This window comes from Lynx rufus, unplaced genomic scaffold (genome assembly GCF_022079265.1).
Source record: "Lynx rufus isolate CCGP_SWC_20201006 ecotype Redwood Valley unplaced genomic scaffold, mLynRuf1.p SCAF_7, whole genome shotgun sequence".
NCBI lineage: Eukaryota > Metazoa > Chordata > Mammalia > Carnivora > Felidae > Lynx > Lynx rufus.
The window spans coordinates 773,267-915,925 of record NW_025814889.1 but is presented as its reverse complement, the minus strand read 5'-3'; the positions used below and the strand labels follow the sequence as shown (position 1 = coordinate 915,925).

General features: G+C 47.0%; 1 protein-coding gene and 1 pseudogene across 3 annotated transcripts; one reads left to right on the top strand and one right to left on the bottom strand.

The window, feature by feature from the left end:
• The first annotated feature begins 34,169 nt into the window (after positions 1–34,169).
• Positions 34,170–127,618, top strand: LARP4B (La ribonucleoprotein 4B). Of its 3 annotated transcripts, none has more exons than XM_047064918.1 (18): positions 34,170–34,211; positions 59,271–59,405; positions 60,051–60,110; positions 76,555–76,705; positions 76,967–77,107; positions 89,883–89,961; positions 91,555–91,691; positions 97,441–97,544; positions 101,571–101,681; positions 103,139–103,192; positions 103,277–103,486; positions 106,016–106,122; positions 106,646–106,897; positions 111,002–111,047; positions 118,629–118,793; positions 120,925–121,049; positions 121,141–121,249; positions 123,950–127,618. In XM_047064918.1, the coding sequence occupies exons 2-18, from the start codon at positions 59,325–59,327 to the stop codon at positions 124,220–124,222; spliced, it is 2,205 nt and encodes a 734-aa protein (XP_046920874.1). In that variant the 5' UTR covers positions 34,170–34,211; positions 59,271–59,324; the 3' UTR covers positions 124,223–127,618. The 3 variants fall into 3 exon arrangements, with proteins under 3 accessions (XP_046920874.1, XP_046920875.1, XP_046920872.1); XM_047064919.1 differs by lacking the exon at positions 34,170–34,211 and adding an exon at positions 34,613–35,075; XM_047064916.1 differs by lacking the exons at positions 34,170–34,211; positions 59,271–59,405 and adding an exon at positions 71,065–72,736 and having other exon boundaries at positions 60,085–60,110.
• LOC124501019 (deoxyuridine 5'-triphosphate nucleotidohydrolase, mitochondrial-like) lies at positions 122,604–123,370 on the bottom strand (annotated as a pseudogene).
• Positions 127,619–142,659: the final 15,041 nt, after the last annotated feature.

The following is a 142,659-nucleotide window of genomic DNA, read 5'->3' as shown; positions in this document are numbered from 1 at the left end:
GGAAAGAGAGAAAAGGAAAAAGAAAGAAAAGAAGAGAAAACCAAGTGACAGAAATTGCCTGTGAGAGTGATGAGACCAGGTGCTAACCAAATCTCAAAGTGGCCATTATAAATGTGTTCACAGAGCTAAAGGAAACTATAATTTACAAAGTAAAGGTAGGTATGATGACAATGCCATGAAAGAGAAAATACCAATAAAGAGCTAGAAATAATTTAAAAAATGGAAATTTTGAGGGGTTCCTGGGTGGCTCAGTCAGTTAAGTGTCCGACTTCGGTTCAGGTCATGATCTCACAATTCGTGAGTTCGAGCCCCGTGTTGGGCTCTGTGCTGACAGCTCAGAGCCTGGAGTCTGCTTCAGCTCCTGTGTCTCCCTCTCTCTCCCCCTCCCCTGCTCACTCTGTCTCTCCAGAATGAATAAATGCTAAAAAAATTAAAAATTATTTTCAATAAATAAATAAATAATAGGAATTCTGAAGTTGATAACTGCAACAACTAAAATGAAACATTCACTAGAAGGTAAATTAGAACCGGCAGAAAAAGCACACTTCAAGGCAGACCAATACCGATTATGCAATCTAAAGAACAGGGAAATAATTATTAAAAAATACGAATACAGCCTTGGAAAATGGGTAGGACAATATTCAGGGCACCAGCATACATGTAATGGAAATAGAAGGGCAAAAGAGAAAGAAGCAGAAAGAATATCCAAAGAAGTAACGGCTGAAACCTCCCAAACGGAATTCAATAAACTCTAAGTGGGATAAATACAGAGTCCCACAATAGACACATCATACTAAAAGTGCTGAAAGCTAAGGACAAGGAGGAAATCTTGAAAGCACAAAAAAACCTCGTCACTTACAAGCGAACCCCGGTAAGATTGACAGCTGACATCTTCCAGAAGTAGAAGCAGTGGAAGTCAGAAGGAGTATACTTCGCAAGTGGCTCAAGGAGAAAAATGCTAACAGGATTCCTCTCTCTTTAGGTGAAGGTGAAAGAGAGACTTTCCCAAATGAACAAAAGCTGAGAGAATGTGTTGCCAGTGTATGGCCTTATAAGAGACACTAAAGGAAGTCTTGAAAGCAAGTAATGATAATTCAAATCTGCATACACACCAGAACAAAAAGCATAGTAAAGACAATCACATAATTATGATCATATGAATGCATATTTACTTTCTTTTCTTAACTAATTTAAAAAGCGAGTATATAAACATAGGTGTATGATGTATCGTTAGCACGACAACATATAGAAATGTAATATAAATTTGCAACAACAGCACAAAAGGGAAGAGTCACAGCAAAGCCGTGTTGCGGTCAGGACACGTTTCCATAGAATAGAACATGTTTCCTTCAGAATAGAATGAAGATAATCAGAGATGAAATAAAAAGCCTAATATAACAAAACGTATGATCACTCTTTCTCTCTTTTTTTAGGGAGAAAGAGTGAGCAGAGGAGAGGACAGAGGGACAGAGAGAATCTTAAGCAGACTCCATGCTCAACGTGAAGCCCGAGGCCGGGCTCATTCCCCAACCGTGAGATCATGACCTGAGCCAAAATTGAGTCAGATGCTCAACTGACTGAGCCACCCAGGCACGCTGATCACTCTCTCTTCTTACTTAGGCCTTAATGTACACAACATTTTATAAGGCAATAATAACAACAAAATGTTGTTGGCTCTGTGAGGTTTACAGAAATAACACGTATTTAACTTATACCACAGGAAGGTGGGATAGGGAATAGAGCTATACAGGAGGAACATTTCTTTATCTCACTGGAATTATTATAAATCTGAAGTTGGGGGCGCCTGCGTGGCTCAGTTGGGTGAGCGTCCGACTTCAGCTCGGGTCATGATCTCGCGGTCTGTGAGTTCAGGCTCCACGTCGGGCTCTGTGCTGACAGCTCAGAGCCCGGAGCCTGCTTTGGATTCTGTGTCTCCCTCTCTTTCTGCCCCTCCCCTGCTCATGCTCTGTCTCTCTCTGTCTCAAAAATAAAATAAAAACAATAAATCTGAAGTCGATTCTGACTAGATGCATATGGTAAGCCCCAGAGCAACCATTAAGGAAATAACTCAAAACTGTACAATGAAAATCAGTAAAGAAATTAACTGTTACATTAGAAACATTTACTCAACGCAAAAGAAAACATTGAAGGAGTAATAGTGGAACAAAGAAGACGTGAGACACATACGAAGCAAAAAGTAAGATGGTAGACGTAAATCCAACCATGCCAATAACATTAAATGCGAATGGGTTAAACAATCCAGTAAATAAAGGCAATAAAGATCTTGTCAAGTTAGATGTTAAAAAGCAAGGTCCAATATTATGCTGTCACAAGAGACTCCCTTTAGATTCAAAGATAGACATAGATTGAAAGTAAAATAATGGAAAAAGATGTATCATGCATATAGTAACCACAGAAAGCTGGAGTGGCTATTGTGACATTAGACAAAATGGGCTTCATTTTTTTAAAGTTCTTATTTTAATTCTAGTTAGTTAACGTACAATGTTATCTTAGTTTCAGGTGTACAATGTAGTGATTCAACACTTCCCTACGTCACCCGGTGCATCATAACGACAGGGGCATCCTGAGTCCCCATCACCTAGTTCACCCATCCCCCACCCGCCTCCCCTCTGGTGACCAGCAGTTTGTTCTCTATAGTTAACTCTGTTTCTTGGTTTGCCTCTCTCTCTTTCCTTTTTTTTCCTCTTTGCTCATTTGTTTCTTAAATTCCACATATGAGTAAGATCCTATGGTATCTGTCTTTCTCTGGCTGACTTATTTCACTTAGCATAATACTCTCTAGCTCCATTCATGTCATTGCAAATGGCAAGATTTCATTCATTTTTATGCCTGAGTAATATTCCATCATATATATATATATATATATATATATATATATATATACCACATTTTGTTTACCCATTCATCAATCAATGGACACTTGGGCTGTTTCCATAATTTGGCTATTGTATATAATGTTGCTGAAACATTGGGGTGCTAGGCCACGATACTTCTAGGGTTAAAAAAACACATTGGGGTGTATGTACCCCTTGAATTAGTAGTTTTATATTCTTCGAGTAAATTCCTGGTAGTGCAATTGCTGGATCAAAAAGTAGTTCTATTTTTTTTAATGTTTATTTTTGAGAGAGAGAAAGTGGGGTGGGGGCAGAGACAGAGTGGGACAGAGGATCTGAAGCAGGCTCTGTGCTGACGGCAGTGAACCATGAGATCATGACCTGAGCTGAAGTTGGACGCTTAGCCAACGGAGCCACTCAGGCACCCAGGATAGTTCTATTTTTTTTTAAGTTTATTAACTTATTTTGAGAGAGAGAGAAAGAGAGAACATGTGGGAGGAGCAGAGAGAGAGAGGGAGAGAGAGAGAATCCCAAGCAGGCTCCATACTGTCAGCATGGACCCTGATGCGAGGCACGAATTCACAAACCCGATCATGGCCTGAGCCAAACCACCCAGATGTCCCCCAGGTAGTTCTATTTTTAACTTTTTGAGGAACCTCCACACTGTTCTCCAGAGCAGCTGCACCAGTTTGCATTCCCACCAACAGAGCACAAGTGTTCCCCTTTCTCCACATCCTCACCAGCACCTGTTGTTTCTACATTGTTGATGTTAGCCATTCTCACTGATGTGAGGTGGAATCTCACTGTGGTTTGGATTTGCATTTTCCTGATGATGAATGATGTTGAGCATCTTTTCATGTGTCTGTTGGCCACCTGGATGGCTTCTTTGGAGAAGTGTCTATTCGTGTCTCCTGCCCATTTTTAAATGACATTATTCATTTTTGGGGTGTTGAGTTTTAGAAATTATTATTTTTTTAGAAGTGATGATTTCTTTTTTTTATGGATAGACTTCAGGTTTTTTTAAGTTTATTTTTTCATTTTGAGAGAGGAGAGAGAGCAGAGGAAGGGCAGAATGACAGGGAGAGAAAGAATCTCAAGCAGGGTTCACACCATCAGCGCAGAGCCCAACGCATGCCTCAAACCCACGAACCGTGAGATCATGACCTGAGCTGAAATCAAGAGTTTGAGACATAACTGACTGAGCCACCCAGGTGCCCCTATAAATTCTTCGTATATTTTGGATACTAACCCTTCATCAGATATGTCATTTGCAAATATCTTCCCCCACTCTGTAGGTTGTCTTTTAGTTTTGTTCATTGTCTCCTTCACTGTGCAGAAGGGTTTTGTTTTGTTTTATTTTGTTTGATGTAGTTGCAATAGTTTCTTTTTCTTTTGTTTCTCTTGCCCCAGGAGACATATCTGGAAAGAAGTTGCTATGACCAAAGTCAAAGAAGTTACTGCCTGTTTTCTCTCCTAGCATTTTTATGGTTTCAGGTCTAACCTTTAGGTATTTCATCCATTTTGGATTTATTTATTTTTTTAATGTTTATTCATTTTTTTTTTTTTAAATTTTTTTTTCAACGTTTATTTATTTCTGGGACAGAGAGAGACAGAGCACGAATGGGGGAGGGGCAGAGAGAGAGGGAGACACAGAACCGGAAACAGGCTCCAGGCTCTGAGCCATCAGCCCAGAGCCTGACGCGGGGCTCGAACTCACGGAGCGCGAGATCGTGACCTGGCTGAAGTCGGACGCTTAACCGACTGCGCCACCCAGGCGCCCCAATGTTTATTCATTTTTGACAGAGAGAGAGAGAGAGAGAGAGCATGAGACAGAGCATGATGCTCAACCAACTGAGCCACCCAGGAGCCCCCATTTTGGATTTATTTTTGTGTATGATGTAAGAAAGTGGCCCAGTTTCCTTCTTTCACATGTTGCTGTCCAGTTCTCCCAACACTATTGTTGAGAAGACTGTCTGTTTCCCATCGGATTGTCTCTCCTGTGTAGTCGAAGATTAATTGACCATATAGTCGTGGGTTCATTTCTGGGTTTCCTATTCTGTCCTATTGATCTATTTGTCTATTGTTGTGCCAGTATCATACTGTTTTGATCACAACAGCTTTGTAATATAACTGAAGTCCAGAATTATGATGCCTTCAGCTTTGCTTTTCTTTTTCAAGGTTGCTTTGGCTATTCAAGGTCTTCTGTGGTGTCACACACATTTTAGGATTGTTTGTTCTAGCTCTGTGAAAAATACTCTTGGTATTTCCATAGGGATTGAATTAAATGGGTAGGCCACTTTGGGTAGTATAGATATTTTAACAATTTGTTCTTCCAATCCATGAACATGGAATGTCTGACAAAATAGACTCCAAAACAAAAATGTTACTAGAGACAGAGACACTTAAAATGACAAAAGAGCCAATCCATTAGGAAGAAACAATTATAAACATATATACATCTGATGACAGAACACCAAAATGTATGAAGGAAAAATTAACAGAAATGGAGAAATACACAATTTGACAGTACGTGGAGAATTCAATACCCATTTCCAACTATGAATAGAAAAACTAGGCAAAGAATAACAAGGAAATAGAAGACTTGAACAATAGGATATACCAGGGAGACCTAACAGACATCTTATAAAACACCTGACCCCATACTAGTAGACTATACATTCTTCTCAAGTGCACAGAAAACATTCTCCAGGATAGACCATAGGTTAAACCATAAAACAAACATCAATATATTTTAAAGATAAAAACAATACAAAGTATGTTCTCCTGCCACAATGGGATGAAATTATAAACCAATAACAGAAAGAAACTTATAAAGTCATAAGTATGTGAAAATTAAACAACAGACTCCTAAATAACCAATGAGCCAAAGAAGAAATTCAGAGGGAAATCTGAAAATACTTTGAGATAAATGAAAATGAAGATGAGACACACCAAAACTTGAAGGATGCAACTAAATCAATATTTGGAGGGAAATTTATAGCTGTAAATGTTTGTATTAAAAAAAGAAGAAATATCTCAAATATGTAAACTACCTCTCACCTTACACACCAGAAAAAGAGGAGCAAACTGAATCTAAAGGAGAAAGAAAGAAATGAAGATTAGAGTGAAAATGAATGAAATAGAAAAATAGAAAAAAATCAAGAAAATCAATGGAAACAAAAGCTGTTTCTTTAAGAACATTTATAAACTTGACAAGTCTTTGTCTAGATTTACCAAGAAAACAAGAACTAGTCCTATTACTACATCCATATGTGAAAGATGGAAATATTATGACTGACTTTACAGAAATAAAAAGGTTGTAAAGGAATACTATGAACGATTTTATGCCAGTAAATTAGATAATTCAATTGAAATGGGAAAATTCCTGAAAGATACACACTACCAAAACAGACTCAAGAGGAAATAGACGATGTGACTATATCTGTAACAAGTAAGGAGGCTGAATCAGTATTCACAAACTATGCACAAAGCAAAGCCCAGGTCCAAATAGCGTTGCTGGTGAATTTTACTCAATATTTAAGGAAGAATCAATACCAGTTCTTCAAAAATTCTTCCAAAAGTAGAAGATGAAGGAATACTTCTCAAGTCAATCTGTGAAGGCAATATTACTCTGATACCAAAACCAAAGACATCACCAGAAAACTATAGCTCAATATCTCTTATGAGTATAAAAATTCTCAACAAGGGAGTACTTTTTAGTAAGTGGAACACAAAACACATAAAAAGAATTCTACACTATGATCAAGTGGGATTTATTACAAAAACATAAGGCTGGTTTAACATTGGAATATCAATTAATGTAATAAACCATATCAATAGAATAAAAAAAAACCCTCAAACCACAGAATCATCTCAAAAGATACAGAAAAATCATTTGAGAAAATTCAACAACTTTTCTTAATAAAAACAGTGAACAAACCATAAATAGAAAAGAAATTCTTCAACCCAGTAAAGAATACTAAAAATAAACAAAACCCACCATCAACATCATACTTACTGGTGAAAGACTAGATGTTTTCATGCCAAAATCAGACACAAAACAAGGATGTCACTGTCACCTATGTATTCAACATTGCACCCGAGGTCCTAGACAGGGCAATTGGGAAAGAAAAAGAAATAAGAGGAAGAAGTAAAACTATTCAGAGATGACATGATATCGTATAAAGAAAGTCGTAAAGTATCCACTAAAAAACTACTAGAACTGATAAATGTATTCAGCAAGGCTGCAGAATATAAGGTCAAATACACAAAACTCAATTTTATTTCTATTCACTTGCATGAAACAGCAAAAACGTGAAGTTAAAATTCCATTCACAATAGCATCAAAAATACTTAGGAATAATATGAAGTTTAAAACTTTATACTCTGAGAATTGTAAAATGTTATTGACAGAAATTAAATAGATCTAAGTGGAAATACATCCCATGTTCATGAATTGGAAAACTTACTATTGTTAAAGTGGCAATACTCTCCAAATGGATTTATAGACTCACGCAATCCTTATCAGAATCTCAGCTGGCTTCTTTGTAGAAATTGTGAAATTCATATGGAATTTCAAAGGACTCAGAATGACCAAAACAATCCTCACAAAGAACAAAGTAAGAGAATGCACATTTCCCAATTTTAAAACTTACTAAAGCAACGGTAATCAAGACAGTGTGGTACTGGCAGGAGGGTGGACACATAGGTCAATGGAATAAAAATGAGAGTCCAGAAATAAACCCACACAACTATGGTCAACTGATTTTACGCTAGAGTGCCAGGATATCTGATGGGGAAAGGATGGTCTCTGTAACAAATGTGCTTGAACACCTGGGCAGCCATATGCAAGAAAGTACAATCGCACCCTTCTCTGCCACCTCATACAAAAGTTAACTCAAAATGGACCCAAGATATAAATATAAGAGCTAAACCTACAAAACTCTTAGAAGAAAACAGAGGACTAAGTCTTCGTGGCCTTGAATAAAAAAGACAGAGGAGGACAAGTGCTGGCAAGGATGTAGAGGAATCGAAACCCTCATGCACTGCTGATGAGAATGGAAAATGGTGCATTTGCTCTGGAAGACAGTCTGCAGCTCCTCAAATGATCAGGCATAGAGTCACCCTATGACCCAGCAATTCATTCGTGGTACACAGCCAGGAGAAGTGAAAATATACATCCACATAAAATCTTCCACATGAAAAGTTCACGGAAGCAGTGTTTGTAGCAGCAAGAAAGTCAAGGCAACTTAAATGTTCATCAACTAACAAATGGGTAGACAGAATGTGGCATATTCATACAATGAGATTTTATTTCACCATAAAAAGGAATGAGGTACTGACACGTCTCAAAATGGATGAACTTGAAAAACATGCTCAGGGGCGCCTGGGTGGCGCAGTCGGTTAAGCGTCCGACTTCAGCCAGGTCACGATCTCGCGGTCCGCGAGTTCGAGCCCCGCCTCGGGCTCTGGGCTGATGGCTCAGAGCCTGGAGCCTGTTTCCGATTCTGTGTCTCCCTCTCTCTCTGCCCCTCCCCCGTTCATGCTCTGTCTCTCTCTGTCCCAAAAATAAATAAACGTTGAAAAAAAAAAACAAAAAAAAAGAAAAACATGCTCAGTGAAAGAAGCCAGTTACAACAGACCTGATATTGTATGATTCCATTCATGTGGAATGTCCACAAATCTAGATGGAAAGTAGATTCGTGGTTGCTTGGGGCTGGGGGAGGAGTTCAGGGTGATGGCTAAATGGTGAGGGTTTTCTTCTGGAGGTGGCGAAAACGTCCAGCTCACTGTGCAGACGCTTGAGCGCATCTGTGAATATGCTCAAAACCACTGAATTTTACATTTTAAATGGGTGAATTGTATTGATATATGAATTATATCTCGATAAAGCTATTGTTTTATTTTTAAAATTTTTTTTCAATGTTTATTTATTTATTTATTTTTTGGGACAGAGAGAGACAGAGCATGAACGGGGGAGGGGCAGAGAGAGAGGGAGACACAGAATCGGAAACAGGCTCCAGGCTCTGAGCCATCAGCCCAGAGCCTGATGCGGGGCTTGAACTCATGGACTGCGAGATCGTGACCTGGCTGAAGTCGGACGCCTAACCGACTGCGCCACCCAGGCGCCCCAAAGCTATTGTTTTAAACAGTGTAAACATGTGACACGATTCTGTTTAAAATCATAACTATGTGTAACTAGAAGTCTGGAAGGACGTATGACAAAATGTCTACAGGCCTCTTGTTCCTCTCTTGGCAGTGCAATTATAGATTACTTTCACTGATTACTTCTACAAGCGTTTTGTTTTTCAAATTTTATCGTTTTGCAATAAGAACAAAAATACTTTGAACATAAGAGCAAATAAACAGGGGCACCTGGGTGGCTCAGTAGGTGAAGCGTCCAACTTCGGCTCAGGTCATGATCTCACGGTTCGTGAGTTCGAGCCCCACGTCGGGCTCTGTGCTGACAGCTCGGAGCCTGGAGCCTGGTTTGGATTCTGTGTCTCCCTCTCTCTCTGCCCCTCCCCCACTTGTGTGCATGTTCTCTTTCTGTCTCTCAAAAATAAATTTAGAAATTTTTTTACAAAGCAAATATATATATATATATATATATATATATATATCATAGAACAGCTTCTAAATCAGTTTTCTCCTATCAGACTAAATAACCCCAAATTCTTCAACACATCACAAAAAGAATTTTCCCATCGTGAACTTTTTCTCCTCACTTATTTTATCTGCCATCAGGCCACAAGTCAATCAGCAGGCACATCGAGCACTTCCTGGTTGCCAAACGCAGAGGCCATTTTCAGCCCCATCTTCCGTGTTGTCACACTGACCACAGCTGACCGTTCCCTCCCCACGAGCCTCACCAGGCGGTGTTGGAAGCCTTGCGCATGCCCCAAAAGTATTTGTTGAATAACTGAAGTTTGAGCACCTCCTGGTTTGGGGATTTCAAACGAAGGCATAAAAAATAGATAAATAAGTAAATAAACAAACAAACAAAGAAAACGAAGGCATAAGGAAGAATCAGAGAACAAAGTACGTAATTTGGTGCCGTGTTTCCTGGTTTGGAGCACAAGTGCTCTTTCATACGTGAGAAAGATGAATGTGGAGAAAAGCCATCAGTATCATTTATGCCAAATGCCCTTCATAGATAAGAGATGCCGTGGAAGCAGGTTCAAGAGGAAGGAGGACTTTCTTGCCAGACACCTTTCAGTACTTCCTGGAAAGAGTCTGTGTCTAGCCCGAGTGGTCCAGCAGGATCCCCGGTGTGGTTTCTGCTTCCCGTCACTCATGCCAACCCCTCCTCTTTAAGCCGCCGCTGATGAATGAAATGCCTTTCTTTCTACATCCACCAGTCAAGACCCAATTCTTAGCCTTGGCGGCCTTGTCTGACCTGTCCCATGACATTGTTCTTGCTCTTCTCTGAGCAGGTGTCTTCCTTCCCTGAGGACCTTGGCTCTGACCCTGCCTCTGCCTTTCCTCTCCACCCTGCCCACTGATTGGCCCTTGTTGGCTCCGCTCTGCACCCCAGGTAGAGAAAGCACTGTTGGTGAAGGAACAGCATTTGTGTAAGTCTGAAGTTGAGCTATGGCGTGACCGCGAGAGAAGTGGGAAGGGTCCGCTGAGAGCAGAGCAGGAAGTGGGAAGAGGTGTGAAGAGGGAAGCGGAGCCGGGTGAGGGAGGGCTCTGGGTGCCCTGGGAAGGAGCTTGGAAGCGAGGGTGGGGCCCACTCCGACAGCACAGGTGTCCTTACAGGAAGGGGAGGAGATGCCGGAGAGCTCTCCCTTCGCGCACACGCAGGAAGCGCCGTGTGAGGACACAGAGAGAAGGTGCCTCTCCAGAAACCAACCCCGGGACCTCATCACGGACTTCCACCTTCCAGAACCGTGAGAAAACAAATTCCCATTGTTCAAGCTGTCCGTCCAAGGCATGCTGTTAAGGCAGCCCAGCAGACTTGCACAAATGCCAAGCTCGTGAACCTCACCACCTCCCCGGGACCCTGCCAGATACCTCACACCTGACCCCAACCTCACACCTGACCCTAGATACTTCACACCTGACCCAAACAGTGCGCACTCTTGACTCCCACTTGAAGTCCATTTTCCACCCACTTCTCTGCCTTTCAATAAGCGCTGTGACCAGCCAATCAGTTCTTCCGGCCCAAATTCCAAGATTCACCCTCAGTTCTTCTCTTTCCTCACTAGCTGTGGCCAGCTTATCAGCAAGTTCAGTGGCCTCTCTCTTCAGGACACATCCTGAACCTTCTCATTGCCCCAGATCTCACGGCACCACCCTAATCAATTTTCTTTAACCCATTACTGCAACCCCCTCCTAATGGTTCGCTCTTATTTTTTTAAATTTTTTTTTAATGTTTATGTTTTTGACAGATCAGAGAGAGAGAAATGGAGCATGAGTGGGGGAGGGGCACAGAGCAAGGGAGACAGAATCCGAAGAAGGCTCCAGGCCCTGAGTTGTCAGCACAGAGCCCGGCGTGAGGCTTGAACCCATGAAGCATGAGATCAGGAGCTGAGCCAAAGTCAGATGCTCAACTGGCTGAGCCACCCAGACGCCCTGGTTTTTATCTTTAACACGCAGCAGTCTACCATGGTTTGCGACGTGAGAGAAGGAAAATTTATGAAGCAAGCTGAACGGTCCAAGTAAGAGCTTTTTTTTTTTTTTTTTTTTTTTTTTTTGAGAGAGAGAGAGCACAAGCAGGGGAGGGGCAGAGAGAGAGGGAGACAGAATCCAAAGCGGGCTCCAGGCTCTGAGCTGTCAGCACAGAGCCCCACGCGGGGCTCGAACTCACCGACTGCAAGATTATGACCTGAGCCGAAGTCAGACGCTCAATAGCCCGAGCCCCCGAGGCGCTCCTGGTTCGGTCTTCTTATTTACCCTGTAGCCCTCTACAAGCCTCGTCTACACAGCGACAAAGTGATCTTTACAGTGCACGGTAAGTGACCTCACCTTGCTGTTCAAAACCTCTGATTGGTTCCATTCTCCATCCAAGCCCCCCAGGGCTCCTGTGCCCCTACCACCTCACGTTGGATGCTTCTTCCCTGCCCCCCAGGTTCCATCCTGTCCCTCCAGGCAGCAGGGTCTCGCTGCAGCCTCAGAGCATCTGTCATTTCTGTTCCCTATACCTAGCAGAACTCTGGAAGGGCCTGCTCTTGTCAATGTGTGTGGCTCCTGGCGGGGGCCTCCGGTCACCACACTGCCTGACGGACACGTGCGTGCCCAGGTCCCTTCAGCGCACACCCCACAGCAGGCAGCATAATGCCCACAAAGGTATCTTCCGCCGGATTCCTGGAACCCTAGGTATGTCACTGTGGGCGGCAAGGCTTGATTTCAGCAGCAGGTGGATTAAGGCTGCTAATCAGCTGACCTTAAAATGGGGAGGCTCTTCAGGATTACCTGGGTGGGGCCCACGCAGCCTCAGGCTCCTTGACGGTGGATGGCAGAGGCGGGATCGTCAGGGTCGGAGGATGGGACGTCAGAAAGACTGCATCCACCGCTCTTGGCCGTGAAGGAGGAGGAAGGGGCCACAAGCCAACCCACTCGTGTGGGCGGCCTACCTCACATGGGAGAGACAAGGACACGCCCTCCCTTAGGGCCTCCTAATGAACCCTCCTGATTTTAGCCCAGGGAGATCCATCATAGACTTCGGGCCTTCAGAACTGTAAGGTGATAAATTTGTATTGTGGTAATTTGTTACAGCAGAAAAGGAAAATAACTCGCACCCCAGTTTGGTTACGTCACAGACTTACCACCACCCAGAATGATCTCAAAGACTCACTTTTGCAGCGTCCCCTGCTCAGCAGTGTAACTCCACACAGACCAGGACCTCGACTGCCTTGCTCACGACAGTTGCCCTGGGCCCTGGCCAGCAGCGAACAGAAGTGCGTGCGAATGAGGATGTGTGCACAAGTAAAAGAAGAGGCTAACGGCAACTTGAGGGGCCAAGGCAGGTATTTCCGTGTGTTCGGCAGGCAAGTATAGCAGAGTAACAGTTAGGATCAGGTTGGAAGTGAGTGAGAAACGCAGAACGAGAGCGGTCTGAACCACGTAGGGCATTTCCTCTCCTGGAGAAGCAGGGGTGTGGGGAGTCCAGGCCTGATGGTGCCACCGCTCCAGGAAATCCTCAGGAGCCCAGGTACCCGGACGTCCCTCCATCCTTAAGGGGTGGCATCATCGTCCTGGTCCCAAGTGGACTTCTGAGGAAAGCTTCCAGAAACTACCACACATCCAGTCCCACTTATAAAGCAGTGGGTATGGGCTCCTGTGTGGCTCAGTCGGTTGAGCATCTGACTTCAGCTCAGGTCATGATCTCGCAGTTTGTGGGCTCGAGCCCCGCATCGGGCTCTGTGCTGACAGCTCGGAGCCTGGAGCCTGCTTCGGATTCTGTGTCTCTCTCCCTCTCTGCCCCTCCCCCACTCACACTCTGTCTCAAAAACAAACATTAAAAAATTATAAAAAAAAAATAAATAGAGCAGTAGGTATCACAGACCGTGGAAAGGCCACTTTGCAAGCCTTAAACGCCCAGGACAACAAACACGCCTGCCATTATATCAACAACTAAAGAATGTTTATTCCTTAGCGGTAGATATAGGAAGTTTTTATTTTCTGCTTTGGGCTTTTCTGTGTTTTCCACATGAATGGCAGTGAGGATGTGCTGCTTTGTAATCAGGAAAATCCATTAAAAAGCATTTCAGGGTAAGGAAGGAAGTGTCACAGTGACGGGTCTGCTGTGCTGATTCACACAGGAGATCAGGTGCGCTGATTTGCGGTGGAGGAGGGGAGAGACAGAGAGAGAGACAGAGAGAGAGAGAGAGAGGAACGGTAGGTAACGGTTGGGAGGAGGGCGATTTCCAGACTCACCAGGAAGACCAGCTTTCACTCTCCCGTTGTCAGGAATGTTTACAAACTGTCTGGAGGCTTGGGGGTTTAGGCTTGCTTGTGTTTTGACTTGCAGTTTATTCTCTTCACAAAATGACGGAGTCTAAAGGACAATGTGTGCATACAGCTCGGGGTACAGATGAGGCCAGAGATGTAAACTCTGGGATCCTGAAGACACCTGAGGCCCGCAGCCCGGCATCAACAGGGAAGCAGGTCCAGTTGGAACCTGCTTAGATCTTGTCATTTCAGGCTGAATGAAATTATAACTTAGAGATTCTTTTGCATCAGACCATGCCGCCTAGCGCCTCGGGCAGGCAGACGGGAGCTCTGTAAGCACTCTGGTAACACAAGTACAGACTTTGTATTTTGTGGTGCGAACCAGGCTCCAAGCTGCCATTACACGGAGCAGCCGGGGTTGCTGTGTGTATAATTTGATTCAGTCCATCAGGGTTCATGGGGTCAGCAGTTTGGAAGCAGAACTGTGGTCTGAGTCAGCTCCCAGGGCAGTTGCACAAAGGAGGGCCTGGCGTGGCGGGCAGGCCAGAAACCTGGCTCGGAGCCTCCTCCCCTGCAGAGCCATGTGTGAGCCCCTCCCTGCAGGGCTGCCGGGTAGGCATGGCGAGGATGTGAAGTGGGAGAGGCACGCTGTGGGGCCTGAGTCGAGGGGTGGGGGGAGGTTTCTTGGCCAGCCAGGAACACTCTGCGCCAGGCAGGATTAAGAGAGAGAAATTAAGATCTGAGGTTGCAAACACCCTCACACATTTTTCCTTCTTGCCAGGATTTCAAAGGATTATATTTTTAAAAAATCATTAACAGTGCAGTTTCAAGTTATTTGAGTTGTTCCATAGTGTTTACTTTGCTTATTTCCTGCTCTGGCTTCAGGCAGGAGGATTAAGCTCCTCAGATTTTACAGCAAGTTGGGCAGGTTAGCAAAGCTCTTTTAAACCGAAGGAGTAAGAAACACATCCTGGGCAACAGGTAAAGAAACATGTTGCCTAGGCGGTGAAATATGCTACTAAGAAAGCCATGACCTGGGTCAAAGCTCTCATTTAATCACAAAGAGTGACAACAGCATCAGATGAGGAAAGCTTGAGAGGTTTATGAAGCGCCAGGCGGCTCAGCATTTAAGCGTCTGACTTCGGCTCAGGTCGTGATGTCAGGGTTTGCTGAATTTGAGCCCCGCATCGGGCTCTGCACCGACAGCTCACAGCCTGCTTCAGATCCTCTGTCCCCCGCTTTCTCTCCCCCTCCCCTGCTTGCGCTCTCTCTCTCTGTCTCTCAAAAATAAATACGTAAACATTAAAAAAACTTTTAGAGGCTTATCAATTACTGGTATTGTTCAATCAGCATCAACACCAAAGAAAAGGAAGTAATTTCAGGAAAGACACAAGTGATAGAAAAACGTTTCTCATTTCATGAGGTCCTAGGGCCGGGGAGAAAGACTCTGGCAGTGCATTTAGGTGCCTAGCCGGTGCCTGTGGTGTGGGGCTCCCCCAAGGGCTACAGTCCCTGCTGGTTATGTGAGAGGGGTGCAGGTGATGACAGCAAGATGGCAGAATAGGAGGTCACAGCCCTCGTCCCCCACCCCAGAACAACGTAACAACTATCCTTGGATGATAGCACCTCTGTGGGAGCTCTGGAGCACAGCTCCCTCTCTCTCTCTGACCCTCCTCCACTCTCTCTCTCTCTCTCTCTCTCTCTCAAAAATAAATAAACATTAAAAATATTTTTTTAAAAAAAGAAGCTCAGTGAGCTCTAAGAGAACACAGACAACTCAAAAAAAATTAGGGCAACAAGACACGAACAAAATGAGAAGTTCAGCACACAAAGAGAAAAATTATTTAAAAACAAACTGTGGAGCTGCAGAATACAACGGCAGAACTGAAGAATTCAACAGAGAGCTTCAACAGTTGACTTGAGCAAGCTAGAGAAAGAACCAGTGAACTCGAAGACAAGCCACTTGAAATTATCTGCTCGGAGTTGCAAAGACAAAATAGAATGAAGAAGAGTGAAGAAAGCTCAGGGGATTTATGGAACACTGTCAAAGTCACTAGTCCAGTAGCACCCCCCTTATCCAGCTTCCATTTCCTGTGGTCAACTGCAGCCTGGAAGCAGATGATTCTTCTTCTGAAGTATCGCCAGGAGGGCAGTAGCAGCCTCATGCTATGTCAGAGCGCTGACAGCATTCACCTCCCTTCATCTCATTGCGTAAGCATCTTATCATCTCATGTCATCACGAGGAGAGGGGTGGGTACGGTACGATAAAATTTGGAGAGAGTACCTTCACACGACATTTTTATAGCATATTGTTATAATTGTTCTATTTAATTATTAGTTATTGTCATTAATCTTTTACTGTCCCTAATCTATAAATCGAACTTTATCATAGGTATGTATGTATAGGAAAAAACATAGCATTCATAGGATTTGGTACTATCTGTGATTTCTGGAATCCACTGAGAGTCTTGGAATGTGTCCCTTGTGGATAAGGGGAGACTACTGTATACACATTTTGAGAGTCTCATAAGGAGGAGAGAGAGAGAAAGGAGTAGAAAGTTTACTTAAAGAAATAATGCCCCATGTTCCCAAATCTGGGGAAGAAAATGGACAAATAGACACCCAGATTCACGAAGCCCAAAGGATCCCAAATAGATTGAAGACAAAGAGGTCTACACCAAGACACGTTATTATTAAACTGTCAAAAGTTGAAGACAAAGGATTTTGGAATCAGCAAGAAAAAAATGACATGTTGCACTTAAAGAACGCCCCAGGAGACTACAGGCAAATTTCTCAGCAGAAACCTCCCAGGCCAGGAAAGAGTAGGATGATAGACATTAAAGTGTGGAAAGGAAAGCTTAGCAATGAAGGACGATGAAGGACGTTGATGAAGGACAGATCAATGAAGGACAGATAAAGTCTCTGCTAGAGAAGCAGAAAACTGAGGGATTTCATTACCATGAGATCTGCTTTACAGAAAACGCTCAAAGGAGTTACTCAAATTGAAATGGAAACACTCTAAACAGCGTAACACGAAAGCACAGCAGAGCAAAACTCCCACCGGTAGAGGTAAATATACGGACAGAACAATGGAACACCGCATCGTCATGTCTAAGTTATTTTCAACCCTAATATAAAAGTTAAAAGACAACATATTAAGAGTAACTGTAGCCACAGAAGTCTGATTTGCTCCTGGCTTACCGTGACGGCAGGCCTGGACCCCTCGCTCCGGGTCAAAGCCAGCCCCTTCTTCTCGGCCACCTCTTCCACATTGGCAAGTTCATGCAGAGCTGGGGCAAATTCCCATCCTTCCCTACATCTTGTTTAGTCTCCAGATGTTTTCCAGAAGATTTTAATTTGCTGCCTTTTCAGGTGTCTGGGGGAGGATCGATCAGAATCAGCCAGCCCAGCATCACCGGCAGCAGAAAACTTGTCTCGTCTCTCTGTGTGTGTGTGTGTGTGTGTGTGTGTGTGTGTTTTTAATGTTTATTATTTGAGAGAGAGACAGAGACAGAGACAGAGAGCAAGCAAGGGAGGGGCAGAGAGAGAGGGAGACACAGAATCGGAAGCAGGCTCCAGGCGCTGAGCCGTCAGCCCAGAGCCCGACGCGGGGTTCGAACTCACGGACCGCGAGATCGTGACCTGGCTGAAGTCGGACGCTTAACCGACTGCGCCACCCAGGCGCCCCTCGTTTCGTTTTTAAATTTTTTTTTCAACGTTTATTTATTTTTTGGGGGACAGAGAGAGACAGAGCATGAACGGGAGAGGGGCAGAGAGAGAGGGAGACACAGAATCGGAAGCAGGCTCCAGGCGCTGAGCCATCAGCACAGAGCCCGATGCGGGGCTCGAACTCACGAACTGCGAGATCGTGACCTGAGCCGAAGTCGCACACTCAGCCGACTGAGCCACCCAGACGCCCCTGTCTCTGTGTTTTTAGTGTATGTTTTCTTGCTGGAGATTTACACAAACGCATCCTGGAGGTTTTACATTTGAGTCCATCCTGTTACTCAGTTGTTTCTTGGATGTTATCATTTACGTTTCAAAAATTGTTTAAGTTCCTTGTAACTCTCGCTTGTACTGGCGTTCCCACTGGCAGTCTGTTTTTGCTTTATGGGTGCAATATTGTCCTGAGTGTTTCTGAAGGATCTGTTAGGTTAACATTCTTTCAAGCTTTTGCCTAGTTCTGAATTAGCGCCGTTCCACCCGCGGCTGACGATCTAGTCCTGGGGTCGGTGCTTGTGTGCACCTGAGATGCCTCGGAGGCAGCCGGAGGTCCATCAGGTGTGTAGACAGACAGTGAGGTCTCTCTCTCTCTGGCTGACACGGGTTTCCGTGCAGCTGAGTGGTCTGCCGACTCTGCTGTCTTCTTTCGTCCTCCCTGCAGTCTACAGGGCAGTCTGAGCTTCGGTTCTGAGGATCACTCTCTATTGGTCCTGCGTATCAACTATGGGCAAAGATGAAACTCTGAACAGAAGAAAAAAGCCCAACGACAAAATGAGAGTTCAGTGTATTAATGGGCAAAGTGGTTCAGGGGTGCCTGGGGGGCTCAGTCGGTCAAGCGGTTGATGCTTGATTTCGGCTTAGGTCATGATCTCACGGTTCGTGAGACTGAGCCCCGAGTCAGGCTCTCTGCGCTGACATTGTGGGGCCTGCTTGGGATTCCCTTTTTCTGTCTCTCTCTGCCCCCCTCGCACTTGTGCTCGCTTGCTCTCTCTCTCTCTCTCTCTTAAATAACTAATAGATAAACTTAAAAAAAAAAAAACCACATCAAGAGATGCCTGGGTGGCTCAGTTGGTTAAGTATCCAACTTCAGCTCAGGTCGGGATCTCATAGTTCGTGAGTTCAAGCCCCACGTCAGCAGAGACCCTGTGTCAGCGGAGACCCCACTTCAGATCCTCTGTCCGCCCCCCCGCCCCACCCGTCCTCCACTTGCGTGGATATAAACTTTAAAATAAATATATAGGATATATATATATGTTTATTATATATAATATATAAATTAATAAAGATATAAACTTAAAGAAAAGCACACCAAATATCTAACAAATGGTAACGATGGATTTTGACTGCTGATACAACAGTGGCTTGTTTGGGTGCCTGGGCGGCTGGCTGAGGCAGATGTTAGGATCCCCATTTTGCAGATGAGCAAAGTCAGGTGCAGAGAGGGTGAGCGACTTGGTCGAGCTCACTGTCATGGCAGGCAGCTGGGGCAGGGCGGTGTGTCCCCCACTGGGCCCGTCACGCCTGGCCGCCAGGCTGCATGAGGTGGCCTGCAGCCGTTCTCGGCCGGCAGCTGGGTCCTCTCAGAGGAGGGGCCGTGGGAGAGAGGGTCCTTCGCGTCCCTCACACAGGGCGGGCTGTGGGACAGTGTTCTGACCCGACCCCTCCTGTGGCACATCACAGCCACGCTGCCACGCTTGTCCCCGCCTCCAAGTGCTCTGTTTCCCTGTCCTTCCCCAACACCTGCTGTCTCGACAGGGCTGGACTGAGCCGTCTTAGAAGTGTGGCCGCATGCGACCCGGGCATCCGTGAAGCCTTGCGGCCACTGGCGGTCCACCCAGCTGAGCTGCACAGGTGCCTGTGGTGGGGGACGTGTGGGACAGAGAGCTCTCCAGAGGTGTTCTGTGCGGGCTTTCATCTGGGCCTACAGATGTCCCACACCTGCCCGCCACCGCGGCCTGGCCTGAGGCACCAGGGTCGGCCCAAAGCCAGGCGCTGCCTGTCAATCATCGGGACAGAAACTGGCCCCTGCCTGGTCCCTGAGCCTGGCCTGACAGGCCACCTCAGAAGAGACACAGGCTCCTTTCAAAGTCCAGTGAGGTGTTTTGCGCTCGAGACCCTGGTCCGCAGATCAGGTTGTATCACATTGTTCTGGAGGCTTCTAACCGCAGCAAATGTCCCCACGTCCTACCGATCCGGCCTCGGGCCTTCTCTGGCGTGGCCAGGCACTGGCTCCGTTGGCAGCCCGAGTTCTTCACGGTGTCTGTGCGCGTTTCTTTGGACGCTGCCTACCTTTCCGTAGGTAAGCCTTGCTTGCTTTGTGGCTGGGAGACCCGGAACTTCTTAGTCAAAAGTAAATCCACGTCACAAACCCTTCAGTCGTTCTAAGATCATGCGACCACAGCTACTCCTTCTGTACTCATGCCGGCGAACCCTGTCCACCAATTCAGGAAACCCACGAACACCTCTCATGAGTGGGATGCTATGGGTGATTTAAAACACATAAGACACACTCTATGCCACCTGAAGGCTCGAGTCTGGCAAGGGAAATAAGATATTTTGGGGTAACCGCCACGGAGGAGACAGAGAGACGGCTGCGTTCGTGACGTTTACGGCCGCTGGGAGGAATTCCTGTCCTGTCCAAACCCCTGCCGGTTCAGTTCAAAGCACATGGGGCCACAGCCACGGGCCCTGCATAGCTGAGGACCAGGGGAAACCAGGGTCTGGGAGGAGGGTGCGACCCAGCGTCCAGTGAGCAGTGCTCAGATCTGACCTAGGCGGACACCTCCCGGGGAAAGGGCCACAAGAATATGGGTCAGGGCAGCAAAAACAGACAGCATGTGGTCCTTGAAACTGCAGGGAGGCGCTGTCACAAGTTCCCGGAAAGGAGGGGAGGAAAGGAGGGCGGGGGAGGGGAGGAAGACTGGCAGAGGGTGTCGTGGCGGGAGCCAAATAGGCCAGGTTTCTGGGCAAGACTGACTTCAGCAGGAAGTGGAGAGAGAGGCTGGGCCGAGGCCACGGCCACACGGGGCTCAGATGAGCACGGGTCCCCGCACTCCACCCGCCTTGGCGCCAGGCCTGGGCCCGGCCCCAGAATTTCTCACACACGGACTTCCATTTGAGCTGCTTTAGTGGAAAAGGAATCACGCACATGAGGGGAAGTGAGTAGAAACCACTGAGAACGGTATAGAATAAACACAGTTGAACATGGGTGGTGGCACACGTGGCCGTGTACTTGAAGACGTTCATACAAAGTGGTGGGAGGGAATCCGTCCAGCAGCCCCCAGACCCCAGCTCACTTTGCACCCTCCATCCTGCCAGGGCCAGTCATTGCTCAAACACAACGGATCCTCTCTCCCTGACATCACTTTGCGCTGGTTAGGAATCAGTTCTAAATATGAAGGGGTCCAGCTCAGGCTGCTGAGAGGGGCTGCGGAGGGGTGGCTGGGCGTGACCAGGGCCTGGCGAGTAGGCCACCTGGCCTGACCCTGGCCTGTGAAACTTCTGCGTTCAACACACGGCGCTGCGCAGTGAATGAACTCGTGAAGGATCAGATCCCCAAAGCCCAGGCCCAGAGCTAACCGTCAAAGCAGCACGTGCAACACGTTAACGATGGCGGTCAGAGGCAGGTAAGGTGTGAGCGCCACTTTGAAGGATGGGTGAGATTTGGGAAATCTGAAGAGGTAAAGTAGGGCTGAGTGTCCGCGTGCGGTGGGGCCAAGGTGGGGTAATGCAGTACTTCCGGCGGGTGTGGGGTGGGGCGACGGGCGGGGGGGGGGTTAAGGTAGTACTTCCGGGCGGGTTTGGTGGGGGGGCAAGGTGGTGTAAGGTGGTACTTCCGGGAGTGTGGTGGCGGGAGAGGTGGGGTAAGGTAGTACTTCCGGGTTTCTCGCGTTTCGCTGAGCGTAGTTGGAACTGCGGACGTCCTGCTCATCTTCCTAACCCTGACCCTGACCCTGACCCTGACCCTGACCCTAACCCTAACCCCAACCCTCATCTCAGGTCCCCGTCAAGGGCGGCAGACGTGGGGCGAGGGCGGGCTGTGTGTGGACAGAGTGAGTGCTCGCCTCCTGCCCGCCTCCAGCGACTCTCTCTGCTTATCAGACGAGGTGAGATGCCGCCTTGTTTACAGGGGGAGTTAACCTAAGGGGAAACGTCTTGGGGAGTAGATGAGGCCAGACCTTTTGTCTCATACAAGTGAGATGTGAACAAAATTTTAACGACCACGGAGCAAACCAGGGTCTCTAGGAGAGCTTCTGCTACTGGGCTTAAACATCCGGCAGAATGCCCCTGTGTTATCGCTAAGAGCCTTGAGAAGTTGCTTCTTCCAGTGGCAGCTCAGGGAGGTCACCCACCATGAAACAAAATGCCCTTCCTCCTTCCTGCCTTATTAAGTGAGCACGGATGAGTCATTCAACCTTTGAGCCCGTTTCTTGAACTGAAATACAGTTAACGGGTGAGGATAATCCCGCCCTGTTGATTTCACAACATTGATATGATGGGCAAAGGAAATATGTGTGCACGAACACTACCTACCTCACTGCGGGAACTTCAAAGAATAGTCAAAGCTTCAGCAAGTTAGTCCGTGCCAATTTCAAGTGATGCGGTCCTGGAGTGTCCCTCACTGCCACGCCATCAAGCCTCATGGGGAAAGCAAGCACTTTGCAGCAAATAGTAGCGCCTCCAGCCCGGACATTTCCACTGCCACACCCTACCAGACATTTCAAGTTAACTCCAATTCTACATAATCTCTTCCAGGAGACAGAAAAGGAGGGGACCTCTCTCAATTCATTTCGTGAAACAAGTATTTCACGGGCTAGTATCCTCCCGATATCAAAATCAGACGAAGACGGTACAAACAAAACAAAACACAACAAAACCCCCAAAGCCCTCTAGACCTCGTAAATATAAATGCCAAACTTCGTAACAAAATGCCATATAGAATTCAGCATTTGTAAAAAGAATTCTATACCGGGACCAGGTTTATTTCTAACCCTCCGTCTACCCCTATTATTGATGGCACTTATTTTTGGCACATTTTGTCTTCTGATTAGTTACCATTTTGTTACACGTTGTCTGGTTCATAAATGTCTCCTCTTCCCCCAAACACTGCAATATCTTTGAGAACATAGCCTGTATCATATGTAGTATTTCTTTTGTTTACCTACAAAAATAGAAGCGTTTTGTTGTGCACCCTTTAACAAATAACATCATACTCAAGATCAAAATAGGGACTTTACAGGTGTTCATCGAATGGTCCCGATTTTTGGGGGAGGAAGGGGGAGCATATCAAGAAAAGCCACATCCACCTGCATTTAAGCAAATATACTAGGATATGGTGATCTCGAGACAAAGAATTCTAATTTTTTTTAATTAAAAAAACTTTAAGTTTATGTATTTAATTTGAAAGAGACAGAGACAGTGCAAGTGGTGCACTCTCTCATAGGGAGAGAGAATCACAAGCACAGAGCAAGCCTGACTCGGGACTCAAACTCACAAACCATGAGATCATGACCTGAGCTGAAATCAAGACTCGGATGCTTACCTGACTGAGCCACCCAGGTGCTCAACAGAATTCTAATTTCAAGCAGATCTAAAATAACCTGTACCTGGGAAGCCTGGGTGGCCCAGCAGGTTGAGCGTCTCTCTCTCTCAAAATAAGTAAATAAACTTAAAATAAAATAACCTGTATCTTCATCAGTAAAGGTTATATAACCAGAGTTGTACTGACAGAACACGTTAATGTCTTTGGGGAGAAGTGAAGCTATTGTTCTCTGAGTAAAGGTATTACAACTAACTGAATTTTATCAGAGAGCAATATATTAAGCCTGGTTCATTTTTTTAAATGTTTATTTATTTATTTTGAGAGAGAGAGAGAGAGAGAAAGGAACATGTGTGCATAAGCAGGGGAGGGGCAGAGAGAGGCAGAGAGAGGGAGAGAGAGAATTCCAAGCAGGTGCTGAGCTGTCAGTGCAAAGCCCAACACAGGGCTCGAACCCAGGAACCATGAGATCATGACCTGAGCCGAAGTCAAGAGTCAGACACTTAACCTACTGAGCCCCGCAGGTGCCTACATCTGGTTGATTCTTTATGTAGAAAACTACTTGTCTTCCACTTTGTTATGCTAAGGAAGGTACAGCAAATAAGTTTCCACGGAGTGAAATACGAAATTTCCACGATGGGATTTGCACACCCTGGGGCTGTGGAAAATGCGCAGACGCTGGAATTCTAGTCTGCAGGCCACTCACTGGCATGGGAATGTTGGGCATATGATTTTGCATCTCTGGGGTTCACCTTTTTTTTATTTATTTATTTAAAAAAATTTTTTTTTTCAACGTTTATTTATTTTTGGGACAGAGAGAGACAGAGCATGAACGGGGGAGGGGCAGAGAGAGAGGGAGACACAGAATCGGAAACAGGCTCCGGGCTCTGAGCCATCAGCCCAGAGCCCGACGCGGGGCTCGAACTCACGGACCGCGAGATTGTGACCCGGCTGAAGTCGGACGCTTAACCCACTGCGCCACCCAGGCACCCCACTGGGGTTCACCTTTAATAGATGTGGTAACTTACACTCCAGTGTCATTGTGGGGATAGGAGATCCTGCGTGTGAGAAACACCTGACACATTCAAAGTGGCAAAGAAATGCTATTTATAATTATTAATATGATTGCATAAAAGCACTTTGGATGGCTGGACAGAAGTCTGTCATGTGGACAGAAATGACAGAGGACAGCCGTAGAGCAGGCTCGCCCAACTTGCACAGGGCTCCCCACTCTCTCATGGTGCTCGCTCTGTCCTCCCCATTGAGGAAACCTCTCTTTCTCCCTGCCCTCACTCCCTCATACTGCCATTTCTTTTCCCTTCGTGATGTCACAGCCAAACGTCTTGAAACAATGGTGTGTGGCAGAGACCTCCAGCTCAGGCCGTGGACACAGCAGTTGAGTGTTTGTCTCTACAGAGTAAATCCACCCGGTTCACACACTTACGGTAACTGTCTGCGCTACAGATGAAACCAGTAACCGACAGAATCATATACTTATAAATTTCAAATCGAGGAAGGAAAGATTTGCAAATTAAGATAAAATTTACAGCTATGCAATTAAGTCATATTTTTCCAAATATGGTTCCAAACTCAGCCTTTACACATAGTGAATTATACATGCGTGTATGGGGAGTTATTAGTTTGTGTTATTCACTTTTTTAAATTATGCTGTTTCAGACGCTTTGGAAAAGCAAAGAGCCCCAGGAGCAGTGTGAAAGCCAAGGAGCAAGCTTCCGTTCCCTCACCCTCACTCAGTTCACCTGTGCACCAGTCAATGGCAGTTGTGACCACGGTGAGTCATAAATTGATTTCAATATTGCAACTAGAATGAACAAAAGTAAAGCATGATAGAGGACATCAGAGAACACTGCACAAAGTAGGATAAATAGTACTTCGTGAAACTTTAAAAAATTGTGGCAAGATATATATAAAATGTGCCATCTTAACCATTTTGAAGTGACGTTAACCACATTGATAGTGTTGTGCTACCATCACCAATATTTCATGAGACTTGCTGCATGTGTGTGTGTGTGTGTGTGTGTGTGTGTGTGTGTAGTGGGCTGTGATATAAAATGTATTTCTTTTTTTTTTAGAGGCCTGTGCTTGGGTGGCTCAGTCGTTTAAGTGTCTGACTTCGACTCAGGTCATGATATCACAGCTCATGAGTTTGAGTCCCACATCAGGCTCTGTGCTGACAGCTCGGGGCCTGGAGCCTGCTTCAGAGTCTGTGTCTCCCTCTCTCTCTGCCCCTCCCCCGCTCTTGCTCTGTTTCTCTTTCTAAAATAAATAAATATTAAAAAATAAAATGTATTTCTTTTTTTTAAATAGACTTTATTTTTTTAAGTGTATTTATTCATTTTTAAGGAGGGAGAGGCAGAGAGAGAGGATCCCAAGCTGGCTCTGTGCTGTCAGTGTAGAGCCTGACTCGGGGCTCAGTCCCGCCAACCGAGACTGTGACCTGAGCTGAAATCAAGAATTGGATGATCAACCGACTGAGCCACCCAGGCGCCTCTAAAATGTATTTCTTACTGTGCGTCGTGGTGTTTGTAAAAAGCATGAAAACTCTGCATTAGCTCACTTTTCATGTATGCAAAATAATGGGAAGGGCATTAACTATGAGACTTCAGTGGAACCCGAGTGGTAGAGAAACCCTCTACACCTAAAGATGAGAAGATTCTAAACAAAAGTGTAAATTCAGATATTTGACCTAATGAAAGATTTGAAATGCGTATTTGTGTCTGTGTGTGTGTGTCCCACATTTGTTCACCCGATGGGTACGTAGGGTGTTGTGCTCTGAGAGTAACACCCCCAGAGTTGGGCGGGGGGAAGGTCACAAAGTGTCATCCTTTGAAACCGAGGGTGAAAACGATGGACAGAAAGTGCCTGCTAGGTGGCAGCTCCAACTGCAGTGACTGTCCCTGTCACCAAGGAGACCCAAGTGTTTCACTGAGTGGATTAAGGAAACAGTGTTTCCTACATCTAATCAGAGTGACTAAAATATATCCAGAGGAAAACACCATTGTGATAATGCCAATGTATGGAAAAGTATAATTCACCCAACTCTGGCATGTGGTATCTAAGGTTATAAAGTTGTCAAAACAAACAGACAAAGAAACAAAAATAGCTGTCACCATGGAATCCAGAAAAAAAAAAAAAGGTACAAGTGATAAGAATTCCATGTCTGCTGCATTTGCTGTATGTAGTGAATGGTGTTAGAAATAAAGGCAGCTCTAGGGCGCCTGGGGGGCTCAGTCCGTTAAGTGCCCAACTTCAGCTCAGGTCACGATCTCACGGTTCGTGGGTTCGATCCCCCTATCGGGCTCTGTGCTGGCAGTGCAGAGACTGCCTGGGATTCTCTCTCTCTCTCCCTCTCTCTCTCTGCCCCTCCCCCCTTCTGTCTCTCTCTCTCAAAATAAATAAATGAACTTAAAAAATAAATAAAGGTAGCTCACTAAGAATTGACAGAAGCTTACAGGAGGCTGGTGAGTGAGTTAGCAAAGTTGGGATGATCTCTGTTCAGCAAGCATTCACTAATTAATACCAGTCACTGTGACAAATGGTGAAGATGCAAATTCTAAGATCAAGCTCCTGCCTTTGCAAAGTTTATAATAAGCCAAAGATAAAGTGCACCCATAAGTGGGGTTTCTGTGCCTCACAGTGAGAGCTGTGTTACAGGTTCACCCCGCGTGGGGCGGGAGCATGAATGATGACCTGATCAGCTGGCAGTGGGTTGGAGGCGGGTATTCCGGGAAGTCTTCCTGGAGGAGGTCAAAGCGTCCGAGTTACGTCTTGGAAAGAATGGATGAGTACTGGCCAGAGGAAGAAGGGAGAGACAGAAGGGGAAACACACAGAGGTGCGGGTGGCTTAGTGTGCTCAGGGAAACTCTGGCTGGTTCCACGACCGGGGAGGGGAAATTTCAAGCCCCATCAGGTGGTTGTGGTTAATGTTTAAAAATGGAGCCTGTTGTTACCTGGGGGCTCCCCTCTTCACAACAGGGGGGGCATCTTTGAGGACTGGGTGGGGGGTCTATTTCACAAAACAACGAGGCAGAGAGTCCCCATTAGAGAAATTTGCGAGGGGAGACGCCCACTTGTCTGCAGACTTGTGTGCGCAACCCCGGGCACCTGGCGCCACCTGTGCTCAGCCTTCGTGGAGGGGCGGGGCCCCCAGCTCCAGGAGGGATGAGGCTCACCGAGGCAGGGGAATGACTGCCTGGAACACAGGCAGCACTGTCTAGACAGTGGCTCTCTCTCCCCTTGGAGGGATGCCTCTCATTTCTTCCGAAGTTGAGTGTTCAGGAATATCGGGTTAAAAAGAACATCTACTTTGCCAGGTCTGCGAGATTAAAATATTCCCAAGTTAATAATAAAAAACAAATGCTTATTAAGTCTAGTTCTCTGCCTGAAACATCCAAGCTGGGAAGTGTCTTCAGAATGTCTGTGTCTCGTCAAGTCCTTCCTTGTATGAAGCCACAGGCAGACAGTCATGGCGAAGTGCAGTCTTTTCCCGGGCCTGGACTGATAATACTTGGGCCTTTTGGCACTGGGTGGGGCCGCTGTCCCAGAAGGGAATAGCGTGAGTTTAGGCTGTGGGTCCAGGCGGCACCCTCCGCCACCTGGGCTGACTTCCAAGGGAGACCTAAATCCAACCGCAGAGGCCTTGAAGGGCCAGCCTAGGTCATCATTGCGTGTCTTCACGCAGGAGCCAGCCTGAGGATGTCACAGAGCACGCTGCCTAACCTTCTCGAGAGAGAGTCCCTCTTTCCAGAATTCTGTACTCAGGTAACCTGCACCTCCCTTGCGGCCCCTCAGGGGTATGACTCTCCCTGCCCCTCACTCCTTGCCCTGAGGCCTCCCCCCCCCCCTAGGCTGGCACCTGCTGGCATGCCCACCCACTCTCCCAGCCTTCCCAGCTTGGAGACCCAGGGGTCTCGCCCAGGACCCTCTTCTCTAGCCAGAAGGCTGTGGCATGCCCCGGGAGGCAGTCCTTGGCTTTCACTGCATTTGACCAGTACCTGTTCATGGAATATGCAAGATCTCTTCACCATGTTTTTATTATCATGGGGAATTTAAAACACATACAGAAGATGGGGGGAGTTTCAAGAACCCTCATCGTTGGAGCACCTGGGTGGCTCAGTCAGTTAAGCGGCCGACTTCGGCTCAGATCATGATCTTGTGGTCTGTGGGTTCAAGCTCCACGTCAGGCTCTTTGCTAGCAGCTCAGAGCCTGGAGCCTGCTTCGGATTCTGCGTCTCCCTCTCTCTCTGCCCCTCCCCTGCTTGCTCTCTGTCCCTCTCTCTCTCTCTCTCTCTCTCTCAAATAATAAACATTAAAAAAATTTTTTTTTTTTTAAAAAGAGCCCCAATCGTGAGACGTCCATTACGGAGCTTCAACAATTTTCAACTCACCAGCCTGTCCCATTATTTCTTATATACTCCTACTGACCACTTTAGATGGTTTTGAAGCAAATCCTGGACATAATATCATATCATTCACCAATGCATCTGTATCTCTAAAGGAAAAATCTCCATTTGAAGAGTTTCAAACTTACAGACAAGTTGTGACCGCTTACATATTCTACACCTAGATTTACCAGGTGTATTTCTGTGTATGTGTGTGTGTGCATCTCACTAAAGCATCTGAGAGAAACTTGCAGAGACCTTCACCTGTCACCCCTAAATACTTCAGTTTATATCTCCTATGACCAAACAGATTCTCTTACACAGCCGTGAAACAAGTTAATAAATCATTCCAATTCAGGACACGTAACCTTGCTGATAAGACTGGGATAGAGGCCATACTGGAGTCCTGTGTCCATCCTAGCAAATGTCACTGTGATCGAGCACCTGGCCTAGAGTTACACACTGCATTCACTTGCATATCTCCTCTGTTGCCTTTAGTTTGGAAAATCCCTCAACCTCTCGCTGTCATTCCTGACCTTGATATTTTTGAAGATAATGGACATCTTAACTTTTGAGTTTGTAGGCCACCATTACTGGGAAAGCCAACTTTCAACTTGAGTCAGATGGGGTCCGCCATGTGTATCCAGTATAAGAACATCCTTTCCCCCTTTGAAATTACTTGAGTGTAAGCAATTCATAAGCTGTGAAATGGCAACATAACCTGTTCCTCAACAACCTCCCCCAATGATTTCAGCCTTTACCGATGATTCCTGCCAGAATATACCCCATGACCCTCCAACATGGTCATGTTTCACTTTATTAGTCAGAATTCTACCAGAAAGGAAAGCTTTCCCTTTTCCCTCCTCATTGCTGGTATATTTTTTACTTACCCATTATTTGGTATTTCTTAGTACAAACTCATGCATTCTTTATTTCCCCCAATGTATTCTAATGTATTACCGGTATTTTTCATTGTGATAGTTCCGCCTAATTTGACTAAGCTAGTTCCTTACTGTATTTTTATTTTGGTGCCTTTTGGGGGTCAGAGAGCCACCAAAGCTTAAAACCTTTTTTGAATCCCCTCTTACCTCAGAATAAAATCTCCACTCACTGTGAAATCCTAAGTGAACCACGAAGACCCCTGAGGTTCTTCCCCGTTTGCCCCTCCAGGCTCTTGTGCCTTCCACCCACCTTAGCAACTAGGCTTTTTGCTTTGTCAGGTCAAATACTTGTGTTCTGATCTGGACTGGCCTTCCGCTCCCTGCTGGGATGCTTATCAGCAGCTTCTCTACTCTGGTCTCTTTGGCCTTGGCTTACTTACCACTTTCTCGGATTCCTCCTCCAAGCTGTCTCTGGCCCCTTCTGTGCTTGCTCTCTGGGTACATAGTAACCTTCTCCCTCTTTATCCTTTCATGTCTGTTCACCCGCTTCCTGTGCTGTGCTGCTCTGTGCTGTCTCCCCAGCACTTAGCACAGCCCCTGATGGGGAGCAGGTACCTGGTGAGCTCTTGTTTACTTAAGAATAAGTGAATAGTTCTAAATTATTTGGAATAAAGTTTGAGCAATGTGCTTAAGCCACAAATGAGCTTGCTAACATATACGTAATTTTCAATGATGATATACACAATGAAGAAAAAGTGTTTATTTTTTCACAGGAAATGTTGGGAGAATAAAAGAAAACAATGTTCTCAGATACTCACTGAAATTCAGGCCTTTAATAAGAGAAAAGTATCTTGTTTTTTTCTGTTGGTTAATTCAACAGACATTTATTAAGGAGGTACAATGCCACGCCACACACATGGGGCTAGGTATCACACATGGTTTCTGCCCTTGTGCAACTGACCACTGTTGGGGTTGGCTGGCGTGTACATGGCAAGTTCTAGCAGCTTTGATAGAGCTATGAGTAAGAGTGCTATGAGGACCCAGAAAGGAAGCCAACTGTCTCAGAGGAAAAGATTTAAATGGTTGACATTTGAGCTGTACCTTGAAAATGAAGCTAGATTTTACCAGAAGTGGAAGAGACAAGGGACACTCCAGGCAGAGGAAAATGCATACAGATGGAGGGCACGGAAGAAGCCATGTGCCCAGAAGTGAAATGAGGCTCCAGGCTCAGCTCTGCAGGCAGCAGACGCCTGGGAGCCAGGCTCCTCCTCCTCCATTGTTTAACAGGATTGTCAGTAAAGTGTGTCCTACAGTGTAAAGCCTGTGCTGCATTCATGGCTACAGCCGGTGACATCCCGGTGTCTTAAGAAATGCTTGTCATGTGGATGTGATGAAGGTCAGGTATCTAACTCTGGGGCAGGAAGAGATGTATGGGGACCAATTTGTGAAGGCTAGTCCATAGAACACAACTTGGACTTCCCCTCAAGGGCCGACAATCAGGGGAGGAGGTTGAGGAGGCTCTTTAAGGAGATGTGTGTTGGCACGATGGGTGGTAGGGTGAGTATATAGGAAAAAGATTGGCCACTGTGCTATTGAAACAAGTCAGGAGAGAGGGAATAGCAAGCAAAACCTTCCTAAGGGGGAGGAATTATTTCTTAGGTAGGATAGGTAGAACTTGTGATGGTGTGACATGGGAAGTGAGAGGGTACATGGGCTGAGATATTTATGCTAACATGTTTTTTAAAAGTGATTTTTTTCTAAGCAGAAATGCCATAAAAATGTGTTTTAGGTTATAACCTCACATTCCAGGGTGAAAATGGATGTTTCTTTTGAAACACAGGCCAAAAAAATCATAGGGGAACAAAAAAACAGTTTTTCTTTTATTTTGTAAATTTCATTTTATTTGTTTTTAATTCCAACACAGTTCACACAGTGTTATATCAGTTTCAGGTGTACAACATAATAATTCAACAGTTCTTCTTGATAAGCGTACTCTGAATCGTCATCACTTATTTCCCCCATCCCCCACCCACTCTCCTCTGGTGACCATCAGTGTGTCCTCCACAGTTAAGCGTCTGTTCCTTGGTTTGTCTGTGCCTCTTTTTTTCCTTTGCTTATTTGGTTTCTTAAATTCCACATGTGAGTGAAATCCTGTGGTATCTTTCTCTTATTTCACTTACCATTATGCTGTCTAGCTCCATCCACGTTGTTGCAAATGGCAAGATTTCATTCATTTTTATGTCTGAGTAATATTCCGTTGTGTATATACACCGCATCTTCTTTATCCATTCATCAGTTGATGGACCCTTGGGTTCTCTCCATAGTTTGGCTATTGTTGATAACACCGCTACAAACATCAGGGTGCACATCTCCCTTTGAATTAGTGTTCTCATATTCTTTGGGTAAATACCTAGGAGTGCGATTGCTGGATTGTAGGGTAAATTCTATTTTTAACTTTTGGAGGCAACTCCATACTGTTTTTCACAGCGGCCGCACGAGTTTGCATTCCCACCAACAACAGTGCACGAGGGTTCCCTTTTCTGCGTCCTCACCAGCACCTGTTGTTTCTTGTGTTGTTGATTTTAATCCTTCTTTTTTTCGAGTTTATTTATTTATTTTGAGAGAGAGAGAGCGGGGGAGGGGCAGAGAGAGGGAGAGAGAGAATCCCAAGCAGGCTCCATGCTGTCGGGAACCATGAAATGATGGCCTGAGCTGAGATCAAGAGTCCCGTGCTGAACCAGCAGAGCCACACAGGCACCCCGATTTTAGCCATTCTGACAGGGGTGAGGTGATATCTACAAAAAGCATTTCGATCGAGGAAGGATCACACAATGTGAGTACGAAATAAGAGATGTCATTTCAACATAAAGTATTCCCATATCACTTAGGTTACTGGTTTTTTCTGTAATTTAGGAGCTTATCTGTGTACCATAATGTTGCCTGAATGTAGACATAAGCAAGATGGTGAAAGCTTAATTTACCATCTTTAGGGAATTCCTGATTGGTCCAAGGAGGTCCACGTCACTGGGCCTAGGGGTGAGTTCAGCAGCAGAGAGGAGGGGCCTGAGTCCAGAACATTACAGGAGCAGTTATGCACATAGAGCCCACCTGAGAAAGGCTCCCCGCCTGCCCCACCGGTGCTCTTGGGAAGTGTGTTTTGTTTTTGTTTTTTGTTTTTTAAGTTTATTCTGAGAGGGAGAGAGTGTGAGTGAGCAGGGCAGGGGCAGAGGGACAGAGAAAATCCCAAGCTGGTTGTCACACCCCACACAGAGCTCAAACCCTGGACCTGAGCTGAAATCCAGAGTTGGGTGCTCGAGACTGAGCCCCCGGGCTTTAAACGCTACACTTAGTGCTTTGAGTGTTGGAGGGAATTTCAGTCCTCGGAGGTTTTTATTTTTAAAGTCTTGCTGTGAAGGGGCATCTGGGTGGCTCAGTCGGTTAAGCGTCGGACTTCGGCTCAGGTCATGATCTCACAGCTTGTAAGTTCGAGCCCCGCATGGGCCTCTGTGCTGACAGCTCCGAGCCTGGAGCCTGCCTCGGATTCTGTGTCTCCCTCGCTCTGCCCTTCCTTTGCTACTTCTCTCTCTCTCTCTCTCTCTCTCAAAAATAAACATTAAAAAAAAAAAAAGTCTTGCCGTGAATATCACTATGTAGTGTGCAAGCTCCTTAGAGCCGGGAGGTGACATGGTCACACAGCAAAGTGCACCCAACACCGGGGCCTGAGGACGCGCCGGGCCCTGAGGACGCGGAAGTCCAAGCGCACACCTGCATGCACACGTCCCTCCGCAGCACGAATGGGAAGCACAGGTGCAGGGACAGGCTGGGCAGTGACCAGAAAACACCTTCAGTACGTGTGAACTCCTGCAATGGGACTAATTCAAATGTCCACGTCCATACGTCCATACGATCAGTGCTCAGTAGGGAGCCGGCTTCAAGGAGGTGAACACACTTGTCTTCCGTCCCCGCACCACGGGTGTGGGTGGGTGACACAATGTGACTCGAGACCCGGGAGAGCCTGCAGCACGGAGCTGACGCCTGGCGCCCCGGGGCTCTCCGGGGCCCAACCTGCGCCTGGGCGGACCGGGCGGGAGCGGGGGGGAGAAGTGGTGTGTGGGTGTGTCTGTTCAGGCACTGAGGGGTAGGGGTCTGCGGGCGGGGTCGCCATCCCAGGGTGAGAGGGAGACCGGGTCGCGGTCCTAGGGTGAAGGGGGGACGGGGTCGCGGTCCCGGGGTGAGAGGGGGACGGGGTCGCGGTCTCGGGTGAGGGGGTCGGGGGTCGGGGGTCGTGGTCTTGGGAGGCGGGGACCGGGGTGCCGGGAGACGGCCATCTGCTAGCAAGGCGGAGGTCGCAGGACTACGCTACGGCGCCGCCTCCTCAAGTCGCAGCGGGGGCGGCGGGGACCGAGGGGACGGCGGGGCGGGGCGGGGTTGCGTGCGCGCCCGCGCCAATCACAAGCGCAGCCGGGAGGGGCGCGCGCACGGAAAGGCCGGGAAGCAGAGGGGAGGGCCGGGCGCCGCACGCAGCCAATCGGGACGCCGCGCTGCCATGACGAGAGGCTCTCCCGGGCGTAGAGCGCCAGTCGGCGGGCCCGGCCGCTGAGTCCGAGGGCGCGCGGGTGCGCGGGCGCGCGAGGCGGGACTTCCGCCGAGCCCCGGAAGTGGGAGCTGTGTGTTCTCATGCGAACGGGAAGGAGCGTTGGGGCGCCGGAGTCGCGAGGTTGAGACATTTTCGGGCCCGAAACGGGAAGGAGCCGCCGCTGCCCGCCGCCAGCCCGCGCCGCGCCGCCCCCGCCGCTCGTCCGGGCCGGCCGCGCCCTCCCCGCCCCTCCCTCTCGGCCCCGTCCGCGTGTGGCGCGGTCGCCGGGCACCGGGGCTGCGGCGGTCGGCGGCCGGGCGGCGGCGGCGCTGCTGACAGGTGAGCGCGGCAGGCGGCGAGCGGGCCGCTCCGTCCTCTCCGCTTCCCGCTTGGAGCCGGGCCGCCGCCTCGGACCCGCGCCGCACCCGCCTGTCACGGGCCGCCATCTTCCCGGAGGACGCGGCGGCGGGCGGCGGGCGGGCCGGACGGGGCCGGGCGGCGGGCAGGGCCGCGGTGGCGGGGCCGCGCCGGGCTGCGGGGCCCGGGTGCAAGGCCGGGGGTCGGGGCCGGGGCGCGGGGGTCGGGGGTGGGAGTCGGGGGCGTGGGGGTCGGGGCCGGGAGTCGGGGCCGGGGGCGTGGGGGTCGGGGCCGGGCCAGCGCCGCCGTCCGGCCCGCACTGCAGAGGCCTCGCCCTGCCCTCCTCCCCGGGCCCAGGCCCCGGCGGCCGGCCGAACGGGGAGGGGACGGGGTCATTCGGACCAGGAAGTGGGGATCCTGTTGCTCCGGGTGTGTCTGGGGAGCTCCCGTTCTCCTCTCGATGGGCTTGAGTAGAGGCGGGTTCTGAAGGAATTAGAAATCAAATCTAAGGATGCCCTGCGTTCGAACTAGGACCACGGTACACTGTGGTGAAAAGGACAGGTCAGCAGTCTCTTACCACCTGCGTCTCAGTCGTGTCCAATCCGAACGTAAACTTAAGATTTCGGCGCAGTTTTGTGTTGCATGTTCGTTTCTTATTTTTATGTAAAACGGCCTTTAATTTTGGATGAGATGCAACTAGAAAATTATCCGTAGGGTAACTCTTAAGCGTTCGACACCGTCTTCCTGGCTGCACTGTAATTTGTCCTAATCTTAAACGGAAGTTTGAAGTTTTGGATAACTGAGGAAACCGAACGATTTCGCTGCACTGTGCAGGGAAATTACTTGGTAAGTGTGAGGGTTTTAAAAAAGGATAATGGCAACTCGAAGACGAATGTTGTAAGTATACAAATTACTTTCCCTTTCGAAAGTTTTTTTTTTCTTAATGCTATTTAGTTGGTCTCTTAAGTTGTGTTAAGAATTTAAAATGCACTTGAAATAAGTGCTAAGTTGTCCTTTGCAAAAGGGGGGGGAGGGGAAGAGATGTTCCCTGGTGCACTGTGTGAGCAATGTGCAATTTCCATACTTCCCCACCTGCCCGGCTCCCTCTAATTTACAGTCAGGGTAATTTACAGAAGTTGAAATGGTTGTGGCTTTTTCGCTTTCCTCTGTATTTAGTATAGGGACAGGCAGTTTGATGAAACAAGCTATAAGAGAGATCTCTTGACTGGAGTTTGCTTGGGTTGCTAAAGTGAAGCATCAGATTAGCAAATTTATTATTCAACCATAAAGTTGATTTGTGTATTTCCCTTTGAAGCTTGCCTGTGGTTGGAGATAAATTTCATCCTGTATTTTGAAACATTAATGTGACTTGACTTACTTACATGGAAGAATGGCATGGTGTCTTACTGGTTGGAAATGACTTACCCTCTTGGTGCTTCACTGGCCATCTCTAGAAGGGGTAATAATGTCAGCCTCTTAGGGTTGTTGTGACAAGTTGGGTGTTTTACTATTCATTAACCTATTAATAGAAATTAATAATAAGTTCTTATTAAAACTTGAAAATGTTTACCTTATTACTATTTTCAATATTCAGTGATTGTCAATTTTAATAAAAAATTAAAAAATGCTTTGGAGAGTTTTTGTTTTGGTGTGTTTTGGTTGTTTGTTTTTGCTTGATCACATGTATCTGGGCAGAGAAAGCAGATTCTGAGGATAAAATGTGTATTTTGAGAAAGCAGTTACACTATGTTTGAGTAGAAGCCAGAGAGAAAATAGATGATAATGCAAGTGCTAGCATTCATTTTAACGTGTTTTCGTGGAAGAGTGGATGAAATTAAATGGCAGCATATTCAGGGAGATAGTGATTTTATTTAGGGTTCCCAGGGATTGTGCTTTAAAGGAAGTTGAGAGTTGGAGAATTTATTGAACTTAATATGATTTCCACAAATAAGCATAAGTTTTGACAAATACATACTTAACCTCTGTGGACACATTTTAGCGACTTGTTTGTATGAAGCAGTCTTCATATATAAAACGTAAGTCTAAAATATGAAAAGTGCAAGTTGGGAGCACCAGGTTGTTAACAGTAATACAATAAACAGTACCTTCAGGTAGTTTAACTCCTGTTAAGTAGATTTGCAGCAGTATTTACAAGTTTTTGTAGTGCTAGACCTGTGGTCCCATTTACCAAGTGCGAAGTGCCTGACAGACTCCTTCCACTCTTATTTCAAAGTGTAGTGCTGGATTCATACTTTCCATAGTGATAAGTGGGATCATAATTTTGGTCTTCTAATTTTAGTAACATGTGGTCTCTTTATGATGGTCCCTGGAGATTGTTAAAAGCAGTATGGATCTATGTTACTTTAAGTTGTGTTTGTTATTGCCCTCCCCTTAAAGGCACAAGTTTTAAATATGCTTGCATAACCTCATGGTTGTGCTCTTAGAATTCTCTGGTACTGGGGCCCCTGGGTGGCTCAGTCAGTTAATGGCCGACTTCAGCTCAGGTCATGATCTCGCGGTCCGTGAGTTCAAGCCCTGCGTCGGGCTCTGTGCTGACAGCTCAGAGCCTGGAGCCTGTTTCAGATTCTGTATCTCCCTCTTTCTGACCCTCCCCCGTTCATGCTTTGTCTCTCTCTGTCTCAAAAATAAGTAAACATTAAAAAAAAAAATTAAAAAAAAAAGAATTCTCTCGTACTTAAGTATTTTTTTCAGTTTGGTAAATGCCAGAAAATCTCCGTGTGTTCTTGTAATTCTTCCTAAAAGGCCATTGACTGAACCTTTTTCTTATGGACAGAAGAAAACAAACACTGAAGTAATTTTTATGGAAAATACATAGTTAAAAACTTGCTGGGCTTTGTTGCTTTTGCTCTTTTGTAAAACTTTATTCCTTTAAAGAGTTCTCTTTTTTTGTCAGAGCTAATTTTAGAGTACACAGTAAATGAGGCACTGCCTTCTGAGAGAGAGAAAACTCACCAGATCTGATTGTAGTTTAGTTCAGCTCAGACTGTTTGCTAATTGTTGTACTTGCTAATACCTTTGGAGCTACTCTACTTCTCCTGGAGTTACCTTGACTAGAAAATGAATTCCTGTATTAGAATATGGAATTGTAAAGTGAAAAACCATTAGGTTCTCTTATTAGAAGGAAGATAATTCCAATGTGGAAATGTTTTTTTGTTTTTTTGTTTTTTGCTAACGATCTAACACTTTGTTTTTCCTGTATGTAAATAAATGTCTTTATTTTAGGACAGGTAAGGAAAGTATTCACTCCGCTCATGTCTCCTTCCCTTCTTACCTTCCTCCACCCCCAAAGGCCCTCTTGTCCCTTTAATGCTTTCATAAACTGACTTTTCACCATTTTCCTAGTAAGCTGCCTTCACTTAGTTAATAAGGGCTGCAGGTGAGTGATGCCACCACTTTTGCATCTCCTGTCGCAGTTTGATTTTGTCTTTAGTGTCCGTCCTACTTCCCTGGTAGTGAGACCTGGGTCACAGAGTGAATTGTATAACGTGAAGGACGTTTCATAATTTGACTCAAATTTAAAAGCATGCTACTTGATTTTTAGGGAGACTTTGATAATCCTTAAGATGAGACTTAGTCTTCACTGAAAATGTTCTTTATGAAGTCTAATATGCAAATTTTTTGGCTTAAAAACTTATAAATTAGGATAGTATTTGTGTGACAGAAATAACATGTCTCTTTTTTACAGCACACCGTTTTAGTCACACTATGGCTAGAGGCTGCTTTAAAAGCATATCCTGTTTGTTGGGCCCTTTTTAAAAACTCCTCTGTGACTGTCCCCTGCCTAAATAAGAAACGCCCAGGGGCCTGACTCCAGGGGCCTTGGCATTTCTGCATCCTCCTTGCCGGCCAGGCCACCTTTGCTTGGCCTGAACTGACCACTGCCTCTACCTCAGGACCGTGATGTTGGAGATGGTGCTGCCTCTGCTCCCCATAGTTTCTTTGCTTGAAATTGAATGTCTTTTTTTAAATTTATTTTTTCTTAACTTTGCTCTTTAATCCATCCTTATAAGGGTATTTCAGGAGTCCTTCAAGAATCTTTGCCTTAATTTCTAAAGTCGTGCTTAGTGCCTCTCTGTTTCTGTATCACCTTAGGCACAGCCCCTAATTAAGTAAAGCTCCTTGTGGGTGAGATGCTTTTTTTCTAACCTCTTTGCCAAGCTCAGGTCCAGGCCCCCCATACAGATCTTTCTCAACTTAGGATGGGCTTATGTCCTGGTAGACCTCTTGTAAGTTGAAAATGTTGTTAAATAAAAAATGTATTTAATACACCTAACCTTGAACCTCACAGCTTAGCCTTATTTACTGTAAACATGTTCAGAACACTTACATTAGCCCGCGGTTGGGCAAAATGCTCTAACACAAAGCCTGTTTGATTATGAAGTGGTGACTGTCTCTTGTGTCATTCATCGAATACTGAAAGTGACGAACAGGATGGCAGTGTGGGTACAGTTGTTACTCTTACGATCATGGGGCTGTCTGGGAGCCTGCTGGCCGGGAACAAGGTGGAAATTCAGAATTTGAGGTACAGCTTCTACTGAATGTGTATCACTTCTGCACCATTGTGAAGTTGAAAACTTGTATGTTGAAACATAAATTGGGGGCCCTCTGTAGATGTTTAGTAAACTTTAACTGGATGGAAAAAGGCGTGTCTGAAGACACTCTCACTTGGTTGTAGGGAAATGACTTGCGGATAGTAGTTGCATGCCTGTATAACAGACACGAGAATCTTCACTTGAAACGAATGCAGTGGAAAGCGCATGGTTATATTTACAAAATGTTAGTGGTTTGATAGCTCTATCTAGTGCTTGCCGTGTTTTAGATGGACTCATTTAATTACGTGACCTAGATTTTACTCTTTCTCAGTCTTTAGAAATGTGCCCCCTTTTTAATAACAAATGTTTCTTCTTTATTTGGCTTTAAAATGAAAACAAATTATATTAGCCCAAACAAAGCAATTTACAATAGTGAAAATGTATTTTTAAACTTAAGTGGATTTTTCCATTTTTCATTCCCTGTGGAGAGTCATTGCTGCAGGGTCGGGTAGGGATGTAAGACAAGAGCTCATGCCTTCTTTGAGGAGGTGTTTTGATCGGTGGGACGTGCGCGGTACAAAGACAAATGATACCAGAGCTTTAGAGCTCTTCTCTAGGGCTTGTGGTCTAGAAGGATCTAGAAGGGAAAGTGTGTTGTTTTATTTAGAGGAAAGCAGGCAGGCATTTGGGTTCTTGAAACTTCCATCCACAAAACTTGTTGATGGCTCTCAGCACACACTCCCTCGAGTAGTCTAGCTGTTACTGTTATATTATATTACTACAGCAGGTCCTATGGCCGGCCCCCTGATCTCCGTTCCTTATTTCTCTTTGTAGCTCTTATTATACTGTAATGTTCCAAGTAATTTCTATGTATTTTTTTTTTATGTTTGTTTATTTTTGAGAGAGAGAAGAGGGCGAGCAGGGGAAAGGCAGAGAGAGACAGACACAGGGAGAGACAGGATCCTGAGCAGGCTCCACGCTGTCAGCACAGAGCCAGATGCAGGGCTCAAACTCATGAACCGTGAGATCATGATGTGAGCTGAAACCAGGAGTCGGTCTGAGCCGACATTAACCGACTGAGCCACCTAGGCACCCCTGTAACTTCCATATTTTATGTATGGTGCTTGAAAGTTAACTCTTGAGGTTGAGGGTTTCTGTTTTCTTCAGTGACATGCACCTAGACCTTTGAACAGTACAGAGTATTCACTGAATAATTTATGAATAAATCTTAGGGTTATAATGGTGAGCAGAAGGGATGGATTGCTCTCCTTTCTGGAGCTTACTGTCCACTGAGGGACATAGATAACCAATGAGCACGTATGAGAGCCATACATTGTGTTGGCCTTGTAGGCCTTGAGGGGCCAGGAGGCTCCCTTAGGAAGAGTGCAGTAGGGCCGGGGGGGGGGGGTAGCTGGCCATGGAAACAAGATGGGTGCACAGCAATACTGAGCACAGCGTTTGGAGGAATAATTTGAATGAGGCTGAGTAAAGAAGGGGTCAGACGAGGTAGCAGCTGGATCACATGGGATCTGAGAGATCTCCGCATAGGTGAGAATTTTGCTCTGTGTCCTAAGAACAATAGAAAGCAGTTGGAGGGTTTTCAGCAGGAGAATTCCATGACTATTGCCTTTTTAAGCAATCTTATTCCGATTTACGGAGAGTGGCATGGGGAGAAAGGAAAGGGCACACACAGATGGGTATTACTTGGCCCTGAGGTGGAGGGCCCTCGTGTTTATGTTGTGTTTATCACAGTGCAAAGGTCAAGCCCTGGCCTAAATGAAGAATAGCTTGTTTAGGAACTTTTTCATTTATATTAAACATAATGTTTAAAACAATATTTTAAAAATTTGCCTTAAGTTTGCTTGTGTTTATCAGTTGTAAAGTATATTTGTTATTTCAGCTTTTATTAAGACAGAATAATTAAGAGATTCCTTTTTTAGAAACTTCTGAAGAATGAGAACATTCTGTTTTCAGATTTCGAAAAGTTTTGTTTTATTGTCAAAGTTCAAAATACAAGGATAAAAACATAGTGACTGGTTTGATACAGATTTACAAGTTGAGTTTACAAGTTGATTATATCTCTCTGAACATGTTAAAAAACCCCTTTTCAAATATTTTATTCTGAAAATATCGTGTCCTTTAAAACCAGTTCTTTAAAGATTACTTTCTGAACATTTTTTTTTGTTAATTATGTTATTTCTCTGTATTTCATTGTTAAATTTTACCATCTGTGTAATTTCTGCCTTACCATATATAACGTATGTATCCTCAGAGAGCTTGTAGTACTGTATAGCTGCCAGGCTGTTTCCAACTCTGCAGAGTCACAGAATCACAGAATAGCAGGAACATTTATTTATTTATTTATTTATTTATTTATTTATTTATTTATTATTTTGAAAGAGAGACCGCACAAGTGGGGGAGGGGAGAGAGAGGAGCAGAGAGAGAATGAGTGAGAGAGGGAGGGAGAATCCTAACAGGCTCTGCGCTGTCAGCACAGAGCCTGACGCAGGGCTCGAGCCCACGAATCCTGACCTGAGCTTACACTGAGAGTCAGATGCTTAACTGACTAAGCCACCCAGGCGCCCCAGCAGGAATTTTTAAAAGTAGACTTGAGGGACTTTGGACTTCCGCTCCAGTCGCGATCGGTTCATGAGTTCAAGCCCCACATTGGACTCCCTGCTGTTGTTAGCACGTAATCCCGTCTTGGATCCTCTGTCCCCCTACCTCTCTCTGCCCCTACCCTGAGCACGCCCTCCATCCCCCCCCCCACACAAATAAATAAACATTAAAAAAAAAAAAGTAGACTCAAAATGCCTGTGGAAAGTTACCTTTTAAAAATCTAGACATGTAGAACGTAAACCATTTTCTCTTGTGTTTTTAGGAGGTAAAAACATTCAAATGATAGTATGCTAGTTGTCTTTTGGTGCAGAAGTTTATTGTAATAACTTTTTTGGATGAAACTTTCCCTGGGATTGGAAGTTTTCATGTTCCTTTTTGATTAATATCTGAATCTTCAGTGATTCTTGTTTTCAGAATATAAAGCTGTTTCCGGTGTCTCTTCAGCAGGTCACTTGAGTACAGACCATCGTACAAAATGAGTAACTGATGAGTCAGCGGTATTTTCTTCTTCACACATTACACAGTAGGGGCGGGGGGCAGTCCGTGAGGACCAAAGGTCGAAATGAGTACAGTAGTTCACAGCAGTCTGTTTGTGCTTGCAGCTCTTCACACTTTTTTGTATATGTTGATGTGTTTTCATTTCTTTTGCTGAAATGATTACCTTTCAGGCCACCTCTGTGGGAGAGTTAACCCTAATGGTGAATGGACCAGGAGGAGAAAATAGAATCGCCACAAAAAACTGCAGATTTTAAGTCTTTTGTGACCCTGTGAACTTCCACTTACGAGTGAAGTGTGTCCCTGCACACAGTGCCTTGAGGTCATAAATGACCGTAAGTTTTAGTAGTTTCAGTCAAGACCAGGGACATTCTTGGCACTTTTCCTTTGAAGTTCAGGATATTGAGAGCGTGCTTGTCACTGTGGTTTTTGATCTGTCAGCTCACTAAGTTTTGGGAAAATGCAAGATGACAGTTCAAGAGAAAAAGCTGCAGGTCAGGTATTGTCCCAGGATCATTAACGGCCCCTAATTGTATTCCTAGGTGATTTTGTGAGCAGGGCTGGATCACTAACTTCCAGTTTACAATTTGGTGTGTCGGTGCATTTAGGGAAGTGTATTGAAAATTTGTAAACCATATATTTACCAAGTGTTTAATAATATAGTACATCTGATCAGCCTAAATTCCGTTGCATGGAGAATTTTGTTTTCAGCACCGTTGTTCACTGTGGAGGTGGATGATGGGGAGGGAAGCCTCTGACAGTGTTCGCATGGTGTCTGCGTGTGAGCGGTGTAACACTTGGAAATAGGACGTTCCCCGAGACTCTTCTGTTATTAACTGAGATTTGATAAGTAGTTTCTGATAAGCAGGTATAGTCCTCGGGTTTTGGAGCTCCAAAGACTCAGCCTGAAGCCCACGGGAGTGCAAAGTGAGTGGGAGTGCAAAGTGAGCGGGAGTGCAAAGTGAGTGTGCAGGGCAGCCGGTCAGCAGGTGGCAGAGGGTGTGGTGCCTTTGCTGTCCTCCCTGAGCTCAGTCCTGCCTTGTGCTCCAGTTGCAGAACTCCCGGAAGGTGGTCTCGAGGTACTCCCTTGATGGGGGGGTTTCACAAAAGAACTAAAGTTGGTGGGAGTGTTCGTTAACCTTTCGAATGCTACAGAACTTTAAGTTGGCGTTTTACGGGGTTTTTTTCTAAAGCAGAATCTTACAGCAGCTATTAAACTCTATTTCTTGAAACAAAAAAAAAGCATTCATTTCAAGAAAATTAAGGGTATTGTTCATCATTTTAGGTAATTTAAACAACTTAGGAAGGCACTGACAGATCTTCCAATTTCTATCATATATTCAGACTGCAGTTAACATGTTGTCTTTGAGAAATTCATATAAATTCAGTGGTTTCCTTCCTGAACTGGCAGACAGTTGTAAACCTTGCTATCCAGGCTGCTGGTGCCGGGCTCCATATTCAGGCTTTGAAATTGTCACCACCTCTGTTCATACTCATCACCTTTTTGTAGAGAGGGCTCAGACTTGAGAGGGGGTGACTTAGGTGAGCACTGCCACCTCTCTTGGCCTTTAGTTTACCATGCTCAACAACTGTTATTGCTTGCTTCCTGCTGTGTGCATAATGACTTCAGATTGGAACCGCCTGCAGCGTTCCTACAGGATGTGAGAAATGAATGCACACTGCCACAGTTCCTCACCCTCAGCAACACGCATTTGGCTTGGGACTCGGAGTATCTAAAATCCTTGTTTTGTTTTTTTTTTTTAATTTGTTTTTCAGAACACCTGTTTCACTGTTTGGAAAACTGAGGCCTGGAGACTGTTTTATTTATTTTATTTTATTTTTTCAACGTTTATTTTTTTTGGGACAGAGAGAGACAGAGCATGAACGGGGGAGGGGCAGAGAGAGAGGGAGACACAGAATCGGAAACAGGCTCCAGGCTCTGAGCCATCAGCCCAGAGCCCGACGCGGGGCTCGAACTCACGGACCGCGAGATCGTGACCTGGCTGAAGTCGGACGCTTAACCGACTGCGCCACCCAGGCGCCCCGGGAGACAGTTTGTTTTATATCACACGATGAAGAGCAGAAAATGGGGCCAATCTAGTTTCTTGCTTCCAAGTCCATTGCAAACAGGACCCAACTCTTGGAAATGTTAGGTGTCCTATGTATGCGTTAGGTCCAAGTAACCTGATACATTTGCAGCCTATGCCACACAGCATAGTTAAGCTTCAGAAGTGCGGGTTTGAAACAGAAAGTTTTAATAGTGCTCTGTACAGTGAGTATTACTAGGGTGAGGGGTACCTCAAACCCCACGAATGAGAGAAGTTCATTTATTTCACTGGACAGTAATTCAGAATTACTGGAGCTGATGCTGACTGATAGTTCGCTGGGAACTTTTACGGTGTTACGGTTACGGTGTTCATGTGTTGAATTATAATCCTAACTGGCCTTGGAGTCGTGATCCAGTTATTTATAAAATGGAGATCGTATTGTGCTAGGATACATATCCTTTGGAATATCAAACTGAAAGGTTATCTAGAGTAGTAGATATTTTTGAAATCACAACTGTAGAACTTAAATTCTCTTTAGGTGTGGTATCCCTTTTGCAGGGAACACTGCGTGTTAGGTGTTATTCACTGTATTTTAATATCATCTGATTAGCATTGTCACGTTGGGAAACGTGAAAGCGTGTTCAGTTGCCATACCTGGCATTTGAGCCCTGCTCTTAGACTCTGGCTGCTCCTTTGTGAGTCAGCGTGGCGCCCCTGGCTCCCCGGGTCCGGCCTCTGGCTCCCTCGTGATTAGTAATGACTGCGTTGGTTTAATCACACGCTGTGATGCGCCTGCCCTAAACATGCTCACAGTAGGTAAGATGGGAGTGTCCAGCGTCACTACCTGGTCAGTGGGGACTTGGGGCGCTGGGCGGGCCTCGAGCCTCTGCTCTTGACTCCTCCTCAGATGCCCAACCTGTTGTTCATCGGTGGACTGGAGGTGGGGGGGGGGGGTTCCTTAAACTTCTGTGTCCGTTTAACATTTCTGGTATGTGTCTGTTTTTGCAGTGAAAGGACTCGGCTTACAGATTTTCAAAAAGATCTTTGACCTCCACATTCAATACAAAAAAATTTTAGCATATGTTTGCCACTTAGGAACTTCTTCCTAAGAATAAAATAACTTGTTACTTTAATAATTAAATGTAATTTTTTATTATCAGCATCACTTTGTATTTGGCTCTTCTGGACGTTTAGATTCCACGTGTACACATATGCACACATACATCCAGAATCTGGAGAGCATCTGAGATGAAATGAAACTGAACCCACGAGAATTTTGCCCCGACCTAAAAATACTACCATTTCCCACATTAACATTAATCATTTGTAGTCTGCAGCAACAGAGGCTTTTACTTGGAATCATCGTTTTAAAGACCAAAAATTTCTTCCTGCGTGTTTATTGCATGAAAGACACAGTGTGATTAAAACACATATTTCCTGAGGTTTTACTCTGATAGGTACTGTGTCAGGAATATAGTGGCCGAGAAGATAGACACGTTCCTGCCCTCCCAGCACGGGAGAGACAGCGTGCTCTTGACACGCTGCGCCGCTGGGCATAATGGGTTTGCAACCCAGGCAGTGGGAAGACGGAGAATGCCAAGCGCAGGCCTTCGGGGTGTGAACTGCAGGGTAGTAGATAGTTTCCTGTTTCAGGAAGGTCATTCTGTGAGGAATTGGTGGGGTTGGAGATGCGTAAGAAGTCAGGTAGTGATTTGGTTCCAAGATGGTGGTTATCGGTAATAGAGATGGGAAGATACAGGCTAATTTGAGAAGAAGAGGTTGAAAATGCATTGGTAGGTTTCTGGTTTGGGCAGCCGGGTAGATGATATGCTGTGTTTCGTTGAGATGGAGGGGTTGTCAGATTTGCTTTATTTGTCTTCGGGAGAAGCGTGGTGGGAATGGATTTTTGTAGACGATGGATTTTGGGGAGCCCATCACTCACACTGACCTTCAGCCTGCAGTACTCACAGAGGCGGAAGAACACCCCCGGGCGTGGGGTGCGGGAGGAGCCCCTGGAGTCATTTGTGGGCCTTGCGGGGCTGGCGTGGGCTGCCCACTTCCTCTCCCCACCGGCTGGGTGGTGTGCTTTCAGGAGCCAGCTCGGGGTGTTCCCACGCAGGCTCAGGGCACTCCGCTCCTTCCTGCAGTTGTAGGACGTAACCAGTATGGGCTGGTACAGTAGTGTGGAAACACAGGCGCACGACTTTGAAAACTTTGGAGTGTGTCAATAAAAACAAATCACAAGGAAAACTGTTAGGTACATGGGTAAGACACTATAAAAATTGGAGAATATTCTAGAAGGACTGTGCTTTTCACACTTTGTAACTAAGTTGTACTTTAAAGAAACAAAGGGAAAGTGTTGGTGATGCGTTATGGATGTGGTTTAGGTGAGAGAGAAAGAAAAGAGGGTCTGGTGGACTGAATCAGTCTAAGGAGAAAGCCCAAGCCACGGAGCATACACGAGTTAAAGTGGTGAAGGGTTCACGTGTTGGTGTGTAGAATCGCCTGCTTGAATTCACGGCTACTTCCGGTCACACAGGGCCAGAGCTTGTGTTGCGCTTAGTGCAGAGGAAGAGCGTCCGTGGGGTGAGAAGGGAGGGGGAAAAAGGCTGAGAGTGGCAAGTATGATCCAGCTGCCTGGAGGCTGAGGAGGGAGAGTGCCCAGCACAGGCGGACCTCAGCAGCAAGCAGGTGATGGGCCATCTTCGCAGAGCTTGGAGAGCTTAGAGAGCTTCGCAAAGCTTGGACAGGCCCCCGGCCCCCTGTCTTTATCCTTCCCTGTCCCTGCTTCTCTGACCTTTCGGCTCTTCCTCCCTTGCGCGCGCTCTGTCTTTGGAGACCACCTAGGCCAGGCGTGTTTGAACAGTGCTGGAGGAAGAAGGGAGGATGCAGGAAGAGAGGAGGATGTAGGGTCCCGAGCACAGATAAAGGACCAGCGCTCCCTTAGTTAGTATGTTTCTTCTCCAGATCTTCTTTGGGTGGAAACTGCTGACAAAAAGTCAGTTGTTTTCGTGAAGATTTTTTAAGTTGTGTTATGTTCCAGGCTGTATATGGGGTCCTTTGCTTTGACTTGTGAGGTCCGAGTTCCTTTTTAAGTTTTTTTTTTTCAGTTTATTGATTGATTGATTGATTGATTGATTGATTTAGCATATGCAAACAGAGGTGGGTCAGAGAGAGAGGGAGATCCTGAATCCCAGGCAGGCTCCGTGATGTCATCGCAGAGCCTGATGCAGGGCCGGATCCTGCTAACTGTGAGATCATGACCTGAGCTGGAATCAAGAGATGACCCTTAACCGACTGAGCCACTGAGGCACCCCTGATTTTCAAGAGCTTGTGTAGGATTATAATTATAATTGTTGCAGGATATTTCACTCTCTGTCACCAAAGTGCTAAGAAATCTAGATCTGTTAGGAATACTAAATTCGAGAAAGGAGGGATGCACATTAATATAGGTCTTGAAATAAGGTGTATTTTATCACCACTTATAAAGCTGTTAAATGGCTTTTAATTTTTAAGGAAGCTGGCTTGCCTATTCACATAACAAGATTTTAGAGAATGTCTATAGGGCTGTAGTGAGGACTTGGGGAAGGTAAGTTGCCATCTTTATCACTACCATCTGTTGGATCAAACAGCTCTTTACTGATTTCGAGTCCTACAGACCCTTTGGAATGTTTTCATGATGTGCTGAATTTCATTCTTCGTTTGTAGAAACACTACACATTCAGGATGTTCTTGCTTTGTTTTGATTTATTGGTTAGCTGATTGACACAGATCAGAAGTACCTTTTCCCAAGACAAAGCTTTTCTTTGAATTTAATGCCCTTGAAAGCTACGTGTCTGTTACAGAATGAAGATATTCTGTCCGTGTCGGGTGTACAGGTTTTTGTTGTGTTGGTTGTTTTGTTTTTAATGTTTATTTTTTTAACGTTTATTTATTTATTTTGAGATAGCACGCGCGCACAAGTGAGCAGAGGACAAATAGGGAGAGAGAGAATCCCAAGCAGGCTCTGTGCTAACATCCGGGATCTATCTCACAAACTGTGAAATCATGACGTGAGCTGAAATCAAGAGTCCAAAGCTTAACCAGCTGAGCCACCCAGGTGCCTCAGTTGTTTTTTTTTTTTTTAAACTAATTAAATTTATTTATTTATTACTTAATCACTTTATATATATAAATAGTTCTGGACTTTGGACAATTTTATCACCTCTAGTTCTGATTCTTTGGCGCCCTCCTAGGAATAATAAGCATACTGCAGTCTGAGCAGCACAGGATTAAGTCAGCTCTGAGCCGCTTTCCAGCTCTGAATTCTGTTATTTGCTGAAATGCTGAGTTCTAAGGTTGCTCACCAACCCCCCCCCCATCTCACTTAACTAGCATCTGCTGTCGGTTGAAAAGCTGTAGTTATGGGACTATAAATTGGAAAGTAATAAAATGTGATCAGCAGTCTTTAAAGAAATGAAAGATTGATAAGGTTGAGGTGAAATAGAGACTTTTTCCTTTGAAAAGATTTGAAGCAATGTACTATCCAGAGTTCGTTTATGAAGAGGACTTCTGGGTCTCTTGAAAGACTTTTTTATGATACTGAGTCTGACTTTTCTTTGGTGCAGGTATACGCTGGTACTGCATTTGATCGTCGGCGCTTTTTATGTTCAGCTGTAAATGAGAGACAGTGAAGATTTTTATGGAGAGTGTGGGTAATCCCAAGAAAAGGATCCTATGTTCAAAATGAAGTTAACGAAACTGTGTCCTAAAGAAAGGGAGAACCACATAGATGCCGTTTCCTAGGGTAAAAATGAATTCTGAAAGATATTGAATGAAGCAGTTCTGCTGTTTGTCCATAAGGTGATCATAGAATGAACTGCCAGCAGTAAGCTGTTTTTTCCTCCTCTGGACTCCAGATACGTTTTACTTGCTACCAGGAGGTTCATGTGTGGCTAAGAAAAGAGATGGCCTTCGGAGAGGTGCACCCCACCCAGCAGGTGGGCATACCGATCCAAGGAGTGAGGGGCCCGAACGAGTCAGGAAGAGGGTGGGCTGGCCACCTGGCCAGCTACTGCGGCAGCCCTGGCTGGCCGAGGCTTGTGGTTTGCAATGTGGGAAACAGCTCCTACCTGAGAAAATGTTGATAACAGACAAGCGGAGGTCAGAATACATTCTAAACAGGCTGCACTCAGAACAACTTGCTTTTCAACTCTGGAATGGAGTATCTTTGTGAAAAATATTTCTTATATTTCGCTCCTTCCATTTTAGGTTACATGAAATATGTTGCATCCTGTCTTGTGGAGGCAGCAGCTTTGGTGTGGAGGTTTCTGGTAGCGTTTAGGCAGGTGTGTGGATTAGTTGAGCTTGCGCCCTGGGAGGATATGCCCCATGTGGTGGGCACCCTTCCCATCTCATCTCAGATGGGGGGGGGGGGGGCCGAGTTTCAGATGGGGGCGGGGCATGTAACTGCCTGAGGAGATGTTCCTCCACCGGAAGAGGAGTGACTCCTGGTCAGAGGAAGAGGTCACACTTTGAGGGCAGCCGGGCCCTGCCTCTAAGGGTATGACTGCCTGCCTGGGCTTTGCACCCTCCTTTGTAAAATGACCGTTCCAGTCATGAGCAGAGTGAGAAGATGCGATCTTTAAATCTTCATATTGTTTCACTTGTTTCAAATAGTATTTAGGCTTCCTTATCACCATGTGTTGGACTGCTTGGAGTTTGCAGAGATTTAATGTTTTAACCAGAGGGTTAATGAGATGACCTAAACTCTCTCTTTGTTTTGTATTGTATTTTAATGAAAATTTTAGCTAAAACGATCTTTTCAAATAATTGCCCTCTCCAGGGCAAGATAACATTCCATGAACCAATTTTAAGTCTTAAAGCTGGAAGGGACCTTTTTCATTGTGTGTGTGGAATTACTAAATAAGTTCTAAGTTAAAAGCAGTTAGTGGGAAAAAATTTAAATGTAACTTTTGGGGTATACTTCTTATGTAGATGCTTTTCTGATCCTGTCTGGGTAAGAAATAAGTGTGCCTTGTGTCTGATTTTCTGCCCTTTGAGCAGAATCAGATGGAAGTGTAAAAAAAAATGAGTCACCTTCCCCATTGCTGTCTCTCTCAGTAGAAGCGCAGGTGTGCACGTGCAAAAGGAAATTTAAAAAATTGATCTTGAAGCTTACTGGCAGCATCTGTTTAACTCTGTTTCCCTACTGGGTGCCAGTTTAAATGTGTAATTAAGCAACTACTCTACTAAAGCTAGATTCCTTTCTTTCATTTGTCCGTGTCTTTGAGTGCCACAGTTACTGTGGGAAAACTATCTTGTAGATACTGAATCTGGAAAAAACAAAGAGTAACTGCTCTCCTGGAAGCAGGGTTCTGCTGCTCTATAAATGTCCCCACCTTCAAGCCTAAGGTTCAGTCGAGTACATGATCTCTGGAGATCTGTGCTGTGGTAGGTACATAGACTAATGTGCTCTGAGCTGCTCACAAATTATTCTTCCCTGAGACAGGAACATATAGTTTAAATATTACGTACAGAGCGATGCTGACAGCTGTAAGATAAACACAGTAATGCAGCCTGCAGCGCAAGCCGAGTGAATGAGGAAGTGTAATTCCTATCATGGTATTTCATTTTCTTACACCTCTATTTAGAGGTGTGCATACTGAGTCCCTAAAAGAAAGTTACTATTATTAACAAATGTCCTTCCAAATCCCAAAACACTGTGATGGTGCTTTAATGATTTGATTTAGCTTCTTTGACCATTTCTGTTTTTTCCACTGAGTTTATTTCGTTTCAGAGGTCTGATAGGTAAACTGTCTTTCAACATAGTATGTCTAGACATTGAAAGTAACAAATTCTGGCTCTTCTAATTGATTCTCAAAGGGATCATATAGTACTTAATTAGGGCAGTCTCTAAGGTTCTCAACAGCCCATTTTCCATATTTGGATAAAACTGTGTTTACTTATCCAGTTGAATATTCAGTCACTGTTTTTTGAAAAATAATCCAAACAGTTATGCGGGAGTTCTCAGAACACATGTCTGTGTCGTAGCATCTTGTACTGTCCCTGGACTGCTTGCTCTCAGCCACAGACCAGAGGAGTTAGAAGAAAACTTAGCAAACTTGACTCCTCTCTCATTTTGTGGATGCAAATATAGAAATAGAGTGTTGACACAACACTGCAGCCAAACCATCTGTACTTGAGTGTTACAATAGGAAGCTCTTGGAGGTAAATTGTAAGCCCTTGGGGGTAAAATTGTAACGTATCACCGGTGGGATATATATGAAAAATGTGGATTCCTAAAAGAGACTCAGGATGGTAGGAGAGAACCACAGGTGTGGTGAATGCTGTAAAGAACATAAGGCTGTGGGTACATGAAGAAGGAATGAGAGAGGAAAGAGAAGGAGGCCTTCAATGAGGGAGGAGGATCCCAGGCGAGGAGAAGAGAAATGGTGCAAAGAAAGACAGGGAAGTATTGAATGGCTGGGTGAATATGGAGAATGGAGAGTGGTTTGTAGAACTGGAGACTTCCTTATTTCAGAACAATGTTTTTAGATTGAAAAAAGCTGTCTCCTCTGTGGCCCCCATATAGGAGAATCTCCTCTCCTATGAAATGTGTACATTTCAAGGCCAGCTCATAAAGCAAAAAAAAAAAAAAAAAAAAAAACACACAATAAACTATATGCTTGAAAATTCCCCAGTAAGATGCAACATATCATCTCTCAACACGGCCAGTTTTGTTTTGTTTTTTTTTTCTTGGCGTTGAATCAGATCACTGGTTTTATTGTATAAAAAGATGAAGTTAGGGGCGCCTGGGTGGCGCAGTCGGTTAAGCGTCCGACTTCAGCCAGGTCACGATCTCGCGGTCCGTGAGTTCGAGCCCCGCGTCGGGCTCTGTGCTGACTGCTCAGAGCCTGGAGCCTGTTTCTGATTCTGCGTCTCCCTCTCTCTCTGTCCCTCCCCCGTTCATGCTCTGTCTCTCTCTGTCCCAAAAATAAATAAAAAAAAAAAAATAAAAAAAAAATAAAAAGATGAAGTTAAATTTGGCTTATATTTGGGCACCATGTTGGTTTCTTAAAAAGTGCTTATTTTAAATATTAAAACCATTATGTGTGCACTGGGCAATATGAAGGTCACCATAGAAGGGGGGGAGAAGGAATGAAGACCAATGAAGGAAGCTGCAGGTACTTTGAGGTCCTGTCACAGTGGGGGCGCCCATTGGCATGGATTGACAGGGCGAGCTGTCTGCACCGCGGAATTTCCGTACGGGCATGTAGATTTGAATAGCAGAAATTATGTGTGTGTGTGTATGGACTAGCTCACTGGACTCAACTAGCTTGGTGACCTTGACTGAGTCATGTCTGAGCGCATTTTCCCAGGCTGTTAAATGGGCATGAGAGCTAAGAAAATTGAGGTTGATTGAGTGACTTTGTGAAGCATTTAGACTAACCGTTGCATGACACAGATCCAAATACTAATTCATTCCCTTTTTGGATTTCTGATCCACAGACAAATCATCTGTGTTTACACACTACCCTTTTGTAACCAAGAAAAAAAATGTTCATGTTGTTCTGGAGTCAGGAAGTCTCCAGGTCTCTATCTTTATTTTGATTGTTGTAGAAATTATCAAATTCTCAAACTATGATTGTGTCATTGTTATTTGCAAATCCACTGAGGTATGCCAAGCACATGTATGAAAATAAAGTTCTTAACCTCTTCCAGTTTATTCCTTGGGTTATTTCCACTTTTTGGCTATTCCGCTATTTGAATATTCACGTACAAGTTTTGGGGGTGATAAATGCTTTCAGTTCTCTTGGGGATATACCTAGGTGTGGGAATGCTGGCTTATGTGATGTCCTTGTGTTCAGCATCCAAATGTCTGCCAAAGTGGCTGTGCCATTTTACATTCCCGCCAGCATTGTATTAAGATTCCAGTTCTCCACATCCTTGCCAACACTTGTTACTTGTCTTTTTGATTATAGCCATTCCAATGAGTTTGAAGTGGTATTTTGTATTTTGATTTGCATTTCCTAATGACTAATGATGTCGAGCATCTTTTCATGTACTTATCGGCCATTTGTATGTCTTTGGGAAAATGTCAATTCATACTCTGCCCATTTTTTTACTTATTTGTCTCTTATAATTGAGTTTTAGGAACACATTCTTCTCTTTCTTTTTCTGTGTATATACACATATCCCTTATGAGATATAATTTGCAAATATTTTCAACTATTCTGTGGGCTGTCTTTTCAATTTGGTAGTGGTGTGCTTTGAAGCACAAAAGTTTTTAATTTTGATGAAGACCAATTTATTTTTACTTCTTTTGCTTGTGCTTTGGTGTCCTATGTAAGCAGGCATTGCCTGATCCAGGCTTAAGATGATTTACTCCTGTGGTTTCTTCTGAGTTTTATAATTCTAGCTCTTACATTTAGTTTAGTTGAGTGTAGTTTTGTTTTTTATTTTAGAGAGTACGTGAGCAGGGAAGGGGCAAAGAGAGAGAGAGACTCTTTTTTTTTTTCTTTTTTTAAGTTTATTTTTTGAGACAAAAAAAAGGGCAGAGGAGGGGCAGAGACAGTAGGGAGGACAGAGGATCCAAAGCAGGCTCTGTGCTGAAAGCAGAAAGCCCAGTGTGGGTCTCAAACTCATGAACCACGAGATCATGACCTGAGCCGAAGTTGGACACTTAACTGATTGAGCCACCTGGGCACCCCATAGAGCGAGAGTGCGGCTCTGAAGCAGGCTCCATATTCAGCACGGGGCCCGACAGAGGACTCGATCCCATGACTCTGCGATCATGACCTCAGCCAAAATCAAGGGTGAGACACTCATCCAACTAAGCCCCCCGGGTGCCCCTAGGTTTTGTTTTTGTTTTAATTTATTTTTAAGGAATATCTATGCGTAATGTGGGGCTCAAGCTCATAACCCTGAGATCAACAGTCGCATGCTCCTCCAACTGAGCCAGCCAGGTGCCCCATATTTAGGTGTTTGATTCGTTTGGAATTAGTTTTTTTTTTTTTTTTTTTAATTTTTTTTTTTTCAACGTTTATTTATTTTTGGGACAGAGAGAGACAGAGCATGAACGGGGGAGGGGCAGAGAGAGAGGGAGACACAGAATCGGAAACAGGCTCCAGGCTCCGAGCCATCAGCCCAGAGCCTGACGCGGGGCTCGAACTCACGGACCGCGAGATCGTGACCTGGCTGAAGTCGGACGCTTAACCGACTGCGCCACCCAGGCGCCCCTGGAATTAGTTTTTATAGAGAGAGTGAGATAAGGGCCCCACTCCATTCTTTTGCGTGTGAATATCCAGTTGTCCCAGCACCACGTGTTGAAAAGGATTTTCTTTCCCCCATTGAATGGTCTTGGCACCCTTGTGAAAATTCACTGGCCATAAATGTGAGAGTTTATTTCTGGACTCTTTAAGTTCTGTTGTTCTGTATGTCTCTCCTTATGTCAATACCACACTGTCTTAACTGCTGTAGTTTTGTGGTAAGTTTTGAAATCAGGAAGTGTGAGTCTTCCAGCTTGTTCTTTTCAAGATGATTTGGCTACTCTGGGTCCCTTGTATTTCCATAGGAATTTTAGGATCATCTCATCAATTTTTGCAAAAAAAGGCAGGTGGGATTTTGATAGGGATTGCATGGATTCTGTAGATGTGCAGTGTTGCCATCCTAGGAATACCATGGCTTCCGGTCCGTGAACACAGGCTGTCTCCTGTCCATGGAAGCCAGGCATCTGTACATAGCGCTCCTTTTGCCTTATATCAGTGGTTCTCAAACATTTTGGTCTTGGGACCTTTTTACACTTCTAAATATTATTGAAGATCCTGAAGAACTTTTGTTTATGGGGCTTATCTGTATATTTGCATTAAAAATTACGACTCAGATTTAAAAAGTTTTTCTTTAACAATAATAGCAAAGCCATTACATGTAAAATAAATATCATTGCTTATGAAAAGGTAGCAATCTTTTCCAAAACAAAAAGATAATTTAATGAGGAGAATGGCATTGTTTTGTATTTTTATAAATCTCTTCAGTGTCTAATTTAATAGAATCTCAGGTTGCTTCTTCTGTGTTTCTGCATTTGATCTGTTAGTGATCTGTTATTTTGGTTGAAGGATGAGAAGGAAATCTGACCTCACACGGATGAATAGCTGGAACAGTGAGGAGTGTGTTAACAGTCCCTTCACATAACCTTGACTCTTCTCCTTTGTAACCACACCAGAACTCCATGGCATTTTGCGAGCAGACAAAGGCAAACAGCATCTTGGAGTTGTTGTGACAATTGGTATGATCTGAGGGCCCCTGGGAAGGTCTCTGGGACCCCTGACAGGCACAGGCCACCCTCTGAGACCCCCTGTCTTAGAGAACAAGACTGAGTTGTGAATTTTCACAAAAAAATGGTGTGACAGCTGATTGGCATTTTTCTTAATCTGTATTGACAACCCACTGGGAAGGGTCCTGGTTGCTTTTCCTGCCGATCAGTACTTCTGTTGTTGGAAAGGTACCGCACGGGGGGCTCTGAACTGTTCGATGCTTGCTTGGTAAACACAGCACCAGCAAGCTGGATGAGTTTCATTAAGCATGTGTGATTATAAAACAATAAGGTATTTGGAAAATTGAGACTACAGAAATGAAACAACGTAAGACACTATCCTGGTGTTTTAACTCTTGGTCATACATTGTTAGTCATCTAGTGTATTACTTTTAAATATTCACAAAGTCAGCTGTGTGAATTTTTAAAATATACTTGTAATTATACTGTCCACAGTCTCATATCCTGCTTATTTAACCTAAGGTAATCTCTGAATCTTTTAAATAGTTGAAATATATTGTGTTAGTTTCTGCTTTTCTGTATTTTTCTTTGTTTTTTTATTTTTATTTTTTTTGCTAAAGCTAAACATTGTTCATGAGATAGTTTACATATTTTTGTATTAGTGCAGATTTTAAACAACAGTAAGTGTGTGAAGTTTCAGATGGATATTGGTAACTATGTCCTAATTAGATTTTTCTTTTTATTTTTCATTACGGAATACTTTAACCACGGAAGTAGAGAGGGCAGGCGGTATAGCAGTCCTTAGTGCACCCGTCATCCAGTTCTAGCTGTTAGCCACTTGCTGCATTCTTGCACTTTTGTTTTGTGTTGTCTCTTAAATTTACCAAAACAGTTTTTAGCATATTTTAAAGCAAATTCCGGATATATAATTGTACCCATAGTCTTTTAGTTTGTATATCTCACAGATAAGACTTTTCCACAGCCACACCACCTGGATTGCACTCAACAGAATTAATAATCATTCTATAATATCCTTTATTACCTAGGCAACATTCAATTTTTCCTGTCAAAAATGTCATTCTAGAGTTAATTTATTTCAGTCTCGTTACAGTTCTCACATAAGGTTATTTTGGTTAAAGCTTTTGTATTTTGTAGCAATAAAAATCTCTTCCATTTTTTCATGTCTTAGATTTCGTGCAGAAATGAGGTCATCTGTCTTCTAGAATGCCCCACATTTTAGATTTAGCTAATGGCTTTGTGTTGGTGTTATTTAACGTGTATTGCCCCAGAATTTCCTTTAAATTGGGAGTCAGATCTAGAGGTTTGATTAACTAAAGGTTCTTTTTTTGGCAAGAATACTTCATAAACGGTGCTCTTTGCTCACACCAAGAAGAGTGTAACAGCTGGTTGTTACACTTTCAGTCATGAGATTGAAAAGTGGCTTCAGTGTCCATCCGATCTAGCCATTATAAAGTTTTCTGTCAGCTCTCTGCCCGATTTCAGCAGACGTCGATGGTAATTGCCTTCGTTATTTCATTAGATGTTGCATTATTGTGATTTTCTACTTCAGTCGTCCCCGCTTATTAGTGGTGCTTCCTGCGTAGAGAGCAGCTCGCCCCGCTCAGCTCTTCGGTTATGCCGCTGCCGTCCTCCAAGGAAGGCAGGCTGACGGTTGTTTGCCTTTAGGAATCTTCAGAAGAATGAGTTGGAATCCTGACAGTCCGCAGGTGACCAGCGTGGTGGTTTTTTGAACTGTCGTGGATCCTAACATGTTTGTTACTCATTCATTCTTTTTGCTCCGCACGTTGTCCGTGTGTGGCCGTGAGAGCCCTTCACACTTGGAAAGTGAAGAGGAAAGATGAGGAGAGGCTGAGGAGTTGTCACAGTGTGGAGGAGACGAGAAGTCACACCTAAATGCGATGTGGGGTCCTGGATGGGACCCCGGAGCCCTTAACAAATGTTTAATTATGAAACAGACATTTCTGGTATATGGGAAAAGGATTCTTTAGAAATAGATCTGAGAGGACCGTACCGTCCCAAGTGTTTAATAAGATTGATAAAATTTCCAGGTGTAGCCTTGACAGATGAAATGTAAAATGTCCGGCTAGCATAGAGACCACGAGATAGGAGGAAGGGCCCTTTGGTGTCGTCTTTCTGCTTTTTCACGGCGACGGGTGAAATTGAACCAAGGAAATCACTCCTTTTGTTTGGTCTGGAAGGCCGTTGTGAAGGCTGCCTCTGGACACTGTCACCACTTCAGACCGCTAGGTCTGGGGCCAGCACAGGCTTTGCTTTCGTGGCACCTTCCTCCACCCTGTCCCCAGCCTTCTAGTCCAGCCCCGAGACCTGCATTCTGGCCATTTCTGGAGGCAGTCGTTGAGGCCTCAGGACGGCTGTGGTCTCACAATGGGTGCCTGGGAGGCTTGTTCTCTGCTGGAGCTGTCATCAGTGCTGCCCTGCCAAACCGTCTTCTGGATTGAAACATTCGACCAAGTCTGGTTGTAATGCTGTGTGCCTTCTGTGCTGCCCACACAGGAACCCCTGTTTCTGGGTGTAGGGCCCGAGGAAAGCCGTGTGTGCTGGCTGGGTCGGTAATGAAGAGGTGGACTGGTGTGGCATCAGGATCACTGGTTCGTGGCTGGGGCGCCTGGGACAGACCGGGCCTGCCATGCTGTCGTCCCAGGACACTGCCACGACTTCCTTTCTTTCTTTTTGTTGTGGAGCGTTGCCAGCATGCATGGGCACACTGGACCGGGAGGCACGTATTTCTGACTGGAAAAAAAATGGAGGTAGTAGATGTAATAAAGGATTCTTTGTAATTGAATCCCCCCCCCCCATTTATCTATCTTACCTTGTTTTTAACCAAACATTTTTTCTTTAAGAATCTTAGAAATCCGGCAGTTAATATGGTAAAGCATCTACAGTACTTTCTGTGACTTGTCAGTCTGGTTACCGTTCTGGGTCTTTATTTTTTGGGTTTGATGTTTCGTGAGAGTCGATGTAGTTTCTATTACAGTTTCACAAATATTACAAACTATTACACTTCAACGTTTGTCATTCATCCTGTATTTTGGAAAATACTGACCTTTCTGAAATGGATTTGTCCCAAGCATTTCTTCTTCTCTTTGAGTAGTTGATACTACCAAACCTGCCTAATAGCACGGAAGTGATTTTGTGCTTCTGATGATAGAGTTGACCAGTGCATGAGATCGCCTTTGATCATCAGATTGTTTCATTATAACAAGCGTTTTGCGAAGTTCATAAGCTGGTTATTGAGAGAAGGGAGCGCCATCGCCATCATGGAAACCAAAAACCTGCATGGTCACCTCGTGAGACCGATAGCTAGCTTTTAAGTCTCTGTATCTGACATGTGGATGCTGTGTTTTCAGAAGTGCCTGAGAGATACAGGGATTAAATCCAGTCCTTGGGGTGCTGTGAGGCGGTGGAGGTCAGGCCTGGCTGTCTGGGAACCCTGGTTCTCAGACTGATCTGATGAAATCATGGGTATTGTGGTCCCGCCTCATGGACCAGAGTTACTGTGTACGCTGTTCGGGAACATCAAAGGAGATACGTTGTTTGAAGTTCAGGGTCTAGCTGTTGAGCTGAGCCGGAAGGGCTGCTAGCTTCACAACTCTGGTCCTGCTGTCTGGAGGTGCTTTTCCGTTGGTGTGGGATTCCTTTTCAAGTACTTACTGTTCAGTTCTTGATACTGTTGTCCTGGAAGAAAATGAAATTGATGGTGCTAGTCAAAAATGATACGTACATATAAATTTGGGATTCATCAGGTCACAAATGGGAGTTCTGTTAGTTTTGTAATTTTCCGTTTTTAAAAAAATGGTTTTGTGGGCGTCAGTGGGTTTGTATGTGTTAGCACATGATTTCTAGTCTTGGTATATTCTTGGCTTGGTACAAAGGTGTAAATCGCCGGCAGATTTCTTTGAACTGCTGAGACTCCAGAGGGATAAGCACATGAAAACCTGAGGGTTTGCAGACTTCCTAGTCACTTAATTGTAAGAACCCCTGGTGTTCCGTACTTCCAGTTACTGATGTGCTGTCTTTGTCGTTCCACAGCATCCTTCGCTGGCCATTCAGCTTCTCCCAGTGCGGCCACCAAGTAAACAGCTCATGACTTCTGATCAGGACACTAAGGTCGTGGCTGAACCGCAGGGCCAGCGAGTCCAGGAAGGGAAAGACAGCGCTCATCTGGTGAGTGCGGGTCGAGGCCAGAATTGGCCTGATGCCTTCCTCTCCTCTTCTTCTGATAACAGATGCTTCTTTGGATTTCAGAAGTAAATCAAAGTAGTAACTCTGGCATATCTTACAAGCTAAATATAGGAGTTATATTCTGAATCAGTTTATGGGTAGCTTAGTAGAGGAAGCTGTAAGTACTTAGGTGATAGAGAAAACAAATAGCTTTAGACACTTAGAGCTTTTGGATTTTAAATTCCTAAGAAAAATGCAGTGATTTATAAATACTTTAATAACATTGTACCTGTTGTACTGGTATGTATGTAAAGAATTAATTTAAAGAATGTATTTAAAGAATTAATTATAAATTTTTTATTTTGATTGCTTTTGTTTATTTTAAGATTTTATCATGTCAAGCAAAAAACAGATTTTTCTTAGTTTTCCCCACTGAAGTTATAAGGAATTTTAATTACGGTGGTCAGGCAGAATTTTAAGATATTTTAAGTTTCAAGGCTCCTACCTCTTTCTGAATATCTCACTGAATTTCTTTGTCATGTAAAAATGTGTTTTCCTCAGTGGGTTTTGTTTTTGCTAAATCACTGTGGTTTGAAAATGCTGCTTTATATCGTAATGATGGTGTGTTTGCTGTTTTCGATTTTACAGATGAATGGTCCCATATCTCAAACCACTTCTCAGACCAGCTCCATCCCAGCTTTGAGTCAGGTAATTCAGTTCTGAGATCAGTCACTGTGGAGGCCCACAGATGCTGCCTCACAACAAATATTTATTGTAACAGAATTAGAAAACGTTGATGTTTCCCAAGAAAGGGGGATGAAGTGGGGGAGAGACCCACATGGGTTGGAAGTGTTCAGTACCGTACATCCTCATCTGGCTTGTGTGTGTGTGTGTGTGTGCTGTGTGTATAGTTCTAGACGCAGCGTGCCCTGTGTTCATTGAGTGTCAGAGACTCATCACATTGTTTTTAGTGTTCACTGATAATCTGCTGAATGTATATGATTAGCTCTACATTTTGAAACCTGTGTTTTTTAAAGTACACAAGTTACAGTAAGCTTTTACTAAGAAAATTGGTTTCACATTTTAGTTGTGGTTAATGAAAGAATAAGGAAATGGAGATCCATTGGTTTTTAAATCTTGCTTTAACCTCCTGTGCCTGTGTCAGGTGTGTTTGGAGCCATGCTACACTTAGCTTGGCAGTCTTCCAAGTGATCTTATAAACCAGGCACAATTTAAAAAAGAAAAGGAAAACTTGTGAAGTAATGTTATAAACTTTATAGTAAACTTCATTTATTTCCCCAAACTGTAAGCAGTTCATGTAGAAATTGAAGGAGACTGGATTGCTGATCTACTTTTAATAAGGTAGAATTTTTAAAAATGAAAGATACCCTCCAAAATATTATTTCATTGTTATGAAATAGAGTTTTTTCGTATATCGTATTGATGTTTTAAATGAATTCTATGATGTTTTAAGTAATTTAAATTCTAAATTTAAGACCTTTAGTTGTCTAAGGGAAATTATACAGAAATCATTAAAAATTTTTTTTTTTTTTTTTAGAACCAATCTCCCTCCTTCCCATGGTTGATTTACAGTCCAACATAATATTCAGATAGATATCTTTTTAAAACGTATTGCAGGGCTAAAAATTAGATTTTGGCTTCTGAGGTTTTTTTGCCTGTTTTTTTCACTTGGTTGGTAAGTATTGAGACAAAACCTATCTAGAAGAGAATGGAAACACTTGAGCCAGAACTCAGCATTTCATTTCTGTGCAGAAATAATTTGCAACTAGTGCTGCTTCACTTATGTTCTTTGTCATTTTTAAGAGTTAACGCCTTATAAAGACATGTGGCAAGTTCTTGGTCCAGCCCTGATTAGTATTCAGGACCCCTGGTGTCCCTTGGGCAGATCCCATCTCTGATCTGAGGTTTTGTAAAGTGGATATGTTGTTTACCAGTGTTAACAGGGTGTTGCACACTAAGGTTTTCACAGTGTTGCAGGATTTTTTACCACAATACCTGGGATTCATTGTCTCGCCACTTTGAAGAATGAAGAGGTGGACGCAAAATGAGCAGCAGGCCCAAGTTTATTAGAGTAGAAGATCAGAAAGGAAGAAGAGTAGGAAAGCTCTCTTTACGGAGAGGGGGCTTTTCCAAATGCCCGTGACTCTAGGCAAGGGTCCTCGTTTTAGAAGGTTCTGGTCTCCCTTCCCTTCCCCCTTGTTCCTTCTCAGGTCCCATCCTTATTGGCTTGGCAGCTCTAGGTGCTGGGTTGTCCCTTCCGATGGTCTCGATGCAGTTGAGTGAGGAGTCAGACGGGTCATGCTTCCCCTATATAACATAAGTTTTATGACCCACTTTTTTGAGTTAGGCATTTTGATTGTCAAATTCCTGAGGGGACCCTGAGGTGGTGGTGGTGGTGTCTGTTACACTCTGAAGAGGGACCTTTTGCCTGACAGGGTTGGCCCTAGTCATACACTCCCAGCATTGTTCCAAGAAAGGTGTGTCCCCATCCAGGGACCTCAGGTCCTCATCTTTCCCTCTCTGCCTACTTATCCTATCTTTTTCGTGTCATAACAGAATCCTTAAATACTGGAGCCGGAAGGTGCCGTAAGGGACATCTGGGCTTACAGCATGTTGTCCTTTAATAAAGCTTTATTTATAACAAGCTTGAGCGTCTTTACAGAAAATCAAAGAGTGCACACATTTTTATGTAGCTGTAATCAGCATACATCAATTTCACCCATTTTCCCACAGGGCATGATTTCATCTGTGTGTCTCCTTGTACCCGGTGTTGTATATTTTCTTTACATTACGGTGCCATTCTTCCTTTAGCCATTTGGTTTCTGCGGCATTTGTACGGTTACTTCTTTCCCGTTACTCTAGATGGCATTGCTCTGAAAGCTTTCTGGCTGCCATTCTTCATGGTGCACCTGAGAGTGTGCATGCGGTGGCGGGTTTAGTGGCTGTAGATGTTGATGCTCAGTAGTCTGCAGTCATTTCGATTGCTGAGTGAGCATGTGTCATAGTCTGGAAGGTTCAGTCTTTCCCCCCGAGTTGGTGTGAGTAGGAGAATTGCCATAGTGATGCCCAAATAAATGTCTGAACAATTCAGGAGCAGCTTTGCGTTTAGCCGGTGGTAATACTAATCGTATTTATTATACAGCTCCTTCCTCCTCCCCCCCCCAAAATAAAACCTTACTGAGAAGTAACTATTTACTACAGCCCTAGCTAATCAGCAAGCATCAGAAATTGATCTTTGACAAAAGGAAGCTGAGACCCAAAGAGGCTTAAGTCATTTCCTCAAGATTTCTCAACTGCAGTGTGGCAGAACCATGATTTGAACCCAGGCAACTGGCTTCAGAGTCCAAATCCAAAGATACTTCCTCTTTGGCATCTGTTATCTCATTGAAAAAGAGAAACAAATGGAAAATAATACCCCAGACAAAATCCATCTCTTTGCCATGTGGCACAATTTGCATTGTTTCTGAGTGGATGAAATTACTTGGAATAAAAATGGAGGATTTTAGGTGGGGAATAGTGTGATTTACCTTTCAGGAAGATTATTTTGGCCTCATTACATTTTTATATATTATGGGTTGCAGTGAGTCAAGCATGGAAGCAAAGAAAGCAAATAAACTACTAAGGAATGAAAGCTTGTAAGTGATGGTGGTGGGTCAGACTAGGAACGAGTGGGTTTCAAATTTATTTTGGAAGTGGGTTCAAGTTATGATTGGATGTAGAGGTTGGGGTGAGGAAAAGATAAACCAGGGGTCGTTGAGCAACTTGATGGATGGCATTTTCATTTTTTTTGAGATGGAAAAAACTGGAGAAGTAAAGGTTTGTGGAGAGCAAATCCTCTTGTTAGAAATTAAAGCAAGCAGTGAAGTGGGCAGGTGGGGCCAGGTGGACCTCAGCAGAGAGGTTAGAGCCTGAGATGTAATTTGAAGTAGACAAATAGATGTTTTATTTTATAAGTTTATTATATAGAAAAGACTGTTAAAACTATTGTAAATATGGGGTGGCTCAGGTGGCTCAGTTGGTTGAGTGTCCAACTCTTGATTTCAGCTCAGGTCATGATCTCATGGTTCATGAGATCGAGCGCCAAGTTGGACTGTGCACTGAGCATGGAGTCCGCTTCATGGGGATTCTCTCTCCCCCTCTCATGATCCTCCCCTATTCTCAAAAATAAATGAATAAACTTAAAAAGTAGTGTAAATATGGATTAAGGGTATATAGTTGAAAAGTAACCAAATGTTTTTTGTAATAGAGTCAAATCCAGTCCTCCCTCCCCCCCCCCGCCCCATAATTTTTGCCTATCCTGATGGTTTTTATGTCCTACAAGGGCATTCTTGGCTATAACTTTTCTCTTCATTGATTCATCCTTTTCTAATCATCTGTATTACTTATGTATTTGATTATATTTTAAGAAGTTATTCTTCATGTTATTAAAAAAATTTTTTTAATGTGTTTTCTCTTGGGAGTTTTTTTTTTTTTAATTTTTTTTTTTTTTCCAACGTTTATTTATTTTTTGGGACAGAGAGAGACAGAGCATGAACGGGGGAGGGGCAGAGAGAGAGAGAGAGACACAGAATCGGAAACAGGCTCCAGGCTCTGAGCCATCAGCCCAGAGCCTGACGCGGGGCTCGAACTCACGGACCGCAAGATCGTGACCTGGCTGAAGTCGGACGTTTAACCGACTGCGCCACCCAGGCGCCCCTCTCTTGGGAGTTTTAAGACACATAAGGACATGAACTGTGTAACGTACTTCATTGATACTTTGCAAGGCATACTTTGCTTAAATTGAAAAGTTTCATTAGCATCAACATGGCATAATTGACAGTTTAGTCATTTATTCTACAAACTTACCTTTATATGTATCATCTATATATCTTTCTGCTTACCATAGGGATTACATATAACATCAAAAGTTACAACTGTCTAGTTTAAATTGATTTCTCCTTAACCTCAATAGCACACAGAAACTACTTCTGTCAAGTTCTCTCCCTCCCTTATGTTACTGGTATCACACATTTCATCTTTGTCACTGTGCCCAACGATATCGATTGATAGTTTTAATCCTGAAGAAAATAAAAAGTGAAGCTGTAAGGCAGAGTGGCGGTGATCCTGGCTCTTGTGCCTTTCTTGTTTCCCCTTCACCAGAGAGCTCTGCGTCTTCTAGAATCTCCAGTTCCTGTGTCCTGTGTATTCACTGCAGCCCAAAGGACTCCTTTACCTTTTCCTCCAGGGCAGACCTGCTGTGACCAAACTACTTCAACTTTTGTTTATCTGGGAATGTCTTAATTTCTTCTTCGGTTTTGAGGAGTTTTGCTGGATAAGGACTTCTCAATGGACAGTGTTTTCTGTCCGCACTTGATCACCCACTGCCTTTCTTCCTGCAAGGTTTCTCGTGCTAAATTGGCTAACATTCTTATCGAGGACCTCTTGTACTTGACAAGGAGTTTTTTCTTGCTGCTTTAAAGATTCTTTGTTTTTTGACAGTGTGATTGTAATGTGCCTTGGTACGGGTCTCTTTGGGTTTATTCTGCTTTATGTTTGTTGAGATTTGGGATTTGTAAATTCCTGTACTTCATCAAATTTGGGAAGTTTTGGCCACTGTTCCTTCAGATGCTCTCTTGCCCTTCCTCTCCTGCCCCCACCATGGGGCCCCCACAGTACGTGTGTTGGACCTCTGGTTGGTGTCTCATAAATCCTTTAGGCTCCACTCATTTCCTCTTTTTTCTTTTGCTCCTTTAGATAATTCCGTTTGTCCCTTGTTCAGATTTGTTGATTCTTCTGCCAAGTCTGCTGTTGAACCCCTCTAGTGAATTTTTCAGTTCAGTGATTGTACCGTTCAGCTCCAGAATATTTGTTTGCTTTTTTTTTTTTTTTTAATAAATCTCTCTCTGTTGATACTCCTGTTTTGTTCCTATATTGTTTTATTGGTTAACTTTAGTTCCTTGTCCGTGTTTTTCCTCAGCTCTTTGAGCATATTTAAGATGATTATGTTTTTATTTGCTTGCTTTAAATATTTAGAGAGTGGGAGAGCATGCTCGTGTGTGTGAGTGGGTGAGGGGCAGAGAGAGATGAAAGAAAGAATCTTCAGCAGGCTTCATGAGCAGTGTGGAGCCCAACATGGGGCTTGATCTTAGGACCCTGGGATCATGGCCTGAGCCGAAATCAAGAATCAGATGCTCAACTGACTGAGCCACCCAGGCGCCCTTAAGATGATTGTTGTTTTTTTTGAAAAAAAATGTTTTAATGTTTGTTATTTTTGAGAAAGAGAGAGAGGGAGGCACAGAATACAAAGCAGGCTCCAGGCTCTGAGCTGTCAGCCACGGCGCCCGACGTGGGGCTTGAACTCACTGACTGTGAGATCATGACCTGAGCTGAAGTCCAACACTTAACCACTGAGCCACCCAGGCACCCCAAGATGATTGTTTTAAAGTCTTTGTGGAATAAATCCCATGTCTGAGCTTTCTCAGGGACAGTGAATTCTGTTCCTTTGAATGAGCCATGTTTTCCTGTTTCTTTGCATGCCTTGTGATTTTGTGTTGTTCTTGCTGAGAATTGGGTGTTTGATTTTATTTATTTATTTTTAAATGTTTATTTTTGAGAGACAGAGACGGCACAAGCAGGTGAGACACACACACACACACACACACACACACACACACACACACAGAGAGAGAGAGAGAGAGAGAGAGAGAGAGAGAGACAGACAGACAGACAGACAGACATAGATTCCAAAGCAGATTCTAGGCTCTGAGCGTCAGCACAGAGCCTGATGTGGGGCCCAGACCAACGAACTGGGAGATCATGACCTGAGTTGAAGCAGAACGCCTAACTGACTGAGCCACCCAGGCACTCCTGATTTTATTTATAATGTGTATGACGTCTCATTATTTTGAGACTTTTCCAAACTAATTTGGAGAGACTATTCCCTTTCATATGTGTTCGCTGAAGTCTCTGTTCTTTTGACTTGTGTTCAGCTAATATTTTGACAGATTTCCTTTAATACCATGAACTGAAACAGACCAGACACCTTCTTCCCCCTCCAAAACAAGAGAGAGAGTACAGTTACCCTTCCCAGTCTTCATACTGCCTCTGTTCTGAGACAGTTCGTCACTGAGTAGTTCAGCTCGGTTGGAGACTAGGGATCAACCTGAGGTGAAAGCCTAAGGTCTTCTCAGGACTTTTTTTGAGCGTATGTCTTGACTGGATGTGGCTTTCAGAATTTCCCATATACATGGCTGCTTTTGATTACCCTGATTTCCCAAAGAGTTGCACCCTATTCTTTTTGAGCTTCACGTGGTTTCTGGTTGTGTCTCCACCGGTAACCCCTTGCCCCAGGGGGTTGTGATTTTGAAGCTGCCTTACAGCTTTTATGAGCATTGCCTGCCACTTCCCATTTGTATTCTGAGTTATGTGAGACAGGGAAAACTCCAGCTAGGATTGAACACATGTACACACTAATTTGCAGATAAGGTTTTACTCTGTTCCCTCTGCAGAGTTCCGGTGGGGTGGGGTCTGGGAGCCCCCTAGACCAAGACCACACCATGCCACAGAAATGCCTACCATGTGGAGGAGAGCATTTTCTCTCTCTCTCACTCTCTCTTTTCCTCCTTCCTTTCTTCCTTCCTCCCTCCCTTCTTCCTTCCTTCCTTCTTTCCTTCTTTCCTTCCTTGTTCAGTGCAGGGCTTGAACTCATGACCCTGAGATCCGGAGTAGGACGTTTAACCAACTGAGCACCCAGACGCCCCATGGAGAGTTTTTTCTTGCTGTGTGTTTGCTTAGTTGCCATAAACCTGTGATTCTTTTTCAGAGCTCCCTATAGAGTTGGTTTAGAAGCTTCTGGTTGTTTTCTTGATATTTCTGTAGGGGAGTTTAGAAGCTTTGAGCTTCTTAGTTCACCATTTTGCTTGACTTTTTGTAACCTTTTAAATGAGAATTTTTTCTAGGTTGTTGTTAAATTGTTTTTCTAATAATATATAGAACTACTGATAAACTCTTAATGCATGTAATTTTTACCAAATATAAAACTTGATTGCCCAAACCAGTAAAATGCAAATTTATGATGTTCATTTAGTGTGGCAAGTGATGTTTTGCTGGAACTAAAGCTGCTTCACCGGGTACTTGTGGTCTGCTTACCCAGGGTTCCTTTGAATTTACCACAGCCTGAGCTGCTGAATGCCGTGCGAACGACTTTCCCATAGCTTTTGCCAATCTGTGTCTGAGGCATACCTGGAGTTACTTGGCTCTCACCAGGCATGAATGAATTTGTAACATTTTAAATCCAACTCTCTTTCTGGTAGAGTAGGTCAATTTAAGTATTGTCACACAGTGCCTCTGTGCTACTAACCTTATGTGCACACGTGAGCATATCTTTAAAATTTTGTGTTTGTATTATTAAAAAATAAGAAGAATGTATCAGGGGGCGCCTGGCAGGCTCAGTTGGTAGAACATGCGACACTTAATCTCAGGGTTGTGAGTTCGAGCTCCACATTGAAGGTAGAGATTACTTTAAAAAAAAAATAGGGGCGCCTGGGTGGCGCAGTCGGTTAAGCGTCCGACTTCAGCCAGGTCACGATCTCGCGGTCCGTGAGTTCGAGCCCCGCGTCGGGCTCTGGGCTGATGGCTCAGAGCCTGGAGCCTGTTTCCGATTCTGTGTCTCCCTCTCTCTCTGCCCCTCCCCCGTTCATGCTCTGTCTCTCTCTGTCCCAAAAATAAATAAACGTTGAAAAAAAAAAAATTTTTTAAAAAAAAATAATAAAATTTTGTGGTTGCATCAGCCACCACAGACCCTGGTTTGAAGTAGCTGATGTTACAGGCACCAAGACTTCTGTTAGAATGCTTTCCTAGAGGCATAAAGAGCGGCCAGCGTGTGGGGATGGGAAGCGGTCATCTTGCGTAGTTGGGAGGGCTGGCCTTAGGAAGGACGGTGAGATTGGGAGACAGGAGTGGGAGACATGATGGATGGTTCGAGGAAAGATGGGCCATGCCGGGGTTGGTTGGGTGAGTTCTCTGGAAGAGAGAGAGAAGGTAAGGAGGATGGCATCGTAGAGAAAGAGGAGATTGTAGAAGTGGGCTGGGGCCAGAATTTGTTAGGGTTCCGTTCTGAGTATTTTACTTACTGTCTTCACGGCAGCTCTTTAAAATAGGTATTGCTTTTGGTCCCATTTTACAAGTGGGAAAACAGGCCGAGATCAGATTACTTGCCAAAGCTTACACGTGTAGTGACACAAACAGCTTCACACCTGGGCAGATACCTCAATCAGGAGTGGGAACTTTTGAGGGACTTCCTGGTCCTGGTCCTGGCCTGGTGGGTGTTGGTTTTCTTTTTTTCCTCTTTTTCTCTTGCTCTTTCCTTTCTCCCTCTCTCTTTTTTAAATGTTTAGTCTTGAGAGAGAGCGAGCGTGTGTGAAGGGGACAGAGAGAGGATCTGAAGCAGGCTCTGCGCTAGCAGCAGAGAGCCTGATGTGAGGCTCAAACTCGTGAATTGGGAGATCAAGACCTGAACCGGAGTCAGACGCTTAATCGAGCCACCCAGGTGCCTCGCTCTTTCCTTTCTCTTAAGGAGAATGTTCAGAGCTCTGTGCAAGTAAGAATAATTAAGTGAACCATGTGTGCCCATTGTGAACTTGAACAGTTTCCCCCCTCTCATTTTGCTACCTCTTCCTTCCGTCCACACACACATGCACACGCACACACACATGCACACGCACATGCTTTATAAAAATCGTAGGTATGTGTTTCTTTACTTGCTGGGGTGTTTTAAAGTAAATCCGAGACAATGTGTCTTTCACCGTGCATCCCTAAGGACACCGCTCCAGCTCCAACCTTGTGCCTCTCTTGTGCGAATCTCCTCCACGCCCACAGACCTCAGGCTCAGAGGCAGAGAATGAGGTGCAACTCTACTGCCTGTACACCCTAAAGAGCACTCTTTGGGGAGCATGCATGCCAGCCTCTGTGGCTGCCACATCCCCTGATACAGAATTCAGAGAATGTGGAAACACTGGAAAAGGCAGGAGTCTGAAGTGCCTTGTTCTGGCTCGTATAACAATTATAGCATTTTTCTAATTGAGTTTATGAGAATGGGAAAAATAATGTGAAAATTATTTGTCGCTTTTCTGAGTCTGAATCTTTGGAATCCATGTGTTGTTTGGGTTTTAGTGCGTGGAGGAGGCTGGCTGCTGGGCAGGGCCTGTGGCACTTAGGATTTTGGATTTGAGTGGCAGGGGCATGTGACTGTCGTGCAAGGGGCTATTTTGGGATCTGGGTGTTGGCCTCCGGCGGAAACCAGAGCAGGTTTTCCGAGACGTGCCTGTGGAGGCTGCGAGAAGGCCGGGCGTGTTATGCGAGCGTGCGAGCTTTCGGACATGGGTTGTTGCTTCAGCAGGGAACTCGGTGGCGACAATGACGGGGAAAAAGCCGGCCTGTTGCAGAAATCTGTGGAGGAGGCGGAGCCGGAGAGCCAGAGGAGCACAGCTCTGTCCTCATTATTTGATGCCCTTGAAGGGGAGAAGCCCCACGGGCCCGGTCTGCGGGGTCTGTGGGGTCGCTCGGCGGGCTCTGCTTCCTCCCCGGGGTCCCCACCCCGCACTCGGTGCGGACGCTCACGCGGGAGTGACAAGAATTCCGAAACTGTTGCTGTCGAGCAGGGCCGGGACGGTGTCTCGGATGCCCGCCGTGCGGGCGCTGTCAGCGACTCGGGCTTCTCTGAAGGTGTTTGCTCCAAAGGGGACGAGTGTCCTTTTGGTGCCCTGCTGCCCTCCTACCGGAGCCGTCTGGGCCCCTCCCCGGCCACCCAGCCCGACCCGGTGCCAGAGGGGAGAGGAGTGGTGGCCGTTGAAATCGGCAGTGGTGCCGCCCGTCCACGCTGGGCAGGTAGGGAGATGAAGGGCGAAGACCGTGTGCGTGTCGGTCACAAGGCACACAGGGATTGGAGAGGGAGCGAGTTTTACAGCATTTGTGTCGTAGATCCCGCCTGCCTGGACGCTGCCGCTGAGCCAGGTGCCCCCGCATGTGGAGCAGCTGCGGTAGAAGACGGTTGGTCAGCTGTCCCCGCAGAGGGGACTCGCGGGGGGTCCCGGCCTCCAGAGAAAGCTGTGCGGGGCCCAGGGCGGTTAGACGCACCGCGGGGAGAGCTGGCCCCATGGGGCCTGCCGGGTCCGGGGGGAATGAAGGAAGCCTTTAAGGGAAGTACTCGCCCTGGTCGTGAACTTCTGACCGTGTCTTTAAGGGCACATGCTTGCCCCGGGTTCCCTAACGATTACACCGAGAGCAGCGCCTCATGTCAAGTGGGCGTGCTCACTGAGTTTAGTAGTGACACACACACTGGCTCGCTAGGACGCGTGCACGCCATCCCCGAAGAGAGCGAGGAGTGGAGTCAGGAACTAGTGAGTCCGACGCGAGGTTCACATGCCGATTTGCTTGCAGGAAGTGGGGGATCTGGGGCTGTAGCAGCCCGTGGAGGTCGGGGTGTAAACTCTGAAAAGGAAAGAGAAAATAATTCTGTCAGACTGCTAAAAGGCAACGATTACTTCAGCTCCGATGCTGGCAGACCAGACAGTCTCTTCATACGTCTAGGTAGGGTTGACCTAAGTTCACACAGGTGTTTTCCTCCCCTGAGCTTCGGAAATGAGTGTCTTCCCGTTCATGCCAGTTTCCAGGAAGTAGCCCCTGAGAGACCTGGTGATCCTGGACCAGAACACTCCCCGGGTCCAGCGATGGTCGAGAGGCAGCGATGGGCTGGCTGCAGCCTGAAACGTGGGAGCATGCAGCTTGCAGATAAAGAATTGTCTTTGCAGATTGAGAGTTGTTCATCTTCTCGGGATAAGGATAAAATGAGCATTTTTGCAGATGAGGGTCGTGGACAGAGGGCTTTTGAACGGAGATCTTCACATCCGGTAGACCCGCGTGTGGATCCCGGGCCTGGCAAGGCCGAAGCACGTATCTGTGATTTAACTGGTGCACCGCCCGACACAAACACGGAGCGAGTATTCCAAAGAATGGGTGCCCCGGCCCTCAGAAGCTCGCGGGAAGTGCCCCCGGATGGGAAGGCTCTTGATGGCTCCAGATGTCTTAAGAGTAACTCCGTCTCCTCCGCGTTTGTTTTCGCCTGCACTGAAGAAGAAAGTGAAACTGGCCGGAATTATAAAACAGAAGATGAAATGTGTGTGAAGAGTGCGGAGAGTGACCAGCAAAGATTAGCAGGTGCCGGCAGAGAGTCCCTGAAAGCCAGTCTCAGAGAGACCAGTGAGAACGTCGGAGGAAAGGCAAAGTCAGACTGGAAAGCCACCTTTAACTGGGACACCAGTACAGCAGCACGCAGGGCAGCACCCAGTCAGGACACACGGACTCATAGTAGGTCCGACAGAACAGAGCGCCCCGGTGCTAGAACCAGCCACGGAGAAGCAAGTGATGAAGCCTGCGGAGTGAAGGACCACAGACATGAAGTTCTTGATCCTGTGCCACCTCTACACCAGAGTTCAAGTTCAGGTGAGCAGAGGTCACAAGTACTTGAAGGGAAAGACTCTGCTAACAGCGGTGAAAATGCGGGACCAGGACCGGAGCAGCGTTTCTCAGAGTTGGCGGAGGAAGGTTCTGACACCTTGGGTGGCAGCACGTCAGGGACAAGCAGGCCAGCACTAGCAGGTAAGGGAGGGGAGACGGGCAGCCTCGACAGGCGCGGGACAAGCATGCGCACACCCTGTCTGCAGCTAAGAGGTGCCGAGCCCACGTTTGATGGCCCTGCATTTAGCAGCGGAGTGGCTTTTGTGGGAAGCCCTCAGGTGACTTTTGGAGAAATGGAGTTAGGTGAGACTCTTGAGGGATATTCCTGTGTGACCGGTGTTGATCCTGCCCACGTGGACAGATCCACAGACCCTCCTCGCCAGGCGCTACAGGTCGTTCCCGCCATCCCAGGTGGTGGTGCAGAAATGGTGGCACCACACTGTGGGGACCACGTTCTGTCACTCACAGAAGACGCCGTGACGATACCTGGAAGTCTCGCAAGAGGAGGGTTGCAGGGCTTCCCAGAGGGATGGTACTCCCAGTTTTCGAGTGGACTCACCTGTTACCCAGTGGGAGGGTTTGTGAGTCAGACATTTTCCGGAGGACTGGCTGACGGCTGCACCAGCTATCCAGAGGGCTGTCCGTGGGCTCGTGCAGTTGGGAAAGACGCTTTAGAAGAGGAACAGATGCCTGATGAGTGTCTGCACAGGAAGCCGCCAGACTTAGAGGTCGCTTTGTTCTGGATGGAGAAGCCCCCATATCAGCTACCAGTGGCAGAAGACGCTGCAATTTGGGGATGGCAGAATAGAGGCGGACATTTAGTAAGTATGTTTTAGCAGTTTTTATTATGGTGCTGGGAAATGCTAGCGTTTTGTTTTGATTGCTTTTAACTGTCACCGAGTTTGTTGTTTTTTTTTAAGCAGTGAGCAGTCATTTGAATGTTCCTATGAGGATATGAGTTACTGTAGCATCAGCTTAACCATTTTCAAACTGGAGAGCGTGACTCAGTTTACTGTTCAGTGTATTTAAGCCCGAGTTTGTGCGTCAGCTCTTGTCAGCACTGAACCCAGCGCTGCTGGCCATCAGTCGCAGCTTGGTGCAGCCCCCCTTCTGTGTGTGGATGTTTTGTGTGTGCACCTGAGCCTGTGCGGCCTCTGTCCTTCCTCACACTGCCTGACTGGTGCAGGGTAGACATCTGCCCGTTGAATTTTAACGTCATTTCTGAAAGGCCGCGCTTGGACAGTATAGAAGACTCAAAACCTATGCTTTCTCTTACTTTTGTATGGTACCTGCACGAGGCAGGTCAAATTTGCTGCTTTACCTGGCTCTGAAATCTGTCTCCTGTCAGTGGGAAGCACCTGCAAGGGCTTTCCGACAACGGTGCCCAGGCAGGCCCTGCTCAATTGGAAGAAGCTTCATAGAAGCTGCTGTAACGGGCAGCTAATGTGAGTGTCTTTGCAGACAGTCTGTACTAAGTGCAAACAGTGAACAAACATGAGGTTACTCTTGCCCTTAAAGCAGTCTTTTTGGACATGCATAATTGAGAGGCATATTTCTAACAGCAAATCTCATTTATATTTATTTATAAACACATATATTATTATTTATAAAATACTCATAACTTATATTATTTGTAGAATTATTTATAAAATAAATAAGTATATATTACGTCTATTTATTTATAGATTCAGCTTGTTTAAACTGAGACAAAACCAGTTCACCCATTTCCCCAACCCCCATCCCCACCTCTGGCAGCCACCAGTTTGTTCTGTGAGCTCGGTCTCTTTGTTTGTTCTTAGATTCCACATGTGAGTGAGGTCATATGGTATTTATCTTTGTCTGACTTACATCACTTAGCATAATGCTCCCTGTGTGCATCCATGTTGTCACAGATGGCAGGGTGTTAGAGTCCCTTTACGCTGTGTATGTACACAACACACACACACACACACAACCTCTTCATCTGTTCATCTATCAGGAGACACTTAGGTTGCTTCCATATCTTGGCCACTGTAAATAATACTGCAGTGAACACGGGTGCCTGTATTTTCTTCAAATTACTATTTCTGTCTTCCTCAGGGTAAATCTCCAGAAGTGGGATTGCTAGATCATTTGGTGTTTCTATTTTCAGTTGTTTGAGGAACCTCCAGACCGTTCTCCAGGGCGGCTGCACGGTTTACATTCCCTCCTTCAGTGCACGAGGTTCCCCTTTCTCCACATCCTCGCCAACATTTGTTACTTGTCTTCTTGATACTAGTTTATTATTAGTGATTTTTGTTGCATTAGGCAAGAAAAATGATTGATGATAGTAAGGAGATAGATGTGGTTCAAATGTTAATGCCAATGATGTGAAAATAAGAATAAATTTAACCCTACTACTTAGGGAATTAACCATTAACCCTCTCTCTTTCCTTTCCATTCCCACATTTGGGAGTTTTGCCAGAAAGAGTTACATGCAACTAATTGCTCACTTCTTGAATTGTGGAGGCAAAACACTAGAAAATTCGGCCTTTGAGTGATACACACATGATTGTGTACGAAAGCGGGCGTGCTTGCCGGTCAGCTGCTGGGGTCCACGTGCCGGGGTCCAGTGTGGTGCCCACGCGGCCCCTGGGGCCGCCTGCCCTTCCTGCCCTTCCTCCCACACAGGTCTGTGTGTCCTGCTCCGAAGCGGCTCTTCAGCTGTGACGTGTGTCTGGGTGGGCTCCTAGTTCGAGTACATTTAACGTGGGGCTTTCTCTTCGGACCTTCTTGTCTCTGTGCCCAGGTGCACGTCTTTCTCATCCGGGTCCAGGTTGCAGGTGGAAGAACCAGAGGGGCAGACACTTCAGAAGCCAGTGGGCTGCTCCGAGTGATGGTTCGGCGGCCGATCGAAGAGCGGGCGGTGCTAATTTGAGATGAAGGGTTGGCCGCTTTCCTTCCCCACCGTGTCACCTACTTTATACTTTATCCCCAATCCTTTTCCCTTCTCTGATCCTAGTTACCCTCACTCCCTACTCGGGAGGCCATCGGTGGGGCCGTGCTTTCTCCTGTCCAGAACACACAGGTGTGTGAGTCAGTAGGTTTGCTTTATGGAGCCTAGCGTTGGGGGGTTGAGTTTCTTTAGAGCGTCAGGATTTGTGGATGCTGTACTCAGAAAGAGTGGTGTTGGTCATTTATGTGAAGTCGCCTCAGGACGCAGCTGTTAAGGTCAGCTCACGTTTGGTTTTAATAACCACTGCTTGGCCCTGAATTTTCAGTGGAGAAGCAAGACAGGTAGCCAAGCAGGTGAAGCGTGAGTTGTCGACAGGCACTGAGAGTCCCACGTGACCGCAGGAGAAGCCCCACGCCTCACATACAACGGGGGAAATCTGTTCTTCGTGTGAATTACAAGACGGTAATGAACACTTGACAGTGTTCCGTTTTTGCCGGGGTTAGGACGGTCTTCTGCTTACTCTCTTTGTGAGCAGGTTGCTTCACCTCTGTCTGCCTTGGGCTCCTACTTGTGAGACCGTCAGGGTTGTCGCGATGAAGCCCATGAAGGTGCATAGAGTGCACCTGGCATCTAGCAGACTCAGAGGTAGTCTTCCTGTCATCTGCTCCTGATCACACGTCTCCATTCTTTCGTCCCTTGTCACTCAAGAGGATCGCTTGAATACTGGTTAACTGCTTAAAGTTGTGTTAAGTTCCTAACACTTGATTTGGATTTGAGCATCTACTGCTTAAGGAGTAGTAAATTACATAAGGATAGGTTTCCCCTCAGTTATGGCCTAAGACTTTGCACAATTCCTTGGATAGTAGAACATGCAAGTTTTGTGTTGCGTATGACACATTCGTCCCTCAGCGTATTTCTCGGGCACGTCTGTCCTGAGGTCAGGGCTGCCAGATATGAGCGATACAGTGGCCAACCAAAGGGACATACAGGAGTTTATGTGGGCTCGTGGGCCAGACAGACGTGTTGTAGCAAGAGGAGCACTGCAGTGGCTGCGAGTGTGTTGCCTCCGGGCGCCGCGCTCCTAGGCCACGTGGGTCTGTTGGGAACGCTCGGGGCAGTTAGCTGCACGGGTGCCACCGGCGGGGGAGACCCAGGTTAGTGGTAAGACCTTAGAGAGCATGCAGTGTGTACACGAGCTCAGGGGGCCAGTTTGGTGGCTTGAATACAGTAATGTGGGAAAGCTGGATGTGTGTGGTTGCACGGTGGAGAGTCTGCTCGGCACCCAGGCTCTACAACGGCATTGGACTAGGAGAGAGACGGGCAGGGGTTAAAACAAAAGAAAAAACAGACCGAAAACATGTAAATGCCGAGGGACGGTAGTGAGGTCTGTGACGTATGAACTTTATCCATCTACATTCTGTTCGTCTCTGTAAATCTGTGAATTGTGTTGGGTTGTCTAGAACAGAGATGACAGTTGGATCCCCAGTTATTTATTGAATCTTCATGAAGTTGGGGACCTCGTCTTTCATTTGTAGTTTCTCGAGAGCCTGCACTTAGTAGGAAATGAGGAACCTGATGGTGAATGAGGCCCAGCTCAGTGCATCAACTTTTGTTACTTTGCACGTGTAATTCTCTCCTGTAGAGGCGTTTCAGCTCTAAATTAATGAGTAAAATTGTGTTTGTTTAGAATTGGGATACAAATGTATATGTTGCATTTTCCCCTAGGTACCGACAGCCAAGGTTTCAGAGCTAAACCCTAATGCTAAAGTGTGGGGGACCCCCGTGCTGCGTTTGGAAGCGGGCAGTGCGGCGGATGGCGGTGTGAGTGCAAACTGGGAGGAGCCGGCTGGGCCTTGCACAGCCTGCGGCCAGGAGGGTGAGTCTGCAGCCTGCTGGTGCTGACGAGGGCCTTTGCCCTCAAGGCTTGGTCTTCGTTCCCATTTAACCCATCTTTAAGAAATTACCAATTAAGATTTGTGTCCTGGTTTGTTACTGTATTTAAGAGCCAAGAGATCTGTCACAATCAAGTTAAAAAAACTCAGTAACTGCAACTGTTAAGCCTGTGTTTTGCTTGTTTTGTTTTAAGAGAAATTTATTCTTCTAATCCTGCCCTTTGGGGTAATATTCCTAATTCCAGGATTGGATGCCAATGGTGATGGTGACAAAGGTCATGAGAGTGTGGCGCTGTCGGATTTGCAGGAGCCGGACCGGCCAGCTGTGAGCACGTCGGCTCTGGACCGCTCAGAGTATGAATCTCCGCCGGAAAACAGCGAGACTGGTAAAGCTCTTTCATGAATTCATTTTTATATACACTGAGGACTGTTTTATGTTGCTTTTTAAAATTGAGCTTCTTAAATCTTCCTCTAAACGTTGTTGCCTTTCACTGCTTCCTTTGATTCTACTTTGAACTCCCTCTTTTCTGGATACAGAGATGAGTTCTGGTTGGCAAGGTGCCACAAGGCATTTAAGATCTGAGCAGTTCCTGAAAGGTGGGTCTGGTTTAATCAGGAGAAGCAGAAGATGGGCCGTAGGTCCGGGTGTTGGTAGAAGTACAGAAAAGGAACGTGAGTATTGAAATAGAGAGTCAGCCCCAAAGGAAGTTGGTTTTCCGCGGAAGGGAGTATTGAAGGCTGTTTTCAGAAGAAGGAACAGAGCAGTTCTCTTTGGGGCCAGGATGTGGCCAGTGTAGAAGTAGCCAGGGGTGATGGGGCATGGATGGCTCACCTCCAATTTTGATTCCACTGTCATCTAAGAGACGACTCACAGTTCAGAGCGCCAGCAGACTGTGGGGCAGGCCACTCTCTCCTCACTAACCATTGGATGGGGCCACCAGAGTGGGAGAAATAACTCCCCTAGATTATCTACTGGGAATCTGGTAGAGCAGAGCAGACGCACCGCACCGTGAGTGCATCTGGTGTCCCGGGTGACTGTCTGGAGCTACACCTGAGCTAGAGAAGGGCCCCCTTCCCTCGGCGCCGCTGCCGCATTCTTACCGGGAGGCGATCTGTTAACACAACTCATTGCACGTCTTGCTTATCAGACTTCCGTAGTCCAGCAGTGTGTGTGTGTGTGTGTGTGTGTGTGTATGTATTTTTCCGGGGGAGGGTGAGCCCTGGGCACGTCGCGCCTGCACTGTGGCTGCTGGCACTTGTTGCTGGTGGCCCCCGCTGTGATCTGGCTCCGCCTGCAGCACCCAGAGCGTCTCCTCGGTTACTTCCTTGCGTCAGCTCTCTACCTGCCACGTGCTGACCCCTGAGCAGGTGGGCGCAGGTGGCTGAACAAGATGGGTAGCACGTGGAATGCTCTCATCGTCAGTTCGGGGTCACAGACTCCCGGCTAGCCCTTGGCGTGGCCAAGGCTATGGTGCGGTTGAACCCCTGGACAGCTATTTTACACCTTCTGTTCTCCATGGACCCCAGCCCTTTCCTCCTCTTTGCTTTTGGGGGTGTAGGGCATTAATGAAGCATAATTGATGTACGATAAACATCACGTGTTTAGAGTGCATCCCAGCTTGTCTGTAAGTTTTATTTTCCCTAGTTTGGAGCACGGTGTTGGGTGCACTATCGAGTTGATTCGCTGACTCTTCCACTCCACACTGATTTCTCTACCAGATTCGGTAAGATGTGTATACACCTGTAAAACCATCAAGATCATGAACATATCCGTCACCACTGAAAGCTTCCTGTGTCCTCTCTTTGCCCCAGGCAACCACTGATCTGCTTTCTGTCACTCTTGGCACTTTCTAGAACTTTATGTAAATAGAGTTTTACGTCATGTGTTCTTTTTGTCAGGCTTCTTTTACTTGGCTTACTAATTTTGAGATTCAACCACGTCGTAACACTCATCCGTCATTTCCTTTTATTTCGGAGCAGTATTTATTCCGTTCCATTGTATGCCACCATTTGTTTTTCCATTCACCTGGTGGTGAATATTTGGGTTGTTTCCAGTTTTTGGCTATTACCAATAAAGCTCCTATGAACGTTTATAACACAAGACTTTGTATGGACAGATGTTTTCATTTCTCTTGGGTAGATACGTAAGAATGGAACAGATGGGTCATCTGGTAGGTTTATCTTCTGAAAAGATGGTTGAGCTGTGGTCCATAGTGGACTACATAGTTTTAGTTTGTATTTCCTAGTGACTAATGGTGTCAAACATCTTCTACATATGCCTGTTTTGGTGAAGGGTCTGTTCAAGTTGTCTGCTCATTATTCGGTTTTACTATTGCCTTTTGGGAGTTCTTTATACATTTTGGATACAAGTCCTTATCGGGTGTATAATTTGCAAATACATTCTCTCAGTCTGTGGCTTGTCTTTTGTTCTCCTAACAGTGTCTTTTGAAGAGCAGAAGTTTTAAATTTGGTCTATAATGTAGTTTATCAGGTCTTTTTTCTTTTATGGTCTTGCTCTTGGTTTTGTATCTAAGAAATCTAAGCTGAATCCAAAGTCACAAAGGTGTCTCCCCAGGAGTTGTGTAGTTTTAAGTTTCACATTTTTGGGGTCTGTGGCTCATTTTAAGTCAGTTGTTGTATATGGTATGAGGTAGACAGCAGAGTTGTTTCTTTCCCCCATGTGTGGGTGTGCAGCTATTAGAGCACCGTTTGCCGGAAAGACCCCCTTCTCCCCTGGGCTGTCTGTGGCTGTCGTCAGGATCATTTGTCCCTACGTGTGGGTTCATCTCTGGGCACTCTTCTGTTCCATCTGTTAAGTCTGTTTTCACAATAGTGCCCCCTGTTTTGATTACTGTAAATAATTCTTACAAACAGGTGGTGTTAGCTTTCTTTTTCAGAATTATTTTAACTATTCTAGTTCCTTTTTATGTCCATACAGGTTAGGCTGAGCTGGTCAATGTCTTCAGAATGCTGAGATGCTCATTGAGATTGCACTGAATCTGTAGGTCACTTGGAGAAACTTGACGTCTCAGTGCAGTGCACATGAGCTGTTACACTTCCCCACTTGGTTAGGTCTTCTGTAATTTTTCTTGGCTGCATTTTTACTTTTCAGTGTACTGGTCTTTCCTATCTTTCATCCAGTTTATCCGTAAGTATTTCATTTTTTGGGGGGCGGGGGTGCTATCGTAAGAGATTTTAAAAAAAAATTTAATTTGGAATTTTTATACCAGTTAGAAATATAATTAATTTTTGTGAATTGATACACTCTGGAAATGTGTTAAGGTCACTTCCTAGTTGTAGGAACTTTTTGTGGATTCCATTGTATATTCTACATGGACAGTCGTGTTATTTGTTAAAAACATTCAGTTTTATTTCCTATCCAATCTGGTGCCTTATATTTCTTTATCTTGCCTGGTTGCCCTGGCTACAGCCTTCATTACAAAGGTGAACAGTGAACAGATCATGAGCGCAAACCTCTGACTGATCATAGGGGTGAAACGTGCCATTTCACCAGTAAGTGTAATGTTAGTGTGGTTTTGCGTATATGACCTTTATCAGGTTTGTGAAGTGCCCTTCTGTTAGGATTTGCTGAGAGTTTTTATCGGGAGTGGTTTTTGGCATTTATCATGCCTTTTTTCTCCATCTGTGGCGATAATCATACTTTTTTTCTTTTAGTGTGTTCGATGAATTACATTGATTGTATATAATCCACCTTATATTGCTGGGATAAGCTTCACTGGGTCATGATGTAATACACTTTTGATTAGTTGTTGGATTAGATTGGCCAGAATTTTGTTTAAAGTATTCGTATCTGTGTTCATGAGGGATGTTGGTCTATAGTTTTCAGTGTATTTCCTCTGTTAATTTTTTTGGAAGAGGCCATCATTTCTTTTTTAGATGAAGAAATGAAGGAAGTGAAGCCCTTCAGGCCTAAGAGTTTTGTTTGAAGGAAAGTTTTCAGCCACCTTTTTTTTTTTTGAGAGAGAGTGAGAGCATGAGCGGGGGAGGAGCGGAGAGAGGGAGAGGGAGAATCCCAAGCAGGCTCCATGCTGTCAGTATGGGGCCCAATGTGGGGCTCAAAACTTACAAACCACGAGATCACGACCTGAGCTGAAATCAAGAGTTGGTGCTTAACCAACTGAGCCGCCCTGGCGCCCTCCCCAGTTTGATTTTTAATGTAGGCCTACTCAGGTTGTCCATTTCTTCTTGAGATAGTTTTGGTTACTTGTGTCTCACAAAGAGAGATTTGGTCCACTTCATCTAAAGTGTCAACTCTATCGTGTAGAATTGCTCATAAAACTCTGTTTATTCTTTTATCATCTGTAGGATCTGTAGCTATGCCGCATCATTCTTTTTTTTTTTTTTTTAATTTTTTTTTAACATTTATTTATTTTTGAGACAGAGAGAGACACAGCATGAATGGGGGAGGGGCAGAGAGAGAGAGAGGGAGATACAGAATCGGAAGCAGGCTCCAGGCTCTGAGCCATCAGCCCAGAGCCCGACGCGGGGCTCGAACTCGAGGACCGCGAGATCGTGACCTGGCTGAAGTTGGACGCTTAACCGACTGAGCCACCCAGGCGCCCCTATGCCGCATCATTCTTACTATTACTGGTAATTCATAGCTTTCCCCCCCCCTCTCATGAATCTGTGTAGAGGTTTGTCAGTTTTGTTGATCTTCTGAAAGAAGTGGTAGTTGGTTTCATCGATTTTTCTGCATCATTTTTCTCCTTCCTGTTTCATTGTTTTTTTTCTGATATTTCTAATCTACTTTCTCTTCATTACTTGGGTTTAATTTTTATTTCTAGTGTCTTATAATGGAAGCTGAGCTCATTGATGGGAGGCATTTCTTTTCTGAGGTGGCCATTTATTTCTATAAATCTCCTCCTAAATACTCGTTTATTAGCACAATCTCTGTGTATTCTGGTATATTGTGTGTGTGTGTGTGTGTGTGTGTGTGTGTGTGTGTGTGTGTGTGTTTAAATTCAGTTCAGGGGCGCCAGGGTGGCTCAGTTCGTTAAGCGTCCAACTTTGGCTCAGGTCACAATCTCGTGGTTTGTGGGTTCGAGCACCGTGTCGGGCTCAGTGCTGACAGCTTGCTCAGAGCCTGGTGCCTGCTCCGGATTCTGTCTCCCTTTCTCTCTGCCCCTGCCCTGCCCACACTGTGTCTCTCTCAAAAATAAAGAAACGTCAAAAAAAATTTTTTTTACAAAAAAATAAATTCAGTTAAATGATTTCTGATTTCTTTCTTTTTTTTTGTTTTAATTCATGGGTAATTTAGAAGTCTGATATTTAGTTTCTAAATATTTGGGGATTTCCCAGGGAACTTTATTTTATTGGCTTCTAATTTACTCTCCTTATAGTTGTGGGACATAAATGACTTGAATCCCTTTAAATTTATTAAGATTTGTACCATGGCCCATAATATGGGCCATCTTAGTACGCATTCCCTTTTCTCTTGAGAAGAATGTGTATTTTGCTGTTGTTAATGGGGCTGTTCTGTAGTTGCCGCTTCTGGTGGTCTTCCTTCCTTTGTGTGAACCCAGGCTTCCTTTTGCTTATGCTCCTGCTTCCACCTCAAGGACTCCAGTGCTTCTCTCGTAGTGCAGATCTGCTGTGATGGGTTGTTGCAGCTTTGGTGACTCTGAAACCATCTCTATTTTACATTTGTTTTTGCTTCGTGTAGAATTCTCGGTCAGATTTTTTTGTCAGCACTTCACACAGACTTCTGTTTCAAGCTGTTTTTCTCTTTTTTTTTTTTAACGTTTATTCATTTTTTGAGAGAGTGAGAGAGCATGAGCGGGAGAGGGGCACAGAGAGGGGGAGACAGAATCCGAAGCAGGCTCCAGGCTCTGAGCTGTCAGCACAGAGCCCAACATGGGCTCGAACCCATGAACTGTGAGATCATGATCTGAGCCGACATCAGATGCTTAACTGACTGAGCCCCCCAGGCGCCCCTCAAGCTGTTTTTCTCTATCAGTGGTTTTGGGGATTTAATTATGATGTATCTTAAAAGCAGCCTTTATGTTTGTTATGGTAGGTGTTCATTGAGTTTCTTGAATCTGTTTATAAATGTTTTCATCCAAGTTGGAAAAATTTTGGCCGTAATTTCTTCAAATGATGCTCCTCTATCTGTGACTCCCATCCCCCCCCCCCCACCCCCATCCCGGTCTTTTCTTTTACGATCTCTGATTTTTCCTGTATAAGACTCTTGAAGTTGTCCCAGAGCTCACCTGTCCTGGGTCCTTTTTAAAAACTCTTATTTCTCAGTTTCATTTTGGAAAGTTTCCATTATATCTAATATCAGACATTGTCATTTTCACTTGTAGAAGTCTTAGGTGCGTCTTTTAAATATTTTCACATTTCTACCTAACTTTATGCACGTGGAGGCTAGCCATTATAATGTCTTTGTCAATTCATGTTAACGTCTGTGTTAGTTCTGGACAGGTTGCTGTTAATAACGAGTCCTATTTTCCTGCTTCACATTTGTGGTAAGTTTTGGTTGGATTGAATTTGTCTTGATTGGGCGCTTAATCGTTTTGTATTTCTTTATGTATTTTGGTTATCGTTCCAACGTACATCTAAGTTACTTGGAAATGGTTTGATGCTTTTACAGCTTGCTCGAAGATTTGTTAGGCCTGAGGGGAGTGGAGCTTAGTTGGGCCGGTTCCTTCCCACTCCTGAGGCAGGACCCCATCCTCTGTGAGCGGGAGGCACCCTGGTCCAGCGGGGGTGGCGGGCACGTCTCCAGCCCCCTGGGGAGAGAGGTCTGCGTGCTGCTACTCGACCTTCTAGGGGGCTCGTCCCGGTCTCAGGGACTCCCATCACACTGCTGCCGTGACACGGCTGCCTACTTGAGCGGGCCCCTCCCTGTGCCCCCTGTCCTGGCACCCTCTTCTGTGCCCCTTAACGCAGCATGCCCACTGAGTTCTGTCTGGCTTCTCACTTCCTGAGCCTGGGCCTCGGAAAGTCGTACGTCTCCTTTCTCTTAGGGGCCGATGTTCCTGCACGTGGAAAACTTGTTTACTGTTTTCGTTTTCCATTCGGAAAGTATTTATTCAGAACTTACCATGTGCCACATTTCCTTGGGATCCGTCAGTGATGTGACTAGTGAGAGCCCTGGCTTTACTTGAGCTTATATCTGTTTGACAGAGACAGACAACTAACCCACATAATAAGTAAGTTCGTGATAGGGCACGTGGGAGGATGGTAACCACAATAGAAAAGAGAAGTGTAAGGAAACAATGTAAGGAAATGGCGGGGTGAGGTTACGGTTTTTCTAGGTTTATTGAGGTTTAATTGACAAGTAAAAATTGAATATGTTTAAAATATACCACATTGGTCATTTGATGTTACGTATTCACTGTGAAATGATTAGTACAGTCAAGCTAATTAATTAACATACCCATTACCTCACGTAGTTGTTTTGTTCTGGTGTGTTCACACTTAAGGTCTACCCTCGTAGCCAGTTTCAGGTGTACAGTACAGGATTGTCGACCATAGTCACCGTGCTGTCCCTTAGATCCACAGAACTTGAATTCGTCTGATAATGAAAGTCTGCATCCTGTGACCAGCATCTCCCCATTTCCCCCACTCTCCAGCCCGTGGTAACCGTGGGTCTACCCTCAGGTAGATTCCACATACAAGTGACGTCATGTAGTTTTTTCCCTTTCTGTACCTGACTGTATCACTTAGCATAGCGCCTCAACGTTCATGTTGTCGCGGGTAGCAGGATGCCTCCTTTTTTATGGCTGAGTGATATCCCAGTGTTTGTATACGTCCCATCTTTATTTATTCATTTGTCGACAGGCCCTTGGGTTGTTTCCTTGTCTTGGCCACTGTGAGTAACGTTGCACGAACATGAGAGTGTAGCTGTTTCTGCCAGATACTGATTTCATTTCCTTTGGATATGCATCCAGCAGTGGCATTACTGGATCATATGGTACTTACTTCTATTTTTAATTTGGTGAGGAGCCTCCACACTGTCTTCCCCAGTGGCCGTGCCAGTTTACATTCCCACCAGCAGCGCACAGGAGTTCCTTTTCTCCACGTTTTTGCCAACACTTGTTATCTTGCTTTGTTGATACTAGCCATCCCGGTGGGTGTGAGATGTTGTCTCATGGTGGTTTTGATCTGCGTTTCCCTAATGGTTAGTGACGTTGAGCATCTTTTAATGGACTGTTGGCCATCTGTACATCTTTGGAAAAATGTCTGTTTAGGTCCTTTGCCCACTGTTAATGAAATTTTTGTTTTGTTTTGCTATTGTGAATGAATTTCTTACATGTTGTGGATATTAACCCCTTATCAAAGAGGTCTAGATCCCATAAATATCTTCTCCCATTCTGTAGGCTGCCTTTTCATTGTGTGGATGGTGTCCTTTGCCGAGCAGAAGCTTTTAGTGTGATGTGGTCCCACTTGCATGGTTTTGCAAGACCAAAAAAATTATTGCCCAGCCTCATCTCAAGGGGCTTTTTCCTTACGTTTTCTTGTAGGAGTTCTATAGTTTTAGGTCTTACATTTAAGTCTTCAGTCTGTTTTGAGTTGATTTTTGTACGTATTGTAAGATCAAGGTTCGGTTTCATTCTTTTGCATGTGGCTGCCTCATTTTTCCAGCACTGTTCAGTGAAGACACACCTTTTCCCCACTAAGTATTCTCGTCAGTCTTGTTGAAAATCAGTTGAATTTTATATGTGTGGGTTTATTTCTGGACTCTATTCTGTTCACTGATCTGTGTGTCTTTTTATTTCAATACCAGTCTGTTTTGATCACTTGGCTTTGTAATATAATTTGAAATCAGGGAGCATTTATGCCCCCTTTGTTCTTGCTTGAGATTGCTTTGGCTGTGCAGGGTCTCTGTGGTTTCGTATGAGTTTTAGGATTGTTTGTTCTAGCTCTGAAAAATGCCGTTGGAATTTTGGTCGGGGCTGCATGGAATCTGTAGATTGCTTTGGGTGGTGTGGACATTCTAACCATATTCTTGCAATCCACAGGCATGGAGTATCTTTCCATGTATTTGTGTCTTGCTCAGTTTCTTTATCAGTGTCTTAAAGTTTTCAGGGTATAGGTCTGTCACCCCTTGGTTGAGTTTATTCCTAGGTATTTTATTCTTTTCGATGCAGTTATGAATGGGTTTGTTTTCTTGTTTTTTTCAGACAGTTTATGCTAGTGCACAGAATCCCAGCAGATGGTGTCCCAGTACTCACATAGACTTCCTCACTGTTTTTCTTTTCTTTTTTTTTCTTTTTGCTCCTCTAACTGGCTGATGTCGCATGACCCATCTCACATCTGCCGAGTCTCTCTGCATGTCTGACTCTGTTCTCAGGTCTGTCCATGTGTTCTTTATCTCCAGGGTTTCTGTTTGGTTTTTGTTTATTTGTTTGTTTTATTTTAGACAGAGAACACCAGCAGGCGGGGGGGGGGGGGGGTTGAATATGAATCTCAAACAGGCTCAGCACAGGGCTGAATGTGGGGCTTGATCCTGCGACCCTGGCATGATGACCTGAGCCGAAATCAAGAGTTGGACGCTCAACCAACTGAGCCACCCAGGCACCCCTGTTTAGTTCTTTTGTATGGTTTCTTCTTCCTTACTAAACTTATTTTGTTTTTGCATCATTTTCCTGATTCTGTTGTCTGTGTTCTCTTGGATTTCACTGAATTTCTTTATTTTATTTTATTTTATTTTTTTAAGTTTATTTATTTTGAGAGTCAGGGAGAGCGTGCACGTGGAGAGAGGGGAGAGGAGAGAGAGAGAGAGAGAGAGAGAGAGAGAGAATATATCTCAAGCATGCTCCACACCATCAGTTGGCGCCGGACACGGGGCTCAAACTCACGAACTGTGAGATCATGACCTGAGCCGAAATCAAGGGTCGGCCACTTAGCTGACTGAGCCACCCAGGTGCCCCTCACTGAGTTTCTTTAAAAGATGATTATTTTGGACCCTTTGTCAGGCCATCTGTACGTCTCCTTTACATTGGAATCTGGCTGTGGATCTTGTGTGGTCCCTGGGAGCTCTGGGGACAGGGACGGCTGTGTCTCCTGCTGAGTCTCTGGGCGGGCACAGCTGCTTGTGGGCTGCTGGGAGGGGCCGAAGCCAAGTCACAGGCTTGTTTCAGAACCTGCTGTCAGCCTGAGGTTGGGTCGGCTGGCCTGTCTCCAGAGGCACTGACTGTGGGTATTTTCCAGGGGGGCCCTTGGCCAGCAGGCCTGCTCACGGACTGTGGTGGAGAGTGGCAGGAGCCCGCTTCTGGTGCCCTTGTGGTACTTACAGTCTGACTGTGTTGGGCTTGCTCTAGGGACTCCTGGACTGCAGCCTGGGGGGCTGGAGCTGGGCCCACTTTGGGGCCCACAGCCAGGACCGAGGTGTTTGTGCTGATTACCCAGGACTCAGGTGGGCCAGGCTCCTCCTGGGGTCCTTAGCAATGATGCTGGTGACAGGCCCAAGCCAGACGGTGTGGTGGAACCCTCAAGGGGCAGAGCATTTCCGGGTCTGTAGCTGGGGCCTCTGGCAAGTCAGCTGCCTGGATGCAGAGCCTGCCTCCTCAAACGGCTCCGCTCAGCCTTGGACCATACCCAGGTTTCACAGTCTCCTCCCTGGACGCCAGAGCTCCCGTTGGGCACTGTTGTCCGAGGGTGGATGCCGAAGCGTTGCTGGTGGGGGGGACCTCCGGTTCCGCCATCTTGCCTAGAGGCAGATGACCTCACGTCTGTCTCAGTTGTGAAGACCGGAGCCATCAGAAGCACACTTTCCACCCTGACACCTGTACACCTCAGCCTCTGTCTGGGACCCTTTTCTGTGCTCTCAGGGTCTTCGTGGACCCTTCCTCTGCCATAGGAGGAGCCTTCCACATAGCACTGTTCTCTCTCACGTTAGATAAGCCTGCCCTCTACACCCGGTCTTTCCCTAGCAGAACTCTCCAGAAGCATTGTCTGGGCCAGCTGCCTGTTTGTGCTCGTGTCCCATGCCCTCTCAAGCCCCATCCAGGTAGACTGTTGCCCCAGGCTCATCAACAGCACTGTGACTGCCTTTATCCAGGCCTCCAGTGATGAACTGTGGCTTCTTCTGTCCCTTGACCTTGCCGTGTCCTGCGTTTCTTGCTGACTTCATGTCCCCTCCTTGGCCACACCCTCTCTGTTCTCCTTGGGAGATTGGCCTGCCCAGGGGTCGGTCCTAGACCACCGCTCTTCTGTGTTCTTGGCTGAAGTCCCACCCTTACCTGGAATTGTCCCAAATACTAGTTTATCCTCGATTATTGCACTGCGTCCTAACCAGGCTTTTTTCTTCCCTCCTGTGCCTCACTGTCCGTCTTCAGTACAGACCGGAGACATCTCTCCAAGATGAAAATTGTTTTCCTGTCACATTTAGGTTAGAATCCTCATCTCCTTGTAGTAGCCCACAAGGCCTGCAGGCTCTGACTGCCGCCTCCCGGCCTCTGTGCCCTCATCGTGTGCTCCCGTTGACTTGCCCAGACGTGCTGACCTCTCTGCAGGCGCCTAGTCCCGTGCTCTGGCGGCACCCCTGCTGGAGAACGCCTGATCCCCGCCAGGCCCACCGTCTCCTCCATTGGCCTCTGCTTTGTGCCACCGCTGTAGTGGCTGTCATGTCCGGAGCAGCCTGGGCAGTCTCTCCTCGTGCACGGTGGCGGTCTCCTTCATGTCTGACTCCACCTGATGTTACGTTCCATGTTGACTCATTCAGCTGCAGATCGCCTTTCCCGCAGGGAGCAGAGAGTTTGTGCTTACTTGTTCAGTAAATGCCCCACTTTGTCTTTACTGTTGTCAGTCTTTGACTTTTAAACTGGTGTCTCTTGTGAGAAAACTCCACGTACGTGAGTATGTGTGCAGATTTATGTAGAAGTGTATGAAAACTGTTCTTAGTGTTTTGGTGCCTTTGATATCCTGGCCACCTAAAAATGGGGTCCTTGCCTGGAGTGCAGAGTCCTGGGGGAAGGGCAGGGGCGTCACCCCAGACTCCAGTGTGAAAATCCTGCTCTTGTGGTGTGCAGGTGCAGGGGTGCCAGGACCTCACCTTGCGTGCCAGCTCACTCCCCGGTCCGTGAGTGGTGCCTCGTGGGACGCGCGCTCAGACATTGTCCACTGTGCCATCTACCATCTTAGAAGAAGTCGCCTCTAGAGGCTCGGGCCAGTCTGTCTCCTGTTGAGGGTCTGCTCACTTGGTATTCTCCAGTAGGATCTCTGGCCCAGAGGCTTCTTACTTGGAACTTTGCCTGCTTGGACATTAAAAATTTTTTTTTTTAAATGTTTGTTTATTTCTGAGAGAGAGCGTGAGTGGGGGAGGTGCAGAGAGAGAGAGGGAGACACAGAATCTGAAGCAGGCTCCAGGCTCTGAGCTGTCAGCACAGAGCCCGACGCGGGGCCCGAACTTGTGAACTCATTAGATCATTACCTGAGCCGAAGTTGGATGCTCAACTGACTGAGCCACCCAGGTGCCCCATGCCTGCTTGGACATTTAACAGCAGGTTCATAAGGCTCTAGTGTAGAGACTGCATCATCCTTATGGCCCGTGTGCTTGTAATCCCCAGCCTTTATCTTCCTGGCCTGTATTTGCCTTTTTCTTATTTTGATTCTTTTCTTTATATTTCATTTTGGTTTTAGTATCTGTGTTCTTGCAGTCTGCCTGAAAGGCCTTTTGAATTGAGACAAGGAATTAAATAATTTACACTTATTTTCAGGATGGTGGGGGGGAAGGACCTCTAAACTTTGCTAATAAATCTTACTGCTCATAATATTTTTTTTTAATGTTGATTTATTTTGAAATGGGGAGGGGCAGAGAGAGAAGGAAAAAGAGAATCCCAAGCAGATGCCACGCTGCCAGCACAGAGCACAACGTGGGGCTTGAACTCAAGAACCACAAGATCATAATCTGAGCTGAAGTCAACAGTAGGATGCGTTATTAACCGACTGAGCCACCCAGGCATCCCTCAGATTATTTTTGAAACTGTTGTTTTTGTTTGGGGGAGAGGGGGTTTTAAATTTTTTGCCTCTGATTTCTTTTTTTTCAGTAGGTAAAATAGCAAGTTTTTTACTATCAAGGCACAGTGTAGGTAAATTAACATGTACATTGAAATCATGAGAATTGCTGTGCAGAATCATCTGCTTGGTAAATTTTAAGCCTGTTTTCCTAAGTTGATCATTGCTTTTATGTAGGAGGAAATGAGTCTCAACCAGAAGCCCAGGAGGACCCCCGAGAAGTACTCAAAAAGACATTGGAGTTCTGCTTGTCTAGGTAAGGACGCCAGTGGTTTTTCTCATCCCTGCTGTCTGGAGTGTTCTGTGCCGGTTTTTCTATACAGATGTGACACTGTGTACACACGAGGGGGTATGTCTGTTGGTATCTATGTCTGTGTATAGCTATTAATAGGAAGTAGAGAATGTGGAGTAGTCCTCGCCTTTGACACGGTGGAGAACCAAACATAATCATCTAGGCCGGTGTTCCACGCACGTCTGCATGGATCCATCGTGATGATCATTTCCTGGGTTGCTTTTTGAAATTCAGAGTCCTGGGCACGCCCCCCCCCCCCCCCCCCAATCCCACAGAATCAGACTCTGAAGGCGGGGCCGTAGGTCATCGCCTCACAGAGACATTCTTCAGCACAGTGAAGTTTGAGAACAATTTGCTGTTAGTAGTCCTCGTAGTCTGCCAAACTCTGCAGTAACAAAGCGTTCTGTATGTGTGCCACTCGTAGTTTTAGTTGTTCTTTCTGAGAACAACTTCCTGAGTAATACCTTTTTTCTTGACAAATGAAGCAGAACCTTTAAAGTTCAAAGCGACAACCATACATACAAGAGGATGGGATTGGGTTAAGTGTAATTTTCTTTGAGCATGAAGATAACTGATGCGTCACATGTAAAGTTTCCCATCAGTCATAGTGATTTTTAAAGTGTTTTTCTGGGCCTGCTTTCGGACTTCAGAGCGTCTGATGGGGGCCCCGTAGACTATGGGGCTGCACGGTGGGGAGAGGAGGGGTGGGGCCGGGTGGGGCCCCAGCTTTCCTTCCTTGCCCACCCCGCACCCTGCCTGAGGGCGTGCTCTGAGATGGAGAGCCAGGCCGTGAGCCTGGGCTGTGAGGCTGTGTGCTGGAGGAGCTGGGTCTGCGCCTTGCCCAAGCCCTGCTCTCGCCCCCCTGGGCCACCTGAGAGGTGGGGGTGGAGCAGCGGGTCCCTCCACGGGTCTGTGGCTGTGTGGCTTCGTGGATCTTAGAGATTGTCCTCAGCCTCTGCTGCGGAACCAGTGTGTCTGTGCTGAGAGGTTTTGAGCACGCCGTCCTGGTTATGGAGACTTACCAGAAGCTTGCAGCATGGGCCAGACAGCAGCAAGTGGCTCACCTTCCCCTGAACGGCTGGTACCTGCAGCTTCCTTGGAGGGACCCCGTGGGTCATGTCATTGGTCACGTTTCCTTCTTTGTAACCTGGCTGCCACTGGGTCTGCAGCTCCTCTGGTACGTGTTCCAGACTGAACAGCGAGCACTCTGGGGACCGGCCTTTCCTGGCCTTTTCGTAGTTTTCTTAGGATTTTCATACCTAAAAAAGTGGGTTTGTATCTTTAGTAAGCTACTCAAACACTTCTTAGAACAAAGATAAGCTATAAATATGTTTCCAAAGGCTTACCCTGTGATTGTAACAAGTGCAGTATACTTTTGTCCTCCCTGCCTCTCCAAATGTCTGTAAAAATTTTTACATAAAGTCAGAGAGATGGCAAATGATGGAAGGGGTTTGAACTCCCATCTGACTCTGAAGCACTCCCATGCCACACTCCTGCTTCTTCCGAAGCTTGCTTTTAAAGGAAGGTTAATTCAAAGCTGTTGTCTTCTCTCTGCAGGGAGAACCTTGCTAGTGACATGTACCTTATATCGCAGATGGACAGTGATCAGTACGTGCCAATCACCACGGTAGCTAACCTGGACCACGTCAAGAAGCTCAGTACTGACATGAACTTGATTGTTGAAGTGCTGAGGTGTAAGTAAACGGCGGTCTGGGCTGGCTCACAAATGGTCTTGACGGCTGTGTGAGCTTGTACATCAATAGCCGTTGGGTGCAAGGTACTTGATGGCGACTGGGGTCTTCCTTCATGTTCCTGGCCTTGCTGAGTGGCTCGTGGGTGTGGCGAGGGCGTTGAGGGGCTCCATAACCCAACCCCCTGTGTAGTCCAGATCGTAGGTAGTGGGCGTGAGAGGGGCTAATGCGGAGGGTAATGACAGCTGTGATGTTAGTGAACCATAAAGTAGATAATGGTGTTCAGGGTAAAGTAGAATACGTTTTAATTAGCATTCCACCGACAAAGAGGGTTTCTTTAAATACTAACTTCCTGCTGAAGTTTTGGTGAAATACTACTGTTTTTCTCTAAAAGGATGTATGTGAAGTTGTTTTGTGGACATTTGGCGATATCACAGGGAGGTTTAAACATTATATCCGAGGCCTGCAGGCCTTCAGGAAACGTGGATATTTCAGGTGTTGTCTGGCATGCCACAGGTGTGGTCACTGGTGTCCTGGTTTGCTTTGCAGATGAAGGCTTCTACAACCTGCCATTTTGTTTCGTGTTTTTATAAAAACCACGTGACTGAGGTGTTGCTGACATACAGTGCATTGCATGTGTTTAAGGGTACAGTTGCGGCAGTTTGGAAGCAGGGAGATACGCATCAGTGAGACCGTCACTGCCCACGGTTCTCTTACGGCCTTTGTAATGCTTCCATCCCACCCTCCCATCCTCCCACCCAGGACGGCTTCACTGGGGACGAGTTTTAAATTAAGTGTACAGTACACTGGATATCTTTTTGAAATGGGCTTGTTTTTAATTACAAAAAGTCACTTTCTGTAACACGACTGCAGGCACCAGATGAATTCTTTCCGTACTCTCCCTTCTCAGGGCTGCTGGTCCTCAGTCATGCCAGAACTAAAACCCCGTTTCCCCGTGTCACCACTATGACTTCCCATCACAGACACTTAGGCAGATGTGTTTACGTACTCCCTGGCTTAGCTGGGTGGCTAACAGTCGGTGATGATTTTTTCTTGCGTGCATTTGACTTAATAGAAGAACAGAATGAGCATCTTACCTCCAAACTTAGTTGGAGGTAAAATTCTGTACTTTCTGCCCCTAGGAAAATGTCATAAGGTCATGAAATTATTGGAGCAGGGAGTGAAGAAACTAGCAAACATCATCTGTGAAGCTTGAATTCTGAAAATTGTAACCACTGTTTCCCAAGATAGCTATATGCTTTCCAGTCTCTCTGTCTCACGTTCAGAACAGGATTCCGCGGGAGTGCGTTTTGGTCCGACCTACGTGCAGAGGCCGGCGGCTTTCCTAACTAAAAGCTCGTGACCCTGTTAACACTCTTTGCCTGTTATTTGGAATCCCAGATGTAGGTTTTTTTTCTTTTTTTCCCCTGGGTATTCCTTGGAAGCCTGGCTGCCCCGTGGATCATTTCTCAGCTGGCGCATGCTGGCTAGGAGTCGTTCGTGCAGACAGTGAGGATGTTTAATTGCCCAATGTGGTTGCCTCATGGAGCCGTTTCTCTCCGGGGACAGACAGCCCTGTCACCCTCTCCACCCCCCGCCGCCTCCCCTTCCAGTACTGTATCGGCAGAGGGTCTTGAATTGTCACGTTACCGATGCATGTGCACATGTAATAACCTGACGAATAGAGTGTGCTTAGCATGTTAGTTGTTGTTCTGAAGAGGGTGATGTAAATAAGCCTCTGTGAGCAGGGATCTCGGTTTAAATCTTACCCTATCCCCAAAATGCCCAAGATAAAGTTAGATCCACTGTAGACATTTTGAATATTTCCTACTATGACACCAGAACTCTAGTGTTGATTGAATTGCATAAATTCTGTTTTTATATCATACTCTGCATGGTGTGTAGTGCATGGTACAGAAAGCTGGTTCAAAAATTTTTTTTATACTTTATGCAGTTGAAGTTGCTAATTTAAAAATAGACTCAGATATTTGTCACCAGAGCATGAAGAAATACGTTGTGGTAGAGCCACAACGTGGCCACTAGAACCAGTAAAGTGAACTGGTCCTGTGTTTTCAGTAAGAATCAGTGTTAAAGTTCTAATGCTGAATCTGAAAGCATATTTCAGATGTGGACAAGATGCTCCCGTGGATCCAAAGTTCAGGTGTGTGGAGAACAGAACTGTGTCTCCTCGGCTCAGAGGTGCAGGTGTGAGAGTGGACGTGCCTGAGCGGGACTGACCCCTGGGTAAAGGGGCTTTTAAGGGGGCACATGGACTGGGACAGGACGGGTATGAGAGGCATGGAGAGGTTCGCCAGTCCCTTCTGCTGGTTTGGTTTTTACGGCTTTATTGAAGTAGAGTTTACGGACCTTAGATATGCATGCTTTAAGTGTACATTAGGGAAGTTGCACATCTTCTCACACACACACACACACACACACACACACACACACACACACACACTCTCACTCAACTACCAGAATCAAGATGACGACCTTCCTGTTACCCCCGGGAGTTTCCTCCCCCCCACGGACAACCACTCATTTGCTGTCACTACAGACTAGTTTGCATTTTCTAAAAACTTTATGTAAATGGAATCAGTCATCCAATAGCATCCCCCCCCCCCCCCCCCCCGCCCCGGTCTGGCTTCTGACACTCAGCACGATTACTGCTGAGCCGTATTCCATGCAGTAGATAGAGCACATCTGGATTAGTCACCCCCCAGTCTGTGGGCTTGGTTATTCCTGGGTTGTGACTACAAGTAAATGCCTTGAGCACTGGTGTGAGAGTCTCCGTGTGGACTGAGGCTTCTGTCCGTCTTGGTTAGCAGCTGGATGTGTTGCAGCTTGTGAACCTGTCAGCCCATTCCCAGGGTGGGAGGTGCAGGCCCTTGCTGTGCACAGGCACCTCTGTGCCCTGTGTTCTCGTGGCGCGTGGCGCTCACCTCATCGTGGCTTTGGTTTCTGTCTCCCTGCTGCCTTGTGGCACCGGGCCATCTTTTTACCTGCTTGTTGGCCCTCCTTATGTCTTTGTGGTGTCTGTTCACACGCCCCCTCCACCCACCACCTTCCTTATATCGGAGATTGGGTGGGGGTGGGGGGGTCGTTTGAGATGTGTATTATCTGTGTTCCAGATAGAAGCTCAGATACATTCTCCTAGTCTCTAGCTTCTCATTTTTATTCTTCTAATAATAATAGTGTCTCTTGAAAAACAGTTTTGAATTTTTTGTGTAGTCCCTTGATTAATTTTTTTCTTTTATGGATCTTGCTCTTGGTGTTGTACCTAAGAAATCTGTGCTTAGTCCAAAGTCACAAAGGTTTCTCCCAGAAGCTTTACAGTTGTAGGGTTAGCATTTTTAGGTCATTTTTAGGTGTTCCATTTGAAGCTAATTTTTGTATGTGGTTCGAGGTAGGGATCTAAATTCTCTGCCCCTGCACATGTGGGTGTGCACTGTCCCCATGCCGTTTGCTGGAAGGACTCCCTTCTCCCCTGAGCTGTGCTTTGTGCGCTTGTTGGGATCATCTGTCCCTACACGCGGGGCCCTGTGTCCTTGATCTGCTTATAGGTTTGAACACCGGCACCAGTGTCTTCATTGTTCTGGCTTAATAGGGAGTCTTAAAGTAGGTACAGAATCTCCTAACTTTGTTTCGGCTCTTCGAAATGGTCTGCATTTCCATATGGCTTTTAGAATCCACATTTCAGTTTCAGAAAGGCCAGTTGGTATTTTTACTGGGATTGCACTGAATCCATACATCAATTTGGGGAGAATTGACATCATAACAGCAGTGAGTTTTACATTCCATGAACACAGAGTATCTCTCCATTTGTTTACAGTTTTAAATTTTTTCTCTTGGTAATATTTTGCAGCTTTCAGTGTAGAGACTTCCATATCTTACCAGATTTATAACCGTTCCTGTTTTGGACACAATTTTAAATAATTTTTTAATTCAATTTCCAATTGGAGCTAGTATGTAGATACACAATTCTTTTTTTTTTTTTTTTTTTTAACTTTATTTATTTTGAGAGAGAGAGCGCATGTGGGAGGGGCAGAGACAGAGAATCTCAAGCAGACTGCGGGCTGTCAGCACAGAGCCTGACACAGGGCTTGAACTCCCAGACCATGAGATCATGACCTGAGCCCAAACCAAAAGTCGGATGCTCAACCGACTGAGCCACCCAGGCACCCCTGTAATTTATTTTTGTATATTGATCTTGCATACTACAAATTTGTTAAACTGTAATTCTAGTTGTTTTGAAGATTTTATCATATTTTCTGCATAGAAATGAGCCTGTTGGCCTATGAATATAAAGAGTTTTCCCTCTTTATATCCATTCTGATATACTGATTCTTGCCTGACTGCCCTTGCTCGAACCTCTGGTACAGTGGTGACCAGGCATGGAGGGGACAGTGGTTTTGCTTTGTCCTGTCTTCAGTAAGTGTGATGCTAGATGCTGATTTTTCTTGAGTGAGGTTTCCCTTCCATTCCTAGTTTGCTGAGTATTTTGGGGGGTAATGTTGGATTTTGCTAGATACTTTGTCTGTATATGTGAGGTAATTGTATGGCTTTTTATGTTTGTTTTTTACTCCATTAACGTGGTGAATTACATTGCTTAATTTTCGGTTGCTTAATACACCAACCTTTCGTTACAGAGATAAATCCTGCTTGTCGTGATTTATTACCATTTTTTAAATATTGTGGGATTCAATTTGGCAAAATTTGGTAAGAATTTTTAATCTGTATTCACAGGGGTATTGGTGCATAGTTCTTGCTTTTGATGTCTTTGTTTAGTTTATTGGAGAGCAGAGAACTTCTGGTTTCATGGGTTGAATTGGAGTGTGTTACCTTTGGTGTTTTGAAAGAGGTTGTCCTGTGGGATTGGTTTATGTTTTTCTTAAATATTTGATAGGATTCTCCAAGGACACTGTCTGGGCCTTGAGTTCTCTTTTAGATCCAGGCCTGTTCTGGTGACTGTCTTTTTAGGGTGTGCTTTGGTGGTGTGTATTGTTACGGATGTTTCTAGTTCATGTAAGTAGTCTAACTTATTAGTGTGAGCTTTTCATATTTCCTTATGATCCTTTTAAATATGAATAGAACCTGTAGTAAAGTCATTCTTCCATTCCTGATGTTGCTAACTTGAGCTCGTCGGGGTGGACAGCACTGAGCCCCGATTCTGATCATACGCAATACAGTTTCGTAGACATGACACCAAAAACAAAACATAACGAGAAGGAGTGCATGTAAGCACTGGTGAGGTCTGATTCAGGCCTGTCCCTGTGTGCACACCATTGCCCCAACACCAGCTTCCTTGTGTTGACGGTGGGTGTGTCGTCCCTGGAAAAAGCTGGGTGAGGCACATGTGGCACCTTCTTGTGAGTTTAAAATAGAAAGTCATAATAGGACAGAAAATTATTTTATGATAGGGACTCGTGGAAATAGGAAGCCAGTTAACTCTGAGTTGTGATCTCCATTTAGTTGTTTTTCTTTAGAATCTGTGGTACAGGGTGTTAAATTTACTGCAGCTCTTAAAGGACTTTTTGAATTCCCATGTTCCTTTGTTTAGAGAACTGTAAATGCAGGACGGGTTTAAAAACTTCCGATGGTTTGTGTCACAGTGACCCACTGTATGCGGGTTTCTTCGGTGCATTTAGTAAATATAATGTAGCACACTGCACAGGAGTGTTTATGACAGCGTACAAATGGTTAGTCAGCTTTAGTATTTGTGTTTTACCATTCATTCTTCTTCTCTTTGTAGCTTTACCTTTAGTCCAAGTGGACGAGAAGGGAGAAAAAGTAAGGCCAAATCAGAACCGCTGCATCGTGATACTGCGTGAAATCTCCGAGTCCACCCCTGTGGAAGTAAGTCCTCTCTCCTCCAAAGCACGCTTGCCCATTTTTTGTGTGGGTTTTTTGTTTATTTTTGTGTATTTCTGTGTTTTGGGGGGGTATATTTTTAAGAATATGCACAGTGATGCTTTCTTCGCAGGACCTACACACTGATAGTGTCCCAGAACTCCACCGTGTACCTCACGCTACACAGTACAGGAGAGTTGGTAACTCACTGTTTAGAAATTAAAAGTGAGAAAGGTTTAAATACTCGTTAAAAATAATAAACCCACAAGTTAAGACAAGGAACATGTTTTTACGTTAAATAAGTTTTCAGGACAAGCATCTCCACGACAACGGGGGAACTCGGCAGAGTTGAGAGAATGTGCTGTAACGAGTGCCTGGACTGGCCGGCTGGCCTGCCCACATCAGGGCTGATGCTGGCACAGGGGGAGGCAGGCACGTCCCTTCTGTGGAAACGGGGCCTGGAGATCAAAACTTGAGTAGTACCAACTTAGGCAGTAATTTTAGGAAACTACAGTATTTGATAGCGTAAGAGTCCTGAAGAGTGATCTGCTGTTACTGCTTTGCTGGAAAATGTGTTACTCGTGCAGATGCTCATGCTGGGGCGCGTTGTGTAAACCCTGCAGGCCAGTGGAACCCGCTGGCCACACCTGGGACGATGAAAAGCCGTGAGGTGGGGCTTTAACAGAGGCAGCTCTTGGCCTGGTTAGAGCATGCCGGCTGGCTGCTGTGCGGACACTTCAAGACCCAGGAAGTTTGCTTTCTTAGTCCTGGGTCTTCCATGAGTTAGGCCTGGGTCAGTCATGCTGTGGACATTCTCTTCCTTCTCCGTAGGGAAGATAGATTAGTGTACGTGCAGGCTTAGGAAGGACAGTTTCTGGTGGAGTGTAACAAAGGTGAGAGTTCTAACAAATCTCTGATAGGATTAAAAAAATCACACCTTCTTGCGTATGGCACTGTTCTAGCGGGGTTTACTTTCTGTTCAACTGAGGCTCGTTTTTACTCATTCTGTATTATAGTATGTGAAGAAAAAGAAATTGGATTGAATTTTTGGTCCTCTTTTTAAGGTTCCAAATATGAAGGATCATCCTGTTTCTTCCTGCCAGTTTGGGTGCCTGTATTAACTCACAGTAGTATTTAAGACATAGGTCCTGTAAGATACTTGTAAAGACTATAACCAAGAAGAATTTTCTACTTTTCACTGCGGACACTGATCGTGGTGTATTTATATTATTCCAAATAGCATATCCTACATGTGTTGTAAAACTTGAACCATGGAAATTTTAAGAGAGAAGGCTCAGAGGAAACTATGATAAATTAAACGTTGACCAAGTAAAGAAACGGGGACAGACGTGGTCATGCGAAGCTGAGTGAGAGGACAGGAGGCCGCCCCGAGCACAGGTGGCAGAGAGCCCCTCTTGGGGGCCGGCGGCCAGCAGTCTTTGGAAAGCAGCCATGTGCTTGTTGGTGCTCAGAAAAGTTTTTATTTATTTATTTTTTTTTTAATTTTTTTTTTTTTTTCAACGTTTATTTATTTTTGGGACAGAGAGAGACAGAGCATGAACGGGGGAGGGGCAGAGAGAGAGGCAGACACAGAATCGGAAACAGGCTCCAGGCTCCGAGCCATCAGCCCAGAGCCTGACGCGGGGCTCGAACTCACGGACCGCGAGATCGTGACCTGGCTGAAGTCGGACGCTTAACCGACTGCGCCACCCAGGCGCCCCTTTTTTTTTTTTTTTTTTAATTTTTTTTTCAACGAGAAAAGTTTTTAAATTATAGTTGATTTGGGCGATGAACTGTCTTTTATCAGATGGCCCTGTTTTCCCTGGCAGTATTTTGCTCTGGAATCGACTTTGGTGTTAACATAGCCACTGCAGCTTTGTTGTGTTACCGTAGGCACAGTGCATCGTCTTTGTGTTAACGTAGCCCGTCCGTGTCTTCGTGGTTAGCGGGCACTTCTTGGGACCCTCCCACAGTTGGGTCGCGCCTTCCTTACCCTGGAGATCTCTGCTTCTGAGTGCGGAGCTGGCGCCATTATCCTGGAAGTGACTGTGTGATTGGGTTGAAATCTAGCATCTTGCTGCTTGTTTTCTTTGTCTATACTGTTCTTGTTTTCTTGCCTCCCTTTGTTTTGGGCTAACGTGGTTTTTATCTCCCTTTTTGGCTTATTAGATATAACTCTTTGTTTTGTTTTAGTGATGGCTTTTACGGTTTGTAGTCGACACCGAAGTGTATCAGCATCTGCCTTTCCTTAATATAGTACCACTTGTTCACCTTTCTGAGATGGTCCCCCACTTCTCACGCCCGTCTGTGCTCAGAAATTCTGTGTAGTCCTAAACCACATAGTGCTTTGTTGTTGTGCTTGCTTTAAACGAGTCAATTTTCTTTTAAAGAGATTAAAAATAAAGATGTGTTTCATATTTATCCACCATGTACCATTTACAGTGCTTTTCATTCCATGTCTAGATCTAGACTTCCTTTTAGCTTCCTTTCTGCCTGGGTATTCCTTTATTTCTTGGGGTGCAGGTCTACTGGTAGTGAGTTTTTTCAGCTTTTGTGTGTTTGAGAAAATGTCTATTTTACTGTCCTTTATAAAAGATACTTTCTCTGGGTGTAGAATCCAGGATTGACAAGATTGTTTATCCTTCCTGTGTTTTGAAGATGTCCTTCTGTGTTCTGGTGTGCGTTGTTTCTGAGGATGGGTCCTTCGTTTTTGTCTCCATTCCTCTGTATGTAGTGACTGTTCTTTTTTCTTACTGCCTTGAAGATTTTAGGCAATTTGATTGTGATACACCTTGATGTAGCTGGTAAGTTTCTTGTACTTGAAGTGTCCTGAGCTATTATTTCTTCAAATAGTTTTTCTCTTCTCCCTTCTTTTTTTTTTTTTTCAAAGTTCTAACTAACCATTAATCCTACTTAGTGCATTTTTCATTCCAGAAGTTCATTTTGGGTCTTTATTTCTTTCTTCTTCCATATCTCTATTTAACATGTTCAGTCTTTACTTTTGTGAATATAGAATATATGTCTAACAACTATTTTAATATCCTTGCCTTTTAATTCTGTCATCTGTATCAGTTCGGGGTCTAATTTGATGGACTTCCCTCCCTTAGGTCATATTTTCTCATTTCTTTGTGTATCTGGTGAATTTTGAATGGAGGCCAGGCATTTGGATTTTGTGTTATTGGGTCCTGAATGTCTTTGTATTCTTCCCCTGTAGTCATTTTTGAGCTTTGTTTGAGGTTCAATTTGACCCTTTAGGCATATTGTTAGGTGGGAGCCAGGCTGCCTTCACTCCAGGCCGGTTCTTCGTTCTTCCGCACACTGCAGCCGGGCCCTTCTGTGTGCACTGCCTGAGGTCCTGTGAGTTGGGAGTTTTTCCCACTGTGTCTGGTGGGGAGACACTCCCCCGCCCCCATCCCGGCAAGCTCTGCTGCTGTTCCCTCTGGTCATTTCAGGGGCTGTTGATGCACACCGAGCCCCACTGAGAGCCCTGGACTCGTGGGGATGGGTCAGCGCTCACCTCCTGGCACTGAGTTGTGGGGTCTCCATGGGGACTCCGGGCCCAAGCTGGGCACTCGCAGGCTCATCTGCCCTGTATGGCCTGAGCTCTGCTTTCTGAAACTGTCTTTTCCTACATTTTGTCTTTGGTTTTGGGGAGCATAAACCTGGCCCATCTTGGCCAAAACCAAAAGTTCAGCTAATTTTAAATTTCTCAGATTACCACCCTCCTTCCCCAGGTGTGTAGTTACCAGCTCTCTAGTGCAGTGCAGCAATGTCAGCACGTTAATTTACCTTAAAGGGACCTTGGTCCTAAGAAAAGCACTTGGTACGTAGTGGATTTACTTCCTGTGGCAGTGGGGACCTGATTCTGGAAGCCACACTCAGCACCTCTGCTCTTCTGGAAGAGGTTTACTAGCCATCAGTATGTTGGACTCTGTGTCTAAGAATATGTCCTCCAGTGTCCATACCATTTCTATTTGGTAAGGACAGATGCAGTGTAGCCGAGAATTAATTTCTGCCTCTCTGTCCCTGTAGGAAGTAGAAGCACTGTTCAAAGGAGACAATTTACCGAAATTCATAAACTGTGAATTTGCCTATAATGATAATTGGTTTATTACATTTGAAACAGAAGCTGATGCACAGCAGGTAAGTCCTTCCCACCGCTGTTGAAGCCCAGCGTTACCAGTACTTAATACTTAACCTAAGTTGTGCGTAGGGGGCCTGACTGTGGGTGTTGAGATTACTGTTGCATTGTGGCACTAAGTTTGATTATATAAAGTGCAGGGGAAATCATGTTGTAGAAACTGAAATAGGTGTGTTTGTGCAAATAGTTTTTGTAGCAATATGTAAAACATATGACGTTATTTCTTAAGGACATGTAAGATGAGCAGCATGTGAAAATGAGTTCTTTTCTTTTATGTTTTCTTTTCTCGGGCGGAGAAAAGTTTTAATACTTAGAAAGTGTTTTGGGAAATTGGAACACCACCTTAACTTTCACCAGGTGTCACTGTGTGTCGTAAGACAGTTGAAACGGCCCTGCGGCCCTCTGGGAGGAGAGGCAGGGAGTTATGATGGTCTCTCTGCCCTTCAAGGAGGAGTCTTGCTGGGGGAAACGTTAACGTGCTTAAAGGGATTGCCAGCACAGGTGGCTCTTGAACAGCGTGGAGGTTAGGGATGCCGACCCCGCATGGTGGGGAGTCCACGTGTAATGATTGATTCTCCGAAGTGTGAACTATTGCTAGTCTACTGTTGGGCTGCCTGAAGTCTTCCTGATAACATAAACAATTGACTAACTCCTACCTTGTCTCTTATATACTGTGTTCTTAGAATAAAATAAGCTGGAGAAAATACTGCTAAGAAAATCATAAGTAGGAGAAAATGCATTTATAGTACTGTCTTGTAGTTCTCGAAAGTCTGCATGTGGGTGGCCCTTTGTGGTTCAAACCCGTGTTTGAGGGTCAGCTGTGTATATTACGTGTTAAGTGACATGAATGCAATGAAGTTCAGAAGAGAGAAACCTGAAGGATGGGTGTTAATGGGCTGGAAGGGAAAGGACAGAGGAGGAGCTGGGCGGTTGGAGACAGGTAGGAGCTGTGAGCGCGGCAGGCGCGCGCCGTCCTCACCAGGAGGGCGCGTGTGACGGGCCCAGGTCAGATCAGGTGGCTCAGAGCCTTAAGGAGTGCACTTGGGAGAAGAATAAGGAGCCACGTAGGCAGGGACTTCGGAATATTGCAATCTCAATGTTCTCCTGAACCGTGTAATTCCATTTTCAGATTGGAGTTATGACTGGGGACTTGGTATCCATTATTACCTGCAGGTCAGGACCCTTGGCTGGTGGCCTGTGGGAGGCTCTACGGTGTCTGTTAGTCCTGCTCGAATCGTGGTCACATGTTGAGCATGAGACTGTTTGCTGGAGGCTCCCTCACTCTTAGAGGTTCTTTTAAGGAACCATTGACCCAGAGTAGGTTAAAATTCCCCATTCTAGGTTCTGTCCGTCGTATTTTGATGACCCCATTCCTTAGCTGAGGTAGTGAGTTACCTGCCAGTTCCTTGTGTTTCTAAGATGAATAACACAGTGGTATTGTGGATGGTTTTGCCCTCAGGCTTACAAATATCTTCGAGAAGAAGTCAAGACTTTTCAAGGAAAACCAATTAAGGTAAGCAAGACCACTCCTTAGACTCTCTGTATTTGCAAATCACTTCTTCAGTATTCTCACAGACACTTCTGTGTCTTCACACAGGCACGGATAAAAGCAAAGGCAATAGCTATAAACACATTTTTGCCAAAGAATGGATTTAGACCTCTGGACATGAGCCTTTACGCGCAGCAGCGCTACACAGCCTCCTTTTACTTACCTCCGGTCTACAGCCCTCAGCAGCAGTTCCCCCTGTACAGCCTGATTGCTCCCCAGACGTGGTCGGCCACACACAGCTATCTTGATCCGCCGCTGGTGAGTCCTGCGGTGTTTGGAGCTTATGCAGCCGGAGGTTCTGTGGTGGGCACTGCACCAGGTGCTCAGAAGGGTGGGGCCCCGGGCCTCTAGGGGAACCGGACGGGTCTACAGTCTGCCGTGGTGAAACGGACCCTCGGGTCCTGTAGCAGACCTCAATTTAATCGGGAGATCAGTGTGCCGCTGTGTACACTGAAAAAGTGGAAGGTTCTAATCTTGATCCTTGGCGGGGTCCACCTGCCGTCCTGTGTAGCAGCACCTTCCTAAGCCGTGTAGTTCCCAGTAAAACACAAAACGTGATCCGAGCTCTGGGATGACGGGGTTACTTCTGAGCACAGGGGGTGCCAGGGGAGACACTTTTAAGGACTCACAGATGTTTTCACAGGCTTCTAACAGTGGAGGACGAGGAGACCTATAGCTTTATTCTTCCCACCAGCCCCAGACTGACTGGCCTGTGTAGTGGGTCCAGGTGGTTTTCCCCAGCTGTGTCGCTGGAGAGCTTAGAGAGGTCAGGCGGGCCCCGGCTGGGCATGGGACAGAATCAGGACTGTGATCAGCCCCGGTCGTTGGGCTCCCACCATGGACAGTGGGGATGGGCTGATGGACAGGCTTGCATGAGGCCGCAGGGCAGGTGTCGGTGGGGCCAGAGACAGGGAAGGGCACAACGTGTGGAAGGTTGTATTTGGGAAGTCGGAGTTGAGTAATGGTCTTGAGGGTGTGACTGTGGACCGAGCTGGGGAAAGCTGTGTGGGGCTGGGGTCACGTGGGGGATGTGGCAGAGGCCTGTGAGCCAGGCCCCACCACCATGTGGGGATGTCATGTGGGGCTCTTGTTAGAGATGGAGCAGCAACTCAGGTGGGGTTGGGGGTGTCCGTGCCTGTCGCACACGTGCAGATGAGCGTCCCTAAGAGCACGCAGCCTGGGAAAAACCATGGTGTCAGGCAGGCGGGCGGGAACTGGGAAAACGGGACCTGGACAGAATACCGTGAAGCTTACAGTGGGGGCTTACCTGGTGTGATGTCCTCTCTGCTGAGCTCATCAGGAGGTGGAAGGAAGGGGGCTGTAGGAGAGCCAGTGGGTGTGCGGGGGCACCGGCCGGCTGGCGTGCTGGGTGTCTCTGAGCTGAAACGGAGGCTGAGGCAGGGAGCTCCGAGGGGAAGCCAGGCTGTGTGGCATCTCCGGTGTGTCCTGAGGCCGCGCACTCTGTGCCTGTGGCTTGTGGGGCCACAGGAGTCGGGAGAGGTGGTCATGGGCACCGTCAGGGCCTGAGGTCTGGAGACACTGCAGACACGGTTTCTCCCCCTCCCCCCCATGCTAAAAATGCTACGTTCTGTTGAAAGTACCAGTGGCCATGTGGCCGGCAGATCATGAGAGAACCGTAATGGGGAGTAGAGTCCTTGAGCTCTGGCATTGAAGAATTTCTCCAGGGGAGGCCAGCCGGCGCACTGTGCTGTCTGCTTCCTCTGGAGTTACGTGGCTTTTCGGACCGCTCTCATCGCGTCTGTGCCTGTCTGGCACTAGGGGTCGGTTGGCCATTTCAGGTGGTTCCTTTGACCCTGGTTCAGGAATGAGGCCTTTTGCTTGCTCAAAAGCACACTGTGTCATTTGGAGCAGATGTGAAGAGATAGTACCTGTTAATTCTCAGCAAGTAATGTCAAATGATTGGGTTAGGGACTTATTTATTTATTTCTAAAAAATGTTTATTTTTGAGAGTGAGTGAGCAAGCATGGGTGGGGGAGGGGCAGAGAGAGAAAGGGAGACACAGAATCCAAAGCAGGCTCCAGGCTCTGAACTGTTATTGCAAAGCCTGACACGGGGCTCGAACTCACGAACTGTGAGATCGTGACCTGAGCCAAAGTGAGACGCTTAACTGACTGAGCCACCTGAGTGCTCCCGAGGGTCTAATTTATTTTTAAACTCTTGAGCAGAATTACTCAAATACCAGAGTTCTCTATGTAAGAGTACATACAGGAAATGATTTGTCACAACTGGTCTTACCATGATTCACAATCTTACGCGATTTAAAATCTCGTTCCTGTGTGATTGATAGATTTTTAAATAGTCTCACTCTGGCAGCTATTCTCAGATGGCATGTTGAGGATTCTCACAAAGTTCTAAGTGTATCTTTTGCCCCCAGAGTTTCCCCTCTGTTGCTTTTTTTTTTTTTTTTTTTAAATCAGCAAACAATTTTATTTGGTCCTAAGCTGTGTCTAACATCTGCTTTCTGTCACAGCATATGCTTAGCTCCAGCCCCCACAGGTGTAGGTTGGCTTCCTTGGGGGGCTGTTGTGGGGAGGTCACCTTAGTCGGCCCAGAAGGAGGCCTCAGCCCCAGCCTGGTTCAGGAAATATTGGTCATTGGCAATAATCTAACACCATGTTCTTTTCATCCGGGAAATATTTCAAGCCTTAACTGGAGCAGAGCCTACTTGGCAAGTCGAGAAATAACTCCAATGACCATGAGGTGCACCGTTAGCCAGCGTGAAGGCTGTTTATGGCTTGCTGACTTGTTTGTTTTTAATGAATCTAGGTAACTCCGTTTCCAAATACTGGATTTATAAATGGGTTTACGTCTCCAACCTTCAAACCTGCAGCGTCTCCTCTGACTTCGCTCAGACAGTACCCTCCAAGAAGCAGGCAAGTTCCACGAGTGGTGGAGACGTGGTGGCTCCCCGGGGTTTGTGGTAAGAGGTCTGCCACGCTGTGCTGTGCTCTTGAGTGGAGCAGAATGAGCCGTGTTGAAGCGGGGAGTCCTTCCCACGTGCTCGAGTCACGTTTAGTACATGGAGAAGCTCTTTCTGACGAGCTCTTGGGACACATGTGACCAGTGGAGATGAAACCGCTGGAAGCCTAGAATCGCACTGAGGTCATACCCTGAGATGTGTGCCGGAGTGCCTGCATAAGGCACAGGTGCTCTGCGGCTTGTGGCCGTGGGGTCCTGCTTTGAATTTGGACCTGGGCCGCCGCAACACAGAACGTCGATACTTTGTAGATTCACATTAGCGGACACAGCATGCGTTAACTATTTCTTAAGTAATGTTTGTACTGTTTTTTTCTAAATAGAAAGTACCTTTTAGTTGAGTCATTTCATGTTAGCAAGGTCATTTTATGATGCCACGATGGCTTTAACACTGAGCATGTGCAAACCTTCTGTTTCCAGGAATCCTAGCAAATCTCATCTACGCCATGCCATTCCCAGTGCAGAGAGAGGACCTGGACTGTTAGAAAGCCCTTCGATATTTAACTTCACTGCAGACCGTCTAATTAATGGCGTTCGGAGCCCACAGGCACGGCAGACAGGTCCTCCTAGAACACGGATACAGAACCCTCCCGCCTACGCCAAGAGGGAGGTTGGGTCTGGTCGCGTGGAGCAGAGCAGCGCGGAATCTCCCCCTGGTTTAGGGAGAGGGAGGTGAGTCCTTGCGAGCTGCTATCAGACAGCTGCGGCCTGTCCCAGTAGGCTGTGAACATTGTCCAGTGTCCTCTGCAGGCGTGGTTTAGCATTTCCTCTTCAGATACAGTACACAGCATCAGATCAAAGGTTTTATGTAATTACTCAGAGGGTCACTCGAGCGCAGAGACTTGACAGGCTTCCTCTTCTTTATATAACATTGTGGAAAGAGCTGTAGATGGACAGGAACCACATTAGGTCACAGTCGTTGGTGGACATTTGGAGCTTTGCACACACCAGTGTCCACGCTGCGGGTCTGAGGCCTCCTCCCCCCCACCTCCCCGTGTAGAGGCCCAGCATCTCAGCCTTGCTCCATTTCCATGGTAGTGAGTGGGTTGTGCGCCAGGCAGACCAGGCTGTGGCAGACCAGACCATTTGTACTAAATGTATTTGGAAAAATAAGCCGTACTGGTGAAGCGGTGCCCGCTGGCCACACTCTGTGGAGATGTGCCCGTGCTGTCCGTGGGACACACACTAACACCCTGGGTCCCTCGGTGTCTGGTCGTTCCCGTGCCTCTGATGTCGGGCTGTGCCCAGGACCTCCGTACTTTTCCTTGAGGCAGCGTGCGTGCTGCCCCGCCTCCTGCCCCTTCCTCCTCTGTTTGGGAGTAAGGTTAGAAGAGGCAGAGGTGAGTGCGTCCGTCCGGTTTGGTCTCTCGGTGGTCGGCTGTGCATGGGGCTGTCTGGAAGGAAATCCCTTCTGACAGGTAACCTGCACTGGTTCAGCCCGCCTAAGCATTTCTTTCACCAACTTGGAAAACTTTAGATGCACATGTTCCCAGTGTTGCACATCAGCACAATGTCTGCACACAGAGGTTCCTGCAGCGTGGGCTCCTCTCTGTCCCTGGCGCTCTGGGGCATGTGAGGGGCCCAGAGGCACAGTGCACTGCATTGGTAGCACGTCAGTTTACACGGTCTGGCCTGGGTGGGGCCAGGGGACTGAGTGGCTGGCTGCAGCCTGCCGCCACACGTCACCAGGACATTTGCCGTAAAGTCAGCTCGATGGGTATTGGAGAGGTGAAGGTTACTGAGGCCACACAGAGGCTGCGGCCAGCCACGGGGCTGGGGCGGGGGGGGGGGGGGGACAGCAGAGACCAGAGGCTTGCCGCAGGGCCTGCGGAGCTGAGGCCAGACCTGAAGGAGGCCGCGCCTGTCACCTGGGTGATGCCGCGGGCGCCGGTCTGTCCTCCTCAGAAGACAGCTCAGAGGAAGTACCAGCGGGAGGGCAAGTCCATAGGCCCACTCTCTGCCTCCCCATCTCCCTCTGGCGTCTTGGGAAAAGCTCCACAGGAAGTGTCCTGGCAGTGGAAGGACAGGGCCACCTGGCGTCGCGGAAACTGAAGGGCACCCGGCTGACCCATGTGGGCCACCTCTGGCCACACAGTCACGGGTGATCTTGTTCTGCGGTAGGACTTTGCAGGACAGCAGGAACCGCCTTGCGCTTTTCCCAACAGAGGGCTACCCTCACCCTCCAGACTGCGGCTGCCCCCGTGGGACATCCTGGTGCTCACGCCTGCCATGTCAACAGACAGGGTGTTGGTGCCTAGGCGTCTTCAGCTGGAGGGCAAGCCAAAGTGGCTGTGTCCCCCACCGGTGCCCCTGTACCAGCAACCTTCTTTCTCTTAGGTTTTGTTTTCTGTTTTAATTTTTTTTAATGTTTATTTATTTTTGAGAGAGAAAGAGACGGCATGAACAGGGGAGGGGCAGAGAGAGGGAGACACAGAATTCAAAGCAGGCTCCAGGCTCTGAGCTGTCAGCACAGAGCCCGACACGGGGCTCGAACCCACGAACCGTGAGATTGTGACCTGAACCAGAGTTGGACACTTAACTGACTGAGCCACCAGGAGTCCCTCTTTCTCTTAGGTTTTGTTTCATTTTCCTTTAACTTTGTTGGGTGGTAAGGAGCAATATGAGGGGCCCCGGCAGCCCCCTGGGACCACTTGTGGTTCTCCCACCCTGTGTGGCAGTGACCGCCAGCTGGGTTCAGGTGTGTCACATGCTGAGAGCGACTGCCAGGCTCAGAGTTGTGGGCCCAGGAAGGAAGCACGGTGCTGGTGAAAAGTCAGGTGTGATAGTGAAGAGTCCTCCCACCTATGCTCCACACTCCAGCCCTGTGCCACGCTCACCTTGGAGCCCGTGTTATGTCTCCTGAGGTAGGACTGTCCTCTGAGGACACTCTGGCCCTGGTCGGGTGGCCCGGGCACCATGTCCAGAGACATGCCTGTGGTGCCGACACAGTGGTGGAGGCCCAGCCAGGACAAAAAAAGGTCAGTGCTGTCAGCCAGCCGGGGCCCACCGGTAGGGACACACGGGCCAGGCGTGGTGGCAGGGCCCCAACGTGATCGCTGCGCCCCTGGGGCAAGATAGGTGCACCTCTTCTCTCCCGGCTGTCGGGGTCTTGTCTGAAGTGCTGTGTGTGTCGCAGGTGTGCGCACGCTGTCTCTTCCCCGGCCTCCTCCCAAGGGCTCTTCGTCACCATACGTTGAGGGCGAGTCTCTGCGAGGCTTTTGTCCAGCCAGACCCTGAGCCTCCTGCTGCAGAGCTATTTCTGCCTCCAGACACAGGATGCAGCAAATGTTGCTTGAAGTTCTAGGTCTGGAAAGATTCCCCTGTACACTGGTCTTGGGGAGCACTTTTGATTGTGGTGTGGAGTGGAGTGGAGGCGTCCACACATTGCATGGCTGTCCCTGGTGCTAGTCTGGAACTGACCACCCTGCCCCCCCCCCCGGTCACTGTTCTCAGGGACTCCCTGTGAGGAGGCCTCAGCAGTGGACCGAGAGCTGTTGCTGGCGTTTGTGCTTTTCCCTGGGGCTTAGTGCCCCATTTCTGATGGGCAGCTCGAGTCCATGGTCACTTGCTGTCCCATGGTCCGGCATGTAGTCTCCACTGGGAGCCAGTTGAAAGCGGGAGCCTTTCTGGAGTACTTTCTAAAGGAAAGGGTATGGCTTTGCTCCGAAGTCCTAGAAGTTTGCACTGTTGCTTCTCCTAGAGGGTCTAGCCAGAGGCCCCAGAGTGTCCTTTTTCGGCACAAAAGTGGAAGGCTCTCAGCCTGTCCTAATTAGCTAGGCCATCCTGGGCAAGGCTGCTTGTGGGTTTTGTGTAAAGGAAAGGAATTGGTCAAGATTATTTCTTTGAACTCCTTTCCAGCTTACACTGTACAAGTGTATTCAGCTGAAATGACAAAGGGATAAGTAAGTAAAGACAACTCTAAATGAGAGTTACTCTGAACTCTTAGGCCACATAAGCCCATCCACAGCATGAAAGTATGCTATGGACTCCGGGCGCTTGCCCGCAAAGATCTAGAGCCTTGTGCACACAGCCGGCTGCTGGGGATAGGCAATGCCTGGGGTTTGGAAACCCTGGAGTAGACCATTGGTAGTGCTGACACGGTGGGTCATGTTGGGGCTGAGAGGGAGAGCAGGCCAGGCTACTTCGGGGTCTTTCCGTTTTAATGATTCATCTGATACATTTCATTACCAGTGTTTAACAGTTCACCTGGATGGCCGATTGTCAGGTTTTATATATCTTGTCATTTCAACTGAATGGACGTTCAGGTATTTCTATCATAACAAAAATTCTAAATGAGTATTAGGAAAATTTTATCAGTAAATGTTTTTTTTCTTTTTTCTTTTTGTTTTTAAGTTCTCTATCTAGACATCACTTGTAGTCTTTTACTATGAAATTATTATTTTGTTTATATTTCTTAAAGTTGGGGTTAAAAAAGCATTTTCTTAATGTTTATTTTTGAGAGAGACAGAGTGAGAGCGGGGGAGGGTCAGAGAGAGAGGAAGACACAGTATCCGAGGCAGGCTCCAGGCTCTGAGCTGTCAGCACAGAGCCTGACGCGGGGCTCGAACCCACGAACTGTGAGATCATGACCTGAGCTGAAGTTGGTCGCTTAACTGACTGAGCACCCAGGTGCCCCTAAAGTTGGGGTATTATAATCAAAAGTCATCTGTAAAAGATTACAAAGGAATAAAGACCGAATAAGTGTGCACGTACCGGTGCTCAGTGAAAAATCTTCCCGGTGGGAAAAAATTAGTCTTTTGCTTTCCTCTTTTCTAGGAAGAATTCCTTTGGTTACCGGAAGAAACGGGAGGAGAAACTGACAGTGAGTACATCTAGTCCGTGGCACTTTTGCAAGATTCTTAAGCTTAATTCATATTAAATGTGAGATTTAACTACATGAATGAAGGTTAAGAGGTTTTATCTTAATCTGATATGCATCAGGTGATAACTGACATTATTGTAGCCTAAAGAGGAGAAGTTGGAGGCGACTGTAAAATACTGGTCACTAAAGAGTCTGGAATGTCACCACACCGTGATAGTGTGTGTGCAGTAGGCACAGCCAAGACCACAGTGTGCACACGCGGTGGTCTACACACACATTGTGAGTTTTCTGTGTGTGGATAACTGGACAGTACTAGTTCAATGAGCTGAATTTAATAGTTCTGGCAAGCAGAATAAACTTTCCTGTGTAGGAGTTAGTGCATCAGTATTTTTCATTCAAAACCCTTAACTTCGTATCTCCTATGTGGAAAGCATTACTGCCTTGTGCTCTAATGGTCAGAACAAACCCACTAAGGGTGGGCCCGAGCGAACGCTGCGTACTGGAGGCATGGCCACATTTGCTTGGGTTGATCATGTAGCTCCTCCTATAGATAATGCTTCTGGGCTTTGGTGTGGGGTTGGATCCATACCTTTCTATGTGAAGTATGCCAGCTTAGCTCATGTGGACCTGTGGGTGGATGGAAGGATGTCCATCCTTGCACTTCAAGGACTGGAAGGACCTTCAGTAGATTCTTGGTCCACCCCCTGAGCCAGTGAGTATGTGCTCTCCTGTCACACAAGGTACATTTTCTCTGTCTAGTTAGAAAGCACAGATAAGTAGTTAATAAAACAGTCGTAATGCTGCTGTGTTGGTTGATTTAGTCTAGGTTTTGGTGAACCCTTTGGTGAGGCAGTTTAAATTGGCTGATTACAGTTGGAATTAATGAATTCTTCTAACATGTGGACTAACAAGACTGGTATCAGAGTATGTCTTCAGATATTAGTTCCCTGAACTGAATTACTCTCAATTGGTTACTAAATTGCCTTCAGAGGGGACATTTATTCCTGTTGCATTTTGCATACCTGACTCACGTGTTCATACCAGGGAGCCTCTTGGAAGGCCAGGCCCATGATGCAGGTGCATTTATTAAGGGGAGTGCACCTGTGGCTGCGTTGGGACGTTCTGGTGACTTCAGGAATTTAGAGACTATGATAGCGCATGTGTACTTGGACCAACCAGGTTGTGGGAGCAGGGCCTCATTCACCTTGTCTCAAGCTGTTCAGATCCTAAAACACTTAAACACTGCATTCAAGACGGGACCTCACCTGAAGGCACTGCCATTTTGTAACTCCCGCATCTAGACAGTGCTGCCTACCTGAGTACTCCTGCAAAATCAAGATTTAGTAACATTTTTGTGAAATCTGAATCCCTGGAAATGGGGTCTTCTAAAAACCTGTGTTCATCTCAGAAAAATGCAGATGTTTACAATAAAACCTCTGAAACCTGCTTTGAGGTCACAGGCTGCTGCATGACTTAGGGCTTTGGGGAGTTGCAGAGAGCACAGAGCAGCTGAGTGGCTGGTAAGCGTAAGCTGGGTTCTGAGGGTGAGTCACCAAAACGCACCTGAACCGTAGACCATGGGAAAGGCGAGAGGCAGGTAGGGATGCCCCAAAGAGATAGTGGGGGTTGTTTTTTTAACTTGTAGTGCATTTTATTTGTGTATTTAAAGTTTTGTCGGGAGTTAAAGTGTTCCGTTAGTTTCAGGTGTACAGTCTAGTGATTCGACACTTCCACATGTCGCCTGTACTCGTCATGACAAGTGCCCTCATGTCCATCCCCCACTTCTTTCGTCCCCTCTGGTAACCAACTTTGTTCTTTATAGTTAAGAGTCTGTTTCTTGGTTTGCTTCTCTCTCTTACTTTTTTCCCTGTGCTTGTTTGTTTCTTAAATTCCACATATGAGTGAAATCCTATGGTATTTGTCTTTCTCTTACTATTTCACTTAGCATTGCACTCTCTTGCAAATGGCAAGATTTCATTTCTTTTTTTTTTATAGCTGAGTAAAATTCCATTGTATACATGTTGCCTCTTTATCCCTTCGTCTGTCACTGGACACTTGGGCTCTTTCCATAGTTTGGCTACTGTAGATAATAAACATCAGGGTGCATGTATCCCTTTGAATTAGTATTTTTGTATTCTTTGGATAAATACCCAGTAGTGCAATTGCTGGGTTGTAGGGTAGTTCTATTTTTAACTTTTTGAGGAACCTCCATACTGTTTTCCAGAGGGGCTGCACCAGCTTGCATTCCCCCCAGCAGTGCAAGAGGTTCCCCTTTCTCTGCATCCTCACCAACACCTGATGTTTCACGTGTTGTAAATTTTATCCATTCTGACAGGTGTGAGGTGGTATCTCCTTGTCGTTTTGATTTGTATTTCCCTGATGATGAGTGATGTGGAGCACCTTTTCATGTGTCTGTTGGCCATCTGGATGGCTTCTTTGGAGAAATGTCTGTTCATGTCTTCTATTTATTCATTGGATTATTTATTTTTAGGGTGTTGAGTTTTATAAGTTCTTTATGTATTTTAGATACTAAATTATTGGATATGTCATTTTCAGGTATCTTCTCCCATTCCAAACGTTGTCTTTTAGGTTTGTAGTTTGTTTCTTTCACCGTGCAGAGCTTTTTGTCTAGATGAAGTTGCAGTAGTTTATTTTTGCTTTTGTTTCCCTTGCCTCAGGAGATGTATCCAGTAAGGAGTTGCTATGGCCAGTATCAAAGAGGTTACTGCCTGTGTTCTCTTCTAGAATTTTTATGGTTTCAGATGTCACATTTAGGTCTTAAATCCATTTTTAATTTATTTTTGTGTATGGTGTAAGACAGTGGTCCAGTTTCATTCTTTTGCATGTTGCTGTCGAGTTTACCCAAGACTATTTGTTGAAGAGACTGGTTTTTTTCCCCCCATTGGCTTTTCTTTCCTGCTTTGTCACAGATTAATTGACCACACAGTTGTGGGTTTATTTCTGGGTTTCCTATTTTGTTCTTGGTTTATTTCTGGGTTTCCTATTCCATTCTTTTGATCTCTGTGTCTGTTTATGTGCCAAATACCATACTCTCTTGATTATTATAGCTTTGTAATATAACTTGAAGTCCAGAATTGTGATGCCTCTAGCTTAGCTTTTCTTTTTCAAGGTTGCTTTGGCTATTCGGGGTCTTTTGTGGTTCCATATAAATTTTAGGCTTGTTTGTTCTAGCTCTGTTATTTTGATAGTGGTTTAATCAAATGTGTAGATTGCTTTGGGTAGCTTGGACATTTTAATAGTATTCTTCTGATCCATGAGCATGGGATGTCTTTCCATTTCTTTGTGTCCTTTTCAGTTTGTCTCACCAGTGTTTTATAATTTTCAGAGTGTAGGTCTTACACCTCTTTGGCTAGGTTTATTCCTAGGTATCTTACTGTTTTTGGTGCATTTGTGGTGTTTTCTTAATGTTTGGTTTTTTAAAAAATTGTTTTTAAATGGTTTTATTTTTGAGAGAGAGTATGAGTGGGTGAGGGGCAGAGAGAGAGGGAGACACAGAATCCGAAGAAGGCTCCAGGCTCTGCGCTGTCAGCACAGAGCCCGACACGGGGCTCAAAAGTTGTGAACCACGAGATCATGATCTGAGCCGAAGTAGGATGCTTAACCAATGGAGCCAACCAGGTGTACCATTTTTAATGTTTATTTTGAGGGAAAGCGTGTGGGCAAGCAGGGGAGGAGCAGACAGAGAGGGAGAGAGAGAATCCCAAGCGGGCTCTGCAGTCAGTGCGGAGCCCAGTGTGGGGCTTAATCTTACGAACTTGAGCTGAAACTGAGAGTTGGACACTTAACCGACTGATACATTCAGGTACCACAAGTTTTCCTTTTCTTTTCTTTTCTTTTCTTTTCTTTTCTTTTCTTTTCTTTTCTTTTCTTCTCTCCTTTTCTTTTCTTTTCTTTTCTTTTCTTTTCTTTTCTTTTCTTTTCTTTTCTTTCTTTTCTTTCTTTCTTTTCTTTCTTTCTTCCTTTTCTCTCCCTTCCCTTCCCTCCCCTCCCCTCCCCTCCCCTCCCCTTCTTTTTGAGAGAGACAGCATGTACCTGTGATCAGGGAAGGGGCAGAAAGGGAGATAGAAAATCTTAAGATGGAGCCCAACGCAGGGTTTGATCTCCTGACCGTGAGATCATGACCTGAGCTAAAATCAAAAGTCAGACATTCGACCAACTGAGCCATCCAGGAGCCGTGGCGTATAGTTTTTCATAACATCACTGTGATGTTGGTTGGTATTTCTCCTTTGTCATTTGTGAATTTATTTTTTGGGGTCCTTTCTCTTTTTTTTGATAACTCTGGGGGGGGTTATCCATTTTGTTAATTTTTTCAAAGAACCAGCTCCTTGTTTCATTGATCTGTTTTTTTTTTTAAGCTTCTGTATCATTTATTTCTTCTCTAATCTTTATTATTTTCCTCCTTCTGCAGGCTTGAGGCTTTGTATGTTCTTTTTCTAGCTCTCTTAGGTGTCAGGTTAGATGTTTATTAGAGATTTTGCTTGCTTCTTGAGGTAGCCCTGTACTGCTACATACTTCACTGTTTTAAACCGCTTTTGCTGCATCCCAAAGGTTTTGGACCGTTGTTTTCATTTTCATTTATTTCTGTGTGTGTGTGTGTGTGTGTGTGTGTGTTTAATTTCTTTGATTTCCTGGTAAACCCATGCATTCTTTAGTAGCATGTTCTTTAACCTCCATGTATTTGAGAGCTTTCTAATTTTTTTCTTGTGGTTGACCTCTAGTTTCATAGTGTGGTCTGAAAATATGCATGGTATTTGTATTTGTTGTTTTTGTTTTTGTTGAGTCCTGATTTGTGACCCAGTATGTAATGTATTTTGGAGAATGTCCTGTGTGCACTTAAAAAGAATGTGTATTCTGCTGCTTTAGGATGGAATGTTGTCAATGTGTCTGTTAAGTCCATTTGGTGAGTAGGTGATTTAAGGCTACTGTTTCTGGTTGGTTTTCTGCTTAGATGATCTGTCCGTTGCTGTAGGTTGGGTGTTAAAGTCTCCTATTATTACTATATTATTATCGATTAGTCCCTTTTTGTTTGTTATTAATTGATTTAGCTCTTGTTGGAGAGACCCCTTTATTATGATACAGTGCCCTTCTTTATGTCTTGTTAGTCTTTGGTTTAAGATGTAGTTTGTCTGATACAAGCATGGCTACGCTGGCTTTCTTTTGATGTCCATTAGCATGATAGATGGTTCTCCATCTCCTCACCTTTTTTTTTTTTTTTAAATGTTTTTAACGTTTTTATTTATTTTTGAGAGACAGAGACAGAGAGAGGGAGACACAGAACCCGAAACAGGCTCCAGGCTCCAAGCTGTCAGCACAGAGCCCAACACGGGGCTCAAACTCAACAAATTGCAAGATCATGACCTGAGCCAAAGTCAGATGCTCAACCTACTGAACCACCCAGGCGCCCCTCCATCCCCTCACTTTCAATCTGCCAGGTGTCATTTCAGTCTGAAATGAGTCTGCAGGCAGCATATAGATTTTTTTTTAATCCATTCTGATAATGTCTTTTGATTGGAGTGTTTATTCCATTTATATTCAAAGTAATTATCGATAGATATGTATTTAGTGCTGTCTTATTACTTGTTTCAGTGTTTCTGGAGATTTTTCTGATCCTCTCTTGTCTTTGTCACTTTTGGTCTTTCCACTCAGAGTCCTCTTTAATATTTCTTGCAGAGCTGGTTTAGTGGTCACGAACTCCTTTTGATTTTGTTTGGGAAACTCTTGCTATCTCTCCTTTTATTCTGAATGATAGCCTTGCTGGGTAGAGAATTCTTGGCTGCCGATTGTTCTCATTCAGAATATATCCTTTCTGGCCTGCCAAGTTTCTGTTGAGAAATCTCCAACTAGCCTTTTGTGTTTTCCCTTGTAAGCTAGGGACATCTTTTGTCTTGCTGCCTTTAAGATTTTTTTCTTTATCTCTGTATCTTGCAAATTTAACTACAATATGTCTTGGTGTTGGCCTGCTTTTGTTGATTTTGAGGGGAGTTCTCTGTGCTTCCTGGATATGACATCTGGTTCCTTTCCCAGATTAGGGAAGTTTTCAGCTGTTCCTTCCTCAAATTTTCTGCCCCTTTTCTCTCTTCTTTGGGGACTCTTATAATGTGAATGTTTTTATGTTTGATGGAGTCACTGAATCCCCTAAATCTATTTTGTTCATCTTCATGATTTTCCATTATTTAGTCTTCTTTGTCACTAATTCGTTCCTTTGTTTATTCCAGCCTTGTGTTCATTGCATCAAGCCTGTTTCCTATCTCAGTTTATACATTCTTTGTCTCCAGTTGATTCTTTTTTTAACTCTTTTATCTCTGTGGTAAGGGTCTCCCTGATACCTTTTCTTCTCAAGCCCAGTGAGTATCCTTATGATTGTTGCTTTGAATTCTCCATCAGGTAGGTATGTTACTTAGATCTGTTTTGCTTAGATCTCTGGTCGTGGCCTTATCTTGTTTTGTCATTTGGGATGAATTCCTGTGAGAGAGGGTGGGATTTTTATCAGTGTGGGTTCCTTTTCACTCTTTAACTTGCTGTCTCTTGAGTTCTACCAGATTTTGTCTAGATTCTGTCTCTATAGGGAGTAATCTTTCTGTTGCTGTAAGTTGCTGGGCATTGTTGACCCTTTCCAGCTATGTGAGCCCATGAAAGCATTGCTTCCAGTCAGAGTAGCCCATATTTACCCAAAGACGCTTACCTCCCACCTGAACTCCTATCCCCGTTCCCCTCCCTGTCTTCTTCAGCCAAGGGCCTGGACACCCACAGAATGACTTCTAGCCTGTTAAAGCAAGTTGCTTTGATAATTTTTCAATAAAAATACATCATTGCCTTTCTCCCGGGATCTTAGGTTTATAAATTATATTATTCTGAGTTTATTTTCTTGAAGTCAAAGAATCTGATAAAAATCTGTCCTCAAATACCATGTTTTTCCGTAGTGATTATAAAATATAAAGTGAGTAAATCAAGTTTTCAGATAACTGAAGCCCCTTCTGCCTTGTTAAACCATTTTCAATGGAAATCTGTGTAAAATTCTTACATAAGTTTCAGAGAGTTCAAAGTGACATTTTTTGGTTTATTTCTTTCACTATCTCGTTTATAATTTAGAGGATAGGCTCTCCTGTAATAACCCAGACCTTGTCTGGAAAGGACTAAGGTCAGGGGCTATACTCAGGCTATTGTGATATTCGACCGGTGGGGTCAAGTTGTTTCACAGTGCTCTCTCTTGTCTGTCACCGTCTCCATGCTTTCCTCAGCGGCACGCTTGGGTCCACCTGGTCGGCTGACTATGGGCCAGGAAGTGGACAGTCTGGGAATCTCAGGGAAGTGGCTGTACGGCCAATGACAGCCTCAGGAGGGTTGAGCTTCACAGCTGTGCTCCTGATGCTTGCTGCTGCCTAACAAATGATCTTTGACTAGGTGACGAAGTGTTGTGATGGTTGGATGACCTGTGTTGTTTTCAGGCAGAGGGGGAAATCAGAACGCTAGGGAACGGATTGTTTGCCTTACTTTTCTGCTGCGTGTCTTCGTATCTTACGGTCTGAGCTTCCGCAGCATGACAGTGTTGTTCTCTTTCAGAGGAGTCAAACTCAGTCTCCAACGCCACCAAAGCCCCCGTCCCCGAGCTTTGAATTAGGACTGTCCAACTTCCCTCCGCTGCCAGGAGCGGCAGGCCACCTGAAGACTGAGGACCTGTTTGAAAACAGGCTGTCTAGCTTCTTAATTGGATCATCAAAAGAAAGGGTAAGATCCGTATTGCTGATGTTTGCTTAGTGCTGAGTTTCAGTCCAGTGCTTCTCCAGGTTCTTCACACAGGCAGGTGTGTGCATGTGGAAGAGGTTCAGAGAGGGTAAGTGATTTGTGGAGGCCACATGGATTTGGAGTAGTCGGGTCAGAGTTGAACGTACAACTAGACCCTCTCAGTGCATTCCCTCGCTGCCTGCCAAGGTCGGAGGTGGAAACCTGTGTCGTGTGCCACACAGACTCTCTCTCTCGCTGCAGACTCAGATTGCACTTTTATTGTTGTTATTCAGGACCTGACTTTATTTTACAAGTCCACAAAATAAAACAAAAACCTGAATTATAACAGAAGTGATATAGTTTTTAGTAATCGACATCACTAAGGAGAAGCCGAGAATGATTTTACTGTAATTCCGGTGGCTTTGGCCAGCTCCACGGGCTACCACACCAGTTGCCCTCACTCTTCTGCACTGTTTGCAGGCCCAAGAATGAGGGGAGCTACCGAAGTCAGAGAGTGTTAGTCTGCAGTGCTCCTTCTGGGTTCTTCGATTGTTAATGAGGTTTGGAGGGTCTGTGCTGGGAGTGATGTGTGGTGCCTGGGTGAGCGCTTAGCCGGGTCGAGGCAGGAACAGCTGTCAAGTTGCCATGGTAGCATTTGTCCTCTGCCTGGCTCTCCACCAGTCTCGTTGTGTCTTTTTCCAATGGAAATCTCCCCACCTACTGCCTCAGATGGAAGGCCTCTGGATTGGGGCAGGCACCGCTTTGCAGCCACGTCCAGACTGTGGACACTTGCAGGGCCACCACAGAGTCCCTCAGTTCCCAGGCCAGGGCTCAGGGCAGGATTTATAGAGCCCCATGTTCAGTCCTTGTCCTGTTGCTGCATGATAACTGCTCCTATTTTTTTCCCCCTGAATGTTTATAGTATTTATATATATGTATTTTAAATGTTTATTTTATTTTTGAGAAAGAGAGAGACCATGTGGGCAAGGGGCAGAGAGACAGAGATGGGATCCGATATGGGCTTTGCACTGACAGCAGCCAGCCCAATGAGGGGCTTGATCCCGTGAACCGTGAGATCATGACCTAAGCTGAAATGAAGAGTTGGATGTGGAACTGATTGAGCCACCCAGGCACCCCTGTATCATTTATTTTTTGAAGAAAGAATGGCTAATTGTAAAAAGTCTTGGCCGGGTGCCACACCCAGGCGGAGCCCCTGCAGCGTCCCTCTCTGTGCCCTGGTGCCTATGTGTGAGAGCAGTGGGGACTCCGGCAGGGGCCGCAGCATTGCCCTGCTCACCTTGCCCCCCCCACATGCTCTCAGTTCAGTCCACTGCTGAACCTTTGATCTGCTATGAAAATAGAATCATAAGAAAACGTTATGTTTGCGCTTAATCTCACTTCCAATTACGTACTAGTCACACAGTGGGAGGGAGACTGTGCATTTGTGAAGTGTCGCTGTGTGTGGTCACTGGCTGGAGTAAGAGCATCTAGCTTTATTCACATCTTTGCCCCATGATTGTGCACAAATTAATGTAATTGTTCCAAACCTTGGTTTCCTCGCCTGTTCAATTGGGAATTCACACACCTCCTTCCGGGGGACGGTTTGTGCATTCAAGCGGGAAGTGTGCCCACACCCACCTCTCACCACAAGGCCCTCAGACTTCTATCTGTACTGAAGTGTTGATTTTCTTGGTTTTAGTTACAAAAATGAGCCATGTGGGAATTAGGTGGGAACTCGAGTGTTCATCATGTGCCAGGCTGTGCTAGGCACCGGCGTGTCAGGAATAGGATGCCTCTGATATTTATTCCTTGGAGAAAAGGAGCTTGTGGAGAAGTAGAAGCCCAAGGGTGGCCCATGTCACAGGAGTGAAGAGGTGTTTGTGGGCAGAGCGGGGGCTCCCTGGAGGACAGGGCTTTGCTTCTTTGGCTGCTGGATGGCGGTGTCTTCCAGCCGCTCCCCTGTGTGGAGGCTGTATGTTCAGCTCAGGTGGAATGACCCTGGGTCCTGGGGAGGAAGGCAGCAAGCCTCCTTGTCATTCAGACCAGGAACCGTTCCTGGTATTTTAAGGTCATTCTGAGAGATCTGTGAGGGCTTCTTCTCCACCCAATTTAAACTTCATCCCTTGGTTTTCAGGGCCTGAATGCGGACGCAAGCACGAACACGCTCCCCGCAGTGAGCCCCAGAGAGCCCTCAGCGCCAGCTGCCTGCACCCTGTCTGCAGCCTATGGGCGCTCCCCCTCCCCCTCCCACCTGCCTGAGTAAGTACCACCTGCCGCCAAGCCTCCATGCCGTCAGATGCCCTTGCCTGGCGTGTGTGGGAGATTCACACCGTGGGTGGCGTTTTTGCAGGGATCCCAAGGTGGTGGAGAAGCAGAGGGAGACCTCGAATGTGGACAGACTTCCTTCTGCCCTCACTACAACAGCGAGTAAATCGGTGCAAGTGAATGGCGCTGCCACGGTATGTTGGTGTGGGAAGAAGATGGTTCCTTTCCTGCATCTTGTCTGTCTTATCCGGCTTATCTGCCGTGAAGTCTGATTTGTGCTTTCTGTACCAAATACCTTGTGTATTGGCTACTAACTTTCAACCAAGTGTCCTGCTTCTTTCTCATTGCCACTGTCCCGGGACCTTTCTGTTTCTCCGTTGGTTGAGTGAGGTTGTCTGCAAGTCTCCGGACCGTCGCCCCGCCTTCTCTGTGGATTCTGCTCACTCAGACCGGTGCTGTCACAGCAGACACCAAGCAGAAGCACGGCCGCCGCTACCCCCACCCAGGGCAGCTCTGTCCTGGCCACGGGCCCCTGCAGCTCCTCTCCCTGCTGCTTTGCCCTTGGTGCGCTCGCCCTGTTTGTTCTGATCCGTGTTGTCCTCAGTGTGATCTTGGGTGAACTTCTGCCATTGACGTCTGGGAGTTAAATCCTTAGGTCTGCAGGGTTGAATCTTTAAAGAAACAATTTTTACAGATTGTAATTATTTTTAAGTTAGTAAATGGCTTATGGACGTGAAATAGTTTTAAGTTTCTTTTCTACTATTTAGCCTTCAAAAGCTGAAATATTAACTCTTTTTAAAAAGTTGTTTTTTTTTTTTTTAACTTTATTTAAATATTTTGAGAGATAAGAGAGTGAGCTGGGGGAGGGGCAGAGAGGAAGAGAGTGAATCCCAGGCGGGCCCAACGTTCCTGATGCGGGGCTCAATCCCATGACCCTGGGCTCACGACCTGAGCCAAAAGAGCCAAAATCAGGAGTCTGACGCTCAACTGACTGAGCCACCCAGACTCCCCTTTCTAGAAAGGTTTTTTTTTTTTTTTTTTTTGTAATTTACAAAGCAATTTAATAAGTTGAGAGGCAGCATTTAGTGAATTAAATAATATAGGGAGTTTTGGATCTGTAATTGATACACATTCTATTAAAAAAAGGAAACACTTTGTATTAGGTCACCACACTGATTTATACAACATTCAAATATATAAAAACACGAGGAAGTAAGTTCCTTTGTGACCCCAACTGAGGTATCTTTTCTTTAATCCTAAGACAACCAGTTTTAGAAGCTAACACCAGTAAGTTTACAGAAGTACAAAACACCAAAACAGCTTAAGCAGAGACACTTTATTTTTTTTTTTTATTTTTTTTTGGGACAGAGAGAGACAGAGCATGAACGGGGGAGGGGCAGAGAGAGAGGGAGACACAGAATCGGAAACAGGCTCCAGGCTCCGAGCCATCAGCCCAGAGCCCGACGCGGGGCTCGAACTCATGGCGCGCGAGATCGTGACCTGGCTGAAGTCGGATGCTTAACCGACTGCGCCACCCAGGCGCCCCGACACTTTATTTTTAAGAAAAGTATGTTTTCTCATTTTCTATTCTTGGCATAAATTTTAATTCTTCCCAGTAGAACCCAAATCTCCTGAACCCCTTTCAGTGTCATCCAAAACCTGAACTCCCTCTATTTCTGGATAAAAAATCCGTTCACAAATGAGCTGTGCAATTCGATCACCCTTTCTCAAACTTTTCTTTGCCAAAATTAAAAAAAAAATTTTTTTTAACGTTTATTCATTTTTGAGAGAGGCAGAGCATGAGCGGGGAAGGGGCAGAGAGAGGGAGACGCAGAATCCAAAACAGGCTCCAGGCTCTGAGCTGTCAGCACAGAGCCCGATTCGGGGCTCAAACTCACAGACTGGGAGATCCTGACCTGAACCAAAGTCGGACACTCAACCGACCGAGCCACCCAGGCGCCCCTTCTTTGCCAAAATTTAGTACAACACCCACATTTCCTCTATAATCTTCACCTATGATGCCAGCTCCTACATCTATGAGGTGTTTCGCAGCCAAGCCAGAATAGGGAGCTCCTCTTCCATAGCACCCAGAAGGAAGAGCTATCTGAATGTCCCATTTTCACAAGGGCTTTTTCCATAGGTGGTACTGTGTGATCGTAGGCATTGTACAGGTCACAGCCCACGGCCCGCACGGACCGCTTGCTCGGGGCGGTGGCGGGCTCCGAGAGCCAGACAAAGCAGAGCCGCATGGCGTCCTCCGCAGGCCGAGCCCACTTGCTGGGGGAGATGGTGGGTGTCGCTTCAGAGCAGGGCATGGCAGAGCAGAACGAGAGAAAAGACAGCCGCCAAGGGAACAAGCGGACGCCTCTAGAAAGTTTTTAACTCTGTCTTCACCTTTCCTGAATCCAAATCCACACCACCAGCCTCTGGTAGTTTGAAATGGGCACAGACGTTATTTGACGTTCCTTGGTGAGTGATGGGCTGCATCACTTACAGGTGTTCCAGGAAGCCCGTGCCATGCGCAGTGCCGTGCTTGGAAGGAAACGTGGGCAGAGAAAGCAGGTGCTCCTCCTGCCTGTTTCCAGGGGCACCGTTTCTCACACCCCCTTGGAGGCTTCCGTATGGCGAGAGAGTGTGCAGAGGCCGGTACTATGTGTCTGAGCACCTTTTCTAGTTTTACCCATTTTTACAGGATATTTCTAGAGTGTCTCGGAGGGAACCCTGTGTTGCGGGAAAATAGAAGTTGTTGACGTTTATGAGCCTTTACCGGTGACGGTACTTTTGAATGTGGAATTTGGCTACTGCTGAAAACTTTGTTCACTTTTACCTGAAGTAGACTTTATTTTCACATGTTTGGAGACGTCATTTTGTGCGTTGTTGTGTCTGTTTCCCAGGAATTGCGAAAACCCAGCTATGCGGAAATTTGTCAGAGGACGAGTAGAGAGCCTCCGTCTTCCCCGTTGCAGCCCCCGAAAGAACAAAAGCCAAATGCTGTTGGTTGTGGGAAGGAAGAAAAGAAGCTCGCCGAGAGAGAGCCCTGTGCCCCCAAGTCCAACCCGGGACCACCCAAAGACCAGAGGAGGCCGCCAGGCCGCCGGCCCTCGCCCCCAGCGGCCGGGAAGCGTCCACACAGAGAACAGAGCACCCCTCCCAAGTCCCCTCAGTGAGCGCCGAGGTCTGGGAGGGCTGTGAGGAACTGAGGTCGCCACAACTCAGCACTGTCCCACTCGGGGCCGAGAGTGAGCCGCTGGTTAGGAGCTTGCAGCGTAGACGGGCCGCTGAGGTGCCTGCAAGTGGTGTTTCTTCCGTGAGTCGGATTTTCCCCCCTCTTGAAAAAAAATCTATTTTTCAGGATTTAATTAATATAAACCTTATTTTAGGTTGGTGCTTAACTGGAGGTGATGCATAAGTCTGATTTTTTTCAGGATAGTAAATGCATTTATCCTAACAAATTGATATTTTTATTAAGCCTCCATGTGGCTATGAATGCAAGCTCTATATATAGTGAGTTTTTCTAAATTAAGCGGAACTATGCTACTTCATTTTTTAAAATAACTGGTTAGCAAGTGCATATCTCTGAGATGTCCAGACCGACGGGTGGGCTGCAGACGGCTGGGATCGAGGTTGGAGGCAACACAGTCAGTGTGGCCTGGAGAAGGGGTGGGGTCAGGTGGTGCCCTCGCTGGCATGGGAGTTGTACTTCATTCAGAATCTTAGCAAGTGACGCTAGCAGTTGTTTGGGGTTTTTTTTTTGTTTTTTTTTTGTTTGTTTTTTTTGTTTGTTTTGGCTTTTTTTTTTTTTTTTTTAAGTATAGCCTGTTTTTGACCTACTGGGCAAGATGCACCCAAGAGAGCCCTGAAACCGTGAGTTTTTATGTGCTGCAAGCAAGTAACCAGCCTCTCAATCCAGACTCCGTGGCTGTTGTGTAAGATAGAGTCAAAGCACATTGTGAATAGAACCTACATGAAAACGTAAACCTGGTTGCCCGCCGACGCGTCACCGCGAAAGTGTACCCTGATGTTGTCTTGCTCCTGCGAGCTGGCCCGGAGGGCTCGGGAGCCACCGTGGCTCTTGCCGTGGCTCTTGCCGTGGCTCCCCCGCATTGGCTCCGTGGGAGCCTCCCCGTACCTCCGTGTCGGCACACAGTGGAAGTGTTACTTAAGTCGTGAGAGAGGTGTGTGCGGTGCCCGTGGCGGTGAGGCCAACAGTTCCCTCCGAGACGAGGGTCTCACTGACTCCCTTCCGGAAGTGCTGCACTCTGAAGAACACGCATGCACTAGCGCTAGCAGTGGATAATAAAGTTCAATATAAATTATTTTGTTTTAAAATGCCTAAATTCTTTCTTTAAGTATTCTAAGCAGCAGTCATTAAAATATTTCCTGCTAAATGTAACCATACAGTTTATTCCACAAAATGTTATTTAACAAGACTGAGGTGTTTTTTTTTTTTTAAAATTATTTCCATCCAATATTTAAAGACTTGAATTTTATTTAAACTTGAAAATGACTTTGCCTTAACTTTTGTAGAAGACAGCTTAGAGTTGGCGGAGACCGGCCCCTGGGTGGGCGCGAGTGGGCTCCAGAGCCGCTCTGTCACGTGGGGCCGCCGCCGCCGGGGTTTCTGAGTGAGCGCTCCGTAGTGTGGGAGCTGGGCTGGCAGCGGTGTCTGTGATGTACCCTGAAGATCTGCAACAGTTGACCTTTCTCAGATTGTTGAGAAATCCTGTAAATGCAAATAGTCGATACTGTATTAAATATGTGCACTTGGGAGTGTGTGCTTTGCTTGTACAGTTGTAAATAATCAGAACATATTAAAAAGGTACCCTAAAGAGAAAAATCTGATAAAAATTATTGATATATTATAAATGTTGCTATTGAGCTGGATGTAGATAAAACTAAATGTTGTGGTTTGAATATTATTTTAATTTGTTGAGGTGTTTTTCTTTTCCTCTTATGCTGGTGTGTTGGACTGATTCTCCTCTTTGCTGCTGCAGAAGGGAAACGGAAAGTCCTGTTAAAGCCTTCCGATGTCTTCATGCTCTTCTTAAAAGTCTGTAAATATGTACTAATCATAGCTAATGTGAAAGCATAATGTAGGAAGCAGAAACTGGCAGGATCTTCAGGAGAACGTAAAAGATAATCTACTTAAAATCATAAATAGCTACGCGCGATTCGCCCTGCCAGAGGAAAACACGCCCTGGTGAGCTTGACCGTGTCCTTCAGAGAAGCTGCCAGTACTCAGAATTTACTTAGAAAAAACAGTGCTAGTATGTTGCAGATGCCTGTAAAAGGAACATGGGGATTCGTTTTTTTGTAGTTGAGGGATTGTGGACTTAAAAAATCAGGAAGAATTGACCTCTGACACCCCAGCTAATGAGTACTGTGAGAAGAGTTGGAAAGGCGAGCCACAGGAGGTCCGCACTGAGCGGTCTTTGCTGGAGGAGGGAGCGGATGCCGTCAGCCTTCATCATCCCCGAGCCGCAGACCTGTGGAGCTGAGACACTGGTTTCCAGGAGTGCCGTGTCCTTCCCCCGGCCGGGGGCTGTGTGTGCTAGAGCCAGCTGTAGCCATCTACTGCACACGGGACGGAGGTGGTCACTCGTGACAGCAACGGGGCATGGCTAGCCAGTGTGGCGGCCGTCCCACTGCACCCACGCCTGCACCGTACTGCAGCTCTTGTCCTCGTGGCCAGAGTCTGTCGCATCCAGATTTGCAACCTCGCTCTGGTGTTATTTTTATAGCACTCTTTTTAATTAAGCAAAGATGATATGCCAAATAGCTATATTATGTCCAAAAAAGCCCATCTTTCTGAGATCCTTGTGAGATCGTACACTCACAGAAAAGGAGGGGAGCCCACACAAGGGGAGGCTGGGACGCAGCACGGGGGGCGGCCGCTCTGGCGCAAGCAGCCAGCAGTCTGAGGCTTTTGTCCATTTCTAGAAACGTCACTCTTTCCTTTCCTCAGCAGTACCTCAGGGTGTAGAGTCAGATACGGCAATCACAAATGACGTTTTAACTTGTAAAATTGTGTGAGGATACTTCTAATTTGGAAATAGAGGGATGAGAATCTGGCCCCGTTTCACCAGACATGAATTTCAAGTAGAGTAGTTGCTTTTTAAGAGTTGGTGTCCTGATGTTCCTGGTCTGGCCCTCCTGTCCCCGCATCACTGATTGTCACTAGCGGGTGACAGGAAATGTTTCCTGTTGCTGGATTAGCCAGGAGCACAAGGTTTACATTTAAACACCGGCTCCGTTTGTTCCGAGGGCAGCGGGCGAGGAAGGTGCGCGTCTGTGCCTGCCGCCTGCGAGCTGCAGTCGTGCTCTCGTGCACTTGGTGGCCTGTCACCCGGAGCGCAGCAGACAATCCAAGTCAGGAGCAGAGCGGGATGTAATACGGAAGCTTTCTTGAGGGCTTTTGTTTTTGTTCTACTTTTCATTAAGACTGGAATCAAGCTTACATGTAAACTATTGGTAATTTAAGTTTCCTTTTGTGTCATTCAGTGTAAAACTGTCTAATTTGAAAAATGTAGGTTATGAAAAATAAAGATTTAGGCACTGTTCAATTTTTCTTTTGATTTTTTTTTTAATTAAAAATTTCTTCAAGAATACATCTTTTTAAGAAATAATTTTTGTGTCTTCCCATTAGTGTATATATAGAGAATGAAACATGGTTGGTTGCCTCCAACTTGTGTTTGGGTCATCATGGTGCCTCGCACACTGAGCGTCTGCAGCGTGAGGGTACCCCCAGGTGCAGTGGTTTAAGGCACTTGGGGGAGTATTAAATCCAAGATTTGCCACAAAGGTAAATACCCTATGTCGGGATCTTTTGTTTCTTGTTAAATGGCCTGTCTCCCCTGAGGTGTTCCCATAGAGTTGCTTGATGATGGGTCCTTGTGGTTCTCAAATCAGATGTGAGCCTCAGAAACAAAGTAATTGACTTATCCCTAAATACCGGTGATGCCAGCGCTGCTCAAGGCTGAATGGACGAACGTGTTAGTATATTACCGAGTTGATGCACACAGGTCTACTTAGATGTTAATGGACTGATTTTCCTCGTCTGTGAACTGCCTGTTCATATCCTTTTCCCATTTTTCTGCGGCGTTACCTTTTTCTTACTGACGTGGTGTTCTCGATCTGTTCTGGCTATTAATTCTTTGTCTGTTATGTATGTTACAAATTTTTCCCCTCAATCTCTACCAGTTGTCTTAACTTTTTTAGAGTATGTTTTATCTTACAGTTTTTAATTATCATGTAGTAAAATTTATCAATCTTCTCCTTTACAGTTCTAGCGTCTTGGTCTTGTTTATGAAGTATTTCCCTACTCTGCAGGCGTAAGGATAATCTGTGTGCGTGCGCGTGCGTGCGTGTGTGCGTGCGCGTGCGCCCAATCTGTTTGGAATTGCTGGCCTGTGTGTGTGTGTATGGTCTGGGGTAAGAACCTAATTCTGCTTTCGCCATACGGAGAGTATCTTCTCTCTGTGTCACTTGTTATCCTCCATGATGTGTGATGCCAGTCTTGTTATTTAGAGAAGCCCTGCAGGTGCATGCGTGTTGTCTAGGCGCTCTGTCCTTCACTGTCTATAGTTCTGTTTCTTTGCTAACACCATAGGGTTTCGTTCAGCCATCATTCGGCATTGCTAGGAATTGCTTTCATGGAACTCCTTGCAGCAGTGATTGTGCTCCACGAAGGCAGAAAGTGAGCCCATCCTGACCACCTGTGTACCCTCTGTTCTTAGTACACTGTCTGCAACATAATAGATGCTCAATAAATGTCTGTTAAATTGACAAAATATTTATTGAGTATGTATTCTTTGTGCACAGCACTGGCCTAGAAAACTTGGAAGAAATAGGGCAATGAGTTGCTTTGCTGTTTCCATATAGCCCCCCAAAACCCAGTGGTTTGAAATGACAATCACCCATCGGGATTGGCTGATGTAGGTTCCTCCCAGCGTCTCTGCCGACCCTCGGCCATACTTGCTCACGGATGTGTGGGGGGTACACAGGCCTCGTCACCACGTGCTGCTCACCTGGGCCAGCAGGCCAGCCGAGGCCTGTGCTTTCGTGGCTGTGGGAGGGTGCAAGAGCTGGGCCCCCGCATTTAAGCCCTCCTTCCCCAAGAAGTTGAAGTTGTTGCATCGTGTTCCTTGGTACAGCCACATCTCTTACTAACACTAAAGTCCTGTGTTGTCCTGAATCGTGGAGTAAAAGTGACGGTTGAAGAAGTGCCACCAGCAGATGGCCACAGGTTGTGGGGCCTGACGAGCCGCGAGCCCTGTTTTTGCCCAGTGGCCTGTCGTGGTCTTACACCGGGCTCTCTGGGGCCCCTCCCTCTGACACACTGTTCTGGCCCACCATGCAGAGGCAGGGAGGGGGAAACGGAAAACAGAACCACCGGCCTCCCCGCTCAGGTTCTGCGTGTCTGCGGAACCGGAGGCTGTGGGGCGTGGCTAGTGCGTTGGGTGTTCGCCAGGTGGGCCTGGCCCCCGTGCCCCCACAGTCCTGCTCTGAGCCGAAGGGGGCCGGGGAGTCACAAGGAAAGGGCGGTCACTTGGGCCCTCAGGGTTCGGGTGGTGGTACCAGGAGAGGCCGCCTGCTAGCTGACCGAGGGAGGAAAGGCTTTCCGTAGCAGGGGCTGGCAATTGTGTGTCCGGGAGATGGGGAGATGCAGCCATCAGGGGGTGTCCCTGGCATGGCAAGGGCCCCCAGTGCCTGGATTCCTCCTAAACCAGATTTTCTCTGAGCCACGGTGGCCACCTTGCCTAGCTGAAACTCATGACTCGTCACTGCAATGACCCCGTCAGTACAGAGGCTCCGCACGCAGTGTGCGAGGACCCTCCAGAACATTGAGAAGCAAAGCGGGTGCCCCCGGGGGCGGCCATTTGTCTCGCAGAGCACTGGCTCTTCCGCCCCAGCCACAGGACGTAGGACGCGTGCCCAGTACGCACACAGCGCCAGCAGCATCGGGGCTTCTGAAGAGGCCCAGCTGTGTGGCCCAGATTGCTGGGTCTCAGGCTCCCAGACAATTGGGAGCCACCAAAAGGATAAAGAGCCTGTCCCGGGCAATGACGCTGGAGAAGGGCCTCCCCCGTAGCCTGCCGTGCATCTGGCACAAAAAGACTGGAGTCGCCACGTCCAAGCGTAGGAATGGATGTGAGAGGCAGCACCAGGCAGGGTGTCAGCGCCAAACGTGGCCGAGGTTTCAGGGCAGCAGTGCTGTCCATGGTACACAGCGCTAGAGTAGCACCTTTTGTTAGTGACTGCAGGTCTGCTCCCTGCAGCCACAACGAGGGCAGGAACGGGGAGGGGGGGGGTTAGGTCTGGCCCTCAGGGCTGGCGGCACCTGCCCACACTGTGGCTCTGAGGGACCCTGGGTGGCCTCCTGGCAAAGGCGGCATCCCAGCCCCTGGCCGCTAGACTGGAGACCAGGCTGCCGCAGGAGCGCCCCGTGCCGCTGAAAACCACACCAGGAGTCACTTCTTCCTGGCACAAGGTTCTGAGAGCTTGGGCCTAATTTGCAAAGTCAAATGAAGATTTCTTCCTACTGACTCTCCTTCCGTGAACTTGGGGTTCAGGGTGGGGGGTGGTAAGGACGCAGAGGGTCGTTGTCGGGAATTCATGGTCAAAAGGTGCTTGTGGGTGATGGGCAGTCAGGTCACGAGGGAAAAGCAGGCAGACACGCAAGAAGCCCCAGGACCGGTGCCCAAGTCAGGTGGGCACGACTGTAGGTCAGTAACGCTGCACCTGTCCTTCCTCCTGCTTGGCTTTGATTTGCTCTTCTCTTCCCGCTTCCTTAGGATTTAAGGTGGTTGATTTATAGTCCCTTCTGAGGCAGGTGCTCCCTGCTGTAAATGTCCCTGTGAGCGGAGTCCCAGCTCTTTGTACTTTTACATTCTCTGACCAGGTGAGTATGTACAAGTGTGTCCTTTCGCTCCAGGTGGTGGGACAGTTTCCCGTTGGCTCTGTGTCACCGGCTCCTGGTCTGGTTCCGTTGTGGTCAGAGAACACCGTACGACATGGGCGACCTGGCGGCGGTCTGCCGCGGGATCGTCCTCGGGGCCTGGGGGAGAGCGCAGGGAGGAGCCCTCGGATCCTCCCCAGCTGTAGGGGTGCACCTGTCTGCACACCTGCTCCCAGGGGCTCGCGCCTTCCAGCTCCGGTGGCGCTCGGTCGGGGTACTTTGGGCACCTGTGTTTGGGCACTTCAGGATTGCTGTGTCTTCTCGTGGGATCTGTCCTGTGACCATTCAGTAATCTCCCTCTTGGTTCCCAGGCTCTGACATTTTACTTTATTGGACATTGGTGTACCGTTCCTGCTTTTCGTTTCCCATAATGCCGGTGAGGTGCACCTTCCGGACCCTTTATCTCGGCTCACAGCTGCCAGTCCCGGCTGTGACCTGGTGCACGCAGACCATTCATACACAAAGGAATCTGTGCGCTGGGGCTGTGTGTTTTCCGTGAGCTCCTCTGTTCCTTTTCTCCTTGCCTTCCAGGGCTTCTAACCTGCTTAAGGTCCAGGTCGCAGGCCGTTTCAAGGACATCAGTGTCTCCGTGGCCGCAGGTATGTTGGCCAGAGCGGTCTCTTCCGGAGTCTCTTCTCACAGGTAACCAGCAGGTTAATCGGTGCCCCTGGTCCGTTCGGCTTAGTGGATTTCCACGGTGCCCGCCTCATACCGTGACGACGAAGACGCGGCGAGCGCTTGAAGTGGTACCGCCAGCGCCTGAACCCCGGACCCAGCCAGCGGCGGCCAGGTTCCCTGGCACGTCGTCCCTCCGCTGCCAGCAGGTGCGGGCGGCCTGATCCCACGTCCCGGGTCCCGGGATGTCCCCGTTGGCCGGAACCAAGCATGGCGCGTGGAGCCGCGGCCACCGTGTTCAGTTCAGGGGGCCCGTGTGCTGGGTGCAGGTGAGTGAGGAGCCACGGCCTGGTGGATGGTTTTGGGAGAAGACGTGAGGCGGAGCCAGCTGCCCTCGGGAACTGTCGGGGGGACGGGTCCGAGATAGGGGCAGGGTCGGGAGAACACGAGACAGCCCAGAGATTGCATGGACCTGGTTTCGTGGACAGTCAACGAGTGGCATCCAGCTGATTGAGGGTGGACAGTGTGGACGATGACCATCAGCTGGCAGAGGGAGGACAGTGTGGATGAGTGACCACAAGGGTGCCTGAGGGTGGACTGTGTAGACGAGTGACTGTCCAGGCATCTGAGGGAGTGGATGGTGTGGTAGAGTAACCATCCAAGTGTCCGAGGGTGGATGGTGTAGACGAGTGACCAGCTGGGTGTCTGAGGGTGGATGGTGTGTACAGGGGGGACAGTGTAGACATGTGACTACCCAGGTGTCTAAGAGAGACTTGTGGGTGACCTGAAACCACCCAGATGTGAGGCGGCCGGTCTGTCCATAGGGTCCTGGCCACCAGGATCCTGTACCTGGAGAACCGCATCCCGGTGTCCCCACCTGTCCCGGGAGCAGGGTCTGGCTGTTCCGGGTGCCGTCCCGGCAGCCTCTGTGGGCAGCGTGTGCGGGTTCCACCCAAAGCTGCCCAGACCAAAGAGGGGGGCAGGGCGGGGGGGCATTTGGTGGCTTTCACAGAGCGCAGGGGTCATGAGTGCGGGTGGAGGGGCCGCTGGGCAGATCGGGTCTCAGTGTGGGCCGGTCACGGTGACCTCTGCGCTCCGGGAGCCTCCACCGTCCCTTCCGAGGCTTCCCACCCGCCCCCCCACCCCACCCCACCCTCCGGCAGGCCCACCCGACCGCACTGTCACTGTCGGGGCTCCACGTCCTGGAGACACACCTAGTCCCTGGGGCTGAGCGGGCGGTGCTGAACTCAAGGTGTCCCCAGGGTGCCCCCAAGGGGTCCGCGCCCCCCATCAGGGCCCACCTCCTCATGCGGGGCAGAGCGCCGTGGGCACCCACGTTACGGCCGGGTGCTAGCGACAATGTCAGAGCCGCCCGGGGAGTTCTCACCTCGCCGGCCAGAGTTGGCGGCCGCCTCCGTTCTGGAGCAGCGACTGTCACACCAGCGGGCCTCCCCCCAGGCTCTGGAGAGGGCCTGCGGGGTGGCCCTGGACGCACGGGGACGCTCCTAGGGAGACGGCCGCCGGGACCCTGGGGACACGTGTCCGGACCCCTCACACCTCACGTTCCACACGCCCCATCCCTGTCCCCGAAGCCCCGGCCGGCCACCGCCGTGGCTGTGAACCCCGCGCGGCGCCACCGGCCGGCTCACGCCCTCGAGGTGCTTCCGCGGCTGCCCTGGCCCACGGTCCACTCCTCGGCCCGCCGCCGGCCCACGTCGGGGGAGGCTCATCGCCCCCAGGCGTCACCGGGGTCCCCTCTCCGGCCCCGGGGCCCACCTCCCCCGGATTCACGCGCGAGGCCGACCTGCCGGCTTCTGCTCCGCGTCGCTGGGGGTCGCGTGTGGCTCCAGCCCGGGGCGGCGCTGCTGCCCTCGAGGCCCCGGTCGCCGCCTGACAGGCCCGCCGTCGATGGCCTGGCCTCGAGGGCGCGGCGCCGGGGCGGGCTCGGGGTTCCCCGGGGTTCCCCTCCGCCTAACGCTGTCTGCCCGGCGCCGGGACCGTGCAGAGCGTGCTGGGCGGTACGTCCCGCAAACACGCTGAGCGAGGCAGTTCACGTTTTCAGGAGCCGCGCTTTGCCGCCTCGCGAGAGGTGGAGCGGGGCTGGCGGGGCAGAGGCTGGGAGAACCGCGGCCCGAGCGCGGGGCTGCGGGGGGTGGGGGAGCCCAGCTCACAGGGAGCACGGAAGGTGCGGACGAGGGGGGGCGCCACAGGCCTGCGGCGGGTGAGCGAGCCGTCCTGCAGCCCCTGTGTGGCGACAGCCGGTCTAGGAGGGCCCAGGCCGCAGCGCTGGTGGGGTCTCAGGGTACAGGGTGGCCCCGCTTCCTCCAGGAGGCCGCCAGGCCGACAGCGTGACAAGCATCGCGAGGGCGAAGGGGTTGGTGGGCTGGGGTGGGCCGGCCCTTCCCCTGCCCCCTGCCTCTTGGATCCCTTCTCCACTGTCTGCGGGCGGCGGTCTTGGGTTCCCTGGCTGTCCGTCCTGCAGTCTGGCAGGGGGGACACACACCCGGCCACGAGCCCCGACAGGCTGGGCTGGAGGCCCGCGGCCACAGGGCTGTCCATCCTGATTCTCCCGACGGGACACACAAGCCGGGGCTGCAGCGGCGTCACAGGGGAGGCCTGTCCTCCGCCTCAGTGCCCGCCTGTGTGCGGCGGAGACCGAGGGGTCCGGGGCTTCTCTCCTCATCCTTGGCCCTTTTTCAGCAAGCCCACCAACGCCCCTGTGGGCCCAGCTGGGTGCTGTCCAGCGGAAAGGCAGCGTGAGCCTGCGTGCCATTGTGAGCGTCCTGGTAGCCGGGTAAAAGCATGAAAGGAAACAGGTGCAACCAACGTGGATGCATTTTAGTTCAGGCCGCCCGCTCAGGTCCGCCTTCTTCCCTGCGAGGTGCCAGGGCTTCCTCTCAGAGCTCCAGGCCCACAGCTTGCGGGCACGCCGAGGTAGGGGTCCTGGCATCGCTGTCCCCACCTCTGTATTTGGAGACGTCTAAGCTGACTCGCTCGCTCTGTGGAACTGAAGTTCTCTCTCTGAGAGAGCCCTTTATGCCAGCAGGAGGGTTTGCTTTGACGCCCCTACTGGCTGGACCCCTGGGGTCCCTGTGGCCTTCGTTTCCAAGGGTCCACACTCCTGCCTGTCCTTGTCCCCGTGTAGACTCGGCTTGTTCACAGGCAGATGGAGGCCAGCCAGCCTCCAGGACAGCAGCACGGCGATCGGTGCAGACCTGCATCCTCAGGGCCTCGAGGGCCCTCCCCCTCCCCCGCTGCCCCCCCCCCCCCCGCCCAGTGCCTACCTACTGACTGCTTTTGATTCTCTCTACCTCTGCCCCTCCCCCACACAACTCTCTCTCCAAAACAAAAACAAAAGATTAAAAATATTCTAACACACCGTTTAAAGCCCAGAAACCCTGGGTTGCACGGCTCCCCCTGCCTCAGGCTCATTCACTTTCAGGGAGAACCACAGACAGTGGGGCCACATGGGAGGGAAATACACGCATCATGTCCACCCCGCGAGTCCTGAGACGTGGCGTGGGCTGTCTTCATACAGCGGCCCCCACTCGCCCGCCAGAGCAACCCGGAGCCTGGGCCCTGGGCAGCTCTCTGCAGCTATAAACACGGAAGTTTAAACTTTTGGGTTTTTTTTTTAATGTTTGTTTATTTTTGAGAGAACACAGTGGGGAGGAGAAGAGGGAAAGGGAGACACAGAATCTGAAGCAGGCTCCAGGGTTCCAGCTGTCAGCACAGAGCCCGACGCGGGGCTCGAACCCACAGACCATGAGATCGTGACCTGAGCTGAAGTCGGTCGCCCACCCAGGCTCCCCGAAAGTTTAAACTTTTAAATTAATTGTTAAGTATCTAGAACACATTTCTGTTTCTTCTACACGTCAGGCAGTGGGTGGGCATGCCCCAACCCGCCAGTCTGGGACCCCGCCTGCCCGAGGACCACACGTGTTCCCGCTTTCTGAATAGGGTCGCGCAGTGAGGGCGGCGTCCTGGGGTTCTGGCCGGGACCGTCCAATGTCAGCCTCACCGGAATCAGGAACTCGGGGAAGCAGGGCTGCAGGAAACGTGGAGGCTTAGGCACGTTGTTCAGCACGGTATCGTCCACAGGAGGTGTGACCCAGCAAACCTCCCGCGCACACGTGCGCGTACACAGCGAGACACACGATCGTCTAATTCTGAGTCCGAGCGCAGCAAGGTTGACAGGAATCAGCTGGGGCTACTCTGAAGCTGGGCTGCACGAGGGAGCCTCCTGAATCCGTCCAGGTGGGGCCTCCGGGACCTCCTCTCTGGCTGTTCTGACCTGCTGAGCTCAGTCCCGGCCACACCCTTATCCCACCGTGAAACCCTCACGAGTCCGCGTCCAGTCCTTCTCAGAGCAGGGTCCCCAGGAACTTGTCGAAATGCAGGTTCTCAGGCTTTCCAAGGCCAGCTGGGTAGGGCCTGGGGGTGGGCCCAGTGACCTGTGCCTCCAGCAATGACACTGAAGGTCAACAGGACAAAGGCTCATCGCCGATGGATCCAAGGGCTAATCCCTCTTGGCAGCGATTCCGAGCCTCGCTGAGAAGTGCACACCTTCTGAGACCGCCAGGGATCCTGGCTCCCAGGGCCCACGAGAGCTGCGTCTGGTGCCAGATGATGCAGACGCCGTTGCCGGTGAGGAAGGAGCCGTCTCGGGGCAAATGCTGCTTCCGAGGGCTTCTGGCAATGCACCCTGAATGGGCACAGGATGGCTGTGGAGCACTCTCCACGGTGGGCTGGCCTCAGGGCAGCCCAGGCCCCCAAATCCTGTCTCCCCAGAAGGGAGGGGCCCAGTGAGGCAGCCTGGAGAAGAGAAAGTTGAGGAAAGTGAGGGGAGCTGGCATCGTATTTGAGATTGCCGTGTGAGCCACGGGGGCGAGCTCTGTGTTGCAGCGAGCGCCGGTGGTGCTCACGGTAAGAAGGTGCCTGTACCCTGGCTGCGGCCGCCCCCTACTAACTCATGTCCGCGATGCCGTTAGTTTCCTAGAGCCCTTATATTTCTTAAAAACAATTTTTTTAATGTTTATTTACTTTTTTTTTTTAATTCTTTTTTTTCAACGTTTATTTATTTTTTGGGGGGACAGAGAGAGACAGAGCATGAACGGGGGAGGGGCAGAGAGAGAGTGAGACACAGAATCGGAAACAGGCTCCAGGCTCTGAGCCATCAGCCCAGAGCCTGACGCGGGGCTCGAACTCACGGACCGCGAGATCGTGACCTGGCTGAAGTCGGACGCTTAACCGACTGCGCCACCCAGGCGCCCCATGTTTATTTACTTTTGAGAGAGAGACAGAGTGCGAGTGGGGGAGAGGCAGAGAGAGAGGGAGACACAGAATCCGAAGCAGGCTCCAGGCTCTGAGCTGTCAGCACAGAGCCTGACGCGGGGCTCGAACTCAAGAACTGTGAGATCGTGACTGAGCTGAAGTCGGACGCTTAAACAACTGAGCCCCCCAGGCGCCCCGCCCTAACATTTCTTAAGGTGGAGCTAAATCATTCTGCGAAGTAACTGACCTAAAACGTTGTATCAGTTAGTGTACAACATAATGATTTGAAATGTGTGAAATAACCACCGCTAAGTTTAGTTACCATCCCTCACTGGGCACACGGTGACAATCTGTTTTTGTGATGACAACATTTAAGGTCTATTCTCTTAGCAGCTTTCAAATATACAATACGGTGTTATCACCTGCAGTCGCCATGGTGTCCCTAGGACTTATTTCCCTCATAACCGGAAGTTTTGTACCGTCTGATGGTCTTCACCCATTTTGCCTACTCCCCGCCCCCGTCTCTTGTAACCACCAATCTGTTCTCAGTATCTATGAGTTTATTTTACTTTATTTTTTTAGATTCCACAGATAAGTGAGATCATGCAGTATTTGTCTTTGTCTGACTTATTTCGCTTAGCGTAATACCTTCAAGGTCCCCTCCATGTCGTTGCAAATGGCAAGATGTCATTCTTTTTAGGTTCGTATATGTATATACACACTGCATCTTCTTTATCCATTCTTCTGTCAGCGGGCACTTGGGCTGCTTTCATATCTTGGCTACTGTAAATAATAGCGCAGTGAACACAGGAGTCAGCCATCTTTTTGAGTTACTGTTACTGTTTTCTTCAAATAAATACCCCGTAGTGCAATTGCTGGGTTGTAGGGTGGTTCTGTTTTTAATATTCTAAGGAACCTCCACGCTGTTTCCCAGAGTGGCTGCACCAGTTTGCATTCCCGCCAGCAGGGCAAGAGGGTTCTCCTTTCTCCACATCCTCACCAACACCTGTTGTTTCTTGTGCTGTTGAGTTTAGTCATTCTGACAGGTGTGAAGTGGTACCTCCTTGTGGTTTTGATTTATATGTCCCTCATGATCAGTGATGTTGAGCATCTTTTCATGTGTTTGTTGGCATCTGGATGTCTTCTTTGGAAAATGTCTGTTTAGTTCCTCTGTCCCTGTTTTAATCGAATTTTTGTTTCCTCGCTATTAGGTTTTATAAGTTCTTTACACATTTTGGATGTCAGCCCCTTATTGGACACATGATTTACAAGTATTTTTCCCCCCATTTTGTAGGTTGATGGTTGATGGTTTCCTCTGCTCGGTGGAAGCTTTTTAGTTTGATGTGGTCCCCTTGTTTATTTTGTTGTCGTTTTTGCTGTTAGTGTCAAATCCAGAAAATCCAAGATAACAATGTCAAGGAGCTTACCACCTATGTTTTCTTTTAGGAGTTTTAAGGTTTCAGGTCTTACTTTCAAATCTTTGATCGATTTCAAGTGAATTTTTGTGTATGGGGGAAGATAGGGGTCTTAGGTTCATTCTTTTCCATGCAGTTGTCCAATTTCCCAGCACCATTTACTGAAGAGACTGACCTTTCCCCCATCGCGTGTTCTTGCCTCCTTTGTCGCGAATTGACTGTGTATGTGTGAGTTTATTTCTGGGGTCTCTATTCTATTCCATTGATCTATGTGTCTACTTTTATGCCAGTACCATACTATTTTTATTACTGTAGCTTTGTAATACAGATTGAAATTGGGGAATGTGATGCCTCCAGCTTGCTGCTTCTTCCTCAAGATTACTTTGGGGCCTTAAGTGGTTCCATACAAATTTTAGGATGGTCTGTTTTATTTCTGTGAAGAATGCCCTTTGAATTTTGATAGGGATTGCATCAAATCTGTAGACTGCTTTAGATAATATGGACATTTTAACAATATTAATTCTTTCAATGCACAAATGTGGTATAGCTTTCCATCTGTGTCTTCAATTTTTTTTTTTTTATCAATGTCTTATCGCTTTTCACGTACAGATATCTCACCTCCTTGGTTAAATTTATTCCTGAGTATCTTATTGTTTTTCATGCAATTGTAAATGACAGTTAATTTTTCTTCCGATTGTTTATCATATCAGTATATGGAAACAACAGATTTGTGTGTATTGATTTTGTAACCTGCAACACCACTGAATTTGTTGATTGGGTCTAACGGTTTTGGGGTGGGCATCTTCAGGGTATCCTATATAAGTATCATGTCATCTGCAAACAGTGACAGTTTTACTTCTTCCTTTCCAATTTTGATGCCTTGTGTGTTTCATATGGCCTGATTACTGTGGCTAGGACTTCCAGTAGTGCATTGAACAGGAGTGTTGAGACCAGATATCCCTGTCTTATTCCTGATCTTCGAGGAAGAGCTCTCAGCTTTTCACAGCTGAGTGTGACATTAGCTGTGGCCTTCTCATACATGGCCTTTATTATGCTGAGGTGTGTTCCCTCTATTCTCACTTTGTTGAAAATTTTTATCAGGCACGGATGTTGAGTTTCATCAAATGCTTTTTCTGCATCAGGTATTGAGATGATGATGTGATTTTTAACCTTCATTTAGTTAATGTATCATGTTGATTTGCAGATGTTGAACTATCCGTGCATTCCAGGGATAATCCCACTTGATCATGGTGTGTGATCCTTTGAAAGTGTTGCTCAATTTTGTTTGCTGACAATTTGAGGATTTTTCAAAATCTATGTTCAGAAACCCTGGCCTGTGGGATTCTTTTCTTCTCGCGTCCTTGTCTGGCTTTGGTATGAGGGTAATGCTGGACTCAGAATGGATTTGTAAGTGTTCTCCCCACCCCTTCTTCTATTTTTTGGAAGATTTTGAGAAAGATTGGTGTTAATCCCTCCTTTGATGTTCGGTGGACTTCCCCGGTGAGGCCATCTGGTTCTGGACTTTTGTCTGCTGGAGGCTTTTGATCCCTGAGCCAATCTCCTTACTAGTAACTGGTATTCAGAGCGTCTATTTCCTCGTGCCTCAGTCTTCTAAGTGACTTTCAAGTGTGCTGACAGTTCTAAGCTTATCTGGATTCTCTGAAGCCAGTGGCCTGGACTGCTCCGTGGACTTCTGAGTCAGTCCCTCTGGCTGTTCCATCGCTGAGGCTGGAAGGAGGTGCAGAGGTGGACGCAGTCTCTTCTGGGGGAGCGAGCCGGCTGCTGAGGGGTGGGGGGCAGGCAGCCATGTTTGAACGTCGGCAAAGGAAAGGGGAGCGTCCAATGGAGGGGAAGCCCCCCCCAGCAGGGCCAGCCAGGGTCGCTGCCCCCACAGGGGCTCAGCTCCACTTGGCCCCCAGCACATGCACTCAGCGATTGCCCTGGCCCCGGTCCCGGCCTGAGTGACGGTGCCCCCTCCCCGCCCCTCCTCTCAGGACGTCAGCTCCTGCTGGGCCGGGTCGGTCTTCACTCCAAAACAGGAAAGGGGTTTGGCCTCAAGCGGGCGTCTGCAGTCTGTCACCAGAGGGCGCCAGAGGGCGGTGGAAAGACTTGAAGGCTGCAGGTTTTGCAGCACCGCCTCCAACGTCCCGGGAACAGAATCAAGTCTCAGCTTTATCCTTGTGGGCCCCTGGGCCCCATCAGCCCCTCAGGGCCTTTGTGCCCGGGGCCATGGCCTGCTCAGGCCGCTCTGCTAGTTTGGAAATCAGCTTCCGGGTAATGTGGATCCTGGCCGGGCAGCTATGGGCAGCAGCGGCCTGGGCACCGAGGAGGGCTGGCCAGCCTGTGCTCACCAAACACAGCCTGCCCGAAATGCTGGTGGCACGTTTTTGTTTTTCCAATATATGAAGTTTATTGTCAAACTGGTTTTCATACAACACCCAGTGCTCATCCCAAAAGGTGCCCTCCTCAATACCCATCAGCCACCCTCCCCTCCCTCCCACCCCCCATCAACCCTCAGTTTGTTCTCAGTTTCTAAGAGTCTCTTATGCTTTGGCTCTCTCCCACTCTAACCTCTTTTTTTTTTTTTTTTTTTTTTCCTTCCCCTCTCCCATGGGTTGGTGGCACTTTTTTTTTCAATTTCTCCGGTCCTCCTTCCCTGTAACCAGTGAGGGCGGGCTCAGCCACAGATGGCCCCGCCCCCACAGGGCCTCCTTGGTGTCTTCCTGCGCAGGCCCCGGGGCTCCGTCTCTGGGGTCCCCAACCCTCGGCCCAGTGGGCCCCCAGAAGCCGTGGGTGCTGTTCTGGGCCTGCAGCTCAGGGAGGTAGACGGAGCCACATGTGGGAGTGTCCGTGGTCCAGGAAGAGTGGGGGTGGCCGCGCCAGAGGACCCACAGATCAGGGTCGGTCTCTGCTTGAAGGGTGACGCACGGTGGCAGTGGGGTACCCATCGGCCGACCCGGAGAGTCTGGGGACCTGGTAGCCTCCCTTCGTGTCACCTGCGCGTCCCTTTAGTGAACCCGCGGCTGCCAGCACAACCCTGCCTGCCCCTGGCTCCGGGGACGCCCAGCCACCTGCTCAGTGTTCTCTCCGGGACACGGTTTCTCAGATGTTCCAAATCTCTAAGTCCTTCTCCCTCAACAATTCCTCCACTTTGTGTCTCCCCTCTCTCGTTCTACACAACATCCAGCTTCATCTCTGGCTTCCCTCCTCGATCCCCCCCCCCTCCCCCCCGCCCAGGCCACACCCTGGGTGGGGGGCTTCTCTCCAGCTGTCACTTCCCCGGCCCCCCTAGAACACACGCAGAGGTGTGGTTTCCCTGAAGCTCCCAGCCCCACAGGTACCCGCATGGTGCTCGGGAGGGCAGCCAACAGAGCCCACACACTTCTCAGGACCGGAGGTGGGACCTGAGGCGAGGGGCAGGGCCAGGTCCCGGAGGCGAGCGCTGTCACCTGGGACAGTGCCTTCTCCCCGCCTCCCCTGTGCCCGGGGGGGGGGGGGAGTAGCTCTGTGTGTCTGTCTTCTCATGAGGACGCGGGTCCCCCCATTGGCTCCCTTAGCCCCAGTTACCTCCACAGACGCTCCCTGCTGCATCAACTCCAGATGTGGCCACGGGGACCGTATTCACTCAACCGTGGTGGAAATAGGAAAGCACTGACTCGGTGGAGGGAGATGTAGGGAGGCAGGGTCGGCGGCGGAGGGAAGTGTGTCCAGGAGAAACGGGGAGCCCTGCCGGCTGGCGGGTCCTCTGCTGGGTCCTCTGAGGGGATCTGGACTTTGTCCCGGGGCTGAGTTTCCAGATGCAGCTGGATGTCACTGGCTTACACTTAGGAGGCCACTGCCACTTGGATGGACGGATGGCGAAAGAGGCTGGGAAAAGGGAGGAAGTCAGGAAGGCAGTGTGTGGGGGGCTGGATTCGGTGCAGAGAGGGCGTGGGGGCCACCAGGGGAGCTGTGAGCCGCGGGTGGAGAGTGCAGGTCTGTGAAGCATGGGGAAGGGCGGGAGCACACCCGCACTCGGGACAGGTCCGCTGGGTCCGCGGGAGGACACGAGGTCCCAACAGAGCATGACAGAGCAGGGCCAACGGGAAGTGTCAGTACGGGTCTGTGCACACCCATCTCCACTGCAGATGGCAGGGCCCTTTGGAGCAAACACGCGGGGTCACCTTCCAGTGGGTCAGCATGGGGAACACCCCCCTCCTCCAGGTCCTGGGCCAGTCTCCAGGGAGTGGAGCCCTGTGTCCTTTCTTGGGGCGTGGGGGGCATGGGGAACCACCCCGTCCTCCTGACCTGGGGCCAGACCCCCCGGGGGAGCGTAGCCCTGTGTCCCTGGCACAGGGGACCC

Coding starts and splice junctions, on each gene's coding strand:
- LARP4B (XM_047064916.1), top strand. CDS start 71,129: ATGGTCGAGAGGCAGCGATGGGCTGGCTGCAGCCTGAAACGTGGGAGC. Junction 72,737..76,554: donor AGAATAGAGGCGGACATTTA/GTAAGTATGTTT, acceptor ATTTTCCCCTAG/GTACCGACAGCCAAGGTTTC. Junction 91,692..97,440: donor GATTGTTGAAGTGCTGAGGT/GTAAGTAAACGG, acceptor TTCTCTTTGTAG/CTTTACCTTTAGTCCAAGTG.